This window comes from Saimiri boliviensis, chromosome 6 (genome assembly GCF_048565385.1).
Source record: "Saimiri boliviensis isolate mSaiBol1 chromosome 6, mSaiBol1.pri, whole genome shotgun sequence".
Classification (NCBI taxonomy): Eukaryota; Metazoa; Chordata; class Mammalia; order Primates; family Cebidae; genus Saimiri; species Saimiri boliviensis.
Window position 1 is genome coordinate 103,687,309 of NC_133454.1, and position 143,974 is coordinate 103,831,282.

At 41.6% G+C, this 143,974-nt stretch overlaps 1 protein-coding gene across 3 annotated transcripts; it reads right to left on the reverse strand.

Moving 5' to 3' along the window:
• Positions 1-210: 210 nt before the first annotated feature.
• Positions 211-97,447, reverse strand: PAMR1 (peptidase domain containing associated with muscle regeneration 1). Of its 3 annotated transcripts, XM_074401309.1 has the most exons (13): positions 97,183-97,447; positions 90,116-90,212; positions 65,261-65,437; positions 60,203-60,331; positions 42,149-42,263; positions 38,140-38,357; positions 35,336-35,443; positions 20,174-20,224; positions 10,115-10,327; positions 8,265-8,331; positions 4,461-4,693; positions 2,894-3,186; positions 211-1,292 (listed from the first exon to the last, which is right to left on the reverse strand). In XM_074401309.1, exons 3-13 carry the CDS (start codon positions 65,388-65,390, stop codon positions 756-758), a joined length of 2,094 nt encoding a protein of 697 aa, XP_074257410.1. In that variant the 5' UTR covers positions 65,391-65,437; positions 90,116-90,212; positions 97,183-97,447; the 3' UTR covers positions 211-755. The 3 variants fall into 3 exon arrangements, with proteins under 3 accessions (XP_074257410.1, XP_003920041.2, XP_003920040.2); XM_003919992.4 differs by lacking the exon at positions 90,116-90,212; XM_003919991.4 differs by lacking the exons at positions 20,174-20,224; positions 90,116-90,212.
• Between the last annotated feature and the right edge of the window lie 46,527 nt (positions 97,448-143,974).

A 143,974-nucleotide genomic window follows, 5' to 3' on the forward strand; every position in this document is an offset into this window, starting at 1 on the left:
TCTCTATTTGTGCCTTATGGGAGGGTACCAATGTCCCTCCTCCCTTGGCCCATGACCCACCAAGCTCTAAGAGCTGGTATTAAAAAGGTGGCATTGGCTTTGTCAAACACACTATTTGGGAATGATAGCTCTTGGCACTATTTTAAAGGGCTATCACCAAGCCATCAGCCCTGATACATGTAGCTCCTAGAAACAGCATGCAGAAATAAGAGTGTAGCACATTTGTTTTGTAGGTCAGAAGCCAACCCTTGTTTTATTAAAATGTGTACAAGAGATGGGGAAGGAAAAGGACCAGACTGTACTGCGGCCATGTACACAAAAGCAGGTACCACATCCAGGCTCTGCTGCCCTGGGCTGTGCCACAGGCAGCTCTCTTGAACTTGAGAGCCTCTAAATGGGTCTCATGAAGCCCAGATCTTCCCTAGTCAAGCTGATGGCATTCATGTCACTGAAAGGTGGGGAAGGCCACCAGGTCAATAGAGTGGAGAGGTTTTCTAATATGGTCTTCTTTGAAGAAACTTAGTTCTTGCAAGCCCTGGCATCTTCCAATTGTCTGTCCTAGTAGTGGAGGAGGCATCAGCCTATGAGCAGTGGAGGTCTACTCACCCTTCACTGAGTTTTGTCCCTGAAGTCAGAAGCCCTGGCACAGCCAAGTTCACAGGCAAAATCACACTTCAGGTCGCCACTGCTTCAGACAACAACACATGTACAGATGGATGCACAGAAACGCTTCTCAAGGAGGGTGTGAGCCTGGTTCATTTCATGTTTCTTTCAATCCAGTCTTTAAAAAGTAGCACCTTGGTGAAGGCAGTGGAGAGGATGTGGCTGCATGTTTTATCATAGCTCCAGCTGACAAGTCCCACCAGATGCCAACGTGGCTCAAGGGATGCTTGTCCTGGAAAGGACACAGCTGCAATGCCTCCTGTCTCTGCAGTGCAGATATCAGAAGGGGCAGTGGGGTCCTGTCTGGCACAGAACATGTTATCGGTGACACTCACTGGGATGCCATGGTCCTCATGCTGCTCCTCACACAGCAGCGAGTCCACCACGCTGACCACCCCGGAGCGCAGTGTGTCATTCTTGAAGCCAGGGCTCCTCACGTCTGCCAAGACATTCCAGCCAGCCACAGTGATGTGGGACTCCTGGAAGGAAGTACTGAGGTCCCGACTGGCAGCGAGGCAGATGGGCTGAACTCGGGTGCTGATGCGGGCTTTGTCTAGGAGCTTCAGGATGGCGATGTCAGTGTCAAGCAGGATAGGATCGTAGTTGGGATGCAGAATAATAGCAGAAATCTACAAATGCAAGGAATGGGCAGTGATAGTGAGGAGCCACCTTGACAGTGGACAGGAACAGGCAAGCCTTGGGGATAAATTATTGGGAGAAAATGTCTAAGAGGCAGCTACAATTATTTGGAGACACTTTGCTGAAAGAATCATGGAAAGCAACTGATCTACTTCCAGGGTTGCAAACTGAAACGCCTCCTAGGCGTGAGGTAGGGAGGCAGGGAAAGACAGCCTCCTAGGGTCTGGAAGAGGGGATTAAATAAGCGAAATGGACAATTGAGGCTGCGCACCCATCCAAGGTGGCCAGTGGCCACGTCACTGCAGTCAAACACTCTATGCTGAAGTGGGAGCAGCTTTCTAGTTTTGCCAGAAAGTGAATTCCAAATCTTTATCTGAAATATCTTGATGTTAAACAATGCTTGCAAATAAATAAATGATTTAAAATATGTGTCAGCACCATCAAGGCACAAACCCTCACAGGCTAAGTTTTCAGCCTCTGGTCCTCTGTAAACATTTCATTTACCTTCAAGCCAGCAAATAGAGCTATGCTCAGCATGTTCCCCAAGACTTTTCCGCAAAGTCTTTCCTGATTTTCCCAGTCCTTGCTGGTCATGCCTTTTGATGGGCGCCTCTAGGAGCACATGTCTTGTAAAATTTTTAGGTATATGTTCTATTACCTCAATCTCCTTTGAGTACATTGCCTTGGGATTTCTCTTGTGTCACACTGATCATGATAGATTGGTCTGTCTCTCCCACTCAACTGTGGACTTTTCAGAGAAAATAAAATATGTCCTGTTCTTTTCTGTGTCTACTTACAGTGAATGGCACATTGTGGTGGCTCAACAGTAGATGGATGGGTAGGTGGATAGATGGAGAGATGGATGGATGGATGGATGGATGGGTAGATGGAGGGATAGATGGATGGATGGATGGATGGAGGAATGGATGGATAGACGGACAGATGGACAGATGGATAGACAGATGGGTTGGTGAATAAAAGAGAGGTAGGGAGGCAGGGAAAGATAGACGTATATTGTAAATTTGTTAGGAGTATATCTTGGGTAAAACATCTCTGTCCTCAAAGCCTACCTAGGAAAGTGCCCAAATGTTATAGGTAATTAACCTTTTTTTTTTTTCAAAAATATTTATTGATAATCTATTTTGAGCCAGGCACTGTGCCACACAGTGATGGTACAGTGACAAATCACAAAATTCATAGAGCTAACAGTTTGAGGCAGAGCCAGCCACTAAACAAATAATGTCACTAATTTTTAATTTGTCACAGTTTATGACATACACTACTAGGTGACATACATTACTAGGAGAAGTACATTTTACTCTTAGGTGATTAAATTTGATGACCAAAATGATAGATGACATTTGCCTCTATCTTGTTTATAAAATAATCAAGATGGAAAAAAGACTCCACAATCTTTCTAGATGCTCCTGTCTAGTATCTGTCAATGTGAAATATTGAATACTCCTACTTGCCAGGCTCCAGGCTGGCTGCTGACATGCTAAGGGGACAGGGCTTGGCATAGTCATTGCTCTCCCATGCTTGGAGTTTTTTGAGCCAGAGCCCCAGCTTCCATGTATAAGCCCCCTCTTACCCGCAGGCTCTGGATGGTCTTCTCATCCCGGTCATCGTCCCGGTAGAATTTCCCCAAAACAACTTTCAGGTCTGCTGTCTTGATCATGGCGACCTTCCCCAGGTCGGTAACACAGTGGGCAGCCACGACCACAGTGCGTTCATTCACCAGGGCACCGCTGCAGATCAGGAACCATGCTCCCTTGTGTAGGCCGCCATCATGCACCCCGCTGGTCCTCCTATAGATGGCCGCCTGCCACGGCCAGCGCAAACCTTGGGTCTTCAGAGCAGTAACATTCTCAATTTTCCCGCAGACTATGGAGAAAGTACCAATTTAGTAAGATAAATTCAGACTTTACATCCAAAGGAGAATCTGTCATTCAACCAGAGAGCACAAATCCGAAAGGTGAACCCTATGGGTATGATGACCACTAAGCCATGTAACCTGGTTTTCTTCTCCCTTTAAATATTAATGAACTCTCCTTGACACGGCTGGCGGTAAAGGCTAGGGCTAAAATTGGAGACTTTGCAGTCAAATGAAATCTGAGTTCTGATCCCAGGCACTAACTATCAATAGGACTTTGGGTAAGTTCTCTAATCTGTTAGAGCCTCTGTCTTCTTGCCTGTAAAATGGATAGAGCAATAACAATGGTCTCACAGAGCTCTTGAGGAGACTGAATGAGATGGTACATGTAAACAAACTCAAAATATCATGACTATCCTCATAGACATGACAACAATGAACTAAACCACACTGTTCTCCTTTCACAAAGAGGATGGGGAAGGCAGCTTAGTAGCTGCAGGCCCCTAATCCAGATACTTCCACATATTATCTCAGTATTCATCATCATAACCTTATGATGTAATTAATGCTTCATTATATTTTTTGATTTTTGAAGCAGAGACTCACTCTGTCACTCAGGCTGGAGTGCAGTGCCATGATCTTGGCTTACAGCAACCTCTGCCTCCAAGGTTCAAATGATTCTCCTCTCTCAGCCTCCCAAGTAGCTGGGTTTACAGGCATGTGTCATCACGCCCTGCTAATTCTTTTTTTTTTTTTTTTGTCTGTCTTTTCAGTAGAGACAGGGTTTGACCACAGTGTCCAGGCTGGTCTTGAACTCCTGACCTCAAATGACCCACCCACCTTGGCCCCCCCAAAGTGCTGGGATTACAGGCGTGAACCACTGGTCCTCAGCCTAGTACCTCATTGCTTAATAATAAGTACCCAATTGGTATCATTGGTTGATGAGTGTAAAAACGGGGGCTTAAACAGGGTAGCAAAGATTATATATCTTGAGGCCCTGTGGCACCTTTAACCCCTTTCTATACTTTGTGACTTAATGACCCTTCCCTCCAAGTAAACATGATAGAATCACCCGAGAAAGTATGACTCTAGGATTTAATGAGTCAATTTCTCCTGAGTAGTAAGGTTAACCCAAAAGGAAAAATCTATGGAATTTCAGATATCACCAAACTAGAGAAAGCATTGGAGATGCTTTCCCAAAAAGTCTTCAACAGAGTTAATGGTTTTTCACAGGCAGCCGTGAAAGATGGAAAATGCTCCAGCCCAAGAATGAGCCTTGACTCACTAGGGATGCAGGATGGTGCCCGCCCACTCCACTTCCCAGTCCTCAGACATGTCCTCCGGCTGCTGCCCAGGCGGCGGTAGAAGGGTGAGATGCACTCATACTGGAGCTGGGTGTGCAGATGTTGGTATCCCGTGGGCAGATCGCCAAAGGGAAGGGCTGGCTTCTTGGTAGGGGCGCTCTGCAGTTTCTGCTTGCTGAAGGCCGCTGAATATAGCTGATGTAGTGGTGTCTCCCTGGGTCAGGACACATGGGCCCAGAGAAAGAGCAGGGTGAGAGACAGTCATTGTGGCCTCTTTAGCATTCATGCTATGTCCCATGTAGATACTTGGTTACAGAAACAGAGAAAAATCTCTCTCTTTCTCTCTCTCTCTCTCTCTTTCTCTCTCTCTCTCACCCTCTCTCTCTCTCTCTCTCTCTCTGTCTCTCTCTCTGTCTCTTGAGGCAGAGTCTCCCTCTGTTACCCAGGAGTGCAGTGATGCAACCTTGGCTCACTGCAACCCCCACCTCCTGGGTTCAAGCAATTCTCATGCCTCAGCCTCCCAAATAACTGGGAATACAGACATGTGACACCATGCCCAGCTAATTTTTGTCTTTTTGTAGAGATGAGTTTTCATCATGTTGGCCAGGCTGATCTTGAACTCCTGGACTCAAGCAGTCCACCTACCTTGGCCTCCCAAAGTGCTGGAATTACAGGTGTGAGCTACCCCGCCCATCCAAAAATGGCTATCTTATTCTATTTCTCTGTCTCTGTTTCTGTCTCTCTGTTTCTCTGTTTCTGTTTCTCTCTCTCTCTGTCTCCCTCTCTCTCTCTCCCTCCCTCTTTCTCTCTCCTTTTCTCTCTCCCCCCTCTCTCTCTTTCTCTCTCTCTCACACACACACTTCACCTCTCCCACTGAGCAAATTCTCTTGCACACTTCAATCTTCATTTTATTTCTCCATGTCTATTACTGGCATGATTCCAACTGCTTAAGATTTTAACCAAAGAGAATAATATCTGGCATAATAGCTGCTATCCAAAGGTACATTATACATGCACACACAAAGAAATTAATTGCAACATTAAACAGAAAAGGGAGTTAATTTGAATAAGAGACATCTAGATATTGTTTTTCTCCAAATATTATCATAATGGGGCAATATTAGGAATTGACTCGAACTAAACCATGTTGATACAGTAGCTTGATTTAGCAATTAGCAGATGTAATTAGTACACCTCAGAGAATAGAACTTTCTCTCGGGGCACATTGATTGGGAGAAATATGAAGTGTTATGTATGCATGGGAAAAAGGAATATTAAATGAGCCCTGAAGCTGGAGCCCCCAGAGACCACTCAGGGATTCTTGGGGAAGATGAACACACATCTTGCAGGTTGTGTTCATTTTCTATTGGTACCTAATGACTACCAACTGAAAAGTTGAAATTCCTTTAGGAACCTATGTTTTCATCCCTGTTTAATGAATGGAGAAAGCAAGCCCAGAGAGGTAAGTGGAAGTGCGCAGAGCCACGCAGTAAAGAAACTTGGTACCCAAGGCAGTGCTTAGCAATCACAATTTCCACCCTGGTGTCCCCACCACACCAATATGATATTGTCATAAGAAATCTATTTTATATACAGTGTTTGGCCCAGAGCAAATATTCCAACAAATCTTTGATTTTGATTTCATTCAACAAATCTTAGCTCATGTTTATAACCAGGTCTATAGCTCAGGGCGGTCTTGAACTTGCAAAGAAGTTCCTCCCTTGCCCATACAAGGTCTACAGTAGGCTCTTGGGTGAGGAGCTGGCTGCTGGAGATAGGAATACCTTCCACTTCAGCAGCCTGTCTTCCCAAAAGATACTTAAAACCAAGTTTCGGTCTTGCTTTTTCATTTACTTGAGAAACCTGGCACTTTGCCTCCCAACCTCCCATTAATATTGCTTTAAAAACAGGAAACCCAGGAGTCTTTTTGAATAGTGCAGGAGCCACTCTACAGCATGTCTCTTTGGGAAGAACAGGTTGGTCCCACTTATTGGAGAGTCCAGCCTAAGGAAATCACACAGATCAGGAAAGAGGGCAGAATTTGAATTTCACTGCCACCGTTTCCAAGGAAATGCCTTGCCCTTGAAAGGGAAAAGACAAAAATGGAATGAGACAGCCCGAGGAGGGGTGAGAGACTGATGGATATTCTGACTTATGAATATTTCAGGGAACTTGGCTGTGGTCACCAGAATTCAGTTACTATTTCTAACAATAGGTTAGAAATCACTGCCTGATGATTATGTGTCCAAGGTGCTTTGCCAGGATCTTTACATAAGACTCAAAGTCTAGTGCATAAGACAGCAGTCCATGAAGCCAGATACTGAATTTACATCCTGGCTTTGCCACTTCTAGCAATGTGACATTGGACAGTTACTTAATGCCTCTGAGCCTCGGTTTACTCTTCTGTAATATAAATGGCAATAAAATCTGTAATAAAATGGTGATAATAAAAATACCTACCTCAGAGGTTATAGTGAGGATTAAATGAACTAAGGCATGCAAAGTACTCAGAAGAGCAACTGACATAGAGCAAACATACAACAAATGTTTAGTTGCACAAAACATTAGTGTTGCATATAATCCTTAAAACAATCCCCAGAGACAGATTTTTGTGATTATCCCTACGTTCAAAAGAAAAAAAACTAATGCTCAGCAGGTTTAGGAACTTGCCAAGAATACCTAGCACTAAAGACAGAGGCAGACTTGGGCCCTGAACCTTTGTCAATCGAATTCATTCACTCAGTAAATACTTACTGAGTGCCTACTATGTGGGAGGTATGTTTTAGGCACTAGAACTTTCAGCATGAACAAAACATATCATGTTCCTGCACGTGTACCTTTCACATTTTGGAGAGGGTAAGGGAGACAGAAATTAAATAAATATAACCTTAAAAATTATGTAAGACAGCAGGTGGAGAGGGATGCTAACATAAAAACAGAAACAGAGTAAAGGCTAGAGAATTCTGGGTAAAGAGGTCTACTAGACAGTCAGGGTGAAGATAGAATTGCTATCTTTAAAAGGATAGTTAGGGACAGTCTCTCTGTTAGGCAAAAACTTAGCAAAGAACTGAAAAGAGTGAGGCATTAGCCTCACTGAGATCCTGTAGAAGCAGGTTCCAGACAGAAGAAGTCACAGTTCTTTCTAAAGCAGAACTGTGCTTGGACTGATAGAGGAAAACCAAGGAGGCCCGTGTCGCTGGACTGGAGAGAGGGAGGAGGAGAATGCAGAAGAGATGAGTAGAAAGGGACTACTCCTCCCCACCAGGTGGACCCCACCTTTGTCTTCCCAGGAGAAAAGCTGGGCACACCAGAGGGCTCACATCCCTCTGCATGGCTGGTCAGTTGTCTCTAGTCCCTGGGCTCCCCCAGCCTACCTCATCTCATTAGTTACTTCCAAGCATATCTTCCTAAATTATAGCTGGCTGTATTTAACAGAAATGTCATCTCCCTAGAAGCTGTCATAACAAGTACATAGTAATTTCAGGAAGACTCAAGGATTCAAGTCCATTTTCTCAAAGATCATCTGAAAGTCTTGCTTTCTACTGGCCATGTACTTTCCCACGATCTAGTGCAATTTGTCCATCTTCCAACAGTTGCTACCTCTTGGCTAAAAGCAGCTGGCTAATAAGCTTCCATCTAACAAGCCCTATTCTTTCATGACCAGTTAGCACTAAATGTCCCTAAGAAACCTCAGGCTGTCTTCAGCCAAACACAAGTAGGGAAGGGAAATGGAAGGGGAAATACTCATTAGCCTTTAGGGCAGAGTGCAGGTGCTTCATCCTCACCTTGACTGCACCTGCATTGGAAGAACTCTCCTTCTCACCAAGTCTGAAATCTTTGGTTCTCGGCAGGCTAGAAATAAAAAAGACACTGCTGCACAATCCTTTTTCATATTCACTGTTCACATCATTCAGTTCAGATTCATACCTGACCCCTACTTCTGGACACCCGGTGCCCATTCCCCAGGCTCTCAGAGGCAAGACACATCAGCCAAGCTTGAACATCTCACTTTACAAAAGAGCTTGCTGCCTTTCATCTTGATTGACAGTACCCTCTGAAGAATCCAAAAAGAGCAGATGCCTCTGAAGGGCTGCCCCACCTGAGTGATTTGGGACAATGGCATCATAGATTAGGATCATCTGTTTGTGAACAGAATTAGCAAACTTGATGAAAATGGAATAAAAGTCAAAGTGAAGGCTCTAAAACCTAGCCCCCATGCAGAATTAGAAGGTTCTCTTTTGACACCAGACAGCAGTGTCAACCATAGATAAGTCTTGGAAAATTGATTCCTCCGTGTTCATTCTCTGCCGTTAAGGCCCCTAACAATCACTTGAGGGCAATTCAAAGCCCAGTTTAATTTTGTTGAAGTCTCTCTTTCTTCACCAGTGAAAAGGAATCCTTCCCATCTCACTTTCCCAATCAGGCAGCCAACATTCATCTAATTAGCAACTTAGAGAACTTTGGTTGTATTAATTTGTAAGAGAAGAGTGGACAAAAATCTCCAAGGACATATGTGACACCATTCCCATACTTAATGAAATAAAAATCAGAATTTGTGCCGGTGGGGATGAAGGTCGCTTCTGGCTAAAGTCTAAAGTGATTTATTCCTTTCACAAACCATTCCCTTTCATTCCTTTTCCCATGATTCAGGTTGTTGACAAACACCCAGAAGGCAGAGTGGAGGATTAAGGCAATTATCTGGATAATCTAGGACAAGGACATGTTTTCTTCCCAATAAACAGCCAGATCATTGTGGCCTGCCCCCAAATAGAGACATTGTTAATCTGAAGCAACTAGTGAGTCAATTCAGTGAGAAACTACGCATCCCCACTGCCAATGGGGAAGGTTCAAATTTCTCTATACAGTAGTCCACTTTTCTGTCCAACCTACATATTTAAGTTTACCTCCTAGATTCCCAAATTGCCTCACTTTTAGTTTACCATGATGACTTCACTTCTGCCTACACCTCTTTTCTTTTCCGCTGTCTTCCATCTGGAATACCAACCCAACTCCTCTTCACATCTATAAATCCTCCCCAGCTTTCCAGACTGGCTCCAGTCCTACTGGATTCATGCCGTTGTCCCTATTTCAGAAACATCTATCTCTCCTTTTGCTGAACTTACACCACTCATCTCATCCTATAACTATCCCTTGAATCTACAAGGGTTTACTCTCTTTGTTTTTAAACATCTTCAATCTTAACAACTTCAATCCTCCCCCTCTATACGCTGGCAGGGATGATGCATCTATTTTTTTCTTTTATTTCTTGCATCAGCTTAATATTGCATAGAGCTATGTAAATGCTTATACATTGCCTCAATTCTATACTTGGATTTGCATATATTAAACATAGCCCTGTCATCTTTCCTAAACTGCTCTGATAACTATATTCCTCTTCTTGATCACCTCAAGGTGTTGTGATTAGGGAAAGCAGGTCCTCTTGTGGTCCCCGACCCCCCAAAGAAGAGGCAAATGTTTTCAGGATGGTTTCCAAACTCAGAGTTATATATGGTTTCAGAAAGAACTTAAGAGAGAAAGGCATTTTTTCCAGGTGCTCAGAAACATGCAAAGGAGCTACCAAAGAGTCTAGCAACTTCATCTATGTCTATAGACTTCAGAAACCATTGTAAATTACCTTTTATGCAGATGGGCTGTTTCCCTGACCACTCTCCATTCTGCTGACAAGTTCTTTTCTCATTGCCACTAAGCACATAGGAGTTGTTACAAAAGAAGGACATGATGGTACCGATTTTAGCAGAGTGTCCATTGATAAGTCCGGGGCCTCCTGTTATTTTCCTGTACCCATTGACTGGAACCCCAGGATCTGAGCAGTTGCTTTCTTCAAGTACTAAAAGAAAGTAAAAGAGAAGGAAAATTGTTAAAAGTCTGAGTTGTTCCATTTTAGAATAGAATCTTTCATGTTTCATTGAACTAAAAATACAATGATATAGGACCTGGTGCTCAAAAGAATTACTAAAAGAAATCTTTTAATAGAAAATGCATGTATTAGATATGCCTTTCCCTTGTTTTCATAATTTATTCTTAATTGAGAAATATCTCATTCTATAGATGAATAAATTTGATGCCAAATCTGGTTTTCACATCATCTTGTTGTTCATTTCTTCCTTAAACTGATGGAGCTAGACAGCCCTGGATAAAATAAATATCTCACTTAAATTTTATTACTGGTATACAAGGATTATTGTTTTTCAGTGTTATTGTATTATCTCCTTCATTCTTTAAAGCTTGGGCAATCAAAAACTATTCAATATCCTATTTGTATTGTACCCAGAAAGTAGAGCTGCTTAGAATTAAGAGTATACACATGAAGTGAATTTAGATTTTATATTTAATCTCTAGGAAAATAAGATTATTTTCCTAGAGATTAAATATAAAATCTAAATTCACTTCATGTATGTACTGAAATGTTGAAAGCTATAGTTAAAAATAGTGGAGAAAAATATGTTGAAAGCTATAGTTAAAAAATACTAGAGAACAATAAAATTGTAGAGATAACAATAAATTTTCCTTGTTCTACAAATATAATTTTCCATCTAAGTATTTGATATTTATTACAGAAGTATTTCTATTCTTTGACTCCTGTTGAACAGCTACTTAAAGTAGAAATAGCTTCAGCAGCTCTTCTGAGCACTAAACAGGATTTTTAGATATATTCTGGAAATATAGGTAACATATTTCTTTCAAATATAGGTAACATATTTATCTCAAATAGATTATGTCTCTGTACTGAATATGACTTGCCTAAGTAAACAGAGTCCCCATAGAATTCAAACTTTAACTACTTGATTTGGGTACCAATCACTCCATCAGACTCTATCAGCCTCCCTACTTTCTTTTCTCTTTGCTTTCTTTTTTTAGACATGGTCTCACTCTGTCACTTAGGCTGGAGTGTAGTTGCACAATCTCGGCTCATGGCAACCTCTATCCCCCAGAGTCAAGTGATCCTCCCACCTCAGGCTCCTGAGTAGCTGGGACCACAGGCACACACCAGCTAATTTTTGTATTTTTTAGTAGAGATGGGGTTTCACCATGTTGCCCGGGCTGGTCTTGAACTCCTAAGGTCAAGCCGTCCAACTTGGCCTCCCAAAGTGCTGGGATTACAGGTGTAAGTCACCACAACTGACTCCTAGTTTCTTTTTTTTATAAATAATTTCAACTTTTATTTTAGATTCAATGGGTACATGTGCAGAATTATTACCTGAATATATTGCATGATGGTGACCTTTGGGGTACAATTGATCCTGTTACACAGGCATTGATCATAATGTCAGCTAGTTAGTTTTCAACCCTTGCCACCTTTTCTCTCTCCTCCTCTAATGGATTCCCTGGTTTCCCTAAAATCATTTATTCTAAGACACAGGCTCATCCCTATAAAACAGTCTCTGTGCAATGCAATGATGCTTTTTTCCCCTCCTTTTCTTCTTTTTAAGTTTCGGGATACATGTGAAGGACGTGCAGGTTTCTTACATAGGTAAACGTGTGCCACGGTGGTTTGCTGCACCTATCAACCCATCGTCTGGGTATTAAGCCCCACATGCATTAGCTATTAATCCTGATGCTCTCCCTCTCCCCATACCCCACCACCAACGGACTCCAGTGCATGTTATTACTCTCCCTGTGTCCATGTGTTCTCGTCATTCAGCTCCCACTTGTGAGTGAGAACACGAAGTGTTTTGTTTTCTGTTCCTGCATTAGCCTGCTGAGGATAATGGCTTCTAGCTTCATCTGTGTCCCTGCAATGGATATGATCTTGTTCTTTTTTATGGCTGCATGGTGCTCCATGGTGTATTATGTATCATATTTTCTTTATCCAGTGTATCACTGATGGGCATTTGGGTTGATTCCACATCTTTGCTATTGTGAGTAGAACTGCAATGAACATACATGTGCATGTATCTTTATAATAGAATAATTCATATTCCTTTGGGTATACACCCAGTAATGGGATTGCCGGGTCAAATGGTATTTCTGGTTCTAGGTCTTTGAGGAATTGTCACACTCTTTTCCACAATGCTTGAACTAATTTACCAACATTGTAAAAGTGTTTCTATTTCTCCACAGCCTTTGCAGCAGCTGCTGTTTCTTGACTTTTAAATACTCGCCATTATGACTGGTGTGAGATGGTATCTCATTGTGGTTTTTAGTTGCATTTCTCTAATGATCAGTGATGTTGAGCCTTTTTCATGTTTGTTGGCTGCACAAATGTCTCTAAAATTCATAAGGAACTGAAAAAGAGCCCATATAGCCAAGACAATCCTAAGTAAAAAGAACAAAGCTGGAGGCATCATGCTAACTGACTTCAAATTATACTACGAGGTTATAGTAACCAAAACAGCATGGTACTGGTACAAAACCAGTACCTTTGAGAAGTGTCTATGTCCGTGGCCCCTTTTTAATGGGATTGGGTTTTTTTCTTGCAAAGTTGTTTAATTTCCTTGTAGACTCTGAATACTAGACCTCTGTCAGATGAATAGGTTGCAAAAATTTTCTCCCATTCTGTAGGTTGTGTGTTTGCTCTGATGATAGTTTCTTTTGCTGTGCAAAAACTCTTTTGTTTAATTAGATCCAGTTTGTCAATTTTTGTTTTTGTTGCAATTGCTTTTGACATTTTTGTCACGAAATCTCTGCCTGTGCCTTTGGTCTATGTGGTATTCCCTAGATTTTCTTCTAGGGTTTTTATAGTTTTGGGTTTTAAATTTAAGTCATTATTCCATCTTGAGTTAATTTTTGTATAAAGTATAAGGAAAGGGTCCATTTTCAATTTTCTGCATATGGCTAGCCAGTTCTCCCAGCACCATTTATTAAATAGGGAATCTTTTCCTCATTGCTTGTTTTTGTCCGGTTTGTCAAAGATAAGATGATTGTAGATGTGTATTCTTATTTCTGAGGTCTCTGTTATGTTCCATTGGTCTATGTGTCTGTCTTTGTACCAGTACCATGCTGTTTTGGTTACTGTAGCCTTGTATAGTTTGAAGTCAGTTCGTGTGATGCCTCCAGCTTCATTCTTTTTGCTTAGGATTGTCTTGACTATATGGGCTCTTTTTTTGGTTCCTTATGAATTTTAAAGTAGTTTTGTTTAATTCTGTGAAGAATGTCAATGGCAGTTTAATGGGAATAGCATTGAATCTATAAATTACTTTGGGCAGTATGGCCACAATATTGATTTTTCCTATTCATGAGCATAGACTGTTTTTCCATGTGTTTGTGTCCTCTCTGATTTCCTTAAGCAGTGGTTTGTAGTTCTTGAAGAGGTCCTTCACTTCCCTTGTTAGCTGTATTCCTAGGTATTTTATTCTCTTTACGGCAATTGTGAATGGAAGTTCATTCATGATTTGACTCTCTGCTTATCTGTTGTTGGTGTATAGGAATGCTTGTGATTTTTGCACATTGATTTTGTATCTTGAGACTTTGCTGAAGTTGCTTATCAGCTTAAGAAGCTTTGGGGCTGAGATGATGGAGTTTTCTCAATATAGGATTATGCCGTCCACAAACAAAGACAATTCAACTTCCTCTCTTCCTGTTTGAATATACTTTATTTATTTTTCTTGCCTGATTTCCCTGGTCAGAACTTCCAGTACTATGTTGAATAGGAGTGGTGAGAAAGGGAATTTTTGTCTTGTGCCAGTTTTCAATGGCAATGCTTCCAGCTTTTGCCCATTCAGTATGATATTGGCTGTGAGTTTGTCATAAATGGCTCTTATTTTGAGGGATCTTCCTTCAACACCAAGTTTATTGAGAGTTTTTAACAGGAAGTGATGTTGAATTTTATCAAATACCTTTTCTGTGCTTATTTAGATAATCATGTGTTTTTTATCTTTAGTTCTGTTTATGTGATGAATTATGTTTATTTATTTGCATATGTTGAACCAGCCTTGCATCCTGAGAATGAAGCCAACTTGATCGTAGTGGAAAAGCTTTTTGATGTGCTGCTGGATTTGGTTTGCCAGTATTTTATTGAGGATTTTTGCATTGATGTATATCAGGGATATTAGACTGAAGTTTTGTTTTTTTGTTGCATTTCTGCCAGGTTTTGTTTTCAGGATGATGCTGACCTCATAAAATAAGTCAAGGAGAAGTCCTTCTTTTCCATTGTTTTGAATAGTTTCAGAAGAAATGGTACCAGCTCCTCTTTGTACTTCTGGTAAAATTCAGCTATAAATCTATCTGGTCCTGGGCTTCTTTTGGTTGGTAGGATATTTATTACTGCCTCAATTTCAGAACTACTTATTGGTCTATTCGGGGATTCTGATTCTTCCTGGTTCAGTCCTGGGAGGTTGTATGTGTCCAAAAATTTATCCATTTATTCTAGATTTTCTAGTTCATTTGTATAGAGGTGTTCATAGTATTCTCTGATGTTGGTTTGTATTTCTGTGGAGTTAGTGGTGATATCCCCTTTACCATTTTACATTGTGTCTATTCTATTGATTCTTTAACTATTCTCTCTTTCCTTCTTTATTAATCTAGCTAACTATCTGTTTCATTCTTTTTTTTTTTTTTCCAAAAAACCATCTCCTGGATTTGTTGATTTTTTGAAGGGTTTTTGTGTGTGTCTCTATCTCCTTCAGTTCTGCTCTGATCTTGGTTATTTCTTGTCTTCTGCTAGCTTTGGGGTTTGTTTGTTCTTGGTTCTCTGGTTCTTTTAGTTGTGATGTTAGGATATCAATTTGAGATCTTTGTAGCTTTTTGATGTGGGCATTTACTGCTATAAATTTCTGTCTTAACATTGCTTTAACTGCATCTCCGTGATTCTGGTATGTTGTATCTTTGTTCTCATTAGTTTCAAAGAAATTCTTGATTTCGGCCTTAATTTCATTATTTACCCAGGAGTCAATCAGGAGCAGGTTGTTCAACTTCCATATAATTATGTGGTTGATTAAGTTTCTTAATCTTGAATTCTACTTTAATTGTGCTGTGGTCTGAGAGACTGTTATGATTTCAGATCTTTCACATTTGCTGAGAAGTGTTTTACTTCCAATTATGTGATCGGTTTTAGAAAAAGTGCTATGAAGAATGTTATGCCAAGAAGAATGTTTATTCTTTTGTTTTTGGGTGGATAGTTCTGTAGATATCTATCAGGTTCACTTGATCCAGAGCAGAGTTCAAGTCCTGAATATCTTTGTTAATTTTCTGTCTTGATGATCTGCCTAATATTGCCAATGCGGTGTTAAAGTCTCCAACTATTTGTGTATGAGAGTCTAAGTCTCTTTTTAGATCTCTAAGAACTTGTTTTATGAGTCTGGGTGCTCCTGTATTGGGTGCATATATGTTTAGGATAGTTAGCTCTTCTTGTTTAATTGAACCCTTTATGATTATGAAATGCCTTTATCTTTTTTATTTTGTTGGTTTAAAGTCTGTTTTGCCAGAAACTAGGATTGCAGCCCCTGCTTTTTTCTACTTTCTATTTCCTTGGTAAATATTCCTCCATCCCTTTATTTTGAGCCTATGTGCGTCTTTGCATGTGAGATGGGTCTCTTGAATACAGCACACCAATTGGTCTTGACTTTTTATCCAGCTTGCCATTCCGTGTCTTTTAACTGGGGCATTTATCCTATTTACATTTAAGATTAATATTGTTATGTGTACATTTTATCCTGTCATCGTATTGCTGGCTAGTTATTTTGCAGACTTGTTAATGTAGTTGTTTCATAGTGTCATTGGTCTATGTACTTCAGTGTGTTTTTGTAGTGGCTGGTAACAGTGTTTCTTTCCCTATTCAGCGCTTCCTTCAGGAGCACTTGCAAGGGAGGCCTGGTGGTGACAAATTCCCCCAACATTTGCTAGTCTGAAAAGGATTTTATTTCTCCTTGCTTATGAAGCTTAGTTTGAGCAGAGACGAAATTCTGGGTTGGAAATTATTTTCTTTAAGAAGGTTAAATATTGCCTCCCAGTCTCTTTTGGCTTGTAGATTTCTGCTGAGAGATCCACTGTTATTCTAATGGCCTTCCCTTTGTAGGTGACCTTGCCTTTCTCTCTGGCTTCCCTTCACATTTTTTCCTTCATTTCAATGTTGGGAAATATGATTATGTGTCCTGGGCTTGATCTTCTTTTGGAGAATCTTGCTGGGGTTCTCTGGATTTCCTGAATTTGAATGTTGGCCTGTTTTTCTAGGTTGGGGAAGTTCTCCTAGATTACATCCTGAAGTATGTTTTCTAGTGTGGTTCCATTCTCCCTGTCTCTTTCAGGTACCCCAATCAGTTGCAGGTTTGGTCTTTTTATATCATCCCATAGTTCTTGGAGGTTTGGTTTGTTCCTTTTCATTTTTTTTCTTCTCTAATCTTATCTGCCTGTCATATTTCAGCAGGATAGTTTTCATGTTCTGAGATTCTCTCCTCCACTAGGTCTCTTCAGCTATTGATAGTTGTGGTGGCTGCATTGTGAAGTTCTAGTGTTGGGTTTTCAGCTCCATAAGGTCATTTATGTTCCTCTCTAAATTGATTATTCTGGTTAACAGCTCCTGTAGTGTTTTATCATAATTCTTAGCTTCTTTGCATTGGGTTAGAACATACTCCTTTAGCTCAGCAAGTTTATTATTACCCACCTTTTGAAGCCTACTTCTGTCAATTCATCCATCTCAGCCTCTGTCTAGTTCTGTGCCCTTTCCAGAGAGGTACTGCAATCATTAGGAAGAGAAGACACCCTCTGGCTTTTTAAATTTTTAGCATTTTTGCATTGATTTTTTTCTCATCTTCATGGCTTTATCTACCTTCAATCTTTAGGCTGCTGACCTCTGGGTGGGATTTTTGGGGTCTTTTTTGTTGATGTTGTTGTTGCTTTCTGTTTTCTTTTAACAGCCAGGCCCCTCTTCTGCAGGGCTGCTGCAGTTTGCTGGAGCCCCACTCCAGACTCTATTCACCTGGGTCCCTCCCGCACCTAGAGGTATCACCAGTAGAGGCTGCAGAACAGCAAAGATGGCTGCCTGCTTCTTCCTCCGGGAGTTCTGTCCCATAGGAGCACCAACCTGATGCCAGCCAGAACCATCCTGTCTGAGATGTCTGGCAACCCCTGTTGGCAGGTCCCACCCAGTCAGGAGTCACGGGATGAGGGACCTGCTTAATGAAGCACTCTGGCTGCCCTTTGGTAGAGCAGCTACACTGCAATGGGGGGAATCCCATGCATCTGGACTACTGGCCACCTCAGAGCCAGCAAGCAGGAAAGACTAAGTCTGTTGAACAGGAAATCATGACTGCCTCCTTTCCCAGGAAGATTGAGGCTCTGCCCATAAACCCCTGGCTGGAGTTGCTGGAATTCCTGCAAGGAGGCCCCACCCGCTGAGGAGGAATGGATCTGGATCCCACCTAAAGATGCAGTCTGGCCACAATCTGCCACAACCGCTGTGCTGCACTGTGAGGAATTCTTTTCAGTCCAAACTGCCCAATCTTTCTAGACCAGCAGGGAAAAATGGCCAACTGAAACCACAGTGATGGTTGCCTCCCTCCCCCTGGGAACTTGGTCATCTTAGGCAGTGTCCAGCCTGCTGCCACTGGTCACAACCCAAGCAGCTTCTGAGAAACTGCATAGCTCTGTGCTTGAAATCCAAGGCCCTGGTGATGTGGGCTGATGGGGGGCTCTCCTGATCCATGGCAAAAGTATAGTTTCCCTGGCATGGTAGCACAATCACTCACCCACCTCCTTTGGCTGGGGTGGGAGTTTGCCTTACCCCATGTGGCTCCTGGGTGGGCCATTGCTCCACCCTGCTTTTCCTCACTCTCCATGGGTCATGCCAACCACCTAGTCAGTCTCAATGAGAGAACCTGGATACCTCAGCTGAAGGTGCAGGATTCACTTGCCGTTTTCATTTTTCTCAATGGGAGCCACAGACCAGAGTTGCTTCTAATCAGCCATCTTGGCTCCCAAAATCATGTATCTGATAGGCTTTTTTTCCTGTAACTGTCCCAATTACCTTCCAAGCAACTTACTTGCTTGCCTCCAGGCCAAAAAAAAAAAAAAATCTCCATTCAAATAACACCTCTGAAATATTTGTGAATTTAAAATAACTAATTTTCCTATGTACAACCTGGCAAGGCTGCAACAATTAGCCAAATCACTGGTTTGTCTATTCTAAGACTGTCCATAGACTATACGGAAGTTGGTCTCAATGATACTCTGTATGCTTTTGAACTATGTAATATCAGCAAATTTTCTGGCAGATGAATCCAAAACCCCATTTTATTAATAAGTATAAAAAAGGGACCCCACTGAGGAAGCTGTTTAAAACTACTGTGATTGTATAAAAAGGGTAATATGTTTTCTCACACTTCAAGTGGACTCAGAAAACTCCAGTGCTTATATTTTCAGAAATGCCTACATGACATGAAAAGGAAAAGGCAGATAGAGCAATCCATGTTGCTTCACTGATGGTGCCAGCTTCTAATAGCACAGACTCATTTATTCTGAAAATTGATCTTCCTAAGCACCCATTGGGGCTCACAGACTAAAATCATCTCAAAAACATAATACGTTATTCCTAAAAGTTTTATAAAATGGAACTCGTTGCAGACATAAACATTGGGAGATTTCATTTAAAAACCTGTATTACGTATTTCTAACATAACTCAAATCTGAAACTCTGGGCCTGTATTCCCAAATAGCAATAATCAACAGGAGTCGAAAAGTTCTTTGCTTAAAAGGAAGCCCTATTCTTCACAACCTCCAAGGGCTGCCTGGTTCTAGCAGGCATGTGAATCTGTAGCCAATTCTCCTACTAAAGTCTATAATTTGTGTAATTTAAGTGGAGCTCCCCATCAATTTTGACCATTGCTAGACAGAGCTCAGGGCCAAGAAAGATTGAGTGATATTTAAGACCAGTCTTGGAATACTGACGGAAAATGAACTATACTCTAACCACATCTGTTGCAGCAGAGGATAAGAAATACTTTCTATTGTTGGCTTTGACAGGTAAGCCTGATAGTTGGGTATTTCTGCCCTTGGAAGGGTTTTTCTGCTTTCATAGTCCAGTAGGCTCCCACCCCATTACTCTCCAAATGCAGGGTTCTAATGGCTCACACTCCTACTATATTTAACATGGATTTAAGTAACAGAAAATTTAGAGGGTTTTTGAGCCCTTGAAAGTAACAGAGATTTAGAACAATTTAGATCCTTTGTTTATTTTACTGAGCAAGCTTTAAAAGAAGACATAAAGAGAAACTGAATTAGGACATACAAACACCTCTGCCCAAGGAATATAGCTATATTTCCATAATGCTTAGATATGTATTCTTTTATAATCTGGCATTTGTGAAATCAGATTACATGTGATGTGTACTTTTCATGTAGTATTTTCTTCCTCACAAACCCAGAAAAGCTATAATTAAATCAATGGTGCAACTTTAACTTGATGAGATCTTAGGATGAAGAACTATCAGAATCATTATGTGGTTTTAAGTTATTGCTTATAGAATATCATCAGGATAGAGCCAAGTGATGCTTCTAAGTTAGGATTCAATAAAAAGTACAATGTACTGAAAGGGTATGTCCCCCTCAATATTCATATGTTGAAATCCGAATCCCCAATACCATGGTATTAAGATGTTGGGCCTTTGGGAGTAGATTAGGTCATGAGGGTGGAGCCCTCAAGAATGAGATTAGTGCCCTTATTTAAAAAAGAACCCAGAGAGCTCTCCCACCCTCCTTCTGACACATGAGGATATAGTAAGAAGTTGAAGCAAGCCCTCACCAGACAACGAATCTTCTGGCACCTTGATCTTGGACTTTCCAGCCTCCAGAACTGTGAGAAATAAATGTTTGTTGTTTAAGTCACCCAGTCTATGGTATTCTCTTGTAGCAGCCCAAAATGACTAAGACAGAAGGCAAGACTGAAAATCAAGAGAAATACAGACAATAGAAACACATTTATAAAGAATACAGATAATGTTATCTGATACTACTTAAAAATAACTATGCTGAATATGTTCAAAGAAATAAAAGATAAGATTGAACAAAAGACTGGAAACCTTAAAAAAATAAACAAAGTAAAAATATGAAATGGAAAAGTATAATGGCAGGAATTTAAAGCTCAGTAGATAAGTTTAATAGCAAATCAGATACCACTGAAGAATATTAACCTAAAAGCTGGCTTAAAAAAACTTAGAATGAAGCAAAAAGAGACAAAAATATTTAAAATGTATGGGGAAAAAAATAAGGAACATAGGAGATACAGTGAGGAGGTTAAATAATAAATATAATTAGTATCCAATAAAGAGAAGGAAGTGAAAATGGAGTACGAATAATATGCAAATAAATAATAGTTAAAAATTTTCCCATACTGATGAAAGACATCAACTTACAGATTCAAAAAGTTCAAAGCCAGATAAATATGAAGCAGCTAAGGATTGGAGGGGGAAACTAGAACATACTTTAAAATAATTACAGTTATTATCTCTGGTTTATAATATTAAAAATAAATTTTACTTCTTTATAATTTTTTCCAAGATATTATAATCAGAAAAGATGACCCTAAAAGTTTGTTATTTTTGTTGTTTCTGGAGTTTTTAAGTACATATTAAGAAAAGTGGCTTGGGTCTTCCCCACCAAGTATCTAAATCTAGCATTATTCAGTTTTTCAAGCCTATTTTTATGTGTTCCCATAGTTTCACCACCCTGTACAAATCTCTTTACTATCTTGCATAATCATAGAGTAATATAATTTCCTATAAAATATTTGAATACACTTATTCACTAGACTCTGATGGAAAAAGAATGGCCTTCAGGATCAGATAGATATGGGTTCAGATAATTATTTGGTTCCCCAGTGTCCAGAGCAAGCACATAGTAAGGGTTCAATAACTATTTGTTGGTGGGTGGAAGGGATAAAGGGGGAAGTATATTCATTCTTCCACTTAATGAACTAGGGTCTGAAAAAAATTGCACAAACTCTAAAGCCTTGCTTTTCTCATCTATAAAACAGGATAACACTTACCTGGGTAGGCTGGTTCTGAGAAGTAATTGAAATGGCAGTTTCCCTTTCCCTTACTTGCCTTTGTTCACAAAGCACCCAACTACCTTTAAATGCCAATTTCCCAAATACATCTTAAAGAAAACCCCACAGAGAAATATAAAGGCCCATTGTTGGGCCTATTTAAACATAATGCAATATTCCAGTCCATTTTCTGGGCTTCCATGCCTCATTCAAAGGTGTTGATCAGACTTCTGGGTGCCAACCACAGTGTCTGTACATTCGTATCTTTTAATCCTGCACAATAAAACGTTCAAATTGCATCCTACATCTAACAACCATTGAGTATTATTCTCTCTTATCTCTCATTTATTTTCTGTACTTCCCAAAGCTACATTCTCTCCCATGATGCTTTTGAAGTGAATTCTAAGACTTTCTCTCCCAGTTTAGACATCTACCTGGTGGGTAGATAGGCCATCTGCACCTCATCAGAGCTCCTCCCTAGGATCAGATTTCAAAACTATCTTTTTTTTTTTTTTCCCCTATTCATTCTCTTTTCAGAAACCTTTGTATCTCCCCATTGAACAGATTTATGATTCTTTCCTGTTTGGATTTTTAATAAATGTTTAATTTATCTTCAGTGGGATGGATTTATTGGTACAAAGCCAAATGAAAATTTAAAATATTTGCATTTCTGGCCTAAAGGAGCATCAAGTTCCTGCTTCACTAAGTGAAATCTTTGATTAATAATAAATAACACATTGCCCTGCTACTTTCAGGACTCATCCTGGAGAAATAAACATACTAGGTTTAGCATGCCCTTACATGCTATTGCATGAAAAATAAATAGTAATCAAAGGTGCATTTCTCTGGGATATTGTTTCAGATAAATACTTAAAGAAAGACATTCCTTATTTTTTGTTTTCTTTTTTCCTCCAGGCAACTGTATGAGGTGTTTCACTGTCATGCCACTTTACAAAAGCGTATGTGATGGCTTTGGAATGGCTCTACAGTGAACACCCAAGTCTCCCAGATTCTTTTTGCCAGCTCAAGGCACCCATTCTTCAACTTCAACACGAGTGCTTTGCAGCTCAGAGCTGGCACTTGCAACCTTCAGAGGACTGCCCTTGGACATAGCCACCACCCTGCACTTCATGTGAGCACTTCCGATGAGATAAAAAATACCTAGGAGATTTTTGTCCCCCCATGCCCACCCCAGGGTTGCCTGTAAGCAATGACCAATGGGTATGGAAGTTTACAAGCCCAAATAGTGTTGTTCCTGGAAGTGTAAATTACACTCCTCAGAGCCGCAGGAGATCAGGTTGAGTCTGGGAGTTCGGTTGAAAACACTCTTGCTTGATTCCATCCCCATTCTTATCTTGCTTCCCCAGCTCTCTTACTGGTTGATCCTGAGAGTGCTTCCTTTGATAACTCAGTTGGACCCAAGTACATGACTCAGGGTCTGCTTGTGAGGAAAACTAACCTAAGACAATTCTGCTGTTTTCTTAGCCCTGGACATCAAGGTCCATCATTCCTTCCCTCAGTCTCACTCCTGGAAGTGATCATACCACAAAGAGGCAGTTGTCTTAGCCCTGGGCATCAGGACCTGCATGCGGCACTCTTGGGTGGTGAAAAGATCTTGGAGAGTATGATTGGCCAAGCAAGTAGAGGATCTCCAACCTCCACGAATAACACTCAGCTCAGGTTCCAGACCAGTCCCACATGAGCCAAGATGTTGTACCTGAAAGAATTAGGTAGTCTAAGGCATTGGGCTTCCCTAATTAAGCAGTTTGGACCTAAAATCTGCCATGAGATGATTCCTTCTGATGATTTGGTGCTTTCTATATAAAGCAGTAAACTTTTTATGAATCTGGAGTGCAGAGGAGGCCCCAACAATGACAGTGACTGCCTTTTTCATGAGCCTGAATTACAGGTCTGAGAGATTTCAGTGGATTCAAGGCAAGTAAAGTGACATCCTTTTCTCACCTATCTGATTGTCATACTCAACATCAAAGTAGCTGAGATGACCAGGTCCATAAATTCTATAGAAAGCGAACATGATGATGGAGATACCAGGGAATAGCTATATCAGGACAATGTGGAGTTATTTTCAGGAAAAGTGGTTCCTCAGTGCACACTCATGCCACCCATTTTCTATGCCCTCCAATCAAATCAGTAATATTAAATGTGTGAAAAGGAAGTTCACACTCTTCATTCCTAACCTAGGAGTGGACGCCCCCTCCATATCCTGTGATAAATACAAAACTCAGGGGTAGATCCCAGCTGTGGTGAGACAACAGACTTCTTCTTTCATTTATTGCTATCTACCAGTGTATGCCTGTCTATAATGAATGAATGAATCTAGAATTTTCATATAAATATATGTCTTTTCCTTTGCTTAAGTCTCCAAGCCATAAGTTCAAATTTGGAGATGAGAGCTACAAAAAGCCCCTAGAAGCCAAAGAGTTTAAGTATTGCTTTGGCTTTCAGAAGTCCAGCATGTCACACAGTATGATGAAGTGCTATTGACTATTGATTTGATTCATTTTCTTGGATCCTCACACATTTAAGTAGTGCCTCCTCTGTGACTGCTGAATAAGGCATTGGAAGATGATTTTCTGTATGTTTGATACAAAAATTTTTTATTTAAATCCTGAAATAGAAGTGATGCCAGTTCAAGCTATTCTACTAAAGTGCTTTATGCTTCTCAAGGCTCTCTCCAGCCTCACTTAAACACTCACCAAAAATAAAAATAAAAATAAAAATATCTGGGGCTTTCCTTCCACTTACTTATTCCCCAGATCAGATTTTTACCCAACACAGTCTTTTTCAATCAAAAAAGAGAGTTAATAGTTCAACTAGTACTTGAAGGGATGTCACTGCAGGAAATTCAGTTTTACTTCTTTGGGCCAACTCAGCTCATTCTGATCAGAAAAAGAGAAAGAGAGCAAGAGTGGGGAGAATAAAATACATAACTTTTTTTCACTTGCATCAATTCTCATAAGTTACTAGAGTCTTTCTTAACTTTGCTTCTAAAATTACATCAGAGGATAAGTCGTGAACCAAGGAATACAGTAAAGATAAACATGGGTACTTAGATGAATTTGAATGGGGTGTGAGGTCTCAATAAATACTAGCCAATCCCAGAAGTTGACAGTAGTCTGGATCGCAACAAAGATTTCATAAGGTGCAATTAATTGAAGTGGATTCATACCACTGAGCCTGCTGTGCTGTCTGAAGGGAAATGTCTTAATCTGCAAGTAGAATGCTGAAGTTAAATGGAACCAAATTCTAAAACTTAAATGCTTCTGCAGAGAATAATCATTGGATATTTGTTGGAATTGGAGCTCCCAGTTCTATCCTATTTGTGTTCTCCCTGTGGTACTAGGCAGAACTGTTGATGCAGAGGTCACCATTTAACCAGGGCACATTTGTGTAGTTAACACAGTATGGACAGGTGATCAGGGCACAATTACAAGAGATGAGACAATTACAGGAGATCCAGAGACACTTCTTTGTGATGGGAACAGCTATTTTCCAACCGCTGTTTGAAAATGCTACATGACAGAGTTTGAACAAACCCTTCGTAAGATTCCAAATCCTCTGGGAAGTATTATTGGCTCTCTCCACAAATATCACTGTAGTCTACACTCACTCCCATGACCTTACAAAGGACTAGGCTTGCTCTCATGCACAGAGAAGAGCTTTTGCATTCACACATGTGTGTGTACAGAATATCAATTCCTAGATCTAACATTATTTTTTAAATCAGCAATTCAGATGATTCATATTTTGAGTATCCTTCAGATAATTCAATCCTAAAACATCAGTTATTCAGCATTGATCAAAAGCTTATCTAATAGTTTAGAGAAACAATCAGATGGTGATCTACCTGACTGTGGTAGTTAATTTTATGTGTCAACTAGACTGGATCATGAAATGCCAGGTATCTGGTTAAGCATTGTATCTGGGCATGTCTGTGAGGGCATTTCTGGAGGAGACTCGTGTTTGAATTGGTAGAATGAGCAAAAAGAATTGTTCGCCCATAATGTGGACAGGCATCATCCGACCTGTTGATGGCCAAAATAGAGTCAAAAGGTACAGAAAGGGATAATTTGTGTTATTTCTCTGCCTGAATGCTTGAGCTGGGATATCCATCTCTGTCTTCAGCACTCTTGGTTCTTAGGCCTTCAGATGCTGACTGAAGTCTACATTATTGGTTCTCCAGTCTTCGAATTACACCACTAGCCTTCCTAGTCTCCAGCTTATAGACAGAATATCATGGGACTTCTCAGCCTCCATGCTTGTGTGAACCAATACTTCGTGTGTGTGTGTTTGTGTATGTGTGTGTTTACGTGTGTGTGTAAATATATACACACACATATATATAAATTCTATTTGTTCTGTTTCTTTAGAGAACCATGACTAATACAAAGCTTTAGACCTCTATTAATTTAGCTCCTCAAAGAAACACCCTCATGAGGTGTCTTGGGTTGAGTTCTTCCAGAAGCTGCCTGGGAGACAAGGCTTTGAGTGCAAGTAGATTGTTCAGGTGACAATGTTAGGAAGAACCAACAGTGGAGTGAGGGAAATGAGACAAGGATTATTAAAAATTAGAAAGGAGATAAGACTGCATTATCAAGTGGGTTACCACTGGGGGTAACTGAGGCTGAATGCTGTTTAGAAACTCTGGGAAACAGTATGGAGCACGCCTCATCTTTATCCTAATCACAGAGGAAGGGAATGAGTTAACTACCAATTGCTATTAATCATTTACCAAAGGATGATGAGATTAACATTAACTTCTCATACCTCCCATTTGCCCACCTATAAGGGCCTGTGGGCCCTGAGAGCCAGAGGAAGCCTCAGATGGGGCAGAAGGAAATGAAAGTGCAAGACATTTGGGTTGACATGCACAGAAATGGTGTACGCATGACGAAGTTCAGCTACCTTTTCCTTTTCAGGAAAGGGAGAATGATCTACCTTTTAGGAAGATATAATATATAAAAATTAACATTTCTATAATTTACAAAAGTGAAGTGAACATTTCCTCAGCACCCATCCTTAGATAAGGGGAGGAAAGGACTGGATGTTAGAATAAAATCAGCAATGGTTGCATCTCCAGATCAATGTGTGTTCACTTTCTTTTAATCTCCATCCCAATTAATACTCTATTTTTTAATTTTTATTTTACTTTAATTATTGTTTATTCCCTGCTTGATTTCAGAGTTTGCAGTGATTTACAAAGCTATACATAAAAAAAATGCATTTCTTTTTTGTAGATGTTATGTTAATGAAATATTTATGATTGCCAGATACCACCTTAGCTAAAAACCAAGTCAGCCACGAGACTATTCTGTTTCTTTAGTAAGAGCTGGGTTTTAGAGCTATCAAATTGTTCCAGTAAAGGAAACAGATCCAAAGTCAGCAAAATTTATGACTGTCAACTAACTTGCAGTAAGGGCCACAGATGGAGGGACGTTTGTCTCAATTCTTAGCATACTCTTGGCATCTTCCCATTCTCACTTGTCACCAAAATCAAAGAAACAACTTGTGACAGAATTTTGGTTCTGTTTAGAAATGGCATTAACTTCTCATCAGGGCATTGTTCATCCTGGAAATCTGAGTTAACACAAGGCCAACTCTTAGAGACAACCGTCACATGGCCTCTCTTCTCTTCCTCACCTCTTCCTGTTCAGCTTATATTTGAGTTTTGTGTCTCTGGACCAAACCAAATATTTTTTACTCCCAGGAAGGTCTTCACCAACCAGGAACAATGACACCAACTGGTGATGTAATCCTCACTGAAAACTCTTTTTATCCCTTTCCAGCCAATGGAATTCTTCTCCCTTGGTGTTTTCCAGCCCTCTGTGGGTGAGAATGAGAAATTCTCATTCTCACTCTATGTGAAATTATGCTTGGATTGCACACACTGTTATTTTTTCATCCGGCAGCAATATAAAGGCTGAGGCTCACAATTAGCTATTTGATCTTAATCAGTATTGTCCTTGGCCATGGTACACTATGTCTTTCGGATACCACTTTTCCGGTGTTTGGATGGCCTATTTAATTAGACAGCTGAAACTGCCTGTGCCTAAGAGACAGGTCAACTTGGACATTTTTTTGAAAAGTCCTGGTAATTTTGTTTCTTCTTCAAAGTCAACCTGACACATTCCCATTTGGTAGAGTAGATGGGTAACCTATGTATTCCTTAGAAACTTCACCATCCTCTACTGAATCTGCTTGGTAGAATTAGTTTCCTTGGGGCTTCCCCAAATCTCAGAGGATTTCTGCTTCAGCTCCTTGGGGGTGGGTAATAAGTCTAAACTACTTGGGGGAACGTTCCCCAGTGATATTCACAGCCAATTTATCAAACTATAAGAAACATTTGCTAGGAAAAATGGCCTGAGCTGAGCAATTCTGTTCTGTTTCACCTTAGGGATGAAGTGAATGACCTTGCAGAAGAGTCCCGGGGTGCTAAGTACATTTGAGTCCTAGGAGATCCCACCCAGTTCCTGGCATACTGGAAGCATGTAGCAATTTTCATCACCATTACCAAAATCTTTGCTAGAGGAAGTTGTAGCTGGAAACTGCATGGCATGTAACATTCTCCTAAGGACTAGCAAAGGGCTAAGATTGGGATTGTTTTATAGCTTTGTCAAAAGGAGGGGAAAATATATACTGTATAGCCCTGCCTTATTTTCCCAGTGCCGGGTACCTAGTAGACACTCAAAAAATGTTTAGCTGGATAAATCTGCAAAATGCAGATGATCAAAACATCTGCTACATGGGAACATCAAAAAAATAAATGGGCCACATCACATAAAGCACAGAGCCTGGCCTATATTAAGGATAGAGAGAATGACTATTGTTTAAGAATCCCATGCATTTTGCAAAGAGGCCACTTTCATTTTCTGACACAGGAGGAGGGACATGCAGTTAATGCCCCATAAGGGGAGGGATAGGTGGTAAATGTCCCATAAGGCAGATGCCTTTAAGGAAAAGTGGGGCTCTATAACCACTGCCAACAGGATGGTGTCTGCTGTGGGCCCCATAATGTCAGGGATGCCTGTTTCCAACAGAAGTTAATTGTGCTATGCTCTTGCTGTTCTTATAGATTCTTTGCACCTTCCTCCCTCAACCCTCAGGAGGCAGACAGTCCAGCCCAGTTCTAATGAATTACCTCTTAACCCAGAACCAAAATACAATCTGCCTCCCACATTAAGTCATGTCTCATTGACCTCATCTGCCAAAGCAAAATCCAAAAGGGCCCTGGCAAGAAGTAGACAGGTACAAGCAAAGCCTTAGCAAAGCAATGGTGTATCTGGCCCTTTCAACAGTGATGAGTGCTCTGTTTCCAGCTCTCAGAGGTAGTCTTGCTGCAGCATTGTTTATGTGGCCTCACCTTGGTATTTGGCTCTAACCTTGGTATTTGGCTATAATGCCGTCCATGCTGAAGTAATTGTTGAGTGGACAAATGCACCCCTATGTGACAACCCACAAGCCTCTTGCCCTGCATGAGACATAGCAATGTTTTGGTCAAGAGGCCACAAGGCCTATGGAGCCCAGTAGATTTTTTACTAAGATTTCACCTGGGCTAGGTAGACCCAAGCTCACCTAATAATGATTGATCTAAAAGAGACCGTTTTCCCCCAAGTTAAACACACACATGAACACACAAACACACACACACACACACACACACACACACACACACACCCCTTGGCAACCATACAAGGGAAGTTTCTACTATGCTCAGTGACAGTTTTGTTTTTTGGCTCTAAATCCAAATGGAATGGCATCCCTATGAATACACCAAGGAGGACATCAGAGACTCATTTCATATTAGGGAGGGTGAGTAGATGAGAGACCCAGGTAATGTGTAAGAAGACAGTGGCCTACTAGCTAATGGTCTTCCTGGGCTCCTCCAGTCTCCAAAGGCTCTGGGCCAGGCATCCCCAAACTATGGCCTGCGGGCTGCATGTGGCCCCCTGAGGCCATTTATCTGGCCCCCTGCCACACTTCAGGAAGGGGCACCTCTTTCATTGGTGGTCAGTGAGAGGAGCACAGTATGTGGCGGCCCTCCAACGGTCTGAGGGACAGTGAACTGGCCCCCTGTGTAAAAAGTTTGGGGACGGCTGCTCTGGGCTATCAAGTGCATTGGGTAATAGCCATGGATTCCTTGGGATTGTTCCCCATGGAATTAGCCCTATACCCTTCAAACCCTCTCAAGATAGATTGGTCCTTTTTTTTCCTCCCTGTCCCTTTAACTGTTACTCTGGAGTCTTATCTCCAAAATGACCACTAGGGGACTGATACAGCCCACCCTAAATGAGTGACTACTAAAACCCCATGAGAAAAAGGGATGCTGACCAGATAACATGATGCTTTGAGCACTCTGCTCTGGAGTGTCCAAAACTGGTTCCTCCCCAACATTTCTCTATCCATCATTTCTAACAGTCCCCTCTTGAGGTAGTTCAGGTTACAAAGCCTCACCATTCAACATGCCTAATGTGGGTGTCTTTTCTTGGGATCCAGTATTTCTTTATGACAATGACACTACCAACACCTTCTTGTCCTTTTAAAACCAGATCTTTCTTGCCTGTATGCTGGTGCCGTGGTAGAAATATTTAGTGTTTCATAATGGTTTGGGGAGGTTTGCAAAGGAATCTTAGGAAGTCTTGGGAGAGTTTTCTTAAACTCTGGGACTTTCAGAAAGTTATGTCATAATTGTCTAGATAGTAGAAACTAGTGTTGTGGCCCTAATCCCTTATCCAGGTGATCCTCTACTTTCTGCCATACTTTTAAATGGCTTTAATGTGGAACCAGAAACAGTGGAATGGCTCCTATTACTCAGCTTGGTGCCTTATATGGATTATCTCATTCCCTCCCTACAGACACCCTGAGAGGTATTTGGTGTTGTTTTTCTGGAATTTATAAATGGGAAAACAGGTTCATAGGAGCTCAGTGACTCACTCAAGGCCGTCTGACTAGTTAATTAAAGACTCAAGGTCAAACTAAGGTTTTTTTGGCCACAGACCCCAAGCTCTTCACCCTGGGGCGTACCATCTCACAATGGACAAAGATACACCTGTCTTCTGTGTGTTAAGGATAAGAGAGGACTTAGAACAGTGCAAAAGGCAGTAAATAATTCCATTTTTAAATTCCTCCCCCTCAGAGATCTCAAAATCATTTGCAGTAATTCCACCTAGATTGCAGTACACACATATATACATCTGTCTGTGATGGAAGAGATGATAGTTTACCCATGAGGGGTCTCAGCACATTCTCACTGCATCAGCGTTCATGTTTTCATGAAAACCCCAAGTTCCTAATTGCTTATTCTGATGAGAAGCGCTGGTCTCTCCTTTGAAGCTAAAGCATAAAGTGTGCCTCTCAGCCTGGGCTATTTTCTTCCCAGGCCTCAGGACAGGCCAGTGGGAACCTTCAGAGACTCCAAAACCCAAATGAATCCAGATTCACCATTTTTCTTTAATTGGTGGAAGCCGATTTGTTTTGTTCCAAGGCGCGTCAGAGCCCGCAGTGTGAGCATTGTGCCCCAAGAGTTAGCCCGTTTCATCGTCCTTCATTAGGATGCAGGGGGAAGCCCGAGCCCCGTCAACTGGGCCAGGGGAACAAAGGCAACATGGAAATTAGAGCAGGACGATGAATCCCTTGCTCTCCACTTTTTCAAAACAAGACTCTTACCATTTACGCGAGGACCCATTTTGTCGTTGTGTTCCATACAAAGAAACAGGAAACTTCAGAGGGAAGAAGGGGCCCCAGTTTCCTACACGGTGGCCCACAGAGGCTGGAGGTTGCTGACGGTGTTGGCAAGAGGCTAGCTTGGCCTCAAGGCAGAGAAGGGGGCTGTTCCCCTTGTTATGCTTCCGAGGAGGTCACCCAGGCACCAGAGGATGTTTTTCCTCCTTGGGAAGCAATCTAGGGCAGGTGAGGCCTGGGGAGCAGCCCTTGAAGACTGTCCCATCATGGGCTCTCGCACCTTCTTGACCGCTGGAACTAAGCCAAATCTCACTGATTATTTTACATTCTTTCTCTCCTAGCCCACAAAAGTCTGAAGGAGAATTTCTCCCCAGACCAGTGGAATTCCTTTGAAAATAAATTTATTTCCAACTTGACAAGGATAGATCCTAGTTTCCGAAATGCAGGCCCCAAGTCTTATTTTGAGGACAGGTATTGATAATGCATGGCTCATCTTCTAAATTGCCAAAGACTTTTAGTGACCATTGTCGCTCTCAAAATCAAAATAGGTGTACCCTTTGAACGAACAGTTCAGCATCTACGAATTTATCTTACAAAAAAATTTCTATGTGTGAACAAATAAATATTTGTAAGGATGTTTCTTGCAGTGCTCTTCATAATAGAAAAATATTTAAAAGTAATATCAAGTCCATCTTAAGGATTTGGATGAATATATAATTATATTAACACATTCGTTCAATGAATGTTCAGCAAGCAATCATTTTTTTCAAATCAGTATACTAACATGGACTGATTTCAAAAAAATATCTGCAACATGGGCATTGAAAATAAATTGAAAAATTGTGTGAATACTTAATCCACTGTTGTTTATAACAAGGTTTCTCAACCTTAGCACTGTTGATCTTTGGGTCAGATAACTGTTGTGGGGCCTGTTCTGTGCCTTGTAGGATGTTCAAAAGCATCCCTGGCCTCTACCCACTAGATGCCAGCAGCACACCACCTCACTCCTACAATTATCACAACCAACACTGTTTCCAGACATCACCAAATGCTCCCTGTGGGTAGAGATGGAGAGGAAAACCACCCCTGGTTGAGAACCACTGGTTTAAAATAATGACACATAGACCACTTAGGTCTGCACACCATAGAATAAAAGTCAGAAGAATATTTATCCATCAAGTTTCTTACAATGCTTCCACCGGGAACCAGGATTGGCCAGGAAAAAAGCAACGTTCTCTTTTTATTCTATATACCTCTGTACTGTTTAATTTTTTGACATATATTTCTGCAATTAAGTAAAAAATCTACTTCTATTCCACACCACTCATAGACATACACATACACAAGGAAAATAAAGAGAATAGCTTCTATCAGGAGACCATACATCAGAATTCTCTTTGGAAAAGAGAAACCGATGAGGTTTACCTGGGAAAGGAAGTCCTTCAAGAGGACTCGCTAATGGGACATGATGGTAACGAGTTCACCAGTCAAGCATCTGGAGTCTCACCAAGGCACACAGCAAATGCCATGTCTGAGAGATTATGAACTAAGCGGGAAATGTGAAATTATGGCCTCTGGTTTTGAATTTGATGGGGACCAGTGTCTTGCATTCTCTCCTTCAAATCAATCTGCAAAACTGAGCATCTACCTTTCCACAAAGACTTGAAGAGGGAAATCATTAAAGCAGCACCTATGAAATGGCTTCCCCTCATCAGATTTGGCACTGCAGAAATGAAATGATTCTCATTAATATTGATTTTGGTGCTTTTAAAGCTATTTTTTAAAAAGAGCCTAGTCTAATTTGGGCATTTCAGAGTTTGGGGAATCCCCGATGCTTGAGTTTCTTCCTAATTTTGAAATAATTCCCTCCAGGATTTTTTCAAGTTTGTTGGTATCCTCATGAGGAAAACAAGAAAACCAATCTTTTTCTTTTTTCTTTTTTTTCTTTTTTTTTTTTTTTTTTGCTTTTCTAACTGATAGACTACTCTGGAAAAATTGCTAAGGTTTACTCATAAATTATCATGTAAACTGCCATAGCCAGTTTTTGTGATGTGTCCCCCAGTGAGTTAGTTAAAACTCATGCCGAGTTTCCTAGAAGGAAAAACAAACCTAGATCTTATAGAAAACAGACAAACAAAAAACATGTAGTCTCCCCATATTGATACCAGTAAATGATATATCAGATATTGACTGGTAACACCTTCACCTAGCTATAACTACATGGTATGAAAAGAATTATAGCTTTTGAACAACATTTTGAAAACCAGCAAGGGAGAATTTTCCTGCCCATCTATGCTGATGTTTTAAAGCAATTTGAGACAGTTTGTGAATTAACTTATGAATCAGTTCATAGTGACTTATTTTATATTCCTTTTTCATTACGTTTCTATTTTTCTTGGTGGAATAACAATGCTGAGAAATCTGTTTTGACTCACAAACTACTCATGAATATTTTAACTATAATTTTTGGACCAATTTATTTTTCTTTCCTAATTTGACTCAGCTTCCTAAAGGCATTTTGGTTTTATCGGGTGATATTTTACTTCTTTCCAATTTTTACTTTTGCTCATCAAAGCATTGTGTAGTTCATTCATCAAGAAATTAAGCCTTCCCTTTTTTTGATTCCTCCTCTGAATCTAAAGAGTAAAGCTCAGGATTTGCCATTGTCAAGAATCTAGAGTCACTCTACATACAAATTCTTAAAGCCAAAAGAATGCAGCCTTTCTCCAGTCTGCCTTGCACATAACATGGCAGGCTCAAATGAGGCAAGAACCACAAAGCAGAATATCATTTCCTATGCATCTAGCACAGCCATGCTCAAGTCAGCTGTGCCAAGTCAGAGCAAGGATGCTTTTAGTAGAAATCAGTGGTACACACAGGGACCCACTATGGAAACCGTGGTTTCCATTTGCATTGTTTGCAAGAAAACATTAGTGAAAATTAATTCAAGACATGTACAAACTTTAGAGAACACTGCCAGACCAGGCTGGTAGATGACCAACAGAGTACTTGTGCACACTAGTTAGAAGTGACCACAGTAGACACTGTTGGCGCTGTGCCCTCAGGTCTATTTTCAGTTTCTGTGGGCCCTTTCCCCGACCCCATCCTATGGTATTTTGCTTCCAATGGCCCGTACCTGTGACTCTTTCAGCGAACCGCTGAGGGGCTACTGGAACCACTTTGCCTATATGCATAGAAAGCCATGTGTGCCCAGGGTTCACGTCCTCCAGTCCCCCAGAGCAGGCTATAGCCAATGACTGATTGCTATGGGTATACAAAAGCCCAGCTCCCTTGCCTTAATGCTAGGACATTACTCTCAGGAGTAATGCACATTCCAGATCTCATGACAGGTTAACACTGAGGTTGCTATTTTGCCTGAAATAGCACCCCTACTTGGCCTCTTTCCCTTCCCAAGCCAGCTTCCCACTCCCCTATCAGCTTCTCTAGGGAGCCTGTCCTTAACACTTCACTTGTGTACACATTCTCACTTCACAATCTGCTTTGGGAAAACCTACCTAGGACACTATCTGTCCTCCTCTGCTCTCTCCCAAATTCTTGTTCTTATGCATATCTCATTCCATGCTGTGGCTTTCATCTGTGATACCTGTTTTTGATCTGGTAACCAAGACCTTATATATGACAGGTGTTAAAACATGAACATATAGTTTGTCATCCAATTCAAGACACTTTGCCCATGAAAGAAGATGTTATTGATAATTATGCTCAGCAAAATGTATAGAATGAAACTATCCCTGAAAAACTGGAGCTCATGGTCACCCTACATATCTACCACCCTCATTGCAGGGCTTTAAGTTGTGCAATAACTCACACTGGGGCCTGTGAATGGTGCCTGGAGTATAAATCTAAAATACAGATACTAGAATGAACAGGGATACCAACTGAGCCACAGGAAAGTTTGTTGACGTTGTCTCCATGTTTTTGAGCTCTGAATATTACTGGAAGCCATTGTATCTTTCTAAGAGGTTTTTGCAGCAAGTGAGGGTTGGAAATGCCAAATGGAAAAACCTAAGAAGTTGCAGACAACCTGACTCAGAAGCAGCCATGCCCTCTTGAGAACCACTCACTGGAAGTCACTACACTGTGCGCCATCTTGGACAGACCATCCTAGACATCAAGAAACAGTAGGTCCTGCAAGCTCTTAAAATCCTTCCACACCAGCTCCATCTAACACCTTAACTCCCACTTAGGAAGCATACTCACGATTTTCACAGTGCTGCCCAGTATAGCCTGCCAAGCAGGCACACTTGTAAGATCCAGCCTTGTCAAGGACACATGTGCCGTCATGGAAACAAGGGGATGAGGAGCATGCTGTAAGAGAAAAGGCATCCCTCAGTGTCACCGTGCATTGAGTCAGTGTCTTCAAGCCCAGAGTCTACCAAAGTCTTTTAATTGCTTATTAAAGTCTTCTTGCAATGATTTTTATTCCTTTTACTGAATTCATGTTATGATTATTTCAAAATGCATAAAATAGATACCCATTAAATATCAAATATTGGTGATATTATTTGATATTTTAAGGGCCCCAGAAGCATGCTCAATACTCCTATAATCTGAAGACCACAAGGCAATACAAACAAGAACATTAAACTGATTAAAGTAGAACCATGCTTGTATCTCTCATGGGGTTTCAGTGGACAGAGATATCCTTCGGTAGCTGAAGACCATCTTTTTTCATTTTTTCTTCTTCTTTTTTTAAACATGTTTGATTTATTGCTGTTGGTTGCAAAGGAGAAAAATCATCATGGGAAACAATCATCTTTTTTCAAATAAAAGCTAAGCATCCTGGGTACTGGGGCAATGCAACTGGAAGATAATCTTTATGACACTGTTGAATGTATACTCAATAATTTCCAAACCTACATTCTGTACTCATCATTCCCTTGAGATGTTGATAGTCTTTGATGTCTATTTTATAGAAGGCAAGTAGAAGGTAAGGTTATGCCTAGGTTGGGCAGCTGTTGGGCTATGGGATCAAATATGTTAGGGAAATGTTGCTGACATTCAATGCTAATTAACCAGATTTCTTTACTGGTGAACTTCTCAGTTCAATGCCCTAATATACATTGTGAGTTTCCTAACATACATTGTGAATTTCAAGCTTATTTGACCTCAAAGCCTGCATTTTACAGAGCATCTTGGGGACTATTTTTGTTAGAAAAGACTTTGAGAAACACTCATCTGTGTGTTATCCATCAATCCTACATTCATTTATCACAATGTAGAAGTACGTCCCTTGGCTCAGTTCAACAGATCTGTATTGAGTACCAGCTCTGTAGAAGGCACGGGAGAAATACAAAGATGAACAGGATGTCCCATTTACCAGACTAAAGCTACGTGAAGAAAAACATATAACGACTATGACTTGAAGCATTATACAGTTAGTGTTTTAGGACGAAAGAAGAGACAATGAAACAAGGACAAAGTCACACCTTGTTGGAGCAAGAGAAAAGATTTAGGAGAGGAGGAAGAATGTAGTAAAGACTGTGAAGAATGGGTTTTGATGTGCTGGTTGCAAACAGGTGACTTTCCTGAGACTTTCATGTCATACCCTATGAATAAGAAAGCCTTAATGATCAGAATGCCATTACAAGTTCTTGCCCTCAAGTGAACAAACAGGGATGTTTGAAAAATGGAAAGTGGTACTGTTTGGCTGTATTGATAAAACGCAGGCCCGTATTCCCAGAGTTATCCAAGGGAGGTTGAGGAGGTCATTTCAGAGGAGGAGGACGTTCTCCTGACCCTTCCTCAGTCCCAGAGTCAGACTGGACAGCCGCTGCTACCCCTACCTGGCTTGCCAACTGTCCTAAGTGCCCACAGATGCATCTTACATGGGACCTTGCTCAGCCTAAGCCTGCAGGGTGTCACCAAGGAATGAGGATTCAGCCACAGACTGATTACACCACAGCAGCAAAGCATCAGAACTCCCAGGCCCTGCACAGCGCCATAGGGCATGGCATGGGTGGAAGCAGGCACAGAGATTGTAAAGAGCACCTGCTGAGAGCTCCTGTAGGCAGCATCCTGAAAGAGCTGCAGACTAGGGAGCAGGGTGTGCTGGCCTTGCTGAACAGACAGGACTGAAGAAACACCGATTATTCAGCCACGCACCTTCTTGCCTGAGACTTTCATGTTGCACCCTATGAATAAGGAAGCCTTAATGACTGGAATGCCATTACAATTTCTTTTCCAATTCAGTTTTTTTTTTTTAAATCAAACTTCAAGCCTGTGTTTATTTTGTAAAACCTGATGCAATTCGATCTCAGAATGACGACCATGGGGTGATTCCTTAGGATGAAGCATTTTTGTTCGGTTTGGCCAAATCCTAATCTGATCACAGCAAGAGTTACAGTCAGGTTTAGAGTTGCTCAAGTCAGTGACATTTCCTATTGTAGTGTTTTAATATCATTTTGTAGATGGCAAGTGGAGGGTAAGGGTACGCCTATGGTTGGGCAGCCGTTGAGTTCTTACTATGTACCAGACTCTGCTAAGCACTTCATTTGTTCTGTCTCTCAGAGCCTCCTGAATGGATCAGGATCTAATGTTACTCCCTTACCATTGATTAGGAAACTGAGGCCCAGCGGGGTAGAAGAACTTACCCAAGGTCGCATAGCTTGATCTGTCAGGGATCTAAAGCCAATTTGTACCAAAGCTGTTCAGCTCTAGAGCTCACACAAGAGAGGACCCCTTGTGTGAGCTCTAGAGCCGAACAGCTTGGGTACAAATCCCTGGTTCTGCCCCTATAGCTGTGTGACCTCCAATAAGTTATTGAGCCTCTCTGTGCTTTAGCCACCACATCTGTATAAGGGAGATAATTCCTAGCTCTGATTCTGGGTGAGCTTTTCTGAAATATACCTTGGTTTTTGTTTTTTCTCAGTGTGTAGGCTGTTTCTGAGAACATAGCCTGCTAGGTTTTAATAAGGCTGAGAGGGAGAAAGGAAGGGACACAGAAAGGAGATATTTGTCTGGATCAAGCCACAAAATGCCGCATTTGTCTCCTTGGCCTTTACCTGTGATCTCCTCAAAAATGGCATGGAAGCCATCGAAATTCTTGGAGCCATCGGAATGGAAGAGGACGTGGAGTGAGGATCCCGTGCTCTGGACAGGAGCCGGCCGTTCGTTGCCACAGACACGCTTGATGATCTGGCCGTCACGGTTGTCTCCATCACGAACCTCAACATAGTCATACTGGCACATGTAGTCAAACTCTAGGCTCAACATGACGAACCTGTGGGCGGACAGGGTGACGGAGGGAAAAACGTGGGCCCCGGACAGTCCTGAGACTCCTGGGCATGTTCAAGGCCAGATGAGGAACAGATGGTGCCATTGGTCTGATCTGATAGGAAAATGGTCCTCGGAGGTTGACGAATTTCTCTTAGCAGAGGAGGATGTATTTGTGCACTGTCTGCATGTATGTGCACACGCAAGTGCATGCCCAGGTGGAGCGAGGTGCCGCAATCCATGCAGAGAATCTTTACACGTGTTGGTCTCTTTTCCAGGGCCATCTTTCCTTCCAGTCTGCACAGCTAGTTCCTTCCTATCCTCAGGCCTAAGCTTAAATATTCCCTCTTCAAAGACGCTTCCCTGACCACTCTTTCCAAAGAAGATCTCTTGTTTTTCTCATAATGTAGACATAAATTTTAACTTCTTATATTTATCTCCTTGACTTTTTGTATGTGTATGTGTGGCCTGTCTTCTCCACTAGCCTGCAAGTTACTTGAAGCCAGGGAGGGACACCTGTCTCGTTCCATGGTTTTTACAGTGTCCAACACAGTGTCTGTCTTATGGTGATGCTACAGATATTGCCGAACATATGACTGAATGGACATTTTATTGCACTTTTGTAGTTGGAGAGTGAAAAAAAGGTCATATTGTTTAGCAAGGCTAAGTAAAGGAGAAAACAACAAAACAACAAACCTCTGCACACTCTTCTGTTTGACGGAAGAATCAGAAGGTAATCATCTTCCAGGTGACAATAATCCTCACCCAAAGACTAGAGAAAGTAGCACCAAGTTAGAATTTCGGGGTTAAGGAAACCTGACACATCCGTGCTTATCTAAAAGGGGTCTTGGGCTTGAAAACATTGAGATACACCAGAATGGAAACACAGAAGATGACGTCAAGCCCCTGATTCCAAGAGATGAGTAAAGCAGCAGCCACATCCAAGGGCAAGAGAAGCAGAGGCATTTTTCAAGGATTCCCAAGGGAATACCTGAGTATCAAGTTCACAAAATGTGCCTCTGTATCTTCTCCTCCACACTCTGGAGAAAAAAAGAAATAGAAAGGCTCATAACTGCTGCCTAAAATGCTGGGAGGAGGGCTATTTCTGCCACGTGTAGTAAAAACCCCACATGCCAGCATCAGGGAACACTGGAATATAGTGACAATCAGCACATTGATTTTAAGTGTTCTAAAAGGTACTGCTAACAAAGAAATCCAATAACTGAGTTTCATCAGTGTTTACTTCACAGAAGGTTGATCACAGAGCTTTTGGGGTGTAAGTCCTGGGAATCACATTTCATACAGCATGCTCTGACATCTAAGAGGACACGTGATTTCCTATCCAGATGCCACCACTCGCTCACTGTGTGTCTTGAGGAATCCATTCCTTCTCTTGGCCTTGGTATCTTTGCCTGCAGAGTAAGGAGGAGGCTACCACGTAACAGAAACCGCAGCTTTTTCTGAAGCTGAAGAGACATTGCAACTATATTTACGTTCATATATTCATTTGTCCATTTGTTCACTTACCGAACACATATTTGTGGAGGCCAGCTCTGTGCCTGACACTGTCCTAGGCGCTGTCAGCATAGCCGTGCCCTAACTACTCACTAGGCACGTGCCAGCTCTCATGGAGATTAATTCTGGGTTAGAAGATAGATAATAAGCAAGGAGACTGAAAAACAATGTAATTTTAGAGTGCTGAGTGCTGTGAATCCAATTAACCTGGTAAGAGCTAAAAAGTGACTAAGGTGCTAAGTTTCTGCCACGATGTGGTCAAAGAAGCCCCATCTGAGGATGTGATTGCTGGCAAAGGTTTGATTGATGCAGTAGAGCCAGCCATGTGAATGTCATGGGGCAGAATGGTCCAGGCAGTGGAATCTGTAAGTCCAAAGGCTCTGGGGCAATGATGAGGTTGGCATCTTCCAGGAACTGAAAGGAAGCGAAAGGATGCTACAAGGTGGTGAATGAGAGGGAGAGTGATAAGATCCAAGGCCAGCAAGGGGAGCCTGGGACAGATCCTGTGTGGTGAGGAATCTAGATTTTATTCCAAGTCTATAGGAAGACACTGAAAGGTTTCAACAAGAGGATAATATTGGATTCAGATTTTAAAGGCTCCCTGTAGCCACTCTGCAGAGAGGAGATGGCAGAGCTGGCAGGAGTGGAAGCCAGAAAGCCAGTTAGGAGGCCATGACAGAATCCCAAAGGGAGATGGTCGTGGCTTGAAGTAGAATGGTGACAGTGGTGGCAGAGAGACGTGGATGGACTATTTTTCCAGCAAGATTTTGTGGTGATCTGGTGGCAGGTGATGGAAAAGGGGCATCGGAGACACCTGCTGGGCTTTGGGCTGAACATTGTGTCTATGCTTCCCAGTGTTTCCATCGTTTTTACTATCCCTGGCCAGGTGCTCCAGACTTCACTAGAGGAAAGGAAATCCACACATTCCCATGCCTCCCTAAGGCCCTTTCCTGGGCAGCTAATATGCTTCTCAGTCCTTCACTGTTTTGCTATTTTAGAATTTCCATTTGCATCTCGGACTTCGGAGAAGCTCCTCAGAGGCCCAGAGGGGACCATTTGTCTTGGTCCCTGAGCTGCTGCAATATTAACGTGCAGCACTTAACACCTATGTTTATTATCCCTGCAGACCCAGCCTTGAGCCCACTGGGCAGAATAGAGTGGTTCATTGCTTGTTCCTTGAGCCAGGCTTCCTCTAGGAATTAATAAGACTCACTCTCAACCCCAGGTCCTCAGGGAGTGGAAACACAAGCTGTCAAGCACTGGTTTGGAAGAGGAGGATTGAGAAGGGGACCTGTTTTGTTGGATCTTTCTAATTCAGGGGACCAGGTTGCTCCTCCTGGAGGACAAACAGATATTCAAGGAGCCAGTAGCATTACCCGTGCCCATTTATCCACCCGGAAAATACTTAGTGAAAGCCTGTGCCCTAGAGGATCAGGGATTTTAAATCCATTCACTTTCACCACTGGGTTAAAATGAGAAGAGCTAAGTGGACAATGACCCTAGCCATCCTAGGGGTGAGTGAGCCACTTTCCCATTAGGGAGGAAAAGGAGAGGGGTTTTCCAGGAAAGAGAAGATACACTGGAGTCAGAAAGCAGTTCTTCTGGCATTTATTCATGCAACCAGTATTTATCATGCAACTATAGTATGCCATGAACTGCTCCAGCACTAGGGTGCAGTCATGAACAGTTCCAAAACAGGACCCTCGTGTAGCATGTATCAACAGTTACAATAAAACAGGGTGTATACTTTGGACTATAGCATAAACTAAACACTTGAGAGGGCCCTGAAGCTCCATAAAAAGAAATGACTCTTCTTCCACACAGGTGAGAGTTAGTTTATTTGTTGTGGAATGTTTGCTTTTTTCTGAGAGCCCCAATTAAAGGAGCTGTGACAAGCATCACCTCCAATCTAAAGTATAATTCTTTGAAAGTTGGGCCTGTGCCTTTTACTTCTTTACATCCCTCCATAGGAACCAGCCCAGTCCTGAGTGAAGACAAAACACTGTTTAAGAGGTGTGCATGGGTAGATTGCTCTCAGTATTTTGCTTTGTTGGTGTTATTCCTGGGTCAAAACCCTCTGAGCCCCACAGTTCTAAGGCGATGATGACAAGCATTTAGGTGGCTGTAATTCCAGCCTGGTCTTGGCTCAGAGACTCACAGAGTGGTAAAGAGAAAGCCTCCAATATATAAAGGTTCCAGAGGATCCCACTGACCGAGGGCTTCCCATCCCATTGCCATGTCCTTATAACCTCAGACTCCCGAATTCTGGTCTCAGCTCCTTACCTTAGTTGGATGATAAACCCAGGTTTAGCATGAATGGTCCATTCACAGTGAGCATTTAGGGGATAGCTTTCCAACAAAATCTGACCCTTTGGGGCTCGCAGAACCTGGCCGCATCCTAAGAAGAGAAGAAAAGATTGGGACATAAAAATGGAAGTCAATAGGAAAGAGACTGGAGGTCTCAATGAGACTTTCAGTACATGCCACACCCCTGAGAACAGGATGAATAAGGAAAAGGAAGAAGGACATTAATATTTCTCAAGCAGCTGGCAACGTGCTAGGTAATTTACATAGATTAATTCATTTAATCCACCCAACAGCTTGGGAAGGGAAGTGGTGTCCTCACAATTTTCCAGCTGGGAAAACAGATAGATAATCAGAGATACAGGTAGATAATAAATAGATAGATAAAATAGATAGATAATCAGAGAGTGAATAAATAACTTGTCTAGCCACTAAGTGACAAAGCAAAGACTCAAACCTAACTGTGTTTGAATAGAAAGTTCAAGCCACCCTATCATCCTTCCTCTCCAGGCCTGACAAATGCCAGCCTGCTACCCCTACCTTAAAAGGCTCAAAAAGTCCAGGCGTGGTGGCTCAAGCCTGTAATCCCAGCACTTTGGGAGGCCGAGGCGGGTGGATCATGAGGTCAAGAGATCGAGACCATCCCGGTCAACATGGTGAAACCCCATCTCTACTAAAAATACAAAAAATTAGCTGGGCATGGTGGCGCGTGCCTGTAATCCCAGCTACTCAGGAGGCTGAGGCAGGAGAATTGCCTGAACCCAGGAGGCGGAGGTTGCAGTGAGCCGAGATTGCGCCATTGCACTCCAGCCTGGGTAACAAGAGTGAAACTCCGTCTCAAAAAAAAAAAAAAAAAAAAAAAGCCTCAGAAAGTAGACCCTCCCCATAGCGCTACTTTCTTCCCTTTACCATCCAGGCAGGAAATCTATGCGTTAATTTATTCTATGAGCAGTCATGTAATAAATACCTCTCTAATGCAGTGACAGTGGAAAGGAGAGATTATCTCCAAACAGTTGGACTGAATTGATAATTTTCTCCGTTTTTTTCTTGCTCCCAACCCCTTTTGTTCAAATAAACTCTTTATCAAGATCATCAATACAACTAAATGTACCAAAAAGGGGCTCCTGGTTAAAGCAGAAGCAGGGGCCCAAAACCCTCTACCCAACCCTTACCTAGTCTGTTGAGTTACCTCCAGGGAATCCTTAAGATTTGAAAAACACTGAACTAAATAGTCTTTAAATTATATAATGTTTTCTAGTGTTAAGATAAGCACGGTATAGAAGATGCACTGTATTTTTGTACCCAAAATTTTGGGGAAAATGTCTTGAAGTGGTTTTATGGAAAAATTATTTGGGTCATGAAATAAATGATATTCTCTACATGGGAGTGGCATACTATGATCCTTGGGTCAAATAGAGCCCACTGCCTGCTTTTGTAAATAAAGTTTTATTGGAACACAGTGATACCCATCCATTTATGTATTGCCTATGGCTGTTTTCAGACTATCATGGCAGAGTTAATTGTAGCAAAAGACAGCCCCATAAAAATGAAAATACTTACTATCTTGCTATCCACAGAAAAAGTTTACCTTCCCTATTTCTATACAGAAATCCAGATTGCCATTTTAAACTGGTTACATAGTTTTATCCAATAACTCCCCAAAAGTATAAAAATTCATAATTAAAAATGAAAATATTATCAGTGGATACTGCACTATGGCAAGATGACAGTAGTAGTATTTCTAGTGTTAGGAAAAGAGCCCAAACTCCACTTTTGACACAGCTATGAGGTTTGAGGCTTGTGACTTTTGTGAAAACTACTGCTAGGTCATACAATCGATCTCTTCACTAAGATCTTAATTGCTGCTGTCCTGTGCCAATGATGGGAAGCATCGTCCACTATTTTCCACTTGGGTCTCCTGTCTAGACCCAGCCTCCATCATCTCTCTCTGTAGTCTCATTCCTCCTTGATCTCCTGGTGATATGGTTTGGCTGTGTCCCCACCCAAGTCTCATCTTGAATTGTGGTTCCCCTAATTCCCACATGTCATAGGAGGGACCTAGTGGGAGGTAACTGACTCATGGGAACGGTTACCCTCATGCTGTTCTCGTGATAGTGAGTGAGTTTTCACGAGATCTGATGGTTTCAGAAGAGGTTTCCCACCTTTTCTTGGTACTTCTCTCTCCTCCTACCATGTGAAGAAGGACGTGTTTGCTTCCCCTTCTGCCGTGATTGTGAGTTCTCCCTGAGACCCCTCCAGCCACCTGAAACTGTGAGTCAATTAAACCTCTTTGCTTTATAAATTACCCAGCCTCAGATATTTCTGCATAGCAGAATGAAAACAAACTAATATACCCGCCATTCACCCTTGTCCCCCAACATTCTATCGTCCATTCAGCATCCAAAGCCACCTTCTAAATAAATGAATCATATCACATTATCCTCTTGATTCAAGCCCTCCAACAGTTCTCCACTGTGCAAACACCTTCCTAGGACATTTGCTGCCTTGCTGGCTGCCTACATCCACTCTGCTCCCAGTCTCACATGCTGCTCATCTGCTTGTCCACACTGCCCCAGATGCAGCCTGCTTTCTGTGCCCAACTCCAGCCCTTGTACTTGCTGTTTCCTAAACCCAGAAGGCTCATCTTCTTCCATATCTCTTTCCTGTAAAAATTAAGCTTATATGATGGCACCACTGCACTCCAGCTTGGGTGACAGACCAAGACTTCAGTTCAAAAAATATAATAATGGAAATAACAAGCTCAATTGCCACTTCTTCAAAGAGGCCTTCCCTGCCATCCAGCTAAAATGGGCCCTTCAAATTCTATGGTCAATATTTTTACTCTGTTTTGTTTTCTTCATAATACACATGCCTATTTGAAATTATTTCACTTACTTGCTTCCTCCCTTTGATAGAGCTAGGATCTTTTCTAGCTTGTACACCTAGAATAGAAGCTGGCATATAACAGGTGCTCAATGCATATTTGTTGAATAAATGGATTATGATATGATTATCGCCCAGGCACTAAAGCTTTGCACTTTCTCATTTAATCTTCATAAGAAACCAAAGAGAACAACATTCATCTCTTCATTTTCTAGAAGCGAAACACTAAAGATGGAGAGGTTAAATGATTTCCCTAAACCCAGATGCCAGGAAGTTAGAAGTCTGTAAATCATTGTCCTAACGGTAAAGCAGCGGTTAAGAATAGAGACTGCAGAATCTGACTGCCCTTGGTTTGAAACTCAGCTTTATTTTCCCTAGCTGTGCAGCCTTGAGCAAGTTACTTCCTCTGTCAGAACCTCAGTTAACTTGAGTCAAACGTGAATAAAAGTGGCAGCTACTGCATGTGGTTCTGTGAGGCTTAAAGCACATCATGCATGGAAAACTCTTCACAGGAAAATCAGTAAATGTCAGCTGTTTATATTGAGTGGCAGAGCAGAGATTTGACCTTGGATTTGTCTAGTATCAACACTGAGTCTTTGCTGGTATGGTAAACTGTCCTAGGGGCATTCTGACCCAGTCCTCTCCCACTCCATTTTAAAATGGCAGAATTTTTCCACCCCTAAGAAAGATACATGGAATCTTTGCCTGCTCCCTTTTTGAAATGCGTGTTCCTTCTTCCTGCACACCTCACACTCCTCATCGCCCCCTCCTACCCATCTGCTGCTGGGCTACAGAAATGATCTGCGGGGGTGTGAGAGACAACAAAAGAAGCTTTCCCGTATAGCCCCCGCCCCTCAGGACTGGCAGCTTCCCAGCCTGCAAGGTGTTAAATCCCAGCTCCCTCAGCAAACCTCCTGCTGGGCACCCTAAGTTAGAACCAGAAGCAAATGCTGCCAGCCTGCTCCCAGTTTCTTCTCTCCATATGGAAGCTGGAAATAGACAGCTGTGCCTCAGGCCCCTCCCCAAATCCAAGGGAAGGCGGTGCTCATCCCCATTTGGGCTTCCTTGGCACATCCATTCGGGCATTGGCCAGCTCCAGGGTCTCTTGCAGCCTCTGGAGGGCTTAGTCCCCATCCTCACCCAGGCGTCCGATCCCTGACCATGTGACATGCTGGACCACCTGTTCCTGCAGCCTCACGGGCTGTCCTTCAGAAGTAGCCAGGATTCTAAACACATGCAACATCTCCATGAGATTCCTTTTCCCTCTGAAGGGGAGGGCAGAGTTGGCCCCAAGATGGGGAACAACTTCCAACCAACCAGATACAAAGGGGCCACTTCTTGGAAATGTATTTGGAAGAAGGAATATTAGGGAAAGAGCAAGAGGAGAAGAGAGCTGCACTTCCTCCCGCACATCACGGAACTCCTTCAATTCCCACTCCACTCTTGCCTCTACTTGGAGAGCTGGCAAGCCTGGGTGCAGGGGCAGCCTGACTACACCTCTCTGTCCAGGGCAGAACAGTGAACACAGTGGAGTGTCCCTGCCAAGGAAGTATCACTGGCCAACCTAGCAGGTGGTCCTGAGTCTGAAAGACCAGCGCAGGCAAAGAGCCTCGAATATGTGATCAGATTCCTTAATAATGTCTTGCTGTAGCAGAGAGAGAGAGAGAGAGAGAGAGAGAGAGAGAGAGAGAGAGAGAGTGAGAGAGTGTGAGAGAGTGTGTGTGTAAGAGAGAGAAAGAGAAAGAGTGTGTGTGTGAGTGTGTGTGTGAGTGTGAGTGTGTGTGTGAGAAAGAGAAAGAGTGTGTGTGAGTGTGTGTGAGAGTATGTGTGTGTGAGAAAGAGAAAGAGAGAGAGAGAGAGAGAATGTGTGTGTGTGTGTGTGTGTGTGTGTGTGTGTGTGTGTGTGTAGTGATATCTGTCACTGAAGCTGGACTGTGCCCTGAGCTCTCAAATCCTGGCCTCATCTCCAGCCTTGCCCCATGGCTACATGCCCAAACAGGAGAGACAGCTGTATAGACTCTGCTTCTACAGAACTGAAAGGAAATCTTTATTAATTTCTAGACCAGTAAGACAGCTGGAAAATACCCTCAACAAAAATGAACACCCTTAGCCTCAGACAAAAGTCTTCTTATCTTCAGCATGTGGGGCAGGGGAGGGGATTGCAGGGGAGACACACACACTTCTAAGAAGTGGTTGGGTTTTGTTTTTCTTTACGGTTTCCTCTTAGAAAGAAAAGGAAGACTTAAAAAAAAAACACACACACATTCAGACTGAGAGGCAACTGTGTTTTCTTTCCTCCTTCAAAGATGACACAGTCTATGAGGCCAGCCAGGGTCCAAATCTTAGTTCGGCCACTTATTAGTTGTGTGACTCTAAAAAAGTCCACTATATTTTCTGAGCCAAGGTCTCTCATTCGGAAATGAGAATAGTTGTACCTATAACCATGTGTTTTTCTCACTTGTCTTAGGGATTAAGTGAGATAGTATATGTAAAGCACTTAGCACAGTACCTGGTACATAAAAATGCTCAATAAGTGGCAACATGTATTGTTATTTTTCTTGAGTCATGTCTGGACCTGAGGCACTGACTGTTTTGACCCAGGAATTGCAGGGGACTGCTGAGGTTCTGATCCACTACTCCAGGGCTCATGAGAGTTTCATCTCATCACTGAGTAGAACCCTAAACCCATCAGGCTCACCATCCCAGACAGTGCTAGCAGAGCCAGGCCTGGATGATAAAGACCTCAAGGGCCACTTACATCAAGAAATGGCTTCATGGACAGGATAAAAGAAGGGGCTCTGGGGCTGGCTTCTGAATTTGCATCTCGGCTCTGCCACTTACAAGTTGTATGACAGAAGAAAAGTTACTTGCCCCTCTGTGCCTCTTCTGTCACATGGCCATGACCAGGGTTGTAATGGGAATTAAATGAGTCAGTACAGGAAGGTACTCCAAACGATGCCTGGCTCATACTAAGTGCTAAGTGTTGGCTTTTATCAGGGTCTCAGGTGTTCATCAGGAACAATGAGAAGTCCACAGCTTAGCCTGTGAGTTGACCTGTAACCCCAATCCACCTGATTCTGATGATTGTTTACTGAATTGTCTGCATCTCCCATGACGCAGTTCCATGAGAGCAGGGGTATCTTCTGTCCTGTTTATATCTCTACGTTCATCAAGTCAGTGCTCAATTACCATAGCTATTAACTAAATGAATGGTTAGACCAAAAAAACAATTTAAACTTATTCCTGTCCAGTCGAACCATTTTTAAAGCCCCTCCCCAACACCCTGTGTCAAATGGTCTGTCCATTTAGTTGAAAAAATGGCTGTCCAGAAAGAATAGTGTCTACCACTTTGCTGCAGAAGTCTTTCCTTTCCCAAAGTTTCCAGGGTTACCACAAAACACTCACATGGAAATAGCCCTGCTAATACAACTTAATGGACAGGTTCTGGCTAGGGTAACACAAAGAGTTAAGATTGTTAAATACTTTCAGTCTCTCTCCCTGAGCTTCAGTTTGGTTAATTTCTATTGACCTGTCTTTAAGTTTCCTGATCCTTTCTTCCATTGTGACTAATAGGCTGTTAATCCCCTCCAGTGAATTTTTGTTTTAGTTCAGATAATACATTTTTCAGTCCTAGGATTTCCATTTGCTTTCTTTGTTATTGTATTTTTCAGTGCTAGGATTTCCAATTTGTTCTTTTCTTTTTTTTTTTTAATACTTTCCAAATCTCTCCTAATTTTTTTTTTCTTTTTTTAAATTATTTTACTTTAAGTTCCAGGATACACCTACAGAACATGCAGGTTTGTTACACAGGACTACATGTGCTATGATGGTCTGCTGCCCCTATCTACCCGTCCTCTAGGTTTTAAGCCCTGCATGCACTAGGTATTTGTCCTGATGTTCTCCCTCCCCTCACTCCTCACCCCCCAACAGGCCCTGGTGTGTGTTATATCCCTCCCAGTGTCCATGTATTCTTGCTGTTCAGCTGCTACTTATGAGTGAGAACATGCAGTGTTTGGTTGTCTGTTCCTGTGTTAGTTTGCTGGCAGGATGATGGCTTCCAGCTTCATTCATGTCCCTGCAAAGGACATGATCCCAGTCCTTTTTATGGCTGTATAATATTTCATGGTGTATTATGTACCACATTTTCTTTATTCAGTGTATTATTGATGGGCATTTGGGCTGGTTCCATGTCTTTGCTATTGGAAATAGTGCTGCAGTTATGTGCATGTGTCTCTATAGTAGGATAATTTATATTCCTTTGGGTATATACCCAGTAATGGAATTGCTGGCTCAAATGGTATTTCTGATTCTATATCCTTGAGGAATCACCACATTGTCTTCCACAATGGTTGAACAAATCTACGTGCCCACCAGCAGAACAGTGTAAAAACGTTCCTATTTCTCCACAGCCTCACCAGCATCTATTGTTTCTTGACGTTTTAATAATCACCATTCTGATTGGCATGCTTTGATTTGCATTTCTCTAATAATCAGTGATGTTGAGTTTTTTTTCATATGTTTGTTGTCCACATAAATGTCTTTTTGTTTGTTTGTTTGGAGACAGTGTCTTGCTCTGTTTCCCAGGCTGGAGTGTAGTGGCATGATCTCAACTCACTACAAACTCTGCCTCCCGGGTTCAAACAGTTCTCCTTCCTCGGCTTCCCAAGTAACTGTGGTGGCGGGTGCCACCACATCTGGCTAATTTCTATATTTTTAGTAGACACGGGGTTTCATCATGTTGGCCAGGCTGGTGACGATCTCCTGACTTCAAGTGATCCACCCTCCTCAGCCTCCTAAAGTGCTGGGATTATAGGCATGAGCCACCATGCCCAGCCACAAATGTCTTCTTTTGAGAACTGTCTGTTCATATATTTTGGCCACTTTTTGATGGGATTGTGGTTTTTTTTCTCGTAAATTGGTTGAAGTTCCTTGTAGATTCTTAATAATAGACCTTTGTCAGATGTAGATTGCAAAACTTTTCTCCTATTCTGTAGGTTGCATGTTTGTTCTGATGATAGTTTCTTTTGCTGTGCAGAAGCTTTTCAGTTTAATTAGGCCCCATTTGTCAATTTTAGCTTTTGCTCCAATTGCTTTTGACATTTTCATTAAGTCTTTGCCCATGCCTATGTCCTGAATGGTGTTGCCTATGTTTTCTTTTAGGGTTTTTATAGTTTTGGGCTTTACATTAAGTCTTTAATCCACCTTTAGTTAACTTTTGTATAAGGTGTAAGGAAGGGGTCCAGTTTCAGTTTTCTGCATATGGCTAGCCAGTTTTTCCAGCACCATTTATTAAATAGGAAATTTTTGCTTGTTTTTGTCAGGTTTGTCAAAGATCCAATGATTGTAGATGTGTGGTGTTATTTCTGAAGTCTCTGTTCTGTTCCATTGGTCTATGTCTGTTTTGGCATCAATACCATGCTGTTTTGGTTACTGTAGACTTGTAGTATAGTTTGAAGCTGAGTATTGTGATGCCTCCAGCTTTGTTCTTTTTGCTTAGGATTGTTTTGGCTATATAGATTCTTTTTTGGTTCCATATGACATTAAAAGTGGGCTTTTTTTCTAATTCTGTGAAGAATGTCAATGGTAGTTTGATAGGGATAGCATTGAATCTATTAATTACTTTGGGCAGTATGGCCATTTTCACAATATTGATTCTTCCTATCTATGTGGATAGAATGTGTTTATGTCCTCTCTTACTTCCTTGAGCAGTATTTTGTAGTTCTCCTTGAAGATGTATTTTATATACATTGTTAGCTGTATTCCTAGGTATTTTATTCTCTTTGTAGCAATTGTGAATGGGAGTTCATTCATGATTTGACCCTCTGCTTATCTGTTGTTCGTGTATAGGAATGTTTGTAATTTTTGCACATTGATTTTGTTAATTTTTCATATCTTCATTCATTATATTTATCTTTTCCTGTCAATCATTTAGTGCATTTATTTTAAAGTTATATAAAAGTTTCTTGTTTGAAAATTTTCATTTCGTTATCCACGCTCTATTTCTTTTGACTAGTTGCTCTCCTGAATGTAGATCTTATTTTCTAGCTTCTTCACAACAGTATATCTATTGTTTCTTTTGATTGGAAATGTCCTCTCCTCTATTAGGTTGGCGGGAGAAATGATCAGGAATGAGTCAGTTTGACTCAATCAAGAATTAAGCTGCTTTGGGGAAGAACCGAAGCTATAACCTCACAAGAAGAGTCTTGAAATTCAAACCCCATAAACCTAAGGAAATCTCTCTTTGATTTTCATCTCCTCCTTCCCCCAGCTTCCTGCACTCCCATGACTACAAGACTGAGAAGCTGTGAGCCCATGAGACTGTGAGACTTTGAGAAGCAGGCTTGTGAAGCTGAAAGGTGATAATATCCCCAAATCTTCTGCTTTGTAGCCTCATTCCAGCCTCTGCATGCAGAGCAAATTCCATTTAAGAAAATACTTGCTAGAGATGATTGTCTTTGCTTTAGGGTATCCTCTAGATTTAAGTTCAGCTGGTCAGCCCATAGATTCCAAAATTTTCCTGGCTCCTCCTCCTCCTCCGCCTTCTCTAGCAGCCTCCTTCCTGCACCTGCCCTACCCTCAACCTTAGCAGCTGCCTTCAAGTATGAACCATTCCAAATCTCTTGCTCATCCTGGAAGAAATCACCCCTCTGGAGTTCAGATTCTTTTTAGATTTCATATTTACAGAAATATTATGATTATAATGAAAACTGTTATTTTCTTTGGTTAATTTATTAACCAAAAAAATCTAGTGACTTATTACTGTTCGAGCAGGAGGGAAGGTCTTTCATGTCCTTCTATACCTTCACCAGAAACTGAGCTATGATTGATGAGTTCTTTAATAACAAAAAATTCTCTACAAAGATTTAAATGCTAATTTTCTGGGGTCAAACAGCTTCAGCAAATAAAATATAAAGCACTATTTGCCATACAATACTTTGTCTAGGGAAGACTACCTCCTTGTGTCCAGTGTGTATTCTTTAACCTTAAGGACTTATCTTTTATTATCTTTCTTTTCTGGCCCTATATTGATTTCTTCCCCTATCCCCCAAAACAACAAGAAACAAATAGAGCTCATTTCATGGCTCTTGTTTATAAAAATAGCATCCGCCATTTACTGAGCACTTACTATATACCAGACTCCATATTAAGGGATTTATAGACAGTTCTTCACTTAATCTTCACAAAACCTCTGTGAGCCACTATTGGGATTTCAATTTTATAAATGAGGAAACTGAGATTTACAAAGATTGGGGTAACTTGACCCAAAGTCAGGAAAGGAATAGAGATTCAAATCCAAGCCCAGGCTGCTAACTGCCACCTAATACTATCCCCAGTCTGAATCGACCTGGGCATTGTTCTTTTTCTGGAAGCATCAGGACGCAAACGGCTGGAGCGAGATGAGACAGCTTTCAGTGACTCCACCCTAGGTGATTCCGCAGCTCCCCTGGTGGGCAGCCCCAAAAGTCAGTAACACACAGCTTTGTAAGCCTTCTCCCCCACTCCCCTTAAGTTTGCTCTTAATCATTCCTGCTTATGGCTCAGGAATCAGCCTGTGCAAATCCTCTTCCTCTCTGATAACTCTTGTCCTACAAACAGTTTTGGGCATGGCTTATGGCCAGTTCCTCTGTTCCTCTGCCTCTATCCAAAATATGACTAAGAAGATAAATGTATTAAGGACCTATAATCTCTCCCCATAAATCCTCTCAGCTGGGTTGCTTTCCTAACCTCCTTAGATGCCCAGTATCCTTCAGGGACTGAAAAGCTGGTATCACTGCCATGCCAATGAGAAGTGTGGCATTCTGGGTTGCTCTTGGGCCCTCCTGCTGCTCATCTTTTTTGATGGCCAAGGAACTCAGCCTACGGCAAAGCTAAACCAACACCACGCTGGTGGTCAGCAGTGGAAGTCAGCAGAGTGGTTCCACTTCAGAACTCAACTTTTGAGTTGAAGAAACCCTAAGAGGAAACCTTGGTTTCAACTTTGAAGATCAGCATCTCTAATAGCCAGCACCCAAATCGCAGTTCCTAATTACAATTTCCCACTATAAGAAGCCAGAATGCATGGAGAAATAGCTTGTTTCAAGACCTGGGCATAGAAAATCATGGTGAACTGGAAATTTGAGGGCTAGGGGTAGAATGTAAATAAATGCTCGAGGAGCAATGAGGTGCAGCTAGCTTAAAGGGCCAAATCTGAGACAATCTAAGCATCAAAAGAAAAATTATGATATCACTATGAAAAAGAAAAAAAAATAAAATTCATGAATCTCATAGTACAGAAAAAAAGAGAGAGAGCCAGATGTTGGAGAATGATAAAAACTGGCAAATTCTGGTAAGTAGCATGTGGTTGTATACTATGATTTCATTTCTCTGTAGAATTGAAGTTTTTACATTAAAAAAGTAGAGAAAGGTAGAAAGAATGGTACTTTTTTATTAACGGCAATAAAGTGCCACTAGCTCCTAGTCTGGATATTCTGAGATTACTAAACTCATCTTTCTTGGGCAGAAAGATGTGAATGAGTTATCTCCTGGGCTCATAGACTCAGGCCATTTGCCTATTCTCCTGGATAATACAACCTGCCAATGGTTATGCATGAGTCAATTACATAATGAATTTAAGGTTGTCATTAGTTAGGTTAATATCACAAACGTTGTCATGGACAGTGAGCAAATACAGGTGCTACTGCATCTGTTCGGTGCCAGATGCTCTCTGACTCACACATAAAACAGCTCTGATCCTTCTGGCATTTGCCCGCCACTCCTCCCTCCTTCTAAGGTTCTGTATGGTACTCAGGAAAAAAAATGCCCAGGCTCTTCAGAGACTCTCAGTAGGAAGCACCTTCAGCATAACGTTGTCTGAAAGGATCGCTTGGTCGCCATCTAGTGGGGAAATGTTTGCACTGCCATGGGGCTTCAGAGCTGTGTCCCAGCCATGCAGAGGCCACCTTTAATATAGACGGGCAGCATAGTGCCCAGCACTAGGCAGGCATTAAACAAAGAGTGAAATGAATTACTTCTTCCTAGGTATTCCCTGCACATTTATTTAGTGCCAGTATAAGAACCTAATAACATCATATGGATGTCTTCTTAGGGTCAAGCCCTGTTTTCACAGATGGATTGTAAACTCATCGCAGAATCACTGTATTCCCTGGTGACCAGCCCAGTGCTCCGTAAGAAATGCTCCTTCAGTGCGTAGGGCAGTGGTAACATACACTGTGTGGAAAGAGACTTTCAGAACAAGTGTAATGGAGTTGAACAAGCACAACTGAACCAACACAGAATCAGATAGGAACTTGACCATTAGTTTGTTTTTTTAATGTCATGGCACTGACCACATTCCATTCTTTTTAACTTAAAAAACAATTCCCCTCTCTAAAGCACTATCTCTAAGATGTCAGGGACCAGGTTCGTCTTGCTTATTATTGTATATCCAGCACCCAGAAGCATCCATTCAAGAAATAACTTTTGGCTGGAAGGGGTAGATTAATGAATGAAGGCATCCACTCTCTGTTCTTCTTGCCTACATGATAGACTGGTTGCTTTGAGCCAACTCTGCTGTCCTTGACAAAACCTGGACCCTCACATGGACACAATCACCAGCCCAACCAATGAGGCTCCATAAACAGCCTCTTATACCAAGGTGCAACCCAAGACTCAACTAGTAGGTGCTATTTTAAAAGAGACATGCTCAGGATTTCTGAATTTTAATATTTTCTGTTTCACAATGTTTGGGTGACTGCTATCCTTCTGTTTTGTTACCATTTGCTTTATTGACCTCCTGCATGCAAATATTCTTTCCTTTCTGTCTCCTGAACAAACCCACTTACTCACATGGAGTGGTTAGAGTACAGGAATTGTTTAGAAATATTTGTCCCGCCCTGGTTCCTTCTTCCCTACTTCACTGATTGGGAACTTAGCCATGTGACTTCTTATGGCCAGTGGAATGTGGGTGAGTGTAATGTCCGCAGAGGCCTTAAGTGTACCTGTGTGTTTGGCTTGGCCTCTTGTGCTTCTGTGACCCACCCTGAGAAAAGCATGCCCTGATGGCTGCTGTCCCTTCAGCCTGAGCTCTGCAGCCTGCAGCCCAACCCAGGCCAGCCCAGTTGAAATCAGCGGAACCCCTGCCAACTCACAGACCCATGAGAAAGAAAAACAAACATTTGTCCTTTGAGATTGTTAAACAGAAAAAGAAAAACTGAACACTTTATCACCACCACCTCCTGAAAGCTTCAATTAAGAAACTCTACTCTCTGACCATAATACCCTTTCCACCTACGTGTTCCATTACTTTATTACTGCCAAGCCTGCTTTTCCACTTAAAACTGCCTGTCCCTATTCCCCCTCTATCCTAACCCTAACCCTAACCCTAAGGACATGGTTTCATGTCCTTCCCAACCAGGGTCCCTGGTCAGTCACGTCTCAGCCTATTCTTGGATCAACAAAAGAATTGGTTTTACTCACTTCTGCTACTGCACTTCCAGAGAGCATCAGCCAACATCCTAACTGGCTGCATCACCTCCATAAGTGCTCTGGCCTCAACTGGATCCTCTGTCTTGCTTGGACATGCTTTAAGCTTAACACCAGCTAGTGCCTTTTCTTGTTCCTCAAGTGACTGCCCAAACTTTTGGTACTTTCAAGCCCCAGCCTCACTTCTACTCTCTTCTCAGCAGAGATTTCACTCCCTACTTTCCAGAGAAAACAGGGGAACTCACCAGCAGGAGGCAGGCTAGGACTGTGGTTAAGAACAAGAGTAAGAGGTCTGGAATCGCCCTGGGCTTTACCCCTAAGTATATGACCTCAGGCAAGTTACTCCACATCTGTGAGTCTTAGTGTCATCGTCTATAAAATGGGATTATGTATTTTCATAGGGTGATGGTACAGATAAAACAAGACATTGCACATAAAGTGCTCAGCACACTTTCTGCCATATAATTACTAAGAAACTGGGTATGCTATCTATAAATAATTTTTCCCTCCTGTCTCAGCCTACCGAGGACAGAAAAGGAAATTCCCTCTCCTTTAACTCTCACTTTTGTTCTTGATCACACAGAAGTTCTTCTCCTTCAGGATAACATGGTCTTAACTTTTTCAATGATTCTTACTTTAGTATCTTGTGTCTCTCCTACCGACACATTCCTCACATTAGCTTAAAACCTGTTTAACTCTTTCCCATCTTTTTTGTTTGTTTGTTTTAAACAGACAGAGATGAGGCCCTGCTCTGTTGCTCAGGATGGAATGCAGTGGCGCAATCATAGCACACTGCAGCTTCAAAATCCTTTGCTGCAGAAGTAATGCCCCCCTCAATCTCTTGAGTAGCTAGAACTACAGGCATGCACCAACATGCCTGGCTAAATTTTCTTAATATTCTGCGCAGACAGGATCTTGTTTTGTTGATCATTCTGGCCTTGAATTCTTGTCCTCAAGTGATCTGACTGCCTCATCCTTCCAAAGTGCTGGGATTACAGGTATGAGCCACTGCACCTGGCCTTTCCCATCTTCATTGGCATTTTTTCCACAGCTGTTTTTTTCTCTTATAAACTATCACCTTGATTCTCCCCTTCCTTGCTTGATTAAGCTTATTTAAAAGTTGTCTGTATTCTGTATCTCCACTTTTCCCCTTTAAATTTTGCCCTTCTTTTTCTTTTTCTTTTTTTTTAAACAGTATCTCTCTCTGCCCAGGATGGAGTGCAGTGGCATGGCTAATTTTTGTATTGCTTGTAAAGATGGGTTTTATCATGTTGCTCAGGCTGGTCTTGAACTTCTGAGCTCAAGCGATCCACCTGTCTTGGTCTCCCAAAGTGCTGAACTTTCAGGCATGAGCCACTGCACCCTGACAAATCTTTATATGAAACTGCTGTTGCTCAGGTCACCAATCACACGCTAGCCATCAAATGCAAAAGCCTCTTTACTGCCTCCATCCTATGTGAACTTTCTGACTGATTTGGAAACGCTGCCCTCAGCTTCCAGATCCCTACTCCTTCCTGGGTTTCCTCCCACCTATCTTTTCCCGTCTCCGTCCTGGTCTTCTTGTCCTTTCCTTTTACATCTGTTGCTATTTCCTCTGCCCATGGTGCTCTGTTCAGCTCATTCTTCCATCTATAACATCCATATGCATATTTCAAGTCTCCAAAATTCTCTCGAGCTCCACAAACCTATTTTCTACTGTCTGCAGGGCCTCTTATAGATGTCCAAATTCCAACATATTTCAGCTGGAACTCACTTTCTTTCCCCAACAAACCTTTTCCCTTTTATCATTCACTTAACAGCATCAACTTCTAGAGAGTTAATCAAACAAAGAATTTGAAAGACAAATTCTCGAGACTCCTCACTGCTGCCTTCAGCGAGTCTTGAGTCCTGTCACTTTCCTTCAAAGCTCTTCTCACTCTAGTCTCCCTTCTTCATCCCCCGAACCACTGATGTAGCACTCCTAATGGCTGCCTTTGGATATGGTCTTCCTCCACTCCAGTGGAGTTGTGCTACAAGAGTTATCTCTCAAATGGTACTCCCCTGATTAAGCCATCCATCATTCCAGAACCATGTCCAAGGTCTCAGCCCTGGCACACTATGCTTTGCACAGTCAGAGTTTGCCACCCCTCACACCACCACCTTGCTCTAATCATACCTGATCTCACATGCTTCCCTGAACACACCTTGCATTTTCACACCCTGACCATCCAATCCCTCTGCCTGAAATATCTTCCTGTTTTGCCAACATATGAGCAAAGGCATAGCTTGATCTTCACCTCCTGTCTGAAACCCCTCACCCTGTGATTGTTTTCTTATCTAGTTCTCAGAGCACTTGGTCCATCCTCTACTTCACCACTCTTCCTTGGTCCCCCACTGCACTTGGAATAGCATCTAAATTGCTTACCTAGCATACCTACCTACAAGGCTGTATTAGTCTATTCTCACACTGCTAATAAAGATGTACCCGAGCCTAGGTAATTTGTAAAGGGAAGAGGTTTAATGGATTCATAATTCCACATGGCTGGTAAAGCCTCACAATCATGGTGGAAGGCAAAGGAGAAGTAAAGGCACATCATACATGGCAGCAGGTGAGGGAGTTTATGCAGGGGAACTCCTATTTATTTATGAAACCATCAGATCTCGTGATACTTATTCAATACTATGAGAACAGTATGGGGGAAACCACCCCTATGATTCAATTGTCTCCACCTGGCTCCACCTTTGACACATGTGAATTATTACAATTCAAGGTGAGATTGGGGTATCAAACCACATCAAAGGCCATGTGTGATCACACCCCTGCCTACCACTCCAACCCCATTGAATCCCCCTTCTTTCCTTCTCATGTACACCAAGAAAGAGCAACCCACATGATCCAAAGGAGGGAAAACCCAAAGTGATCTTATATAATCCAAAGGTCAATGTGAAATCTACAGCTCTGCACTAAAGCTCTAATTATGACTATCTTAAACTATTATTGAAAGTAGTTTCATCAAGCATAGTGGCATGTGCCTGTAGTTCCCAGTACTTGAGAGGTTGAGCAGGAGGATTAGTTGAGCCCAGGAATTTGAGGCCAGCCTGGGCAATACAGTAGGACCCCATCTCAGAAGAAAGGAAAATGAAGGAAAGGAAGAAGAGTAGTTATATTTCTGAATCACCTACCAATTCAGCAATTAAGGAGCATATAGGATAATAATGATATATTTATTGCATTAATTGAGGTTTTACTCTTGTTAGAGCATTAAATGCTTCACGCACCTCATCTCGTTTAATTCTCAAATCAACCTTGTGAGGTAGGCAGCATTATTATCACTTCTTAAAATACAAAAAAAAAAAAAAAAAATTAGCTGGGCATCAGCTACTTGGGAGTCTGAGGCAGGAGAACTGCTTGAATTCAGGAGGTGGAGATTGCAGTAAGCCGAGATCACATCACTGTAGTACAGCCTGGGTGACAGCGTGAGACTTCTTCTCAGGGGGAAAAAAAAGGACGCTGAAATTAGCAAGTTAGATGACTTGTCCAAGGTCACGCTGGTAGTGATAGACAAAAACATTATTTAAACCCAGGTCTGTTTCATTCTGGAGCTTGTATTCTGCTTATTATATAAAACAGTCTCCATAGAACAGCTTCCAAAGAAGACCAGGGTTAAATCTTACAGCTAACCTACCTGGAACATAATCTACCAGGTACTGAATTAAATTTACTAGAAACCACCCAAAATGGCATCGAAGTTTTAAATCTGCAACCAAGACCAACACTTAAAAAAGTATCTGTATTATAAATAACTGAACTACCCAGTTCACCTGGAAGTGCCAACAACCCCCTCTCCTCCTGACAGAGTTGAGCTTCTCAGCTGCAGGCTCTATACCTCATCCTTAGCCATAAGGTCTTGAAAGTGATGGTATGTCAGTACAGACTATATCAGTCAAAGATACAAACCACACTCTATCCTCCATCTCTGTAAACTGGAATACTATTCATAGGAGTAAAATTTGACTGTAAGGCTATTCTAACTGCTTCCGATTCAAGTAGGAAGCATATCAAATAAGTTAGTAAAGTCACAGCAATTTGTACATTGCTCCAGATACAGACTGTCAGAGGGACATTCATCAATCAGGGCACTGCAGAGGGGAATCTTGGATTGAACGAGAGATTAGATTTCCACTCCATTTTCAAAGAATTGTTGAAACTCACAGAACTCTAATAAAAACTAAGTAATTCTTTCAGCTCAAGCAGATCCCAAAAAGAATTCCTTTCCTCGGACAAATGGCATGCTGGCAATTTGCTGTGGGTTCCAGGAATTTAATTCAGAATTCAAGAAATTTACCAACAGAAATTCATATGTACAATGCACTACAGACAACATTTCTGAAGACGTGTTCACTGTTTGCTGACCAAAGCTACCATACACTTGCTTCTGAAATGGATAGAGCAGAAAGCCTTGGCCTCACTTAGAAAGAGGAGCCTGAAGAATAGACATAAACCTCCTGTAGCCAAGAATTCAAACAGATGTTCACAATCCACACCTTACAGATGGAAACCCATCTTTGTTTTTCTAGCTTTACCTAGAAAGCCCTCTGGCTGCAGGCTTTCCAAAACTCAGATTCCAAGGAGATAAATCTTGGTCTATTATAAGCTGAGACTCTCAGACACTGTGCACTAGAGATGGAGCTAGGTCAAGGTCTACTTACGCATGCAGTCTCCTCCGTACCAGCCTGCTCGGCACTCTGCACAGTAGAACCCCTTCACATAGAAGTCATCCAGGGTACCCCCCCATGAGCCATTTCGGCAGCTCTTGCAATTTTCAAAGATGGTACAACCTGAAACATTCCCAAGAAGAGGAGTGTTAGTCCAAAGCACATGTGGGTTCTGATCAGCTGCATGGGAGCACAACTGCACCTTCTCAGGGTCCTGTCTCAACTAAGAGTATTTGGGCCTAGAAAGGTGTCAGAGCCCTGAGGTGGAACCTCTCATCTCAAGGAAACTGCAGAACCTCTCATCTCGAGGTTGAGACCACCTTACTAAGCACCAGGGTTCAGACTGGGGAGTTTAGAAAGGTGGTCTCAACCAGCTTCCCAGCTAGTGGCTGGTGTTTTAAAGTAACATGAAATTGCCTGCAGGAAAAGGAAGAATCTCCCGATGTAGATTATTTTGCATAAATTTGTTATGTATTTATTGTGGAATTTTAGAAAATTTAGACCAGCAAAAAGAATTAAATTAAAAATATCTAAAACCCCACCATGCAGACTACTGCTAACACTCTTTCTCTGCATATACACACACATTTTTAAAATTAGACTTATACTCCATATGGTACATTGTTTTTGTAACTTACTTTTGAATTTAATAATAGATAGTAAATATCTTCCTGTGCTATTACTCAGGCTCCCCCTAGCCCCACCAGCAGGCCACACCAGAGGGGTTTGCATGATTCTCCAGCAAGGACCAGTTTAAACACATGGTCTCTTGAGGGAGTGGGGGTCATGAGAAAAAATACAAATGATTCAATCCCACTTAACAAGACAGAGAACTAAGTTCTGGCTCTGCCATTGTGCAGCTGTGTGTCCTTGAGCAAACTGTTTAAGCTTTCTGAGACTCAGTGTCCTCATGTGTCAAACCTGGTGTTATGATTTGGACCTGGGTCCCCACCCAAAGCTCATGTTGAAATGTAGGGAGGTGGGGCCCGGTGGGAGGCGACCAGATCATGGGAGTGGATTTCTCATGAATGGTTTAGCACCATCGCCTTGGTACTTCCTTGCAACAATGAGTGAGTTCTCTTGAGATCTTGTTGTTTAAAAGTGTGTGGCACCTCCCTCTTCTCGTGTGCTCCTACTTTCACTCATGCTTTGCCTGCCGCCGTGAGTAAAAGCTGCCCGAGGCCTCCCCAGAAACAGAAGCCACCATGCTTGCTGTACGGCCTGCAGAACCATAAGCCAATTAAATCTCTTTTCTTATAAATTATCCAGTCTCAAGTATTTCTTTATAGCAATGTGAGAATGGCCTAACACGGAGATTACACATTGTTTCTACCTCTTAGGACTGTTTGCATTTTTAATTAAATTAACACAAGTAAAGTGCCTGCACATAGCAAGTATCTGTAATACAAAATAAGAACTCTTATCCCTGCCATTGCAGATAGCATGCTCAATTTTAACTGCTATTATCTGTTTTCCTATAATAGATTCAAGTCAAGGACTGTATCTTGTCCAACATTATCAGGAATCCACAGCACCTAACCTAATACAGTGTCTCCTGCATAGTAAGTGTTCAACAAATATTATTAGAGTGAATGAATGAAGGAAAAAGGAATGGCTAATCCAAGCTTCTGAACTTCATAAGATAAACAGCGTTTCTTTGAGCTGATAGTATGCGTCTTTGCTTTTGGCTGAAATTAGGTATTACTTGGGCTGTAGTGTGTATACATGTGGTTGCTGTAGAAGAGAGACTCATGACCCTCTCTTTCCACACCATCTTAATTTTGCTTCCCTTCTTCCAATGTCCTCTTCTATTAGAGAACATGAGTTGCTAATACAGTTGGTCCTCCGTATTCACTGGTTTGACATCCATGGATTCAACCAACCCCCATGGCTAAAAAATACAGTATTCACAGAATGCAGAGCCCTGGAGTTCCATAAGGCCAACTGAAGGAGGTAAGCATATGTGGATTTTGGTATCTGCAGGGTTGTGGAAACAGTCCCTCATGGCTATTGAGATATGACTATGTGATTTGTCAAATTCCTGTAGTCATGTGACCCATAACTGGGTCCCTGCAGGGTCACTGTGCCTTCCAAAGACTGTCTTCACTCACATGCCAACTCTCCCTCTTTAACTCCCTATCTCATCACTGCTAAGGAGGCAAATGGACTGAGTCTGCCCTCAGCAGCTGTATTAGCCTGTTCTTACACTGCTAATAAAGACATACTTGGGACTGGGTAATGTATAAAGGACAGCAGTTTAATTGACTCACAGTTCCACATGGTTGGAGAGGCCTCCAATGGTGGAAGGCAAAGGAGGAGCAAAGTTGTGTCCTACATGGTGGCAAGCAAGAGAGCATGTACAGGGGAACTCCCACTTATAAAACCATCAGATCTCATGAGATGTATTCACTATCACGGGAACAGCATGGGAAAGGCCTGCCCCCATGATTCAATTACCTTCCACCAGGCCCTTTCCACAACCTGTGGGGATTATTCCAATTCAAGATGAGATTTGGGTGGGGACACAGAGCCAAACCATATCAGCAGCCCTGGCCAACTCTCTTTCTTAACATAGTCACATTAGAGTCCTTAGAGGTAGGCATGATGAACAAGGCCATCCTAAAAAGACACTAAATACAGAAATAATAAATACCCAGGGCGATGGATACCCTAATACTCTGACTTAATCATTACACAGTCTATGCAAGTAACAAGATATCACATGTACCCCATAAATATGTACAAATATTATGTATCAGTCAAAAAGGAAAAATACACTGGATAGTTCACAAAGTTGCTAGAAGGGCCAGGGGGCCAAATGCAGAGCTGTATAGATTCGAACTACAGGAAACCACACTGGCCCAGTGAGGACCCTGGTGCTGCCAGATTGACATTCCTGCCATTGGTGTCTCTGGATCCTGATCCTCCTTCTCTACTGCCAGAACAGGGAGAAGATCATTATCTATCATAATGACAGAAATGCAAACTGAAACCATCTGAGATCCCACCTATGAGACTGGCAAACATCTAAATTGACACATTCTGTTGCAAGGCTTAGGGAAAACAGTACTCTTAGGGAAAACTGCTAGAAAAAAATGCCAAATGTATGGAGAAAACATGGCAAAGCAAGGCTGGGAAGTGACATATGCACCCCCCTTTGACCCAGTGATCCCTCTTCTAAGAATCTACCTCGTAGATACCGTGCAAAAATACTAAGTGATGTATGCCTAAGGGCAGTCATTGTAGTATTGTTAATAACTAAAGGGTGGAAACAAACCAAATGTTCATAAACTATGGTGATCCACACAATGTCGTTAAATGCAACCATACAAACAAATGAAGAACATGATTTTATACTGATGTGGAGTGATCTCCAGCATATATTGTTAAGAGAAAAAAGCAAGACCAGGCACCAGGGTTCATGCTTGTAATCCCAGCACTTAGGGAGGCTGAGGCAGGCAGATCACTTGAGCACAGGTGTTAAAGACAAGCCTGGGCAACATCGAGAGACTCTACCTCTACAAAAAATACAAAAATTGCTCAGGCATGGTAGCATATACCTGTAGTCCCAGCTACTCAGGAGGCTGAGATGGGAGGATTACCGGAGCCTGGAAGGCAGAGGCTGCAGTGAGACATGATTGTACCACTGCACTTCAGCCCAGGTGACAGAGTGAGTCCCTGTCTCAAAAAATAATAATAATAAGAGAAAAAAATCAAGCTGGTTAGCAATGCTTATGGTATGCTATCTTTTGTGTAAGAAGGGAAAAATATATATGAATATACAATTGCTTGTATTTTCAAATATAGAAAACACATAAAAACAACAATCCTATTTGTTTACCAAATAGGTGACATCACAAAACAGAGAAAGAAACTGTATCAACTGATTTTAAAATGTAGTATTTTGACTGTACATATTGAGTGGGAAATAACAGAAGGTCAATAATCACCACAAAGAAGTGATCACTAGAAGGTCTCATTTCATTCAAAGACAGATTCATATCACCGGGACCATTTCCCAAATGTCCAGCTCAGAAGCCAGAGCATCAGGCTTCACTCTGTTCTTCTCTTCCCTCTCCTGTCCCACCCAACAGATCACACTCAGATCTCAAATCCTTCTACTTGTCTCCATCCATAGAGCTTCTACGTTTATTAAGGTCCCCGTTACTTCTCTCCTGCCTCTAGTCATGCCTGTCTTCCAATTCTTTCTCCATACTACAGCTAAAGAGAAAAATCTGCTTTCCCTTCTTTACTAAAAGAGTTCCAAGGTCACCAACATATCTTTAGCATATAACCTAAACTTTGAAGCACAGCTTGCAGAGCACTTTAGGATCTGGCTCCTGTTCCTCCCTTCAGATCGCTCTCTCGTAATCTTTTCTCATTCTTTCATTCCCTCTTCCTCTCCCTCCCTCTCTCCATCTATCCAGGTATCTCTTCACATACACACTTCTGCCAGACTGAGCTATTTGCATTTCCCAAAACCCCATGCTTGCTCTTGCCACAGGACCTGGGCACATGTTATCCTCTGTGGCTTGACTTCTTCTCCCGATCCTCCTCACCTTGTGTAGTCTGCTGCCCACCTTCTCTAACAAGTCTTCACTGACTTTCCTCCCACCTGCCCCATTCCCATCCATGCTGCCATAGTACCCCATGCTTCTCTATCATAGCACTTAACTACAATGTACAACTACACTGCCTGTTCTCTATATCCACCCTCCACCCCAGGCTATAAGCTCTGAGAATGCTGGAAATAATGTCTTTTGTTTGATCGTTGTATTCCCAGTACCTGACACGGTAATAAAGCTGCTCAGTCTGCTTGTTAAATGAATGAGTGAATGCATGCAAAGCTTTACAAGTTTAACCCTGAAAAGAGTACAGACTCCTTTCATTCCTTTCCCTTTAGTTAGAATGAGCTGAATTGTTTCACTTTTCATAATCATGGCACTACAGCCTCCTGACTGGCTGCCTGCTGGAATTCAGGTGTTCAGCCCGTTCCTGTTCATTACCTTCAACAACATGAAGGCAACCTGAAGTCTCCCATTCTACACTTACCTGGGTGTATCAGGCAGGAATCACACTCATTCTCCTCATTCCTGCAGCAAGGGATGGTATAACCCACGACTTCCTTCTTTCCAGGGCAGACACACTCAATCTGATCATATTCACAACACTCCCGACACATGATATTCCACTCAGCTCCAGGGCAGGCTTCATTAATGACTGTGTACTCTGAAATGGAAAACTAGCAGGTGAGACTTGGTCCTGGTAGGGAGTGGTAAGACTCTTAAGTACTCTACTACTAAGAAGCAACCTTGCCCTATAAACGCATTGCCCTGACTGAATGATAGAGAAGACCCATGTGGATTCTTTCCAGACCAATGTCTCCAAAGTAGGGAGACCTACCCCAAGGAGTATTTGAAACCATCCATTGGAGCATAGATGAAATTTGTTATAACTGCTATTCATTTATTTTTCTATCTTCAAAAAAATAAATCAAGTTTCATCAATATTTAATCTAGGTGAATTGGCAACAGAATATATATATATATATATATATATATATATATATATATATATACACACACACACACATATAATTTATAAACCAGCACACATCTCTGAGGTGTCTATGCTGATTTATATTTTTGTTGGACTACATTAGGCCACTGTTTATTGCTACACAGGTTGTGCACTGCACAGATCCATAGGGAGCCATTAAACTGCACAGCTACACACTGCAGCCCAGGCGTATGGACCACCAGAAAGTTTAGAGACCAGTCTCCACACCAGGTCATTCAAGTGCAAGGCCAATTGCCAAGTAGAGACTATCACTTCTTTCAAACTTGGCCCCTCAGTTTTTCAGCATGCCATTTTCATAGTACCTTCAAAGTGAAAACTAACAGAAAAAACAAAAAGTACCTTAATTAGTATGTTTGGGAGAATTTCAGTGTTTTACAATGGTGAACTCATTAGCCCAACTTCATTCAGGTGCCAAGTACAACTGAGTGTTCTTTCCCATAAGAAAAAAGCATCCCTTTCTGGGCAGGATTTTTTCTTTCTCATTTTCTTTTTTTATATATACCTTCAGTAAAAACAAAAACCATCTGGCAAAACCTATAAAAGGAATCAGTCAGAGGCTGCCCAGAAGAACTTAGGCTAAGAGACAGACCTTCTAGTTTTGATTTACTCTTCATTTCCCCCACTGTCCACTTCTAAAAAGTTTGCACAAATATGACAATTACAGCTGAAATAGATTGGATATTTGAAGAAGTGAACCTGGATGATATCCCTACAAAACCTCCCCAAGAAACTCCAGGCAGGCAATTTCACCAGCATGCTTCGTAGGCCCACATAAATGAACTCTAGCATCTGCAGTGTCTTCTAAACCCTTAAATTTTATAGTTTCCTCCTCAAATTAGGAAGTGTGACACAGAGTTGATCACTCTCAATTTTCCAAGTACAGCTATTTAAAGAAACTATCATCATCTACTCTTAGCCTCAGGCCACAAGAACATGCTAATGTCATAAAAGGCAGCCACTTGCACAATGATGGACAGTTATTTAAATGGAATAAACTTCACTTTATGAAAATTTGACTTTTTAAATCATTTTTCCACAAACATTAGTGAACCAGAAAAGATCCTTACATCGGTGTTTGGGAATGAATGACTATATCTTCATAGCATAATCACCAGTGAGGTTTATTTCCACCACTACTATCTGAGCTGCTTCCGGGAGACCACTGTGACTTACTTAGCTGCACTTCCCATTTTTCTGATGTTTTGCTGGCAAAATGAACGACTTCCAGAATCTGGGTGAGAATTTAAAGGTTAAAAGTAAGAAATAGGAGGAAACATAGGAGTAAATCTCTATCCACGATGTTGAATTTGGCAATGGATTCTTAGATATAACACCAAAAGCAGGAGCAACAAAATAAAAATGAATTAGACTTCATCAAAATTAAAAATGTTTGTGAAGCAAAGGACATTATCAGATAAGAGAAAAGATAACCCATAAAATGGGATACAATATCAGAAAATATTTCTGATACAGGCTTGATATCCAGGACATATTTCTAAACTCCTACAAATCAACCATAAAAAAGACAAACAACATAGTTTTTTAAGTGGGCAGATGACTTGAATAGACATTTCTCTAAAGAAGCTGTATAAATGGCCAACAAGCACATGAAAAGATGTTTAACATCACAAGTCATTTGGGAAATGCAAATCAAAATCACGATGAATTACCACTTACTAGAGTGGCTATGATCCAAACCAAGGGAAAAAGTGGAAAACAAATGTTGGCAAAGAGGTGGAGAAATTGGAACCCTTGTACGTTGCTGATAGAAATGTAAAATGGTGCAGCCCCTGCGGAAAACAGTTTGGCAGTTCCTCTCAAAGCTAAACAAAATTACCGCATGACCCAGCAATTACTCTTCTAAGTATAGATCTAAAAAATTGGAAACAGAAACTCAGAGATACTTGCATGCCAACGTTCATTCACAATAGCCAAAAGGTGGAAACAACGTAATTTTCCATCAAGAGATAAATGAATAAACAGAATGAGGTATATGGGCTGAACGTGGTGGCTCACATCTGCAATCCCAACATTTTGGGATGCCAAGGCAAGCAGATCACTTGAGGCCGGGAGTTTGAGACAAGCCTAGCCAACATGGTGAAACCTCGTCTCAACTAAAAATACAAAAAATTAGCCGGGAGTGGTGGTGCACACCTGTAATTGCAGCTACTCAGGAGACTGAGGCATGAGAATCACCTAAACCCAGGGGGCAGACGTTGCAGTGAGCCAAGATTGCATCATTGGAATCCAGCCTGGGCAACAGAGCAAGATTCTTGTCTCAAAATAATAATAATCATGGTAATAATAATAAATACTATTAAAAAATGAGGTACAACCATGCAATGGAATATTATCCAGCCATGAAAAGGAATGAAGAGCTGATATGTGCTACAATATAAATGAACCTTGAAATCATGTCAAGGGAAAGAAGTCAAACACAAAAGGACAAATATTGTCTGATTTTACTTAAATGCAGTATCGACAATAGGCAACTTCATAGAGACAGAAAGTGGATTAAAGGTTATCAGGAACTGGGGGAAAGCTGAATAGAGAGTTGTTGCTTAATAGTTACAGAGTTTCTGTTTAGGGTGGTGAAGTAGATGGAGGGGATGGCCTCACAATAACAGGAATCTAATGCCATGGAATTTTACACTTAAAATGGCTAAAATAGCACATTTTCTTCGCCTTCTCTATCCTTCCACTCCTCCTCTGATTATCTGCACTCTGCTTTAATTACTCCATAGCTCTCTCTCCCCTCATTGTACATTTGTATCTTCCTATAGGTAAAATGTTTTTGTGTGTCCATAAACCCTAAGGCCATGCTGACCACTCTGAAGTTTTGGTAAATGGTGATTGATCAATCTACTGATGTTTATTACTGTACTACATTATATCAACTTCTTCTTTCTCACTGTAAGTAAAATATCTAAAAATTCTAACTCAATACAGCTTTCCTTTTTATATAGCTTCTTTTTAACACAGAAATAAATCATATTTTCAAAGGCTGAGAGAATGAAGGGAAGCCATCCAGTTAGAATGAATAACGCACCCAATATGGAAATAAACACAGGCCATATGCACAGGGAAAAAACCAAGCTTGCTTGAAAGAAGCAAAGATTATGAATCCTGCATAAATTCTTTTTTAGATCACATGCTCCCACCTGTGCCAACTTTTCCTGGTGGAATGTGTAGTATTAATAATATGCTGTAGTTTGCTAAATCCATGTGGTATATAGCCTGCTATTCAAGTTTTGGTATTTGCAATACCAACAAGGGCACATTTTATTATATATATATATATATATATATATATATATATATATATATATATACACACACACACACACATATATGTAAAACACCACAATTTTTTAATTGTGAAAAGTGGTGGAGGGAGAGTAAGAGAGAACAAATTGGTTAGAGGCTCAAACATGGAGAGTTGAAGTCAACAGACCATGGAAGTCAACAGACCATGGAAGTCAACAGACGTGGGTTTGGAATCTCCCTCTGCTACTTGCCTTGGCAAAGTTACTTTACTCTCTCAGCCTCAGTTTAGTATCCAGTAAAATGAGTACGTTTTCTCCAATTTAGGCCTGTTGAAAATACTAGACAAGATAATGCATATAAACAGCTTAGCACAGCACCCAGAATGTACTAAACATTCAGAAACTAATAGCTTAAAAAGGAAAAAAGAAAAACAGTAGAGAATGTTCATATTTCTCAAGAATATTGTTTTTTATGCATGTCAGATCAATTTCTTGCTTAAAATGGTCACTTTGCTTCCCATTGCTTTTGGAATTACCCTCAAACGCTCTACCACAGCCCCCAAGGCCTTTGAGGCCTATGCCCACCCCACTCCATCCACCTTTTTCTGACCACTGTTTCCCACCTTCTCTCTGTTTCTCAAAACCACTAAGTTCTGGCCCACCTTGGGACTCCACATTTGCTTCTCCCAAGGCCTCTGTCTCAGGCCTTCATGTAAATGTCACCTATTCAGAGGTCCTCCTTGGCCTTCCCCTCTGAAATGCAACACCCCTTCTATCCCATCCAACGTCCTCTCTGTCTCAGTATCCTGTGTGTTTCCTTTCCTTGTCCTTACCACAATTTAGAACCATTTTCTCTTCTCATTTACCTGCCAACTGTCTGCCTCCCTCACATGCCCATAAGCTAACAGGAGTCACATCAAACTTGTTCACCACTGCCAGGGCGGGGCTGGCTGGCACACAGAGGCGCTGAATAAACAGCTATTGAATGAATTTGGCCTGAAATCCAGAACTACTCTTCCTTCAGTAGTCAAATATTTCCATCCAGTGGGTTGAGTTTGGAGCCATGAGCCAGGAGAGCCGTCTTTGTCTCTAACTTGTTGATACCAGAGCTGGGCACCTTTCCTCCCATGGTGAGGTGTCTAGACATGGGGGTCCAGGGAACCTGCCTTTGGTCCAGATACCTGGAATCCAGATCCCACCCTGTACAGATCTATGTTTGTTCTGCTCTCTGAACAGCAAATATGCCCATGGGTGTGGCTCATGCCTCACCCCCTCCCTCTATTCACCCTGTGGCAAGCACTACATCCTTCTAAGTTTTCTAAGAATTTCGTAAATACTAATAACTTGACGGGTGCACTGACAGAAAAAATAATTTGCAACTTTTATAAGATTCTGTACATCAACACGGAAGGCCATGTAAGGTTTGTTCCTCTCCCTGTTTCCCCCTAAGCAGCAGATTCATTCACCTCCAGTCTGTCACATATGAAGGGCCTCCCTTTCACCCAGCAATTAATTCCCTAAAACAGCTTCATTGCCATTTCTCTTGACTCCAATGAGCAAGCCCACCTCTGCCCTCTTTACTCCATTCTTATTTACTTTATAGGTAAGATCCATCTCAGGCCAAGGGAATGACCCCAGGGAATCCTGGCCGAAGGAATTTTACTAATTTACTAAATTAGTCAGATGTGACTAATTTAAGAATTTTGAGATGGGATGTATATGCTGTAATATCCAGGTGGAACCAATGTAAGCACAAGGCCCCTGTAAGAGGGAGGCAGGAGGGTCAGAGTCCAAAAGGAGATACACTGACAGAAATGGAGGTTGGAGTGATGTGCTTTGAAGATGGACTATGGGACCACAACCCAAGGAGACAGGTAGCCTCCAGAAGTTGGAAACCATCAAGAAACAGATTCTCCAGTGGAGCATCCAGAAGGAATGCAACCCTGCCAACCCTTTTATTTTAGCCCTGTAAGACTCATTTTAGACTTCTGACCGTCACAGCTGGAAGGTGACACACGTGTGCTGTTCTAAGGCACTAGAATTGTGGTAATTTGTTACCATATCAGTAGGGGACTAACATACTGGGACTTCTCAAAAGAAAGGTTATCCCACAGCAAGTCATTGAGCCACTCTGTTCCTCATTTTTCCCACTGAGCACAATATCAAGAGCAAGGGTGAATCAATAAACTCATTCTTTTATTCTACAAGTATTTACTGAGAGTTGACTATGTCCCAGGCAAGAAATGGGTAGCTGGAATACAATAGAGAAAAAATGGACACCATCACTGGCCTGATGGTGCTCACGGTTCAGTAGAGAAAACATTGGTGAAACAACCCCACAAATACATAATCATAAACCATGATAGGGAAAACTTAGAATGCTATAAGAATGAATGAGTGGTCATGAAGGGGCATTAGCACCCAATCTACAGGCCTCATAGGAGGTTTAAATAAAATTACAAAAAGAAATCCATCTACAGCTATGCATCACTTAATGACAGGGATATGTTCTGTGAAATGTGTCATCAAGCAATTTCATCGCTGTATGAACATCAGAGTGTATTTACACAAACCGAAGTGGCATAGCGTACTACACACCTACACACAGACTACAAACCTGGATAGCATGCTACTGTATTAAATACTACAGGCAATTGTAGCACAATGGTAAGTGCTGTGTATCTAAACATATCTAAACAGAAAAAAATAAATATGGTAGAAAAGATTTTTTTAATGGAACAGGCTACTTACCACGAACAGAGTTTGCAGGACTAGAAATTGCTCTGAGTGAGTCAGTGAGTGAGTGGTGAGTAAATGTGAAGGCCTAGGACACCACTGTTCACTACTGCAGACTTTGTAAACACCATATATTTAGCTTACACTAAATTTATAAAAAATATTTGCTTCAGTAATAAGTTAATCTTAGTTTTCTGTAACTTTTTAATTTTGTAAACTTTTTTTTTTTTTTTTTTTTTTGTGAGACAGGCTTTCACTCTGTCATCCAGGCTGGAATGCAGTGGCACAATCTCGGCTCAATACAACCTCCATTTCCCAGACTAAATGATCCTCCCACCTCAGCCTCCCAAGTACCTGGAACTGCAGATGTGTGCCACCAGGCTCGGCTAATTTTTGTTTGTTTGTTTGTTTGTTTGTTTTAGAGACAGGGTTTTGACATGTGGTCCAGGCTGGTTTCAAACTCTCGGCTCAAGTAATTCACCTGCTTTGGCCTCCCAAAGTGCTGGGATTAGACGCATAAGCCACTGCACCCAGACAATAAACTGTTCAGTGTTTACTTTTTGAGTCTTTTGTAACAGCTCAAAACACAAACACATATACAGTTGTACAAAAATATTTTATTTCTTTATAGCTTTTCTTCTATATGCTTTTTCCCATTTTTTTATTTATTTAATTTTACTTTTAAAACTTATTTGTTGAAAACTGAAATGCAAACATACGTATTAGCCTAGGCCTACACAGCGTCAGGATCACTATTCCCACATACGAGTAAGAACATTCAACGTTTTTCTTTCTGTGCTTGCTTATTTCACCTAACATGATAACCTCCAGTTCTATCCATGTAGCTGCAAATAACAGGATTTCATTCTTTTGTATAAATGAATACTATTCCCTTGTAAATAGGTACCACATTTTCTTCACCAGTCATCCACCAATGAGTACTAAGGTTGATTCCATGTCTTTGCTATAATGAATAGTGCTGAAAAAAACATGAGTGGAGATGTCTTTTTGATAAATTGATTTCCTTTCTTTTGGACATATTTCCAGTGGTGGAATTGCTGGATCACATGGTAGTTCTATTTTTAGTTTGCTGAGAAACCTCCCTACAGTTTTCCATAACGGCTACACTAATATACATTCCCACCAACACTGTATCAGGGTCTCTATATCTTCACCAGCAATTTTATTGTCTGTCTTTTTGATAAAAGCCATTTTAACTGGCTTGAGATAATATCTCATTGTGGTTTTGATTTGCATTTCTCTGCATGTTTTCATCTACCTGTTGGCCATTTGTATATATACTTTTGAGAAATGTCTATTCAGATCTTTTGCCCATTTTAAAAAATTTAATTAATGTATTTATTTTATTTTTTAAGTTCTGGGGTTCATGAGCAAAATGTGCAGGTTTGTTACATAGGTAAACATGTGCCGTGATGGGTTGACTGCACGTAGCAACCCATCACCCAGGTATTAAGCCTGGCATGCATCAGCTCTTTTTCCTAATGCTCTCCCCCAACCCACCTTCCTTTGACAGGCCCCAGTGTGGGTTATTCCCCTCCTGGTGTCCATGTGTTCTCATTTTTCAGCTCCTACTTATAAGTGAGAACATGTAGTGTTTGGTTTTCTGTTCCTGTGTTAGTTTGCTGAGGATGACGGCTTCCAATTTCACCCATGTCCCCACAAAGGACATGATCTCATTCCTTGTTATGGCTACATAGTATTCCATGGTGTACATGTACCAACTTTTCTTTGTCTAGTCTACCATTGATGGTTTTGCTCATTTTTAAATCAGATTATTTGTTTTCTTGCTATTGAGTTGTTTGAGCTTTTACATCTTCTGATTATTAATTCCTTGTCAGATGGATAGCTTGCAAATATTTTCTTCTATTCTGTGGTTGTCTCTTCACTTTGTTGATCATTTCCTTTGCTGCGCAGAAGCCTTTTAGCTTGATATATTAATAATCCTATTTGTCCATTTTTGCTTTCATTGCTGTGCTTTTGAGGTTTTACCCAAAAAAATCTTTGCCTAGATCAATGTCCTGGAGCATTTCCCCAATGTTTTCTTTTAACAGCATCACAGTTCCATGTCAGATTTAGTCTTTAGTTCATTTTGATTTGGTTTTTGCATATGATAAGAAATAAGGGTTAAGTTTCATTCTCTTGCATATAAATATCCTGTTTTCCTGGCACTATTTATTGAAAAGACTATTCTTTCTCCCATTGTATGTTCTTGGTACTTTTGTCAAAAATGAGGTGTCTATAAAAAATGTGGATTTGTATCTAGGTTCTCCATTCTGTTTCATTGGTCTATGTGCCTGTTATTATGTAAGTACCATACTGGTTTGGTTACTACAGCTTTGTAGTATACTTTGAAGTCATGTAGTGTGATGTCTCCAGCTTTTTTTTTTTTTTCTCTTGCTCAGGATTGCTTCGACTATTCAGAATCATTTGTGCTTTTGTATCAACTCTAAGATTTTTTCTATTTCTGTAAAGAATGTAATTGGTATTTTGATTAAGGGTTTTACTGAATCTATAAATTGCATTGAGTATTACTGTCATTTTAATGACATTAATTCTCCCAATCCACAAGCATGCAATATCTTTCCATTTCTTGTGACCTCTTTAGTATCTTTCATCAGTGTTTTATAGTTTTCCTTTTATAGATCTTGCACTTATCTGGTTAAAGTGACTCCTAGATATTTTATATTTTTGGACCTATTGTAAGTGTGTTTGCTCTCTTTATTTTTCAGATTATGTTGGTGTATATAAATGCTACTGATTCTTATAGGTTGATTTGTATCCTACAACTTGTATCCTACAACTTTACTGAATTCATGTATCAGTTCTAACAGTCGTTGGTAGAGTCTTTAGGTTTTTCTATATATAAGATCATGTGGTCTGCAAGCAAGGCTAATTTGACTTCTTCCTTTCCAAATTGGATATCTTTGATTTCCTTCTTTTGTCTAATTGCTCTGGCCAAGACTCCCAGGGTTACAATGAATAATAAAAGTGGTGAAGGTGGGCATCCTTCCCTGTTCCCAATCTCGGAGGGAAAACTTTCCATTCTTCCCCATTAAGTATGATAATGACTGTTGGTTTGTCACATATGACCTTTATTATTTTGAAGTATGTTCCTTCTATGCCTATTTTCAGGGTCATGAAGGGATGTTGAATTTTATCAAGTGTTTTTTCAGCATCTATTGAAATGATCATATGGTTTTTGCTCTTGCTTTTGTTAATGCATGTATCATGTCTGTTTATTTGCATATGCTGCATATGAATCCTGCATATGATAAAGGATGAATCCTTGTATCCTAGGAATGAATCCCACTTGATCATGGTGAATGATCCTTTTAATGTGTTGTTGAACTCAGTTTGCTAGCATTTTGTTGAAGGTATTTGCATCTGTGCTCATCAGTGATATTTGCCTCTAGTAATCTTTTTTGCTGCTGTTCTATCCTTATCTGGTTTTGATAACAGGGCAATGCTAGCTTCATAGAATGAGTTTCAAAATATTCCCTCTTCAATTTTTTGGTAGAGTTTAAGGAGACTTGGTGTTAATTCTTCAAATGTTTGGTAGAATTCAGCAGTAAAGCCATCAGGTCCTAGCTTTTCTTTGATGGAAGACTTTTTATTACAGCTTCAATCTTGTTACTCATCATTGGCTTGTTGGGGTTTTCTATTTCTTCCTGGTTCAATCTTAGTAGATTATAGGTGTCCAGGAATTTATCCATTTCTTCTAGGTTTTCCAATTTGTTGGATTATAGTTGTTCATAATAGTCTCTAATAATTCTCTGTGTTTCTGTGGTCTTGGTTATGTCTTTTCATTTCTAATTTTATTTAGTAGGTTTCCTTTTTTTTTTTTAAGTTTAGCTAAAGGTTTGTTGATTTTATCTTTAAAAAAAACCAACTTTTTGTTTCATTGCTCTTCTGAATTTTTTAGTTGCAATTTATTTCTGCTCTAATCTTTATTATTTCTTTCTTTCTACTTACTTTGTTTGTTGTTGTTGTTGTTGTTGTTGTTGTTGTTGTTGTTGTTGTTCTAGTTCCCTGAGGTGTATTGTTAGGTTATTTGAAGTCCTTCCAGTTTTTTGCTGTAGGTGTTTATTGCTCCAAACTTCCCTCTTAATACTACTTTTGCTGTACCCCATAGATTTTGGTATGTTGTATTTACATTTTCATTTATTTAAATAATTTTTTTAATTTCTTTCTTAATTTTTTTATTTACCCATTGGTCATTTATGAGCACATTGTTTAATTTCCATTTGTTTGTATATTTTCCAAGGTTCCTCTTGTTATTTATTTCTAATTTTATTCCGCTGTGGTCAGAAAAGATAGCTGATATTATTTCCACTGTTTTGAATTTGTTGAGAGTTGCTTTAAGGCCTAAGATATGGTCTATTCTAGAGACTGTTTTGTGTTCTGATGAAAATAATGTGTATTCTGTAGCAACCGGCTGAAATGTTCTGGGTGCCAGTTGGGTTAATTTGGTCTACAGTGTAGTTTAACTCCACTGTTTCTTTGTTTATTTTCTGAGTGAATTATCTGTACATTACAAGGAGTGGGCTGTTGGAGTCCCCTACTGTTATCATATTGCAGTCTATCTCTCTCTTTAGATCTATTAATGTTTGCTTTATATAATTGGGTGCTCCATTGTTGGGTGCATAGACATTTATAATTGTTATATCCTCTTGCTGAATTGACTTCTTCATATTATATAGTGACCTTGTCTCTTTTTACAGTATTTGACATGTACGCTATTTTATCTAATGGAAGTACAACTATTCTTGCTCGTTTTTGTTTTCTGCTCACAAAGAATTTCTTTTTCTATCCCTTTACATTCAGTCTTTTTCTGTATAAGTGAGGTGGATTTCCTATAGGCAGCATACAATTGAGTCTTGTTTCTTATTCATTCAGTCATTACATATCTCAACTTTGGAGAATTAAGCTCATGTACATTTAGAGTTGTTATTGATAAGTAAGGACTTACTATTGACATTTTGTGGCTTGTTCTCTGTCACGTAACTCATCTCTTCCCTTGTTCCTTTCTTACTGTCTTCCTTTGCATTTAAGGACTATTCTCTGGTAGTATGTTTAAATTCATTGCTTTTTATTTTTAGTGTATCTATTACAGATTTTTTCACTGTAGTTACCATGAGGCTTACAAAAATATCTTATAGATACAACAAATTATTTTAAACAGATGACAACTTATTTTAGATCACAAGAACAGGAACAAAGAAAAAAAACAACTTTTAAAACATTCTACAATTTAATTCCATCCCTCCCATATTTTGACTTTTTGTTGTCTCAGTTTACATATTCTTACAGTGCCTATCTCTTAACAAGTTACTGTATCTATTATTGTTTTTGACAGATTTGTCTTTTAGGCTTCATACTAGAGCTATAAGTGAATGACCCACCACAATTTTAGTATTATTCTGGGGTTACCTGTGTATTTAATTTTATCAGTGGGTTTTATAGCTTCAAATGTTTTTCTTTTGCATGTTAGTGGGTTTTTTTCTTTCAGATTAAATAAATCCTCCTAGCATTTCTTATAAGATGGGTCTGGTGGTGGTAATTCTCTCACTTTTTGTTTATCTGAGAAAGACTTTATTTCTCTTTCATATTCAAAGGGTAGCTTTGCTGGATACCACATTATTGGGTGGCAGGGGTTTTTTATAAGCACTTTGAACATGTTATCCTCCTCCCCCCGACGGAAATAGTTTCAATTCAGAAGTCTGTTGTCAGACAAATTGGAGCTCCTTTTACGTGTTATTTGCTTCTTTTCTCTTACTGCTTTTAGGGTCCTCTTTTTGTCCTTGACTTTTAAGAGTTTGATTAGCATATACCTTAGAATAGTCTTATTTGGGTCAAATCTATTTGGTGTTCTCAGACCTTCCTGTATGTGGATATTTATATCTCTCTTAAGCTTGGAAAGATTTTTTTTTTAAATAAGCTTTGTACCCCTTGTTCTTGTTCAACTTTCTCTTGAATACCAACAATTCTTAGATTTATTCTTTTGGGGTAATTTTCTATATTGTACAAAGGATCTTTATTCCTTTCTTTTTGCTCCTCTATTTTCAAATAGACTGTCTTTGAACTCACTGATTCTTTCCTCTGCATGATCCATTCTGCTGTTGAAAGCCTCAGATAAATTTTTCAGTTCAGCAAATGTATTTCTCAGTTCTAAGATTTCTGTTTGGTTTCTTTATTACTATTTAATCTCTTTGTAAAATTGTTCTGATGAATTTCTTAATTAATATTCTGTGTATCTTAGCAATCACTGAGATTTTCTGAAGCTGCTATTTTAAATTCTTGGCCAGAGCTCACATATTGCCATCTCATTAGGGTCAGTTTTGCTTTGTCCATGTGGGGAAGTCGTGGTTTCCTGTTTGCTTTTGCTTTTCATAGATGCACATCTTTGCTTTTGCATTGAAGGATGAGTTATTTATTTTAGTCTTCTCTGTATGGCTTCTTTTATTTTTTTATTGGGTATGTTTGCTTAGAGATTCTTTGTAATTTACCTATTGAATATCATTTTTTGTTGTTGTTCCTGCTAGGTTGCTACTTCCTTTTGGGCACTAGATGGTGTCTTAAGCCCAGATTTGCCTTGGCTCTAGCAAACAAACAGAACACTCCCTATTCTAAATTGGGGAGTTCTCAAAAAGAATATCCCAATCATGTTGAAGGGCTGGCTAAGAGTTAATGCCCAGGGAACTTGGATGTACCTCTTGCAGCATAGTGCCACTGAATCACCACTCTGATTTGGTGCTTCTTTTGACTGAGTTAAAGAACAGAGTTTCCAGGGCTGTGGATGGTAGTCCCTTCTTTCTGTGGCTTGTATCTGGCTGTTGCCAGGGATATTTTTCCTTTCAGGTACTTACAATGCTTCCTGTGCTTTGAGGCAGGGACAGATCTCTTGTCAAGGAACCCAAGATGGTGGGGAAGCTGGTTATCCACCTCAATATCACCTTTTCCAGTGCAGAAACCATGAGTTAGAAGAAAATTTTCAACATGCTTGGTGCTGGGAAGACTGTGGAGAGGGACATTAAGGATATAGAAGTTCAATTCTCTTACCAACCTAAGATATAGAAGTTCAATTCTCTTACCATCTGTGCAGTTTCTTCACTTCTCTGTGGCCCCCTAAACTCAGTCATCCTCATATTTGAGTTCTGGGACAGTGCTGCTGAAAATCTCAGTGCTATATATTTATTTTTGGTTTTCTGTCAGGAGAGTGAAGCTAGCTTGCTTCTATGCTACCATTTTGGAAGCAGGAACCTCCATTATAATCTTGTTTTTATTGTTTTTACTTTTACTTCAGGTTCAAGGATATATGCATAGGTTTTTTATGTAGGTAAACGATGTAACATGGGGGTTTGGTATACAGATTATTTAATCACCCAGGTAATAAGCATAGTACCTAATAGATATTTTTTATGCTCATTCTTCTCCCTCCCTTCACCTGTAAGTAGGCCCCAGCATCCATTGTTCCCTTGTCTATATCTATGGGTACTCACTGTTTAACTCCCACTTATAGGTGAGAACATGCAGTGTTTGGTTTTCTGTTCTTGTGTTCGTTGGCTTAGGATAATGGCCTCCAGCTCCACCCATGTTGCTGCAAAGAACCTGTTCTCATATTTTATAGTTGTGTAGTATTCCATAGTGTATATGTACCATACTTTCTTTATCCAGTCTACCATTCCTGGGCATTTAGGTTGACTCCATGTCTTTGCTATTATAAATAGTGCCCTCTATTATAAACTTATGAGAATACCATCATATATGCAGTCTGCCATTGACCAAAATGTTATTATATAGCACATGACTATATTTGCAAAAATAAAACCAGTTCCCAGCAATATAGAGGTGAGGGTTTGGATGCTTTTATTACTTTGCTCCTTCCCCTCTGGTTTGATAAATCCACTCTCTCTCTTTCTCCTCCAGCTTGAGCAGAGACAGAAAAGTACCCCAAAAATGAATGTATAAGAAATAGATACATCAAATATCTTTTGAGAAATATTTCAAGTTAATCAGCTAAAGAGATTTTAAAATACAATAAACGGACAAGAGCAACAGCTTGCATTTCTTTCTCCATTTACCAGAATTACATTTGTGGAAAGGCCACATTGGCCATTTGCCTTCAGCTGTACAAATTTCAGGGAATTTCAATGTGGTGCTAAGGGCCAGTTCCAGAAAATAGGATTTAGAGCAATAACAACAGCAGTAGAAACTATTGAATGTTTTCTTATATATGTGCTTTTTAGCTAAAATGTTTTTAAATTATTTTTGAGACAGAGTCTTACTCTGTTGCCCCAGTTGTAGTGCAGTGGTGCAATCTCAGCTCACTGCAACCTCCACCTCCCAGGTTCAAGTGATTCTCCCACCTCAGCTTCCCAAGTAGCTGGGATTACAGGCACCTGCCACTACACCCAGCTAATTTTCTGTATTTTTAATAAAGGCAGGGTTTCACCATGTTGGCCAGGCTGGTCTCAAACTCTTGACCTTATGATTCACCCACCTCGGCCTCCCAAAGTGCTGGGGTTACAGGCGTGAGCCACTGTGCCCAGCCATTTTTAAATTTTTAACGTAATTTAATCTTCAGCATGATCTAGTTAAGTCGCTAATACATTTTCTTTTAAATTAAAATTATTTAATCCAACTCCTTCACTTTACCAGTGAAGAAAAGGGTGAAGTAGGGAAGAGTTGGTCTTATTTATTGAAGCAAAGAAAAATGCCAAAGAATCTTTTTTAGAGAATTAATTCTGGGAAAAAAGAGGGGTCCACAGAATTCCAGAGGTGGGGAGATGGGCAGTGAGCAAGCCTGCTACTTAGGGGAAAGAGCCGGGCCAACTTCTGGTTTTCCCAGCTACTAGAATTGAGCAAACTTTACTTGGCTTTTCACATTTAAAGGCAAAGCCTTATGAAAGCTGCAGATGAATTTTATCTTGTCAGTGCTTCCCAATAAACAAACACAAAGAGAACACGAAGAATGCATAGAGCCCCACATGGGATAAACTAAGACACTTAGAAAGCAAGCATATGCCCATGATCACACAGCAAAATCAAGCTTAGGGGCTTCTGGGTGCTACATGCATTCATCACTACCTCTTCCACTGGATACATTTTTTTCTTTATAAAACACTTTAAGACTTCATTTTTAGAGCAATTTTAGGTTCACAGCGAAATTGAGAGGAAGGTATAGAAATTCCCCACATACCCTCTCTCCCACAATTGCACAGCCTCCCCTGTTATCAACATCCCTACTAGAGTTGTGCATTTGTTATAACTGATGAACTTATATGGACTCATCATCATCACTGGAGCCCACAGTTTACACTAGGGTTCACTCTTGGACTTGTACATTCTATGGATTTGGACAAATATGTAATGACATGTACCCGCCATTAGAGTATCCTACGAAGTGGTTTCACTGCCCTGGGCATGGTGGTGAGGACCTGTAATCCCAGATACTCAGGAGACTGAGGCAGGAAAATCACTTGAACCTGGGAGGCGAAGGTTGCAGTGAGCCGAGATTGTGCCATTGCACTCCAGCCAGGTGACAGTGCGAGACTCCATCACCCCGCCAAAAAAGTAAAGAATTCTCTATGCTCTGCTTATTCATCCCTGCATACACACACCCCATGGAAAACAGTAGACATTTTATTGCCGAAAAAATTTAAAAGAGTTTCTCATGAAAATCTTGGGAAAATAAAGGAAAGTCTAAATGAGGGAATTAAAGGTATCCAGTAATAATGTCAACATTTTGATGTCTATCCTTCAAGTCACGTTTTCACTGGGCATATACAACCACATGTAGGTATTAATGAATGTATAAACATAAAGTCTGATCATCTCTCAAAATTGGTAACATGTTTTATTTTAGAAACTGCTTTTTTTTCTTGTATCATGAACATTTTCTCTTGGCATTGAATAGTCTTTACAAGAAATTTTAAATTACTGCATAATTATCCTATGTGTCTAAGTGCTCTCTGACCCCCTCTTTAAAATCAGGGCTAAAAAAAATTAAGAGAGTTGCAAAGTATTTTGGTATCGTAAGTCCAAACACTTCCCTCAACTTGCATGGTTACAGATGTGGAATCTCCTATCTAGAGTGGGAAGTCTAGTTATATTATCTCCAGCCCTGTTTCTTCCATATTTCACTTTGGCAAACCTAAGACATTTAACCTCTTGGTCCCGTTTCATCAATAAGCATAGCAAGGCAATGAAAAAAAATGCTGACCGATTGGCACAGTTCAGCTTTCGTATATTTGGTGAACAAATGAATGAATGAGTGAGTGAAAGAAAGCTGTCATTGTCATCATCATCATCATTATCATCTTGTACAGTGCTTCACAGGGCTGACAATGTGCTTTACAGCTATCCAATACTGTCTATTTCTATTTCTGACACACCGAGAAACATGTAATCCCTCACACAGCAGGGGCTTACCTATGCAAGACAGGAGCAGCAAATGTGCCCCTTAGGCCTAGTCTCCAAGTGCAATGTCTTCAGTATTACACTTTAAGAAAATACGTTGCCATGATGGCTGTTAAAGTCAACCTGAAAAGACTCTGAGGATTCTGTACAAACACAAGGGTCAGACTGTTCCATACCGGATGTCAGACTAAAGGCCCTGGCCAAGACCACCCCAGACGGTAGCAAAGAAAGACACTTTTGTCCTGTGTCTGCTCCTCTTCCTTGATGTTAAAACCTACCTTTGAGTCCACCAAAAACCCCACAGCTCTCCCATCTAACCACGTTTGCTTAAAATTTCTACTGAGGTTTTCTTTTTACAGTCTGTGTTCTATAAATCTTCTGAGACCAGAGGGAGAAAAAAAGGACAAAGGAATCAGAGAGAGAGACAACTAGGCAGCTTGGGCCGCTCTCCCATCCCCACTCACCGTCCCCTCATCCAGTGCTGTCTGAATCCCTAGTACTGATGTCTAAGCAGCATACAACAATCCTAACTGCTAGAGGATCTGACCACTGGCTCCACGGAGCTGATGACACCAACAGGGCCAGGCAGGAATGATGAGACTGTGAGTCAGAGGGGACAGATTGCTTGCTGGGGCTTTGGTTTGTCTATCCCTCCCCTTGAGCTTTTGAGAGCCAGCCTGTCACCAAGTGACCCTCGGTCCAGCCTGGCTGGATCTCAACCTGGGGGGACCTCAGTCTTCCTCTTCTTTCTCATAGCTCCTCCTGTTAACAATATATTGACAGCTGGAGAGTCAAGGCCATCATCACCCGCCTTTGGGTACCAGGAGTGATAAAACTTTCAATGGATTTGCCAGAAATCTGGTTTTTGATCATGTACCCAGGGGAGGGGTAGAGGAGCAAAAATGGATGTGTTGCTTTCTTTCCTTTCTCATCCTTTATTAAGAACACTATCTCACACTGCGGCTTTTTGTTCACCTTCCTCTACTCCCAGCACCCACAGAGGATATATATGAGCCCTTAACATATACCAGCTCATTGTATTCTCGTAACCACCCTTTAAAGTAGGTTATTTTCTTGTTTAGCAGATAAGGAAACAGAGGGTAAATAAATTGCCCCAGGTCACACAGCTTTCAGGTGAAAAGAAAGATCAGAATTTAGCTTTTTGGGGCCAAAGCCTTGCTCTTTCCAACACAATACTTGGTTCTTGAGAGTTCACACCTCTGACTTCACAGCTGAAGAAGAAAGCAGCATTGGTAAAGTAGAAACACCTAGGAATGAGGCTGCCTAAATTCGAATCTCAGCTCCACCAGTTTCTAAGTGGCGTTGAGTAAGTCACTAAAGTTCTATGTGTCTTAGTTTTCTCATCTGTGTAATGGGGGTAATAATAGTACTTCTTCATGGTTGTGATGAGTATACAAAACCTAATAAAAGGAAAATGATTAGGCCAGGCATGGTGGTTCATGCCTGTAACCGCAGCATTTTGGGAGGCTGAAGCTGGGGGATCTCTTGATCCCTGGAGTTTGACGCCAACCTGGACAGCATAGCAAGACCCAGTCTCTAAAAAATACAAAAATTAGCTGGGCATAGGGCCATGAGCCTGTAGCTGCTCAGAAGGAGGCTGAGGCTGCAGTGAGTTGTGATCACACCACTGCACTTCAGCCTGGGTGACAGAGTGAGACTCTGTCTAAAAAAAAATTAAAAAGGAAAGTGGCTAGTAGTGTTCAGTAAGCATTTGGTGTTATTACCATCTTTAAGATCAACAATCATGCTCTGAGTCATATCAGTAATCTATTCAGAACAGAGGTCTACTTCTAACAGTGACACCAAAGGAAAGTTTAGGGGAGATATTGTTATACTCTGAAATTACTGAAAATGGTCGATGAACAACCTGTTTCAGATCATAATAGCAAACATCTTCATAGCACTTTCTATACAACAGATATGGTTCTAGGTTGTTCATCTATATCAACTCATTTAATCCTTACAATAACCCTGTAGCATAGGGAAAATTAACATCTCTTTTTAAATTTTTTTAATTATACTTTAAGTTCTGGGGCATATGTGCAGATCGTGCAGGATTGTTACATAGGTATACACAAGCCACGGTGGTTTGCTGCATCCATTCCCCTGTCATCTACATTAGGTATTTCTTCTAATGTTATCCCTCCCCAATCCCCTCACCCCCTGCTATCCCTCCCCTAGCCCCTCTACCCCTCAATAGGCCCCAGAGTGTGATGTTTCCCTCCCTATGTCCAAGTGTTCTCATTGTTCAACATCACTCATAAGTGAGTGCATGTGAACACCTCTATCTTTTTTTTTTTGAGATGGAGTTTCGCTCTTGTTACCCAGGCTGGAGTGCAATGGCGTGATCTTGGCTCACCGCAACCTCCGCCTCCTGGGCTCAGGCAATTCTCCTGCCTCAGCCTCCTGAGTAGCTTGGAATACAGGCATGTGCCACCATGCCCAGCTACTTTTTTGTATTTTTAGTAGAGACGGGGTTTCACCATATTGACCAGGATGGTCTCGATCTCTTGACCTCGTGATCCACCCGCCTCGGCCTCCCAAAGTGCTGGGATTACAGGCTTGAGCCACCGCGCCCGGCCAGAACACCTCTATCTTATAGATGAGAAAACAGGTTCAGAGGGGTTAAATACTCACAAGTAGTAAGTAGCAGAGACAGGATTCAAATCCAAGTAGGCTGTTTCCAAGGTCAGAGAGTATTAACCATCATGCTGTTCTGGCTCTCAGGTATGTCATTCATAATTCTGAATGGCAACAATAGCAATAAACATACATGGAGAACTTGCTCTGAGCCAGGCACTGTGCCAAGTGCTGTCCATGTGTTTCTCTGTGTTCTTTCATTTAGTTCTCACAATTGTACTATCTTGCATTTTACATATGAAGAAACCAAGGCACAGAAAGATTAAATACCTTAATTGAGGTTACACAGTAAGTGGCAGAGAAGGGATTCAGTCTGTGTGCATCAGAAGCCCATGCTCCCATCTGCAACACACTCCCCAGACCACCTGTATTGAAACTACCTGGGATGGTCTTATTCAAGGATCACAATCCAGACCTTTTCCCTCAGAATCTCTGGAGGTGGTTTCTAAGTCTCTGCCTTTCAAATAAGCATATTCCTTTGAGAATCACAGCCCTATGATGCTGCTTTTACTATTTCCAAGAGAATGTGTTACCAAAAAAAGGCACCTTCCTTCCCTCCCATCCATGTAAGGCTGTACTTCACATTGGTTCTCCCTTCCCACTTGTCTAAATATAAAGGATAATAACCTTTAAATTTAAATAAATTGCCCCAGGTCACACAGCTTTCAGGTGAAAAGAAAGATCAGAATTCAGCTTTTTGGGGCCAAAGCCTTGCTCTTTCCAAAACAATACATTGGTTCTTGAGAGTTCACACCTCTACATTGGTTCTTGAGAATTCACGCCTTCTTAATGGTCTTTAAAGGGATTCTGACCTTCTGAGCTATACTCTAGACCCACGGCCCTGGAACCTGCCCCTCCTTTATGCTGCTGGACAACCAGGGACAAGACACCTTGCCACAGCATTTCCCCAAAGCCTCAAGAAAATGGAAGCACAGGGATGAGACTGTTGATGTCACTGTAGCTGGAAAACACAATAAGCATAAAGGGTTTTGGAAGAAAAAATTCATATTTGTCAGACATAACCATTATTCTCTGCAGAATTTAAAAAGACACAGATGGCCAAGGGAGAGGAGGCAAGATGTCATGTCTCCTCCAAGGGCCCACACATACCTGGCCTTTTCAAGCAGTATATTCATGTTTATATCGTGGCATTCTGGGCTCCTCCCACCTGCTTTTACATTTCCTAGTCTCTTTTCTCTAATCCCTCTTCCATTTATCTTTCCCCCTGCTGCTTTACTTTAAAAACAGAAATTCCACATCCATATCCAAAGGGAACAAAACCCAACTCTAGGAGCTTGGAGGAGCCTCCAGTTGCCATTATCCTCAACAACTGTGGTGCTGGAAATCCTTGAAGGACAGCTGCTTCTGGGTTATTTCAAATGTTGGAATATGAGCTGAATGGGTCTTATTTTTATTAGTATCGGTCACCAAAAAAAAAAAAAATTAATTGAATAATGCATCTAAAAATACTTGGTTGCCAGGTGTGATGGCTCATGCCTATAATCCTAGAGCTTTGGGAGGCCGAAGTAGGGAATGGCTTGAGATCAGGAGTTCGAGACCAGCCTAGGCAACATAGCAAGACACCATCACCACCCCTGGTTTCCACAAAAAGTTTAAAAATTAGCTGGTCATGGTAGCACACATCTGGGGTCCCAGCTACTCAGGAGGCTGAGGTGGGAGGGTCAATTGAGCCCAGGAAGTCAAGGCTACAGTGAGCCATGATTGTGCCACTGCGCTTCAGCCTGGGTGACAGAGCAAGATTCAGCCTCAAAAATAAATAAATAAATAAATAAATAAATAAATAAATAAATAAATAAAACTTGGCAATATAATTCAGCAAATGTTATATCAATCAAAGCACTAGAATGACTACATTAAAAACAATGAAATATAACCTATATCCTAAAAATCCAATCTTGTTTTCCCCAGACTCAGGAATTCTACAAACTACCCCACCTGTTCCTCGTCTTGCACATTCTAAAATCTTCTTTCTGAGTCAGAGTACATTAGAACTACATCAGGGGTCTTGATCTGCCACTGTCTACCTACCTCTTTGCCAAAAGCTTCCAGAATTAGTATTACTGTCCTCCCATCCAGATTCTCCTATGTGAAGCGGAAGCCAGATTTTCTGTCTACCAAAAGCAGCTGGCCAACAACAGATGTCAAGTGTAGAAAAATGTTGAGCTAGGGTGATGCATTTGTAATGGTATGTCCAATGGGTCCCGAAGCCCTGAGCTGACAACAGCTTCAGGCAGGCTCATCCTTATTATAGTTACCTCCCCCAGCCCTGCAAGCTAGAACAAGATGAAGGGAAACTTCTTTTTGCCTGAGGATTCCTGGCTGGCTCTAAGCTTGAATCACCACTGGCGGATGGTCATAAGCAATGTTTCATCTGCAGACTTTTAAAGGGGCCTCAGTATTTGGGGTGAAACATCATTAACCCAAAACCACCTATTCTATATTATCCCTCACATGCCTACAAGGACCTACCACCAGCCCTATTTTAAACACAGAGAAATGAAGTCACGGCATGTAAAAGGCATTTCTCCTAAGGCTGGAAGGCGGGTGCATATTAAAACCAAGGAGAAAAAGCAAGTATCAACAGATAGATAATATGCCAAGTCTTTCGGGATTCTTTTTTTTTTCTCTGATAGAGTCACAGATGAATAGAATGGGACTTTGGACTGAAGTGAGCCTCAAGAGGATCATGTAAGTTTCATCCGATTATAGATGAAAACACCCAGTATCGCTCCTTCTCAATTCCTTGTGAGACTTGTGTTAGTAGGAATAGTAGAACTAGGAAGGGGAAGAGTATATGACAACTTTAATTTCTTGAGTATTCCCATTTCTTCAGGCACTATGCTAAGTATGTTAAATGGATTATCTCACTTAATACCTGCAGCCCACCTATAATATCAACACAATTATCCTCAGTCTGCAGACTGGAAGGTGATAGGGCCACATCAGCAAGGGGAAGTAACTTGCTGAATAAAACTGGTCATAAATGACAGGATTCAAACCCTGATCAGTGTTTCAAACCACAATATTTTATACCCCATGCATGTGCACATACACACATATACACACACAAATATACACCTCACATGTGAACTTTTATTATTCTGTGTGCATGCACGAGTAAACTTATATCCATTCCAAGAAATCTATATCAAAGATGAATTTGATACATATTCAGTGGGGGCTGAGAAGACCATAGCTTCCCAAAATGCACCTAGGCAAGATGCTCTTTAAAGGAGCAGCTGGTTTTATTCCTCATTAACTGTCGCTGCAGTCATCATTCAAAACAAGTCTGGGCAGAGAGAGAAGGCACACAATGCTAGGGCCAAGAGAAAAACCATGTTGCGTGACAACAAGAACAATATTTAGCAAAGGCAGGAATAAAGTAGGTCTCGGAAACAGCAAATAAGGAGTCAATGAACAGCTCAAATCCATGTGCTGTCTCTATGGGATAAAGCCCCAGTATAAACAGACAGACCACTTTCATGTTGTGCAAATCAGAGTCACAGTGACTGGGCTCTACCAGAACTGGCAAACACAAGAGTAATTTTGACCACAAATTGGACCAAAGTTCTTATTTTACATTGTGGTCAAATGTTTGGTAGTCAATGATAATCTAATAAAATATCAATCAGGTAGAAATAGTGACAATGCAGGGGGCAGCTCAAACAAATAATAGCAAGGGATTGAAGAAGACTCTGTGGGAGGAAGGAAAAAGGAAAAAGAGGTAATAAAGGGGAAAAAAGAGGTGGAGAAGGGGACTGATTAGACCCTAGACTTAATGTCCCAGGGATTAGAAGGATGCTCAAATATTCTCTGTAAACTGAGGATAATTGTATCTGACATGACACATCTAGCTGGGAAGTCAAGTCATAGCTCTTCTCACTCCCCCAAACTGCCACGTCATCAGGAGTGCTAACAAATGAGATTCACACCTCAGTTTGCCGAATGATCCCAGACCAGTCACATTACCACAAGCAACTGGAATACAGAAAAAGAGTTTTCTCCATAGCTCAAGCCAACTAGTGCTGGCAAGAACCTTTCTCATAGGGACACGGATGTGGCATCATCTCCACGGTCCTTTCAACATCTCAGCAAATGTTAAGTGACAAGGACATCAGACTTCCTACCCATACCTCAGCAAAAGTCTGAAGAGAAGCCCATGATTCTTAGACTTTCAAAGTCCCTTCTTACCCTTTCCTCTGTTGTATGCCTTATGGGCAAGAGCTCAGAGTTTTCCAAACTGTATTCCACGAAGCACTAATTCCACTAGATGGTATAAGGTAAAAAGACAAAGAAAAGGCTCTGTGGTCAAACAACTTTGTGAAATGTTTCATTGTAAAAATGAATTATAGTTTTCTTTACTGCAGGACTCTGCAGAGTCTATAATCTCCAAATCCCCCAGACTTATTTCATCATAACATCCTGGGTTCTGTTTATTTTTGATGAATAGCTCCCACAATTAGCATTCCCTGAAACCCATTTTGGGAAATGCCAGGCTAAACCATAAGTTCTCTCAGAAGATTCCAAGAGCCTTCAGAAAAAGGACTTTGTCCTGTTCATCTTGATATCCCCAACACCTATAATCATGCCTGGCACCTGACAGGGGCTTGATAAGGATTATTGAACAAATACATGAATATGGATATGGGAACATGTGTGATTCCTAGCATAAAGGCTATTTGCGACCAAGACTGACATTAGAATCTTCTCTTGCTGTGACTTTTCAGAGTATTGTACAGAAAGAAGAATCCATTTGCTCCATTAGTGAATATTTTTGTTGATTGCAATTTGTTTCTCATTTCCACGAGGGCTTGAGATGCTTATCCATTCTGTTCTACCAGGGGATTGGCCAGAGGATCAGGCTTGCCCAAAAGGGAGGCTGAACACCACTGGGAAGCAGGCAGTTAACCCCCTGGGAGGCAAAAAAAAAAAAAAAAAAAAAAAAAAAACAGACCCAAAAGTGTTGTAACAAAGATTCCTTACCACCAGCCATGTTCCTTCTGCTGGTATCCAAGTAAGCAAAGATAGGTTGAAAATTATAGGAGTAGATGATACCAGGTAGAAGCTAAGCCCAGGCAACTTGGCCTAGGACATTTCAAGTGTTCTCCATCATTCTCATTAACTTCTAAGGAGGGATCCCATGGTGGATGCAAAAGTCTAAAGGGAAACCCATGTTTCTTAGACTGTCAAATTCCCTTCTTACCCTTTCCTCTTTAATGGTGAGATATTCTTCCATGTCTTGTGACTTATGGCAAGAGATCAGAGTTTTCCAAACTGGATTCCATTGAGCACTGATTCCACTGGATGGCATAAGAGAAAAAGACAAAAAGAGGCTCTGTGGTCAAACAACTTGAGGTGATCAGAGAATTAACTGATCACCTCCAAAGGAACCCTATAAAGTAAACGGAAGTGCAACCGGATTTGAAAAACATTGACACTGTAGTTTCTTGGAGTCATCAAATAATTCACTTGATTTGAAGCAAACCAAGCCAACATCCCCTCTCCATCCAGTGGTTTTTCATTAAACCAGCTAGAATTTTTTTTAACTTAACATAAATTCAGTGTGTGAGGACAATTGCTGCATCTCCCACTGAGCTAAAGTTAGCTGAATGCGTTCCTCACTCTGTTCTGGAAGCAACAGCCTGGTTTTACAATCACCAAGTCAACTGACCAGACTTCTATTTACATGGATGCTTGCTGCCAAACCACTAACTCAACCCTCTGAGACAGCCAGAACCTCAGAGAGGGTGGTGATAAAGACACCCGACTTCAGGAATAAAGGCATTTATCCAACACCAGAGGCAGAAGAGTGACAGAAATAGTAGTTTTCAAAGCTTCTCAGCCAAGGAGGGGGTACTTTCTTAAATAAGTGACATAAGGTCTAGGACACTGGTATAGACAGCAGATCCTCATTTGAGGTTGAGATGAATTGGTTAAAACTCATCTTAGGATTAGAGGAAAGGGATTGAGTCTCCATCCCCTGCAATATTCAACAACTATGTTTTGCCAAAAAAAAGAAGGGAGAAAAATGCTCCCCCTTATTCATTCCAGGTCTGTTCCTCCCATCCCATGGCTTAAGATTTTACACAGAACACATCCGTAAAGGAGCAGACAGACACAATGTTAGGGCCACACTGGAAAGAAATGGTCTCATTCTCAACTCTGTTTCTTTGCAAACAGGCATGTGATTTGGATGATAAAAAGTGACCACAGGACAAAGAAATTCTCACCTCCCTTGTCTACTCAGAGTGAGGTACATGACACCGTGGACAGCTACCCCAGAAACTGGTTGGACTTTCGGTCTGCCTGGACCCCCTGTTTTCTCTAGGGAATGGCTCCTCTTGGGTTCCATGTGGTGCTACTGGGGCTGCGGATGCCTCTGTCCTCTTCCTGCATTCACTCCACCTCCACAGAGGTGAGCACATTGATGCAGGCCCATCTGAGCACTTGGGACATTCCAGGGATAAGCAGACTTCTTTACTAAGACCATGATTTTTTATCATTTGGCCAAAATACAGCCAGCAGATCTGTCACCGTCAGACCTACTGCTAACTGCAGTGGTGGTGTGTCATATCTCAGGGCATGCCCTATGGAGTCAGACTGGATTCAGAAACACAGACATCCAGCTATATGACCCAGACAGGTACTGAATCCCTTTGTCTAAGCTCTTTTGTGGATGAAGTGGGGCAAACAATAATAGTACTTACCTCTTAGGTTTGTTGTGAGGATTAAGTAAATATATATAAAGCATATAGGGGAGTGCTTAGCACTTACAATAAGCACTTAGCACTTAGCACTTACACTTACTTACCGAACTCAATAAATTATTTGGGTAACCAAACTTGCGATTCGTTTCCTTAGGCATGCTAGGATGGAAGCCTCTTGAAAGATGTTTCCACCACTGATGATTCTATCATCAAGGGTAAAGACGCCTTGATGTGCAAGCCCTACTCACTTCATTCTCAACCCACGTGGGCTCTGACACTGTCTCACAGACAATTACAACCAAGAAAAAGGAGTAGAGTTGAGTAGAGTAGCAGTCACACTGGTTCAGAGATGAAACATCTCCAGCCAACTCCAATTCTCTGCCTTTCTTGACTGGTTTTGTTTACAGGTATGAAGTTTGGTGTGTCCTAGTTTTTACTTCTTTTTTTGAGACAGAGTCTCAGTCTGTCACCAGGCTGGGGTGCAGTGGCACAATCTCAACTCACTGCCACCTCTGTCTCCCAGGTTCCAGTGATTCTGCTGCCTCAGCCTCCAAGTAACTGGTACTACAGGCATGCACCACCACACCCAGATAATTTTTGTATTTTTAGTAGAGATGGGGTTTCACCATGTTGGTTGATCAGTCTGTTGTCAATCTCTTAAACTCGTGATCCACCCACCTTGGCCTCTCTGAAGCAGTGTGACTGCTACTCCCTAATCAACTCTAGCCCTTTTTCTTGGATTATAGGCATGAGCCACTGCACTCAGTTGTACTTCTCTTCATTTTAATCTAAAGCTCTGGTCTAGGTCGTATGCTGACTGACAAACAGAATTCCTTGAACATAGATCAGGCTTGGAATCTAATAGAGTTTCTGTCACTGATCTGGTAGCTCTCAATTTTCCAGCTGGCCTCCAGGTCCTCTGCCCTGGAATTCAGGAACTGGAAAATGTAAACACTGCATTTCCCTCCCCTTTAAAATAAGAGGGGAGGGAGGCTGGGCTCTTGTGACTTTCAGATATTCACAGAGTAAGGATGACAGCTCCTCCCTCCTAACAGGGGAACGGGGCACAACTTTCCCTCATTTATCATGGAAATGGCACTTTTCCCAATTTGCTTATATCCCAAATCAACTGCAAGCCTCTAGAGCTGGTCCCAGGGGAGGCAGGTAGAGAAGCTTTCTTTTGCATCAGGATTAGCCACCCCAGTGGGGCGGATGGAAATAATTTTCAGACTTAAGACCTGTTATTAAGTCCTGGGCACCATTATTTTGGCCATTTCTGTCTAGCCAGTATAACCCAGATGAGGATAAGATTCAGTCAAACCCATGGTCCATGCCAGTGGCATTCTAAATCCCTTCCCAAGACTTCTGCCTACTCCTGAGGGACTACATGCTCTAGGCCACCTCTGCTCTGGGCTCCCACATCTAAGGTGCTTTATTCACAGGTTATTGACCCAGATATAACACCCAGGCCTGTCCTCAGATTCCACGGAAAACACATACTCAAGGGCATTCATGAAAGTAAAACATTTTACCAGAGTTGGAGGTCACAGAGAGAAGTGAGATTATGTTCCATGAAATATACAGATTAAAGTATGTTAGACACTGATAAAAGTCTGATGTACCAGATGCTCTGAAAAATGCTGTTGGCCAATTAGTCCTCAGAGGCTTGACTCCCTTATTCTCTTCCATTCAGCATCCAGCCTTTCACCTTCTCTCTCTCATTCCCCCTTCCTGTCCCATCCCTCTCAGAAACGGAAGTCAAAACTTCAAACGCTAGCAGGCATTATCCGGTATCAAACATATGGGTTGAGAGGTGGGGTGACAGACCCTAGAGAGGGTCCAGCCTACCTCAAGACATTCAGGTTCAAAACACTATGAAGCACTGTGTCCTACTAAATAACCTCTGCGGGCCTTTTGGCTCCAAAGGCTGTCAGTTTATGGTCCATCAGCACAGTCTCCCTCTTGGCCACAGCCAGCCAAGATGCAGCAACAATGCCACTGAAACAGGAGACAGCAAGGGCTCCCTCTCCCCTGCTTCACGTGCGTCCTGAAACCTTAACAAAGTTAGATGTCCATCAGCATAATCAGTCCATATGCTGGATGTTTAAATGTAAGTCATCCAGGTAACAGGGAAACTTGGGTTCAGAAACTAGACAGCCTGAGCTCACGCTGAGCTCCACTAATCTGCCAGTGTAGTCTTTTATTTATTTATTGTGGAAAATATATATAACATAAAATTACCTTTCAAATCATTTTTCAGTGCATGGTTCAGTGTCATAAGTACATTCATTCAAACTAATATGCAACCATCGCCACCGACCCTCTCCAGAACTTTTCACTATTCCAAATTGAAACTCTATACCCACCAAATAATAACTCCCCATTCCATCTTCTCTGGCCCCTGGCAATTACCATCCTACTTTTGTCTACGTGAATGTAACTATTCTAGGTACCTCATATAAATGGAATCACAGACATTTGTCTTTTTGTGTCTGGCTTCCTTCACTTAGCATAAGGTCTTAAGATGCATCTGTGGTATAGCATGTATCAGAATATCCTTCATTTTTAAGGCTTAATAATATTCCATCATAGGTATATACTGCATCTCGTTTATCCATCAATGGACATGTGGGTTGTGAATAATGCTGCTATGAACGTTGATGTAAAATTATCTAATCAAGCCCCTGCTTTCTTTCATGTATACACCCAGAAATGGAATTGCTGGATCAAGTGGTAATTCTGTTTAATTTTTTGGGGAATCATACCTGTGTATCCTTAAACCTCTGGGTATCATAGAACCTCTCTGGATCTCATCTGTAAAACGGGGATAATAATAGCAATACTATCTCAGGGTGGTCTGAGAATTAATGCACATAAAGCCTTTGGCTCAAAGACTGGACATAAAAATGTTCACTGTGTTTGCTTGATGTTTAATCTCTTTGTTCTCCGAATTGAGGAACTCATCCTAAAATAATCTCTAAAGTCACTCTCAGCTCCCAAAATCCATGATCCCATCATTAAATTATTTTCCTATTGGGAATGCCAGGAGCTCTCAGAGTATATATTAGGGGAACACCCTCTTCATGATCCTTGCAAAAATCCACCTCTGCCAAGAAGGCCCAATTTTCCTAGCTTTCTCCTAGGAATCTGGCAACACATCCCAGTGTAATCTAACATCTAATTTTTCTTGCCACTCCTTCTCCCTTGCTTTCTTTCCACATTTCCTTTCTCAGCTGGCTTTTCCTGCCCACTGAATATCTGCACTTCAAATTATCTTCCCTAGTTGCATTTATGTTCATTCCCCACAAGCTCATGTCTGTTGGAAGCAACACTTGTGAAGTTCTCCAGATTAAGGTTTCATTCCCAAGAGTCCCATATTTTAAATGAGGTTTTCCTCTTCAGCAGAATCACACTGGCAGAGCTACTGCAATTTGGTGAAGTCAGTGGAGCTGGGTTTCTTCCCTCATTCTGTTTATGTTGTGTTATCACTTGGCCTCATGTTTGGATTCTCATCCTCCCAACATGTGTCACACGCCAGTGAGCAACAACACTCTCCGGTACTATCCCAGTGGATGTTTACATTTCAGCAAATAATCTTTTTAGAAAAGTTAATTAGAGGAAATATGCTTCCAAGCTTTTCTTGACAGGGCCAGATTCAGAATCCCAGCAGGGAGTGGACTCCCCTCGCTACTTGAAGAAATATTTTCCTTCTCCACGCTATTCCTCTGTCTTCCCTCTAAATGTGAGTAAAACATTCAACAACTAAAATATCCTTGCTAAACACATGAAGCTGCACTCTGGTTCAGGCAGCAGTTTAGCTACCAACAAAACGTGCATCCTCCCTGAAGCTTTTCCATAGCAAAAAAATAAAAGAGGTTCTTGGGTCAGAACGAAATGGATTTTTCAGATTCTAGGCTAGGAAAAAGAGGCAGCTCAGGTTTTTTGGGGTGTGTGTGTGTGTGTGTGTGTGTGTGTGTGTGTGTTTGTTTGTTTGTTTTTAACTTTAATGGCTTTGAAGCATCTCACCTGCCATGTTATAAAAAAGAAGCAGGGGAACACTGACATAACCAGGAGAAATCAAATCCTCTCAGCCCTGGCACTCTGCGGAGAACCAGGTCCTTCTGGAGTTGGTCTACTGACACCATGCCCAAAGGCAGAGATGAAGTAGGGAGGTGTCTTAATGCAAAGTCACCTACGTACCCCTGGACAAGTGTTTAGGTTTATGGATTGTCAGTCCTTATGAAGGGTTCCTTCTTCCTTTACTACTGTCTTTGGGCTGCTCCAAACACCACAGAAGCAAAATTCAAATGAAACACTCATCGTCTTGATTGTAAATCATTAAAGAAGACCCCACCTGGGCAGGCAGGCTCTAAGCAGATGGAAAGTATTGACCAAAATGAAGGACAGGGGAGTTCGCGTATCTCAGCTTTTTGCTGATCATGAAGGGATGTATGTATGAGTGTGTTTCCCTTCTACACAGGCTACTGCATTTAGCATCCTTGCCACACCTTACCTGGCCTGTTTCATTCTCTTGCTGGCTACTTGACAGCTACTTGCAGCAACAGAGCACCCAGCTCTCAGGTAGAGCTCAGGTGACAGGTAGCCAGCACAGAAGGGAAGCAGCAAAGGCTCACACATAGCCAGCCCCTATTCAGAGGTGCCCTGTTTAGTGATATCTGTACATCTCAGCCTGTCCTCACCTCATGAGGTCTCACCTTACCCCCTGGGCCATAGAAGGACAGATGTTCCTATGTCATTCCCACTTCCCTCCCTGCCAGCAAGCAGGCTGTTTTAAGACAAGCCTGCCATTCCCTCGCTTCTGCCCTTAGCTGGATCTCCATGTCATGTTCCAGCCTCATTTGTCCCCAGAAGCTCATTTGACCTGGGGATTGTGGCTTAGAAAATAACATATGAAAACCAAAGAACCTAGAGATCTTTCAAAACAAACTCTGTGCATCCCCAGAAACAATCTGCACTTTTAACCTTGGCTTTTTCTTCTTTCTCACATCAGAAAGGAAGTGTGTCTATATGTGCTGAGTGAGTCAATCCTGTGCTTGGGTCTGCTCTGAAGGAGTATGGCGGTAAGATTTCATGAAGCAAGATTCACCAGAAAACACTAAGCAAGCCCTGCTCTTTATTCCTTTCTTTCTTTTCCTCTCTTCATTCTTTCCTGCTCACCTCTGAGGGAATCCCTTGCCAAGGGAAACTTTGCTTTTGCAAGTCAGAGTGGGTAACACAGACAGAATTGATTCCCTAAGGCAATTTGGTACTTTTAAAATGACAAAAAGAGTAAGTAAAAATGGGAGCTGGTCCCCTTTCCTGAGACAGTTCAGTCCTACGATTGGGGATGACAAAACAATCTCACAGTCTTAGGGGAGGGTCACAGGAGCTCCAGCACCACCAGCCAAGTCCCCAAGATTATCACTGGCAAAGCACCCCCCAACCCCCCACTCCCACCCCAAACGCACACACCCCACCTCCTGAGACTCCCAGTCTTTCTCCCAGACAGACCCCAGGAGGAAAATGTTCCGTCTGAGGGTGTCCCGGACGCTACTCACAGTACCTCTTGGCAAGGACGAGATGACAAGGAGCTGCAGAAAAGTGAGCCCCAATTGCGTCCAGCAGCCCAGCTCCATCCTTGCCGCGGCTGGTGCCCGAGCGTCTGCTGGGGAGGGATAGGAGGGACCCAGGGAGGCCCGGGGGCAGGCGGCTCTTACAGGGACCTCCCCGAGCCCCAGCTGAACCGGAGCTCGGGTTTCAGCTCGCCAGGCTCTCTCATCCTCAGCAGAGGGGAACCACCTTCAGCCAGAGCGACGTCAGCCCAAACCTCTCATCTCTGCTGTCTTAACCCTTGCGGGGCACCGGGAGGTGTGGCCGCACGCGGAGAGCCGCGGACGGCGGCTGGGAAGGAAGCTGCGGGACAGGGAGACCAGCCCAGGTCCAGGTGGGCTCCCTGTGTTGGGTGCTGCGAGGAGGGGCCGCAGGACCCTGGGCGGGAGCAGAGATGCTGCCATTCCCTCGCTCAGGTGAGGCCGGGAGGTCTCGCTGCGGGAGGCTGAGGTGGGAGCTGGTTGTGACCCCCTGACTGCACGCGGGGAGCCTGATTGAAAGCCTGGCCGGAGGTGGAGTAGTTGGTGATGTGAGGAGAAAGGGAGCCTTCCCTCACCCCGCACCCAACAACCCTCGTTTAACTCCTTCCCCTTCCGTTAGCTCCAGGTGATGACAGTTTGGGAACCTTATCTTTTGCAACTATAGGCTACTGAAAAAAGTTTTCCTCTTTCTGTGATCCCCATGACGGTGAATTCAGCAACATAAATCGTTCCTAGCACATGCCAGGCAGGGATGGAGAAGAACCGTCGCTGCCTCTACCGAGAGGGCTCAGTTTAGGTACAACACAGCAAGTGACATCTCAAAGTGAGGAAGAGGGATGTTGTATAATAGGTGACATTTTTGATAAACTTTGTGCCAGGTGTCATGTACCTTACATGTATTAACTCGATTACTCCTCACAACAAACCTAGCTTTTATATTTTTCAATTAGAGAAATGAAACCATTGAGAATTCAGTAACTCATCCAAGGCTACACAGTTAGTGAGGGGCAGAGCCAGAGTTTGAACCCAGGCAGCGTAGGTTCACGGGCTGTAGTCTTAGCCACCAGGCTATAGAGCTTCTTAGGATGCTGTATATGCAGAATTATATTTAACCATTTGATACGGTTTGGCTGTGTCCCCACCCAAACCTCATCTTGAATTGTGGTTCCCATAATGCCCACGTGTTGTAGGAAGGACCAGGTGGAGATAATTGAATCATGGAGACAGTTACCCCCATGCTGCTGTTCTTGTGATAATGAGTGAGTTCTCACATCTGATGGTTTTGTAAAGGGCTTTTCCCCTTGTTGCTCAGCTCTTCTCCTTGCTACCAGCTTTGCTTCTCCTTCCACCACGATTGTAAGTTTCCTGAAGCCTCCCCAGTCATGCTGAACCATGAATCAATCAAAACTCTTTCCTTTATAAATTACCCATTCTCGGGTATGCCTTTATTAACAGCGTGAGATCAGACTAGAACAAGATACAATAAGTGGTATTGCCCATATCTTATGGATACAGAAAGGAAGACTCAGAGATTAAGTGACATGCTCAAGATCACTTATCTAGAAGTGGCAGAACAAGACTCACACACAGCCCTAATGTACAGCTGGAGTTTGGGGCCATGCTCGGTCCCAGTTAGCACTCTCAGATTAAGAACCAAGTTTGGGAGAAGCAAATGATTATTCAGGGCCCGGGTTGGTGGGAAGGCTTCCCAGAGCCTGGAGGCTTCACTTACAATGAGAGAAAGAGGTAGAATTTCAATCCATGGAGGGAAGGAGGGAGGTCTTTCTAGGAGGAAGGACTGAATTTAGCCAGTATCACTAGGAAATAATGAGTATGTGTATGTGTATATCATAACTTATTTTTATACTTTCCCCCCACCAAGGTATTCATGGCAATATATATCATTGAAATGCATTTTATAAGAGCTTTGATAAATATAACCAGTCATGAGTACGCTATACCATCTAGGTTTATGTAAGTACCCTCTATGATGTTCACACAATGATGAAATTGCCTAACAATACATTTCTCAGAATATATACCAATTGTTAAGCAGCACATGACTATATATAGATAGAGAGAGAGATAAAGAGATCGAGATATAGAACAAACAGAACTGAATAACAAAAGCTAGCTAAAGAGGATAGACAATATGTATGTGTAATTTGGCTGTGGCAGAGAACAGGAGAATAATAAGATTGCGACCAGGGTGATTTAATTTTATTCTCCAGATGTTGCGGGGTGGCAGCAGTCAGGGAGGGGGTCCTGGAAGGCCTTGGTTTAGGAATAGGGGGTGCTGGGCTCAAAGCTAAGTCTCAGGAAGAGAAGTCACCCTGGATTACTGATTCTACTAGAAAGAATTTCTAAACTCCAGCTCTGCTTCTGGGGGCCTGCTGCAGTGAAATGACTGGTAAGAACCCAGCGAGGCTGTGTTCTAATTGTTGATTTACCACTTTCTGGCTATGTGACCTTAAGCAAGTTAAGTAACTCTCTGAATCTCAGTTTTCTCATCTGTAAAATGGAAATAATAATCAAACCTACTTTGTCGATCATTGGAAGAATTTGATAAGATTATGCATGTAAAGCCCATAGCACAGAGCCTAGCACATACTGAGGGCACAATAAATATTAATCATTATCTCTATTATCTGTTCTGAGACTGACCCCAAGAAAATCCCGTGGTCTGGGTCTTGTTCCTACCCTCAGCTTCCATATCTAGGTGAAATCAGTTTAAAATAAGCACCAAGAGTAGACTTAAACAGGAGCAGAATACCAGAGGGCAGCATATACCTATGAGGTAGAGGGCAGAGGTTAGAAAAAGGGAGGTTCACCTTGTAGCTGGCCAACTAGTCCTTTGGTGATGGCAGTGGGAAAAAGATGACTTAGTTTCCAAATAACTGTAGCCGTAAGAGCCTCTCAGGAATCTGTTTCTACCCCAGTTGACAGCACCACTTCTTTCTTCCTTCCATCTGCCCAGTCCCCTCTTTCCCCTACACACACACCTCCCTGAGTCAATACCCAGCAGCCTCATCCCTACCTGAATCACATCCCCTTGACAGGGTGGGGCTCTAGGTGATGAAGCTGAAGGGTAGCAGTATATACCACCCCCAAATATGCAGAAGGATTATTTTAAGCAGTTAAGAAGAAACAGATACAAGAAGAGGTCTCTGCTCTCCCCCAATTTTCCTAAAAGCAGAACTTGAATTTATAAAAGTGTCTCCACCTCCCCTCTCTACCAGGACAGACAGAAGTTAATCGTTGGAGACAACCCTAGACCCTTATCAGCCCAGAGGAATCTCTATAGCAAAACCAAAAAGTTTCTGGTACCGGGTTTTTACTTCTCTTGGTTCAGGGGTCTGGAAACAGAGGCCCTTTTTCTGTTTCTGGAAACCCCTTCAAGAGTTGATTTCCTAGTTTGTTGTCACTAATTTGGGTTTTTTAATTTCCTAGAGCTGAGGAACCTGGAAAGAGACTCTCAAAAAGATGCTTTGCAAAGGTGGGGGGTATATTTTTCTGGAGAATTCAAAGCAGCAATCAGATATTAACTTGTTGAACTGCACAATAATCCCAGGGCTGGAAGAGAAAGAGGAAAGTTGTTATTATGATACAGAAAAGTCAGTAGTTTACCTGAGGACATTTAGCCCTACACAAATTTCTACTTTCCTACAAGTTTACCTTTCTCTGTCCCCATTATGGTCAGTTCCATTTTTCATACTGATAGGGTTTAGTATTGTTCTAAATCAGGTCTTCTTAATCTGGAAGCTCCCGGTTGAGATGGGGTTTTTAGAGGGACTTTGAATCGTCCAAAATCATATGCAAATTTTTGTATCCAGGTTTTTTAATAAGAGAGAGCCATCGCCTTCTCATTTACAAACTCCCAGGTTTTTTAGAATCACTGCTTTTCAGAAGTAGAAATTTAAAAATGGACCAAATATCCCTTAGATTTGGGGAAAGTGATTTTGTGGATATATGCAATCATTGAGTCTAGTCTATGAACTGCACAGTGGACATTTGGAGGGCCCCTTCACCTCCTCCTCACCTTTAAAAAAGTATTTCTGACTTAAGAGCACTTGCTGTGGACCATACTGACCAATGTTGAATGCAGATGGACCACTTGCTACCTGTGTACACCTGTGCATGTTATTTCACTTGTGATGGCCTTGGTTTCCTCTCTGTTAAGTCCAAAGAATAGTACCTGTCCTCATAGGGCTGGGGTAAGGAGCTAAAAACAGTGCCTGAAATATACTAAGATCTCAATAAATGTTAGCTATTTCTATGATGCTTATCTCCCCCTCTACCCTCACCTCCTACAATTGCTTGCTTCAGGGGAAAATAAATCGCAAGAAAGGCTATGTATGAAAAAGACAAAGTGGCATGCTGGGAGGTAGGGAATGATACCTGGAATTAAGAATTATCTACTAATAATCAGCATTCTGGAACAAAAAATTGGCTGTAATACATGGAGTCAGGCCACCTATTTAATTACAAGTCATAATACCCACTAATTTTCACATGAAAAGTTGAGGTACTCTAACAAAACCTGTGCTTGTTCAGTGCCACCAGGGTGGCTGTTTGCATGTAAATCCACAGGGAGAAACACAGAGAAGACTGTCTTTGTAAATTCTTTCAGTTCTTCCAATCTCCCAGCTATCACTTCTGCAGATCAGCAACTAAACAGCAACCACATACTAGGAAAGCCAGAGATAAGAGGGCCGAGATGGAACTGGTCTGCAAACCTACAAGAGGCATCTCAGACTTCTGGTAATTAAGTTTGGTTTCCATCAGCTGTGCAAAACACCAAGTTCAAGTTATCCAAGGCCAGAGATGGAGAAGGGCAAGCTTGTGGAAAAGACAAAGAGCCCTTCCACTGGAGCCTGCTATAACTGGCCTCTTCATGGAAGTCTCCAGCCCTAATGAATCCCGGCTGTTCACCTACACAATGAGCAATCATGTTCTGCCTCAGGTCTGGCTCAACTCCACTCCCTACCACTGGGAGCCAGCAAGGGGGTAGGTACATCTGTGGTTCTTTCTTGGGCCACATTCTTCTGGCTCTATGTCATTCTTCACACAAACTGCTGAAAGCCAGCAAGCTTTTCTCCTTCATACGTAATATGCTCGTGAATCACTTGAGGAAACCTGTTCTTGACTTCCATATGTATATTTATAAACTTCAATTTTTTAAAAAATTGTCTGCTATGCAACTGAACTGCAAAGCTTTACAAAGAACACTGGCAAAAACGTTGACCACAGTCCAAGTGGCTAGCTCAAAAACAGTTGAGCCATTTGGGTAGGGAAGAAAACAAAAAATAGAATAACTCCAGGAGAAGGTAATAGAGTACAGTGGCACACAAAAAAGTCACTGTGGTCAAAAGTCCCCCACATGGATAAAGGCTCTACTATGTATGAACCTGGGCAAGTCCATCAGACCCTCTGAGCTTCAGTGTCTTCATCTGTAAAAAGGGGGTAATAGCCACCCTTGAATTTTGGTGAGAAGACTACAGTGATGCTGTTATACATAATGGGAGCTCAATCAATATGCACTATTTTTTAATATTGTAACAATTACAACTGTCTATTTATGAACACCTCATCTTGGAGTTTTTAAAAATAGGATGGAGAGAAGTAGCTTGACCTGAGAGGCACTGAGGAGGTTAAAAGGATAGAATCTGTGATTGATGATACATGGAGGATAACAGTGAGAGAGCAGTCAAAGATGATTCCCAGTTTAATGACCGTGTGGTGGTGGCTAGTGCATGGTGGTGTGCTGGAGAAGCTCCTTTGTTATCTCTCTCTTTTTCTCAGATCATTCTGTCTGGAAGAATCTGGGAGCAACCCTGTGGAGAGTCTTACATGGAGAGGAACTGAAGCCTCTCGACAGTAGTCACGTGAATGAGCTTGAAAACATATCCCTCAGTCCTTCAAATGACTGCAGCCCAAGTGAGCAACTTGGCTGCAACCTCATGAGAGACTCCTAGCCAGAACCACTCAGCTAAGCTGCCCCCAGATTCCTGACACTCAGAAACTGGGCAAGATAATGCACTTGGTTGTTGTAAGCAACTAAATGTGTTTGTTCATTCAGGCTGCTGTAACCAAATACCATAAACTGGGTGGCTTATAAACAACAGAAATGTATTTCTCTCAGTCCTGGAGGATGGAAATTCCGGAGTCAAAGTCCAGGACATTTGGTGTCTGGTGAGGACTCACTTTCTGGCTCATCGATGATGTGGTTCACAGCTGAATCCCCACATGGTGAAAGGGAAGAACCCTGATCACTTCAGTCCACACTGTGGCATGAATGTTTGTGTCCCCTAAAAATGCATATGTTGAAATCTAATCCCAAATGTGGTGGTATTAAGAGATGGGAACATTAGGGCGTGACTAGGTCATGAGGGCAGAGCTTTCATGAAGGAGATTAGTACTCATAAAATTAGAGGCCTGAGGGAGATTGTTTGCTTCTTCTGCAATGTTAGGACACAGCAAGAAGGCAACATCTATGAAGCAGAGTGTGAGCCCTCACCAGACACTGAGTCTGCTGACATCATGGTCTTGGACTTCCCGGCCTCCAGAACTGTGAGCAATAAATTTCTATTGTCTATAAATTCTCCAGTCTATTGCATTTTTGTTATAGCAGCCTGATTGTACTAAGACAGCCCCTTATGCATCTACCAATCCAATTCATGAGGCCTCCACGTCAGAACTTAACCATCATCCAAAGGCCCCACCTCCTAATATTATCACAATGGGGTTAGTGTTAAGTATACAAATTGGGGGAGATCATAAACATTCAGACCAGAGCACACAGAAATAAAATACAAATACAAAAGGTTTCTGGATTGGGCAACATGGCTTAGAGGTGAAACTAAAACTGTCTATACCTCAGTAAACATGCAGCCAGATGAAAACGGCCAGCCCAGTCACATTTAATATAAACAGAAATTGTTGAGCCTAAGGACTCAACAATGAGAAATGTTAACAGAGGTAGATTATCACAGTGAGGAGGCTTCCCTGTATATAACAACAAACCAAATTCATGTGGCTTAAATAACAAGGAATTTTATTATCTCATGTAACATTAAGTCCACAGGTAGAACAGCTCCAGTGTTGTTTAATGTGGCTTAACAACAATGTAAAATGCCCTGGACCAAATTAACAAAAGATATCTACAGCATGAAAGCATTTATATAAAATCTTAAAACATACCAAAAATAGCATATATTGTTTATAAATGTAAACACATATCATTAAATTACTGAAACATGTAAAGAAATGACATTCTCTTCCTTTAAGATAGCAGTTACCACTGAGAAGGAAGGGCGGAGTAAAAAATGGGATATGAAATTTTTAGCAAAAATTTAAAAGAAGCACAGAAGAAATTTGAAATAATTGCAGCAAAATGTTAACATCTGTTTCATCTTTGAGATGAGTATGTAGCTAACTGTTATTATCTGAGCTTTTTTTATATACTTGGGTTATTTATAATTACATACAAATTTTATAGTGCTACAAAGATGATGTAAGGGGGGAATACATAGAAAAGCATTTTCAGATGGAAAAAGAAAACAAGGACTTATTGATTTATTTCAGAAACCATTTTTACTGTCTGCTATGTGTCAGGCACTATTCTAGGCAGTAGGGATAACACGGTGAGCAAGAAAAATGATTGCTGTTTTTATGGAGTTCATGTACTGCCAGACAAAAATATACAATAAAGAAAAAAAATCAGATGATGACAGTATGTGAAATGAAACAGGCGAATATGCTAGAAAGTGACTATTTTGTAGAATCAGGGAAGGCCTCTCTGAGAAGATGACATTTAAACTGAAAACTGAGGTTAAAAAAAATGAAAGCCATCCATGGGAGCCTCTGAGGAAAGGACATTCTAGGCAGAGGGAACAGCTAATGCAAAAGGCCTGAGTTGGGAATGGGCTTAGTGTTCTTGCAGAGCACAGAGAAGGCCAGAGCAGCTGGCACCAAAGTACATCATCAACTCTTTAAACAAGAGAGAATACAAAGGGGCCTAGAGATAAAGGGAAGGTCAAGTGAGGCTTCATTCATATCAGCACAACTTTATCTTTTGGGTGTTAAAGAACCCTTTGAGAATTCAATGAAAAGGTATGGATCCTACAAAAATATACATGCTTTCTGATATTTGCTTATTTTCAACATATGTGGGGACCCTCTCAAGCCTATCCAAAAGAACCTAACTCCCACATTTGAGCCAAGGCCATATTCTTTCCAGGCAGCCCCCAGTCAATGAGGGTACAGGGGAAAAGCCTCTGAAACTGCCATCCCCTCCCCAAGATAGTGAATCAAAGACAATATCACATTCCAAGGGTATGGTTGTAGATTGTTGTCACCCCTAAAGATCTTAATGATGCAGTGATGATCATCTCTTGCATATATCCCTATCTCAACTTAATTCACCAGTCTAGTCCCTGCAGAATGTAGAATGGTTGTAGACTGCCACATGTTCAACCAAGTAGTAGATCCAATTATGGCTGCCTTATTATGCATGGTCGCATTGCTAGAGAAGATCTGTGTCTACTCAGATGCATGATATGAAGCCAGTGAGTTCTTTTCTATTACAATCAGAGAAGAGAATCAGAAATGATTTTGTTCATGTGCAATGGATAATAATACAAATGCACAGTACTGTCCCAAGTGTACGTTAACTCTCCTGCAGTCATCACAGTGTAGCCAGAAACAATCAGGACTATCTGGACATCTTGCAGGGTAACACATTGATCCATTACATCAGTAACAGAGCAGGGAGAGTAAAAGGCAGCTAGTATACTGGAGGCCTTGGTGAAACAACTCACTCCAGGTGGTAGGAGATAAACCCTATGTAGATGTAGGAACATAGCTCATTGGTAAGATTGGTATGGATCCAGTGATTAGGGGTGTGTTGAGAGATCCTGTAAAGGATAAATTGCTGCATCTTGCATCCTCTGTTACAAAGAATGAAGTACAATGTCTGACACTGGTTGCCTCCAGAACCCCCCGGAGACCCCCCATTTCACACTTCACAATGCCACTTCAACCCAGGAGACCTAAAAGGTAGCTGACTTTGTGTGGGGCTGGGAGCAAGAAAGGGATCTACAGACAGTCCAGGCTGTAATGCAAGTAGCTTTGTCACAGGGAACATATGATCTGGCAGAAGATTTTGTGTTGGAGGTGTCAATGGGGGGAAAAGATGCATTATGGATCTTATGCAAGCCCCAGTGAGAAAATCAACGTAAGCTCCTGAGGTTCTGGACCAAGTTCATGCCATCTGCAGCAGAGAATGCTATGCTTTTTAAAGAACAAATACTGAATGTTACTGGACCCTGGTGGACATAGAACATTTGACTCTGGGGTATCAAGTGACCACAAGTATGAAACTCTGCATCATGATCTGAGTTCTATCAGACCCTCCAACTCCTAAAGTTATATAAGCCTATAACAATCCATCTTAAGATGGAAAAGTTCCATCCAGAATCAAGCCCAAGCAGGACCAGAGGGAACAATCAAGCTTCATGGGTGGAAACTCCAGACCCCCATGCCATCCTCCATGGCTGTCCAGTGCCGCCTCTCAGCTTGCACTATGGCCATATGGTTATGGGAATTCCCAGTACAACTGTCTGAAGGAGCGAACTCCAAGCTTGGTTTACAGGTAGGACATCTTGTAGCTGCATGCAAGCTGACGGTGGGTGGTAAGTACATTGCAGCCACTTTCAAGAGTAGCTTTGAAAGACAGTGATGAGAAAAGATCTTTCCAATGGGTGGAGCTTCGAGTAGTGTACCTTGTCATCTGCTTTGTGTGGAAGGAGAAGTGGCCTGAGGTGGGAGTATATTTGTAGATTCATGGGCTGGGGTGAATGGCCTTGCTGGCTGATTGGAAGCCTGAAGTGAAATGGACTGAATGGTTGGAGGCAAGGAAGTTTGCAGTAGAGGCCTGTGGATGGGCATATGGGAGTGGGTACCAAGTGTGACCAGAAAGCATGACAGTGGTCAACAAGAAAGCCTCCACCATGGAACAGGCACTGAGCAACGAAGCAGACAAAAATGGCTCATCCAGTTGACATTAGCCAGTGTTTGTCATCAGCCACCCAGGCCTGGCATGATGGGCACATAAACAGAATGGCCGTGGTAGCACAGATGGAGGTGTTGCACGGGCTGCAGAAGGCTAGGCTATAGCTTACCAAGGCCAGTCTCTAACTACTGCAACTTCTGCATATTCCACCTTCCAATGCTGCGCTCCTGAGAGGCACTATTCTGACCCACCAGGAATGGGACAGGGACTGGAGATTTTGCGTTTCTAACAAGGTCCCAAATAATGCCCCAAAAAGGCTGGTCTGTGTACTAGTTTGAGGAATGAGGACTTAAAGGAACAGAAGTTACCTCCTCTGAGATCATAAGCTGGACAATTGACAGAGGGGAAAAAGCTCTCTCAATAGACTGTAAAGGAGAGTCATGAAGATTTTTTAGCAAGGAAAGCTTTTTCCTTTAAGCAGAAGCAGTAGCAGGGGACCGCTGGCCCTTGAGAGCTGGCATCTGTGGATTAGGGAGAACTTTCCAGGCATGCTCCCTGGGAATGAAGGGGTTATTCTTTGCTAAGCGACTTAGAGGTGAGCAGCATGAATCGTGTTGCACCTAAAGGGATTTAGGATTTGTAACAAAGTCGTCTCTTTCCCCTCTGCCCTGCTGGCATGACCATGGGCCTTCAACTTTGCATCTTGAGTTTCCATGAGCTACAACAGCATCACTATCTGAGGAAGTATGCTGAAGGGGGGCCCCCATAAATCCAAGCCCACACATGCTTCCCTTGGGCTCTGCAAACCTGCTTTACCTTTTCTCCTTCACAGTGGGCCTCCCAGGGCCTCAGCACAACCATAAGTCAGACTGGACCAGGGCTGTGTTGACACCGGCTTCTCATGAATGTCCCTCTGGTGAACTGGGCCCATTTACCTGTGATTTGGCTCTGGCCTCTTTTTTTCTTATCATATTTCATTGGAAAATCTGATCTCATTTCAGGTTTGTGCTTCCAGTTCTGTTTTTGGTCAGGTGATCGGTGGAATGCAGCCAGGGAAATGTAAACAGTTAATGAAATCGAACAGGGCCCACACTTTCAGTGATATTTCATGTCTCCAACAAGTCTGTCTTTCCTATTTCCTCCACTGGGCTCTTCCTCCTGGATATGGCCTGGGTCTGTTCTCCATCACCATGGTGAACACTTCAGGGAAACACAGGTGTCTGCAGTCATCAGAAATTCAAATCCACCTGCTGGACCACGTGCACGCAGGAGGGCAACTGGAGGCCAACTTGTATGCGGTGGGTTGGGGGTGGGGGTTGCTGTCTGGCCATGAGCCCAGAGGACCCATAAATCATGCCGGTTTCCAGAGGCAAGGCGCTCTAATGGGAGTCAGGCAAGGGGCCCACCTGTGGCCAGGCGGCTGGATGCTATTAAACAGTGGCCCCAGAAGGACTTGAAAGTGGGCGTATTTGGTTCCTTCTACTCTGGAAGCAATTTACTGTTCATGTCTGCCCTTTCTCTTATTGTCTCTCTCTGTATCTCTCTCTCTTTCTGCACGTTTATTTCTCATTTTCTTTCACATATTTATCTTTCTTCCCCTCTGTTATCCTCCTTTTCCCTCTCCCATTCTCTTTCCCGTTTCTTTTCTATGGTTCCCCTCTCCTCTTTTCTTTCCCACTCCTGACTTCCAGGGAAGAAAGACTCAAAAACATAAATGAGTCAGGCCTAACCATCATTACACAGGGAAGGGAGATTTTTGAGCCCACGGCTGATGCAGGGACTGCTGCCTGGAGGAGACATGGGAAACGGACTGGGAACCTCAAGGTAAAATTGAGAAGTAGCCCATTTTGTCATTGTCCTTCACTTCCACTCTTTCCCCATTTTAGCATCTGCTCACTGTTCTTGGCACCCCTGGGCCTCCCCTCCAGGCTGTACCCAGGCTTGCCATCACACATGGTTGCTGCTGTCTCTGCTAGTGCTACAGGCTGCAGCCCCCTTCTCCAACCCCTCTCCCATGCTCACTGGCAGAGCCTAGGTCCTCAGGAATTGTCCCCCTGGCTAGAGACAGTTCCTCTAATGAAAGCATCTGCACTAAGTACCTAGCTTTGGCCCAAAGGAATGACGTGGATGGAGGACGCTGCTGAGTTCAGGGTCTGCCTTCAAGAGAAACATCTCGGGCAGGCTGGTTTTTTGTTTGTTTGTTTTCTGTTTTTGTTTCTGAGATGGAGTCCGGCTCTGTTGCCCAGGCTGGAGTGCAGTGGCATGATCTCAGCTCACTGCAACCTCTAACTCCTGACCTCAAGTGATCCGCCCGACTCAGCCTCCCAAAGTGCTGGGTAGAGGCATGAGCCACCACACCCAGCCCAGGCTGGTTTTTGTCTGTCCCTATAGTCACACCACATGGAGTCACCCAGCCTGGTGACAACTTGCTGACATCAGCATCAGTGCATCCCTCCAAGTCTCAGTGACCTCAAGAAAATGTCAGTGATGTATATAAGTTTCCTCAAACTCCCTGAGGTACCAACAGATGCAAGGCTAGAAGTCAGATCTCCATCTTAGCTCAGATCTCCATCTACTCTGGGAAAATCAACCTTCCTCTCTGGGCCTCGGCTTTCTCTTCTGTAAAGTGAAGGGTTAAGCTCTGTGATCTCTAAAGTCCACTAAGCTTCTAACATCAGTGGGTTTATTCTACATAAAGCTGAGTTTCTCAGGTCTCACTGATCTGTGGGTAGTAACTGGTCACCTATCACAGCCATTCCCACACTTCACTGGATCTTTCTCCTATAGGATCCTGGAGAACATCAACACCCCCATGAGATCTCAATCTCCCGTATCCCAGCATCCCTTGGAAGTGTCTCTCAGGTGCTCACAAACCAACACGTCACTATTAGACACGTCAAGTTGCAGCCACTGGATTTTTCTCTTCTCCCACCTCATGCATCTATGTTGCCTGCACCTGAAGGCCCCCAGGAGTTGACAATGCTTACCTCCCAGCAGCCACAGATGCCAGTCCATCACAAGAATGTCAATGTCTATGGCAAGGGTGCAACCTACCACTGCTCCCACATCTGCTCTAAGGGCCAGCATGCTGCTCTGGTCCATTCAGAAGTGAGGAGATTGTCCCTCTCCCCTCAGCATCACATGTGGTCACCCGGACCTTCAAAAGGGCCTGCTTGTGCCCTCAAGGCTCACAGAGACTGCTGTGCAAATAGTTTCTCATTCTTTCCTTTAGAAGCCTCCTTTCCAGGGGACTCAAATGCATGGCTGACTTCAAGGACTCCTCCCCATTCACTGGTTCCTCCCAGTTAAGGGTGGGAGAGCCTTCCTGCAAATCACCTCCTGATCCCCCTCCAACCCCTACCACCGCTTCTACAGACATGAATTCCATTTTAGGCTCAAGTTGAGACATCCTCACTGTCCCAAGCAGCTCTCAGTATCCCAAACCGCAAGACCAGGCAAAAATAATTATTTTCTCCGATTCTTCCCCCTAACGTATTCTAGAAGGAGGACTGGGTCTCCAAAGAATGCCTGCGACAAAGAGCATTACTGGTGATTTTTAAAACTTTATGCTTGCTGACAAAGAAGTATCAAATTGATGAGGGAATAAAATAATATACTGAAAAAAAAAAGTGCTTTTTAGTGGCCAATGTATGGGGCCTGGAGGCAAAAATATAGGCTCAATGCTCAGTCTGGAAAATCCACAACTCTATTTTTAGAACCAATGAAAAGAACCTTGTATAAGAACAAGGCACAATAGCAGCCATTTTTCTCCCTCTAGGAATGAGGGTTAAAAAGTGGTTATTAAGAGTCTGGACCCAGGATTCTGAGTGAAGAAACCTGGAATCTAATCATGACTCTATGATCCGTACTCCCTGCCTGTGACCCAGAGAGCACAAGTCAGACCACGTACTCCTATAAGGGAGACATCTATTCAATAATTGATGACTGAATTTCAACCAAGACAGTGCATGTGACCAGAAGTCCAGACCTAGGCTAAGGGATCAGGGAAGGCTTCCCGGGGGAAGTGTTGGCAGAGCTGAGGGTTAAAGGGTGAAGAAGAATTGATGAGTTATTAATAGATGGAGTGATACATTAGTGTTCCAGGCACAGGGGGAAGCAATACTTGGAAAGGCAGGCTGGGCAGGAACATGGTGTGTGTGGCAACTGAAAAAAGACCAGTGTAAACCAAAGCCCAGAGATCAAAAGGACTATTTTATGAGTGGACGCTGTTAGGGTAAGCAGTTCTCTGTTACGGACTTTGTCTTTAACTTAATGGTGGTCACCAGCCCCCAAGATGGTGTCTAAAAACCTTGGCCTCCTGGTTGTCACGAACCTTGCATAATCCCCTCCCACAGTGTACCAGGATTGCTATGTGTGACCCATCACAGATGGGAGTAGTGACTGCATATTCCTCCCAAGATTAGGTTATGAAAGACACTGCTGCCTCCAACTGCACTCCCGCCTGGGTCACATGCCCTGCGGGAAGTCATGTCCCGAGCAGTCCTGAGGACAGGCCCACCGGCAAGGAGCGAAAACTTCCTGACAACAACCATCTGAGTAAGCTGCTGGGGATAAAAAACTGTTTTCCCTCTACTCATCTTAGATTCATTTGTTGGCTGGCCCTGCAAATTAGACTGATAACAGTCAGATTACTAAGAGAAAAACAAGCAGAATTGTATTAACATGTGTATGACACACACACATGGGAACACCCAGTGAGTAACTCAAAGGGGTGGTTAGAACTTGGGCTTATATTGCATCTTAACAAAAGAACTATACAGTTTTAGAGAAGTGGTAAGACAAAGGAAAATGACTTTGAGCTTCTAGGAGTGGCAAATTATGGAAAGGCAAATACATGTGGGGGCTAATGGAACAGAAAAATTCATTGGTAAGGTTTTTAATGAAGATTCCTCTGGTGCCCTCTCAGGGCTTGTAAGGGTCTAGTGTTGTCTCTAGTGACTAACTTCTGTCCTTCCTGGTAGGAAGAGGAGAGAGGGCACCTTTACAAACTTACATCATGTTTTAGGCAAACAGAGGGAAGGCAGAGAACCTTTCTTGATTCTATCTGCTTTTTCTCCTTCGCCTTCAGCTCAAAATAATCCTTATGCCAAAATGACATATTTTGGGGTGGCATTTTCTGCTACCCTTCAGAGTCATCTTGGAAATGATGAAATCCAGCCCCAGTCAAGTCTTCAGAAACCACAGCCCCAGCTGACACCTTGACCGCCACCTGATGAGAGAACCATACACCTAATCTGCTCCCAGATCCCTGATCCTCAGAAACCATGTGAGATCAGACAGGTTAGTTGTTTTAAGAGGTCATATCTTAGGGCAATTTGTTATGCAGAAATAGATAACAAATACATAAGGGTAGCAACAGAATGAAACTTGCCAACTGTTTGACTTTGAACAAGTCACTTTACCTCTCTGGGCATCAGTTTCTCTCTTCACCTATAAACAGAGAGGAATGGGCTTAGGTAATAGCATGTTATCCCAGCAAAGAATTTAAATATAATCTAAGAAGGCCACAAGTCCCCGAGGGCAGAAGAGTGGACACAGATGGGGACCCAGAATGACCCAAGCTGCAAAGCAGCTGCAAGTGTAATAATTATAAAAGCGTAATATTGATTGGTCACTTACCCTGTGCTAGGTACAGTGCATGCATTATCTCATGTAATTCTACCATCTAGACCGAGTTAGGCAATGGATCACCCCAATATTACAGAAAAGAATGTGAAGCACAGAAACACTAAGCCAATGACAATCCCATCCTTCCATGCTCCTGAAAGTTGCAAATAAGTTGTTTGGGTCTAGAAGCAACTCCTACAAAAAGCAAAGCCGAAATCACTTGCTTTTCTGCCTTCTCCTTGGTTTCTCGCCAACACCACCCTCAACAGCGTCCTCTAGAAAATCATCCCAACCAGACGATTATCAAAGTGGTCCCATTCTACGTCCTGGGTACAAATTCCAAATTCTCAACCCCACTTGACCTGGGAGTTTGGAGGTGGGGGCCATAAATGGTGGTGGGATTTGGTGTCGATGGTGGAAGCCAAACAGCAGCCACACAAGTGCCTTCCAGTCATTCATTTCCTGACAAAATACTAAAAAGATGACCATTAAACTTTTCTCCAGACTCATCGGAATCTGGGGTCTTTGTTCTCATGTCTGGAAACACATCAACCTGCCAATTCTGGTAACAGAGTCTATGATGATGCTCTTGGTTTTCATCATTATTTTTTGGCAAAAGCACTGCCAAGTGCTGCTTTATTTTTTTAGTTTTTTTCTCACTTTTCAGAGAAGATAAATCAACTGTAAAAGTGTGTTATGAAAACCAACTTGGCAAGCAAGGTCTCCTGGAGAGGAGCAGGGGTAGCTTTGTTTTCCATTATCTCAGTGTAAAACAAATAGATTTATCCTTCCTAGATGTTCTTGTAAGGTCATCAGGAGCACGTGATTTAAACCATGGCCCTTGGCCGACTCCAGTACAGAGCATGACCTAATCAGGCCTGGAATTCTCGAAGAAGAAAGGAAGAAAAAAAATAGCCTCGTTATGAGGATTTCAAAGTTATCTCAGTACAAGGAAGTTTTTCCTCTCTGCCAAAACGTCCTGAGAAATCTCCGAAGAAAGCCTAATTCTTGACATGCTTTTAAGGTTCTCCGTTCCATTAACAGTAAGTGAGGTTAAATCTGGGCAGACCAGACCCTGTCTTTATTCTTCTTCCAACAGGCTCAGACCTTTCTCAGCTTGATGGCTTTGCTTGGAATGTTAGAACTGAACAACAATTCACAAAGTATTTAACCTGTCTGAGCCCCTATTTCCTCATCTGTATGCCTGCCATCAGAACCCATACTGAGACTTATTTTTGTGAAAATGAAACAAAGTGATTGATATAAAGTGATTAGCTTCTCGCAAGGCACATCCCAATGAGTCGTTTAATAGAGAAGCCTTTTGTGATCAGGGTGCAAGGCAAGGACCACAGCTGGAGATGCTGCATTTGTATCCTGGCTCCATCACTTACCAGCTACAGGCAAATTACTTGATCTCTCCAAGCCACAGTTTTCTCATCTGCAAAAGGAGTTGATAATGGTATGTATCTGCTACTTCACAGGATTGTTAGAAGGATGGTGTGAGATAATGCTTAGACTATGTCCAGAACATAATAGAGAGTAAGTATGTCGTAGTTATTACTACTGTGACTTCAAAAATGGTGACAACAACCACCACAGCTACTGTATGACTAATGTGACCTCTCAAGTATTACTTAAGATTCTTTGATTACTAAGCAAAGCAAATCATCTCTGGGTAACTTAAGGTAAAGTAAAAGAAAATGTATTAGGTGACTCTGAGACAGCTGAAAGAATCAAAAGCTATATCGAATAGCCAAGGTTTAGAAAGAACCAGGAAGCAGAAGAGCCCCAGATATGTCAGCCACAGAAACTAATTACGGACTCTTCAGGGTGTTACCTTCAGGACCAGTCAGCTCCACCAAGGTGTTATCTTTGAGCCACTGGCCAAAGGAGGGTGTATACTCTAACGTCCCAACCATACCAGATCCGATGGGGAGGGATAATTATACAAAGGAAAGCCTAGTTGTTACCAAAAGTAGGGGTTTAAATACCAGAGAAGCAGAAACAACTGATGCCAACCATAATCATGAATGCACCTACCACTATTCCTACTAATATTAATATGTGTAATAATAATAATAATAATAATAGCTGCAGTTCCTGGACCAAACCACGGGTCAGGCTACTTATTCTTACAGCCCAATAACAAAGATGCAGATGAACTGAGAGAGAAGGGAGTTTATTTCCAAAACCAGGTACAGGGAGAAGGCCTGGAAATATTGCCAGACCAACTCAAAATTACAAAGTTTTCCAGAGCTTATATACCTTCTAAGCTATATGTCTGCATGTAACTGTTCATTCACCTAAAGACATATGTGATTAACTTCTTCTAATCTATAACTAAGATCTCAGTCTTGAAGACCTTCCGCTGGAGCCTTAGTAAATGACTTAATCCAAATACATCCAGGTTCTGGGGTGATTACCCTAATCTTGTCTCCTGCCAAATCATGGAGGTTTGGGGAGTTCCTTCAGACCCTCAATACATGTCTTTGTGGAGGCCTGGGGAGTTTCTTCAGACCCCTAATAAAACAAGTTTAATTCTAAACAGCTCCTGTTAAGAATTCGTTCCTCATTGGCTGGGCACAGTGGCTCACACCTGTACTCCCAGCACTTTGGGAGGCCGAGGCAGGCAGATCATGAGGTCAAGAGATTGGGACCATCCTAGCCAACATGGTGAAACCCATGTGGTGGTAGGTGCCTCCTGTCCCAGCTACTTGGGAGGCTGAGGCAGGAGAATCGCTTGAACCCAGGAGGCAGAGGTTGCAGTGAGCTAAGATCACGCCACTGCACTCCAGCCTGGCAACAGAGTGAGACTCTGTATCAAAAAAAAAAAAAAAAAAAAAAAAAGAATACCTTCATTATCTTATCATGCTTCAAGGCCCAGGAAAGGCCTAGGCAAAACTCTTGGTGGGCTTGTTACATTCCAGCCTTTGTGTAGGGGCACTGGGTCTTTCAGCTTTTAATATTTAACTTAACCACTCCGTCAAGGCTGAGACAGTCGTTGTGGAGGCATGCCTGTCCAGCCTTTAGGGAGAGCTGGCCTTCCACAGTAGTTGCTGCTAATGTTACCACAGTAGCCCCCCTTATCCTTGGGGAATATGTTCTAAGACCTCCCATGGATGCCTCCAGTGGATGCAAGTATTGAAGCCTATACACACACACACACACACACACACACACACACACACATATATATACAGGGATATATATGTGTACGCACACACACATATACTATATATACTGTTTTTTTATACATTTATACCTATGATAAAGTTTGATTTATAAATTAGGCACAGTAAATAATAACAATAATAATAAAGTAGAATAATTACAACAATATAATGCAATAAAAGATATGTGGGTGTGGTATCTCTATCTCTCTATCACTCTCTTTACCAGGCAACTCAAACTGCAGAAAGAGAAACCATGGAGAGATGGTTTGGCTGTGTCTCTACCCAAATCTCATCTTGAATTGTAGGTCCCGTAATTCCCACATGTTCTGAAAGGGTCCCAGTGGGAGATAACTGAGTCAGGGAGGGGGTTTCCCCCATACTGTTCGCGTGGTAGCGAATAAGTCTCATGAGATCTGATTTTATAAGGTGTTTCCCCTTTGGCTTGGTTTTCATTCTTTCTTGCCACCACCATGTAAGACGTGCCTTTCGCCTTCTGCCATGATTGTGAGGCCTCCCCAGCCACGTGGAACCATGAGTTCATTAAACCTCTTTTTCTTGATAAATTACCCGGTCTTGGGTAGGTCTTTATCAGCAGTATGAAAACAGATTAATACACATCGATAAGGGGGAACTACTGTATTAATTCGAGAAGGGAAAAAAACAACAAAAAACAACAATGTCGATGAATATTCAACCCTGAACTTCATGAATACTGTCATTCCTAGATAATCAGACAGCCATCAGGCTGGCACCATTTTTATTTCTAAGGTTTTCCAAAATGCTTTCATCTTTTGGGGAAAGTATAATTTTCCTGTGATAAAATGAAGACCATCATTTCTTGTCTGCTTCCTAAATGTCTGACACCATGCTAAACACTTGCCATATTTTATCTCACTCACTGTATTGTAAGCGTGGCTCAGGAGAAAGAATTAATCATTGTTAAATAAAATTTAATGGAAATAATAAAAGTTAATGTTGAAGTCACAATAATTTTTATAATTGCTAATAATTAATACCAAGCTATGATCATTTTCATTTTGCAATAAACCTTCTTTATACAGTGAATTGGTCATTCAGTTCACCAGGACACACAATTAAATCCATGCAGCTGCTTGCCCTAAGTCACGCTACTCAGAGTCAGTTGCCTGTATGAGGAGCAGTTCAATCAAAAATCAATGCCTGCAATTTGGAAGTCTGTCCTTGTGATGTATTCGCAGTGAAATAGGAGAAACAAATGCTCATTAGGCATCTAATTTTTGTTGAATTATTAAGTGATTCAATGCAAAGGACTTCTAAGTACTGTTACAGTGTTTAAAAATTCTTTAGGATGATTATACAGCCTGTTTTTAAGACAGCATCAACTTTCAGAAATTGAATTGCTGTTAGATTCTTTAGCTTAATCCTTTCAAGGCTCGTATTTCAAAACATTGTTTGTTTTTTGTCTTAATGGAGAGCTTATCTTTATGGGAAGGCAATGTAATATCCTCTGGGCTGGAAATCCATTGCTAGGCTGTGAAAGCCTGGGCTTCTATCATCAGCCATCACTTAGCCCTCTGAGCCTCTCTCTGGAACTCAATTTCAGCTGCCCCAGAGCACCTCAGCCTATCTCTTTAGTACCAAATATTTTGAGAGAGATGCATTGTTCTTTTCATTATGAAAAATATGTTGTGAGCTATTAATATTAATATTTTTCCTACCATGGTAATGCATTTGCACTGACCTTTTATCCTCCGTTGACATTTCTGCTGTGTCCAGCAAGACACACTTGTGCTATCAGGAGTAAGAGGCAGTGTTCTTTGCAGAGCTAATCTGCCCACCATGCTAGACACGCTAGCCCCCTTGGTCACACCCAAAGGAAGCTGCAAGAGAAACGGGAGGTGACTCTGAGAGTACTCATAGGAAAAGACCACACAGGCCACCAAGAGAAATGTAACCATCAAGAGACTAATGGAACATACCTCAGCAAGGGAGCTATGGAAAGTCTTATTTCACCATGGCAAGTAAAGAAAAAACTTTCCAGAACAGAGGAATTCTCTCCATCCCCCCTGGGGCTACACACTTGGTACCAAAATACTTCTCTTGGCCCCAAATCCCATCTATAAACCTTAGGGCACAGAAAGAGGAAATGAGAGTAGGGCCCCTGGAGATAAACTTATTCTATTTAATCATTTTGTTAAGAGTTTTAATCCTGTGCCTTTCCCCATTATTTAGTATATCTCCTCCCACAGATAAATGCTAGAAATCCGATCATTTAATGCACACTACAGTCACTGAGGTAAAAAAAGAACTAGAGGGACAGAACAATGTCTAACTTGAAGGCATGATAATAAGAAAATAACCAGTCAGTCCTCATTGTAGGGCATTATGCTCCAAGAGATGCAAATGCATGACTTGATTGGCCTATTAACCATCTTAAGAGGCAGTAAGTAACCATCTTAAGAGGTAATAAGTAACTTCTGCATTTTACAGAGGGAAAAATAGATGACGCTCAAAGAAACTATGATTTGTCCAAGGTAAACCCAGTAAAGAAAAAAAAAGCTGCCAGAGCTGAGACTCCTGCCTGGATGCCCCCACCTAGTGTCAGCGTGTCTCTGAATCGTGTTAATAGAGCTGTGGTTCTCCATCCTGGCTACACATTAGAACCACCTAGGCTGCTTTTTAAACCACAGAGACCTGGATTTTTTCCATGACAATTAAGTCAGAATCTTTGGGGGTGAGAAGCTTTTTTTTTTTTTTTTTTTTTTTTTAGAGCCTGAAGTTGATTCTATGTGCAACTGGGATTGAGAACCACTGAGACAGGGGACCCTACTGATGGAGGAGATCAGAATTAGTTCCTCTTTCTTTCTTCATGTGTACAGTAAGATGGCCCGACAACCAGATCTCCTTCATACTCCCCCGCCCTATACCAAGCCAGAGTGAAGCTGCTGCCTCTGCCTTGCTGAGCTAAGGAAAATGTCAGGCCAAAACTAGAAAGAAGACCAAGTTTCCCAGCCAAGAAACCAACAAATTTATCTCCACATCTGTCATGGTAAGTCAAGGGAAGATCAAAAAGGACGCAGAAGGAAAACGAAAGGACACCAGATAAATTATGCGGTGGTCAGTCCAGAGGCCACTGGGGCGCTGGAAGCAAAGATTAACGAGCAGGGGAAAGGACTGATTCTGGAAAGGGCAAGGGAGTCAGAAGCTCTGGAGCTGAGCAGTGGTCTGGGGGCCTGGAGAGCTGGGTTCTCACTTACCACAGTGGTCTGAGAGATTCCTCAGCCCAGCTACTCTAGGGTGAAAGGAGAGAGGTCTTTCTCAATGGGCACAGATAGACTGTTTTTTTGTTTGTTTGTTTGTTTGTTTTTGTTTTTTGCTTTGTTTTTTTTTTCTTTAGAATTGCAGTCCAGGCTTCACTGTCCATGCTAATGAAAAGAGGCCATGTTGTATAGCAGTGGGATTTTTCATGGTTTTTTTTTTTAATTAATTTAATTTAATTTAATTTCAAGTGCTGGACACATAGGCATGATGTGCAGGTTTGTTACATAGGTAAACATGTGCCATGGTGGTTTGCTCCACCTATCAACCCATCACCTAAGTATTAAGCCCCACAGCATTAGTTATTTATCCTGATGCTCTTCCTCCTCCTGCTCCCCTCCACAGGCTCCAGTGTGTGATGTTCCCCTCCCTGTGTGCATGTGTTCTCATTCTTCAGCTCCCACTTATAAGTGAGAGCATGTGGTGTTTAGTTTTCTATTTCTGTGTTAGTTTGCTGAGGATGATGGCTTCCAGCTCCATCCTTGTTCCTGCAAAGAACATGATCTCATTCTTTTTTATAGCTGCATAGTATTCCATGGTATAAACATACCACATTTCCTTTATCCAGTCTATTACTGATGGCATTTGGGTTGGTTCCATGTCTTTGCTGTTGTGAATAGTGCTGCAGTGAACATACACATTCATGTATTTTTATAATAAAATGACTTATAATCCTTTTGGTATACACCCAGTAATGGGATCATGGATCAAACACTATTTCTGGTTCTAGGTCTCTGAGGAATTGCCACACTGTCTTCCACAATGGTTAAACTAATTTACATGCCCATCAACAATGTAAAAGTGTTCCTATTTCTCCACAACCTCACCAGCATCTGTTGTTTCTTGACTTTTTAAAAATTGCCATTCTAACTGGCCTGAGGTGATATCCCATTGCAGTTTTTATTTGCATCTCTCTAATCCAATGGTCAGTGATGTTGAGCTTTTTTCATATGTTTGTTGGCTGCATAAATGTCTTTTTTTTTTTTTTTTGAGACTTGTCTGTTTATGTCCTTTGCCCACTTTTTAATGGGATTTTTTTTTTTCTTGTAACTTTGTTTAAGTTCCTTGTAGATTCTTTATAGTAGACCTTTGTCAAATGGATACCTTGCAAAAATATTCTCCCCTTCTATAGGCTGTCTTTTCATACTGACGATAGTTTCTTTTGCTGTGCAAAATCTCTTTACTTTAATTACATCCCATTTGTCAGTTTTTGCTTTTGTTGCAATTGCTTTTAAGGTTTTCAAGCTAGACTGGTTTTTAAGTTTCCTTAAATAATCCCACATCTGGTCTATGACAACAGCCTTTTAACTGGCCTCCCTGCCTGCTGTCTCTGTCCCCACTCCATTCCCTTCTCCATGAGCTACAGTGATCTTTGCTTCTCGACTATAAAGCAGCTTAATCCTTTGTTCAAAAGCCTCCTATTGTCCCCAATATAAAGCCCAAATGCATTAATGAGGCTTAAAAACTGCAGGGTCTTTTACCTTCTTGCCTTTCTGTACCTCAAATAAGCCCTCTTTGACTGCTCTGGGCCTCTCCACAGACTGCCTCTTCCTCCTGAAACCCTCTTCCCACTCCACTTCTTACTCATCCCTCAGGGATCAAGTTAGACACCACTTCCTTCGGGAAGTCTTCTCTGATTCCCCTAGAGTGTGTGAGTGCCTATTTTAGCTCTTATTACACTGGATTACAAATGCTTGTTTCTTAGTCAGCTTCCCTTGAGATATAAAATCCCTCATGCAGGAAACATTGCTATGATATATTTCCAGCACCCAGTTGTTTGAGGTTAAACTGTCTCCAGCATTGGAGGGAAGAAATAACTATGAAGAGTAGATCAAGAATAGCCCATCCAAATATACATCTCTTTCACTGGGGAAAAGAAAAAAATGCCAATGCTTTAGAACCACATTCTAAAATCAGAGGTCCTGATTTGACTTTGGGACTTAACAAGGAGATTATAAACTCAGTCTCCAAAGGGCTAGAAAAGCCATGAAAGAATAAGAGAGGAGATAAAGAAACAGAGTCTGCTTCCCTTGAGATGTAAACTCCCTCGTGTAGGAAACATTGCCATGGTATTAATCTCAGAGGTTTGATAGTAAGTGCCATGCTTTTTCTAGAGCCCAGCATCTTAACCACAGCACCCAACTGTCTGTCCGGCCCCACTCAGCCACTGGCAGCATCTGCAAGCTTTCAGCTGAGTGTGTGCTACTCTGTAAGTGTGGGCATACTTTCTAGTCCCCAGTGAGAAAATCGCAGTATGTGCACTGAAACCTGAGACCCTGACTATTCCAAGAGCCTAATTATATCTTTCAAGTGCTCACATTCCACAGCCCCAGCTCACCGGTGCTTTCTCACCAGAGGGCTTCAGCCTGCCTGGAACTTTGTCTCCTCTGTAGTGTGTACAGACCAGTTATCACTCACCAGAGATGTAGCTACAACCAAGCAAGAGGGCCTAGAGAGCTGTCGTTGTCAAATGCGGCAGATTCTATCCAGTGATTCCTGAATTCCACGTCAGTCTTTCCTCTTGTGTGACCCCAGTAAACCACTCTGTTTTATATTAGGTTGGTGTGAAAGTCATTGTGGTTTTTGCCTTTATTTTTAAAAAAGGGTAATTGCAAAAATAGCAATTACTTTCGCACCAACCTTTAACCAGCCTCTGAATTTGAAGTGAAAGGACTCTGGCTTGAACATCGGATGTTGCACATTGACACCTGTGTAGCCTTGAAAATCCACAATTCTGAATCTCAATCTTTTCAACTGTGAGGTAGCACTGTACTTAGACACCCCAATCCTTGCCACATCTCTGAGTTCTCTTGACGCCATTCCCTGTTCGCTTCTTCCTTCTGAACAAATCCATGTTGATGGTCCCCGGCTTTAAATTTCAGCTCCTCTCCATTATCACTGAGTTTCCCATTCTCCCTTAAATTGCACACCAGCCAAAGCTTGTGGTTAACTACTAACCAGCGCTTCTCAGTGTCTCAGGTTTTTCCGCGGAGATAGATATTGGAGAGTAATTTTACACCAAAGGATTTGTTCTTTTTTTTTTTTTTATGTAGCCAAACTTTGGAACGTGGCAGATAATGGTCAAGTGACCTTTGGCTCTGAAGCCCAATAATTAGTTCTGTGAGAGGGCAAGAGAGTAGATTCGATGACATGGCAAATTCCCAGGGCACCAAGTATACCTGGGAAGTTTGTGTGCTGCATACAGGAGCCCAGGCTAGGGGACAAGTGGAGGCCAGAATCCAGCCCAGCTTCTACTGACCATGCCATGTGCCCATGGCTACTTTCACCCAAAGGAAGGGGGTATCTTTCAGTAGACTGCACAAATGTACCCTACAAAAGATCCTAACAGGTCCTGGTACATGTGAGGGCTCCATTAAGGTTAATTGAATCTTAAATTCTTTATTATCCACACAGACAGAAAATAGAAACTATTATTGCTGAAATCATAATAATCTCAGCCTACTTCCTTGGGGTAGCAATATAGCCGAGTAATTAAAAACAGAAAGGTTTGGAGTTAGCCCAGGGTTTGAGCCCCAGTTCTGCCACAACTATGCTAAATGATCAGAAGCAAGATGGGTAACTTCTCTGAGTTTCCATTTCATCATCTGTACAAGGGGAATAATTTGGGAGGATTAATGGTGACTATGATAACCAGTACCTCCTAAATACCTCCTATTTCAAGTGTTCTGGGACCTAGCTTTATAGGGAAACAGACCTCAGATCCACAGAGGTAATCAAACATTCATTATTGTAATTGGTATTTATTAAAGTTCTAATGTATTCTAGGCCCTGGAGGACTTATGCTATCTATTGAGAATTTTCTATTTACCAGTTAATGTGCTAAGCACTTTGTATACGTGGTCTCATTTAGACCCACAACCACCCTAGGAAGCAGGAACTATTATTATCTGTTTGCAGGGAACTTACAAACTAGTTAAGAAAGCAATGAGTTAATACTTGAAACCATTTGAGTAAGCACAAAATGAGTAAGAACAGATTGAGTTTCCAGGAAAGACAAGTACGAGGATGTACTTTGAGTGACAGCATAGCTAGGAATTGGAGTTTGTTGTTGGAAGCCACCAGGTATCTGTCTCTAGAGAGTATGGTATAAAAATGTGATAAAATATTATGCAGCAGTCAGAAATAATAATTTATTCTAGGAATAGGGATAGATCTTAAAGACCATGTCAAATAAAAAAAGTGAGAAACAGAGTGACATTTAGAGCATAGCAAGGTAGTATGTGCCAGATTGTGGGGTGATCCTACAGGGCTTTCCTTACCTAGGAGGGCTCTTAGCCCTGGGATCCTCCATTATTGATATCTGGGGACAGTCCCAGAGTCACCCATTCATTCCCAATGTGCTGCCATGTAACATGGCACGAAAAACAAAGGCGAGCAAGACATGGACCCTTCCTCAAGTTGCCATGGCCTAGAGTGGAATCCCTGAATGAGTAAGCTCTAATAGAAAATTAACCCCGTTACACATGAGCTTCTCTCTCACAGTTGTCCTTCTGGGTCAGCAAATTCATTTTTCTCTGCCAGATGTGTTTTTATAAAGTGGAAAAAATTAAAGCCTGGTCAAATTGGAGAGTGATATCAGCTGGGAATTGTGCTGGGTAATTCTGAAGAAGGCAATTAGCCAATGTAACATTCCTATCAATGACCAGTATTCTGTCCTGCTTGTTGAATTGTTATAAAAGAAGCTTCCTGGGGTAAGGAAAAATAGGTTCAACATTCTGTTCAGCATCATAACCACCCCCAGCCCTATATAAGGCCTCAAACAGTACAGCCTGACTTCTGGAGGCATATCTTGAACCTGCAAATATTCTGAGACCAGGACCTCATCCAGCCCCCTATATAACTCCAAGAGCCTGTTGGCTGCTACCAATGTGTATTTGATTATCAGACTCGTCACATCGTAGCAATGCTTGTGGCAAATTCATGCTCCAAGATAGCCCCAGAAACTGCTATGTGCATGGTCTGCCTCTACCAAATCCCCAGCCAATAAAGAGGTCACTTTTTACATTACCTTCTCACACAACTAATTCTTGAGCCTCAGAGCTAAAGATCACTTGACCAACCATCATCTGCTACCCTCCAAAATTTGGTCACACAGAAAAACAAGAACAAATGCTTTGGTGCACAATTACTCTCCAATATCTATCTCCATAGGGACAGTTGGAACTCTGAGAAGGACTGGTTAGGAGTTAACCATGAGCTTAGGTGGTGTGCAATTTAAGAGAGAATGGGAAACTCCATGATTTGAAGAACCAAAATTTAAAACCAGGGGACCATCAACGTGGATTTGCTCAAAACAAAGAAGCAACAGGGGGTGGCATCAAGAAAGAACGCAGAGATGTGGCAAGGATTAGGGTGTGGAGGGCTACTAGGCACTGAAGCCACAAGAACAGGGCAGGAAGCAATCTGCTTGGACATTCTCGGCTTCGGTGTAAATGATGAGGAGACCATGAAGGTCTTTGAGTAGCTGTGGGCAGTATAAAGACCACTGAGTATTTACACACACTCGGTAATGGGAGGATCACCCTGACTGCATTGCGGCAGAACTCATGTGTTTTTACAAACTCAGGTTTTCACATATTGTATTTAGATTCCTAGAAAGTAAGAGACAGAAGGAGACAGAGTTTGGATCTGTGTCCCTGCACAAATCTCATGTCAAATTTTAACCTCCAGTGTTGGAGGTGGGGCCTGGTGGGAGGTGATTGGATCATGGAGGTGAATTCCTCATGAATGATTCAGCACCAGCCTGTCTTGATATTGTTCTCATATAGTGATTTCTCACAAGATCTGATTGTTTAAAAGTGTGTAGCACCTCCCCTTCTCTTCTTCTTACTCCTGCTTTAGCTATGTGAAGTGCCAGCCCTGATTCACCTTCCACTATGATTGTAAGTTTCCTGAGGCCTCCACAGAAGACAAGCAGATCCCTCCATACTTCCTACACACCCTACAGAATCATGAGCCAATTAAACCTCTTTTCTTCGTAAATTACCCAGTATCAGGTATTTCTTTACAGTAATGTGAAAACGGCATAATGCAGAAAGACAAATCACTACACACCATTTTTCATATGGAAAAACATTCCCAGGGAGAGAAAGCAACTTACCCAAGCCCAGGGACATCACTAGAGACTGAGGAGCTTGGGGAGAAGTTGCTCTCTTCTTTTGCTTGTCCCTGGGACTAATTACCCCTAATAAAAGAACAGGTCATGATGCCTGCTAGCCCAAGTAGTGGAATGTAAACATTAGCTAAAACTTCTGAGGTCGGATGTGTTCTCTGATTTCACAAATGGGGAAACAGAGACTGTTCATCTTACGATCATTCTAGTTCCAAATGCCTATGGATCACATCTGCAACTAGCCAAATACTTTCAGGGCCCCTACACTGCACAGCAGGCCCTAGTATGACCCCTGCAGATGGTTGACTACCCAGATGGTGAAGCACTGCTTCCTGATGACATAGAGACTTGGGTTCAGAGAAAGTCTCAATGGCCAAAAGGCTGTCCTAGGGTCAGGACTGCTGAAGACAACCAGATAAAATGTTTTATTTGTCTAGAAACCCACACACCACTTTTGGGGAGCAATTCTTGTTGCTCTTTCTATCACCAGCCTGGATTTTTGCCTCTCTCTCCCTCTCATTTTGGATGTGGATTGGAAATTCAAACTCCAGTCTGTCCTTGTGTTTTTCCTTCCTCTACCTAGTCTATCTGTTATTAAAGTCATCTCTTACAAGAGTTACATTCCCAAGGCTCCTCTTTCAACCTCCCTTCAATGATTTCCCAACGCAGCCATGTATTGATTTCAGCTCCACCCCCAGTTCCAGCTTGGCCTGTGGGCTCTCAGCCAATCACCTCCTCATCTCTATTACCTTAAGCGTCAAGCCTCACAAGGGGTCCCTGGTTATCACCTCACCATTCAATTACGCCACTCTGAAAATGTCTGAGTCAGAGAAGGGCAGAAAAACCTCCAGAATTCTTCTAGAATTAGAGGATTATCTCTTACTCCTACAAAAATGTTCAGAAGATGCCCTTGTCTCTTTTAAGAAGACTTTAAATCTTGTTCCACAAGGAATAGATGTAGTCAGGATTTTATACTAATGGATTCATGATTCTTGGTATTTTAATGAGCCTCTCTGTTTTGAAAATTCTTCAGCAGAAATCACTCTATGCACTCCTACTAACAGCCACTAGGCTTCCTTCAGTAACACAATGAGATTTGGAGAAAGAGCATATTTGCTCAGATGTTTGTCTGCTGCTCTTCTTACTGTAGCAGGGCCTGCTGTGTATTTACCTTTTCCTGAAGGCTGCTAAGTGGACCTCATCTCTAGCCTCCCTTGCCACATGATTGTGTTCTAGCCAAAGGAATATGAGGGAAGTGATGCACGCCACTTCTAAGTCTGGTCCATGGAACAGCAGAGAGACTCTACTATCTCTCTTTTCTCATCTGCCAGCTAAACGAAGAAGATTTCAAGCATCTTGAGGAGGACAGAGCCACTAGATGAAAGGATCCTGAGTCTAGAAGTCATAACTTAGAAAAGAGTTGACTATGAATACCATCATGGACTGTTACAAAAGTGAGAAACTTAATTTTTACTAGGTTAAGCTCTAGACATGTGGGGGTAATTTGTCGTATCAGCTAGCCTACTTTGACTAATACATTACTCTATTTTTCAGAGACAAAAATTTAAAGTCAATAATCTAAAGTCAATTCAAGACAGAATAATCTTTTTTTTGACAGAATAATCTTTAAGAATCTGTCTACTTATAATGAAAGCATCTTGAGAATAACAGATGGTGAGAAAATATTTGCAACATATTTTATAGTCAAGTAGTTATTATGACTAAAGAACAAAGAGTTCTAAATATATCAAAGGATATAAACGTAATTCACAGAATTACAAATGACTCGTAAATGTATAAAAAGATGTTCAACTTCATTAGTGATCTGAGAAATGCAAATTGAAATAGGAATGAGATGTAATTTTTCACCAATTAGATTAGAACAGATTAGATTAGATTGGCTTGATAATTTATTCAGTATAGGCAAAGGTTTGGGGAAAAGAGCCTTCCCAGATACTTTTAATAGGATTGTAAATTGCTGTAATGTTTTGGACATTTGCCTCTATCAATCAAAATACAAAATGTGCTTCTTATCAAAATGTGAAATGCATGTACACTTTGGCTCAACAATCACACTTCTAGGAATATTTACATAAGGACACAAGGATAGATGTTAAAGGGTTATTCACTGAAGTATTACTGGTAACATCGAAAAGTCACCTAAATAATTATCAACATGAGAATAGTTAAATAAATTATGATACCTCTACCTGTACCACATGAGACATTATACAGCTGTTGAAGAATGTAGAAACTGTCATGCCAGTGAAAAAGGCAAGTTTAGAGATATAAATGAGTATATATGTATATGTAACAGATTCCTAGATGGGACTTTGCCTGTCGCCTTTGATCCTGCTAATACCCAAAGCTAAAAACAATAAATGCCAAGTATCTATGCATTCTAGTTCTAGACTCATCCTCCCACAGAGGTCTTCTACTACCAGGCCCCCTCACCCACCTCCACGTCATATAAGAAAAGGTTGAGATCCCATAGACAATTTTTTTAAAGGAAACTCATAGGGTTAGAGAGCATAGTTGTATCTTTCCTCCCTTTCCCTTCAAACTGAGGGACTCTGAGTTTTGTCTGCCAGGAGAGGCAGCTACATCTCACCCTTCAGCTTAATGCATCCTGGAAACAATCCACAAGCCCATCACCTGGTGCTACTACCTGAGTGGGGCACAAAGGAGCTCTGGGAGAATCTGAACTGTAGCCCCAAGAGTTTGAGAATTCTGGATGTGGAGATAGAAGTGCCTTCCTCTAGCCTAGACAAGTATAGAAGTGGGAGACGAGCTAAAGCGACTTGTGATGCTGGGGAGAGGAGAGAGGGTAGAGGCAGAGCCCACGTGTACCTGTGCATGTCAAAGAGGCATAAGGTTTCCTATGGGTTGAGCCATAGCCACTCCTAATATTTCCAGAGTCCACAACAAGAATACAAATGGAGGCCTGCATACTCTATGTCTAAATAGTTTAAGGTATAAATAAAGCTCAACAAAATACATTCTATCATTCTACTGTGACAAATATACCTTCAAAATGACCTGGAAAGCCAGATCCAAAAAAGAAACTTTTACTAATCCTTGGTGTTGTCTCCTATACACAGAGGCGTAATGAGAGCTGGCCCTGCCAAGTTCCCTTCCTGTCCCATCCCAGGTTCCTGTTCCCACACACACAGACAAGTTTATCCACATACCAAACAAGCAGCACCACTCGGTAACCCCTTCAAGCTGGGGGTTTACTCATCTGCAATAAGGCCTAGGTGAGCCTGGAGAAGAAACCTACATGGGCTTTGCAAGAGGCTTTGAGGCCATACAAGCAGAGGATTCAGGAGTCCTGTTACCCAAAATGAGGTCTAGAGGAGCCGTGTGAGCTCAGCTGGGAACCTCCTTGTGGAATGCCAAGTTCTCACCTGGTCAAACAGCTGCTGGCAAAAGAGGGCAAAAGTGGAGTCCTCTACAGTGTGGGATCCAAGTCTGGCAGCCTTCTTGCCCAGATCTGAGGAAGGACTGGGCCAGATGAACTCTGTGAAAGTTGAGTGGGGATAGGAGGCAAGTAGACCCCAGGGTGTACCCTTGGGAGTAGGACCCAGGTCTTGGGGACAATAATTGTATCAAATAGTATATCCTGAAGGGCCAGCATTCAGGCACCTGCCACACAGATCACAGCACTGCAAGCCAAGTAAGACTTGATTTTTTTTTTTTTTTTTTTTTTTTTTGAGATGGAATCTCGCTCCGTTGCCCAGGCTGGAGTACAGTGGCAAGATCTCGGCTCACCGCAACCTCCACCTCCCGGGTTGAAGCAATTCTCCTGCCTCAGCCTCCCAAGTAGCTGGGATTGCAGGCGCCCACCACTAAGCCCAGTTAACTTAGTAGAGACAGGGTTTAACCATATTGACCAAGCTGACCTCGAACTCCTGACCTCGTGATCCACCCGCCTTAGCCTCCCAAGGTACTGAGATTACAGGCGTGAGCCACCGCACTAGGTCAAGACTTTGATTTTTAATTCTAACTCCCTTTTCCCCATCTTGGGGTAGATAAAAGTCACGAAAGACATCAGGGTGCAAAAAGTTTGAAAGAACAGATCAAACTACCACTACTCCTCCTTCCCCATCAGCTCAGGACTAAGGTGGATCAGAGGTGATGGCAGGGGTGGCAGGGAAAGAAATTTTGAACTAGATGCGAAATTGAAGACTTAATGTGTACTAGACTGGACTTTTTAAAACCTGACAGTGATTGGAAAGTTATGAGACCACCCAAGATGCCTTCAAGAGACTGAAAAGGGAAATTATTAGAGCACATTTAAAGTAAACACTAGGGTAAATTGTACTAATTACTGACTGTACCCTACCAAGTTCTTCCCATTCAGTAACCAAGAAACAGAAAAAACGCAAATCAATTAGTAACACATTTGTATGTAATACATAGTAATTTTATGATGGTTCTTATAAAAGTGGTTACCCAAGAAGAGTAAGCTATAAGAAGGGGGAGAGGTGAGACTTTTTATTTCACACATCCTGAAAGACTTCTGTTTAAAGAAAATATCTGGAAAGGTTTTGAATAATGTATAATTGCCTCAATTTGCCCAATGAGGCACTAAGAAATTCTCTTTAACCTAGGAGGAAAAAAATGAAGCCAAACACGAGAGCCTAACTTTTATATTACATAATTCCTCTCCAAATGTTGCCACAAGGCCAAACTCTATGATTTTCCTAGGAAAAAAGAAGTTGTTTATTGTTCCAACTGTTGCCATAGCAGTCAGTGTTTCCACGTTACCATCCTTTTTTCTCCAGACATTACTCCACTAATACAAGTTCCAGACCTGCAATTCCAGGCATTTCAGCCAGAAGGAAATACCCTTGTGCTGTTGTAAAAATCAACGGAGAAGGCCAGCCCTGTGGTTGCTGTCTAAGTTCCAGCATTTTCAATCCCTGCTTCAGTGAAGAAGAAAAAGTGCAGCCTGTCTCTAGACTCAGCAGGGCGGGATCCTGAAGAATTTTATCCAACCCCATGATTGATCTCCCATTCTTCCCTGTCTTTGGGACTCCTTTGGCCCCAGCCATTAGAACTGAGCAGGTCTCCTTATGAAGAGTAAAAGAATAATATGGAAACCTAGAGATCCGTTATTTGAAAGCTTGGCCCTGGTTATATCTCTGTTAGCATAATTAAATGAAGAATCAGGACAATTCTTCAATTCTCATCAAGGTATCGGTTGTCTGGTATCACCAAGTCTCCCAGCCTTAGTGGCGTAGTGTGGCCCTTTCATTTATCATTCAAATGGAATAGTGAATGAATTGGCAATCAGAATTGATATCATTACTCAAATAATTCTGAGGATTCTTTGGTGTCTTACATTTCTTCTGGTCACCTTTTACCCTGATTTTGCATTTCTGTTGAATGATCTGTTTCCATTTCACTCACTTCCTTTGATTCTTGTCTGTTCTTTGTCCCTCTTGTGACACACTAAACACTACCCCATTTCTTCAGCCCTTCCTAGTGCCCTAAAGTTACATGTAGCAGACTTTTACTGAAGGTTGTAAGCAACAGAATTACAGCATAGTAAATGTAAGAATCGGCTTGAACTTTAATCTCATACGGTTGTATGTGCACAGAACGTCCCTGGAAGCATATGTTACACAGAAGAACATGCAGTCAGGGAGGCTTTCATTCACCTGGCAAATACTAATTGAGTGCCCAATGCATGCCACGCATCGTTCTAGGTACTTGGAATAAATCAGCAAACAAACCACACAGAAGGCCTGGTGCCATGACTCAAGCCTATAATCCCAGCACACTGGGAACCAAAGTGGGCAGATCACCTGAGGTCAGGCACTCAAGAGCAGCCTGGCCAACATGCGAAACCCTGTCTCCACTAAACATACAAAAATTAGCTGGGCGTTGTGGTGAACATCTGTAATCCCAGCTATTCCAGAGGCTGAGGCAAGAGCCTTTGTTGAAACCAGGAGACAGAGACTACAGTAAGCTGAGATCACGCCACTGCAGTCCAGCCTGGGCAACAAGGTGAGACTGTCTCAAAAACAAAACAAAACACACACACACACACACACACACACACACACACACACACACACACATAGAAGTTGCTTGCTGTCCTCAAGGATTTTATTTCATCAATGGGAGACAAAATAAACAACAAATAAAAAAGTAAACTATACATTAAAATAGTAAATTTATACATTAAAAATGTGTAAGTACCATAGGACCAGTAAGGGAGCCAAGAGTGCAGGGGGCAGGAGAGTTAGTTTTAAATAGGTGGACAAGAAAGCCTCATTAGAAAGGTAGCATTTTAGCAAAGACTTGAAGGAGGTGAGAGAAGGGGCCATGAAGATACATAGAGGAAGAGCATTCTCCATGCGGCAGGGAACAGGTACTGCAAAGGCCGCAAGACAGAAGTGCACCTGGTGTGTTAGACTCTAACAGGTAGAGGAACAGCAGGGAGGCCGGTGTGATGGAAGTAGCATGAATGAAAGGGACAGGAGGAGGACAGAGGGTCTGAAAGGTAGGGCTGGCAGGGTCATGTTCAGGACTTCGGAGTTTTCCCAGAGTAGGATGGGGAGCCATTGGAGGGTTTTGAGCAGAGGAGTAACACAATCCGACTTGTGTTTTAGCAGAAATACTCGGGCTGCAGGGTTGGGAATAGACTACCATGAGTCAAGAACATAGCAGGGAGTCCAGCTACAGGGCAATTGGAGTAATCAGGGCATGTGACTCCTTCAAGCTGGTGGCAGATTTCAGATTACTTTGTTATCAGAATTTCCTAATGGATGGTGTGGTGTGAGAAAAGGAGATAACTGTGGGGGAGGAATTTTAAAAGTTAAATCTCTGAAACATTAATGTGGGGAGGTCTATTAGATACCCAAGTGGAGACATCAAGTAAGTAGCGAATATACGAGTCCGGAGTCAAAAGAGATGTTTGGTGGGGATGTAAACTCTGGAGCCATTGATACGTAACTGAACTTAGAGCCATGATATCAGAAGACATCACTGGGGTAGTTAGTATGGATTGTACATAAATGGCTGCACAGAACATCTACAGTATTAAAATTTCATGGGGAGAGGTGGTTAAAAAATATCAAAAAAGATTCCTTAAGGGGACACGAATGGAAAAAGAAAACTTGAGAAACACTGTTTAAAGAGAGAATGTGAGTAAAGGAATTGGAGACAGAAGGTAAGCAATGCTCTCATGAGTTTTTTGCTGCAAAAGAAATCAAACAAATAGCCAAGGACAAAACAGCGTTCAGAGAAACTCCCCTAAAATATTTAATGATGGGAATGTAACTATAGTGCTTATAAAGTGTTTATTCTAGGTCAAAACACAATCATTCATTTCTAAAAATTAGTATTTGGCATTTCATCCATAAAATGTGTCATTCTCTGATGTGGGGAATTCCTTAATATTTCCTTCCTCTTTTGGTCCTTCTCTGTTTCTTGGAAGATCTTCTCTCTGCTTTGGCTATCAGCTCCCCCAACTCTAATTCTTAAGACTTTCTATCCACAGCAATGTGTGTTTACCCATCCTGATTCAGCCAAGGGGGTCTGACTTCCAAGCCGAAAAGTTCATCAAGGCTAATAAAGGTTATTTCCTTCAAAGAAGAGCCACCTAAATCTAAAACTAAATTAAACATAAATATAGCAAAATGTAAAATATGGATTTAGCCCTTCCCCTGGAAGGTAGAAATGCAGGCAGCCATTTTATTTATTAAATTACATTTTTTCCCACCAAAATCCCAACACCCACTCCTCTCAGTAGCATTTCCTTCCACAGGCAATGGCTTAATTAATATAACCCAAAAGTAGTTCAGAGAAAATTCAAATAAAGAAATCCTTTGCTTTAATTAGATAAATTTGTCAAGGAAAACTATATTTGAAGTCTAAATTATTTGCATAATTATCTTAATTCTTTACTTAATTTAACAGGTTCATAGCAAGTCAGAGGCAAAATTGTTTAATTCTAGTAGATGAGTCCTAACCAGTATCTATCTGTCCATGAAAAATTATTTCAATTAAGGTTCAATTTGGGAGCAGGGGCTTTTTTTTTTTTTGCTGCTCTACAAGGGGCAAGTGTAATGGATTCATGAGAAAACAAATGACTTTCTGAATGTGCTGTGCAAAAGGCTTTTATGGAGTGCCCTGTGAGCACACCACAGTTCCCAGTCTTGCTTTCTGGTCTTTGGGTCTGTGATTCTCAGGGAAAGTGTCTCCTGTTACTCTCTTCTGGAAAGCTCCCCACCAACCTTTGGAGGAACCCTACCCCAATCCAAAGAAACTGATCTTACCCAAGGATTCATCATTCCTCCCACAGCAGGCAATATCCCCAAGTGGAATTCATGGATACTAAGTGAGGGCTGAGGCGAGCTCCAGCAAGATTCAACCCTGTCCTCTGACACCCTAAGGCCCATGAAATATCCCAGAATATTTCTTGCTATGCTTTTGAAATTGGTCTACAAATGGAATTTAGAGATAAACTTCATAATTCTCCCTATTGTCCAGCTCCTCCTAACAATGAAAATCAAACACATTCACTCGCAATTCCAATTTCAGAGTCAGTACAGTCATCTTATAAGCAGAAATATTTTATTTTTTCCCATAATTCTCAATGTATGAGGCTATCTTTCACATAAAGAAGAGAGTCTTTTCTTCTAATACGCTGAAGTGTGATGTCCTTTCCTCCAACTGCTAACCTCAGCCTTTCAAATTGTGTCCTCAGATAGCTGGCACTGATGAGAAATAGATATCTAAATAATGACCCCCTTAGCTCCAGCGTGAACTTAGAGTAATCACGTGTAAGAACATTCAAGTCGGGCCGGGCGCGGTGGCTCAGCCTGTAATCCCAGCACTTTGGGAGGCCGAGGCGGGTGGATCACAAAGTCAAGAGACCGAGACCATCCTGGTCAACATGGTGAAACCCCGTCTCTACTAAAAATACAAAAAATTAGCTGGGCATGGTGGTACGTGCCTGTAATCCCAGCTACTCAGGAGGCCGAGGCAGGAGAATTGCCTGAACCCAGGAGGCGGAGGTTGCGGTGAGCCGAGATCGCGCCACTGCACTCCAGCCTGGGTAACGAGAGTGAAACTCCGTCTCAAAAAAAAAAAAAAAAAAAAAGAACATTCAAGTCTTGGCTAAGGACAATTCTCATCCTAGAGGATGCTAAAGATGCTTCCTTTCCTCTAGTAATTTTTTGTTCTCTAATTGTACTTTTCCCTTTTATCCTTTACTCAAGAAGAATATATGAACAGAAATGTGTGGGAGTGATATAATTTTTTAGATAATCCAGAATCCACTCTAATTTCTCAATGTAAATCATTAGTTCTTTTTTCTTTTTTTTGTTTTATATTTTAAAATGCTCAACTTAACACTTAATCATATATATATGTATATGTATATATACATATATATATATAATTGCATTTTAAAATCATTAGTTCTTATCAGTATTTTAGAATTGCCAATAGATTACTTGTAATATATCTAGCCGCTGATTGCAGGTACATAGCAATTCTTTGGTTGAAAACTACTGAAATAGAATAGAGCAAAGGTTTATAGAGACAAGATAGAATGAGTTCATAAGTTAAAGGTATGAATACTGAGCACTAGGTAAGTAATACCATGCTTAGGAGCTTGAGATGTGAACCCGGAGTCCTTAAACCTGTCCTGTGCTTTAGTAACTTTTAAGACTTTAGGCAAGTTACTTAAAAACCTTTTGTGACCCTGAGTATTCTTTTTTTAAAGTGATAATAGAGTATATATTACTGTATTATATATAATTACCCACAGCACTGCTGTGAGAATTACAAGCAGTAATATAAGTAAAAGAGAAAGTACAAGGCTAGTCCATAAAACGCTGGTTGTATCCAACGATCACAATCCACACAGTCATAATCCTATGGGAGGGAAAGAAGTTGGGTTGAAAGTTTTGCTAAATAGTTTCCATATTATTGATAAAACATTTCAATCCATTTGCACATTGCACAGATGTTTTCATTTTAAAAATATGTAACTTACTTTGCAATAATGCGAAGCTATTTTCCTAGGCCCATATTTATACGATAAGAAAGCAATGTTTTGAGACAATAAAATGGTCCATATATTTTTGTGTTATCTGGATGAGCCATTTTGAAAACATACAGCTTTGAAATCTGTCTTGAATCTAAGCTAGTTTGAGTAAGTGTTTGGAAGTTAAATAAAGTAAAACTTATCCAGAAATCTTGGTACTCAGATAAATTGGTTTTTTAAGAGTTTTAAACTATTTAGATTAAAAATTATTTAATTTTTAAATAGTATAAAATTGTTACCAAAATATTTTCCCTAAGTGATCTGGTTTCAAAACACATTTTGACACTAAGCAGGCTTTCACTGCCTTAAAAACCACTTATAAGTTATGAAAACCACATTAAATAGATTCCAAAACAAATAATGTTTAGAAAATCATTCCAAAACCAATATTTTGAAAAGCTTTGCAAATTTAATCATTGATGACAATGACTCTCAAGATTCCCAAGAAACCATTTACTAGATGCACATTTCATGTGCTCGAACGTTACAAAATATCTTATTCTTTTTCACTCCTGATTTATTTTAGCCTTTTTTCCTAGAAGACACATGAATGTAAGTGTATTTAGCAACCAACAGCATGCAGAGAAGAAAAATAGAGCAAGAACGGAAAGGACCTGTTTTTGACTGAAGTTCAGGTTTGAATTCCTTCTCTGCCATATACTGTCTGTGGTGGCTTGGTATCATTACTACCCTCTTTTGATCTGTAATTTCTTTCTTATACCAGATTCCCCCATAAAGCAAATCCTGGTTAAGAGCTTTCATGTAGGTAGTTTGGGAATTGCTCTGGGGAAAGGATTAAGAACTGAAAAAAAGTAACAGAGGAAAAGAGAAAAAAACATTACAATGGCTGGAGTTGGCCACTGTTGTGGACAATTGGGCCCAACTGTGCAGGTAACTTCTGGGGGCCATGTTGAAAGCCCCAAGGACGGAGGTGGGGACAGTTCTTAATGGGCTCCATTCTCCTCATAGGCGTACCCTCCCAGATTATGCATGCATAAGTGCCAGGTGGATTCCTGCTGATTTTCCATGTTAGAGAAGCCCCTGAGGTGGAAAGTGAGAGAAGTGAAGTGTGGCCCATATGAGGTGTTGTCAGGCTACACCTATGCAAGCTGGTTGCTGTGGCAATAGCTGCAACAAATGGCAGGCTCAAGAGGATGTGAGGCAAGGCACAAGAAATGTCTAGTGAAGCTTCCTCATCTAAGTAATGGAAATAAAAATACTATTTGCAGAATCTACGCTTCAAGTGGGGCAGGATGGCTCATGCCTATAATCCCAGCACTTTGGGAGGCCAAGGCAGGCTGATTGCTTGAGCTCAGGAGTTTGAGACCAGCCGGAGCAAAACACACAAAAATTAGCCGGGCATTGTGACCCATGCCTGTAGCCCCAGATACTCGGGAGGCTGAGATGGGAGGATTGCTTGAGCCCAGAAGGTGGAGGTTGCAGTGAGCTGAGATCGCACCACTGCAATCCAGCCTGGGTGACAGTCAGACCCTGTTTCAGAAAAAAAAAAGAAAAAGAAAAAAGAAATTCTTCATCATCTAACTCTTTGTCCTTCTGAAACATTTTCTGATATGAAGCAAAGAAGGCTTCCGTATGCCTCTCTGCCTTCCTCCAGGATCTCAAGGAAAACATTCTGTCCTCTCCATTCCAAACCACACCCAACCACCACCACAAACTTCTGTATTCTTCTCCTAGTGAGAAGGGGTAGTTTATCTGAACTGCAATCTCAGAAGAAGCTCTTTTTCAGATTCATCTGGCCACTCTTCCTTTTCTAAGGTTGGCACACTGGGGTCTGCTTTCTACAGTAGGTACGTGCCACCTGGGCAGGATGAGGCAGGTTTCACCTTCCCTGAAGATGATGGGAGGGGAAGGGGTCTTGGGAGGAAAGGAAGAGCAAGGCAGATTCCAGCAACATCCACCCATTCCAATCATAGTACTTGGTTTTCACATCATCCATCCCAGCAAATGGAAACAGTTCTGCTATTCCCACTAGCATGGGCTAAAGTACTCTGGTGTCTTAAATAATAACCAGCTAATAAATCTGGTATGTTGATCCCCAACCGATGCTTCAAGCTATTTCACACTGGGCTCCTCTGTTACAATATAAGTCCTCCAAAAAGAAAGCGTGTTCTCCTTTTGTTCACTGATGTCTCCCACATGCCTGGATCAGAGCCTGGCACACAGGATGTGCTCAGTAGTTGTTTAACAAATGAATGAACTCACAGGGAGAAAAGACATGATTAGCACCTCAGAAACCTCTGTCATTTCCTCCAGACAGAAATGGGCTCTCCCTCCTTGGTGCTCCCTAACATCTCCTCCTACAGCACTTAACACATTGTAATCATTTGATACAGAATCTAGCTCTCATATTGAACTTGGAACTTCCCAAGGACAGGGATTTTGTCTTATTTGTCTTTGTTTCCCAAATGCCAAACAGCATGGGGACCAACTCTTAGAAGGTACTCAAAAATGATACCTGAATGAATGAGAAAGAAAGAAATGCAATAATATCACACTTTAGCTGTCTTCTTTTACTGCTAATGCCAGAGATTCATTTGCTTTAAAGTTAGAATGTATGATGAATGAATCACTCCCAAGCTTATTCCAGAACTCTAAAGAGAAGGAATGGAAAAACAAGATAAGCCAAAAGGAAAAGCCTAACGGACAAATGTAGACAGTGACTCTTGGCAACTATTCTTGAAATCCAAGAAGCATGTGTCATTCAAAAGGAAGGGTATAAAATTCTTTGAGAATTCGCTAAAATTATCAAAACTATGATTCCAAAAAAGAAAATAAGAAGGCCCAAGGAAATAAGAAAAGGAGCTGCCAAAACATTAAAGAATTATAAGAATGGCAAATATGTAGCAATTGTGACAAATAATTTCCCCCACCCTCCTCATCCCCCCCTTCACCTGCCATCTTTGTAGACATCACTGATGAATCAAAATACAGTCATGCACTGTATCATGACATTTCAGTCAATGATGGATTGCATATGACAGTGGTCCCATAAGATTATATATATAACACTTGATTTTTGCTGTGCCGTTTCTGTTTTAGATATGTTTAGATGCACAAATATTTACCATTGTTACAGTTACCTACATTATTCAGTATAGTAACATGCCATGCAGGTAAGTAGCGTGGGAGCCTACACATCATATAGCCTAGGTACATAGTAAGTTATACCATCTAGGTTTCTCAAAGTACATTCTATGATGTTTGCTGTCGTTAAGCAACACATGACTGTGTTTGTTTTTATCAAGGACTCAAAGTCCTTCCCAATCAGAATGGTCAAGAACTATATTTGTTATTTGGCCTAGATCAAGAGTTTCCAAACTTGAGTGAACTTCAGACTCACCTGGGGAGTTCCTTAAACATTCAACTGCCTAACCCACCTTTCCAGAGGTCCTATGAGAGAGTTGGAGTTGGGCACAGGAATTTGAGTGCTTAAAAGTCTTCCTGTGAGGAGGATATTAGGGAGGAAAAACTTTTCCTTCACCTTCTTAGGTTCACTACTTAAGAATCTGTGAATTAAACTTATAATAGAAGGTGGAATAAGATGGCCAAATGGAACCCTCCAGCAATCATCCCTCCTGTCCCTCCACAGGAATACTAAACTAAAAAGCTATCCACACAAGAAAGCACCTTCATGAGAACCAAAAACCAAGTGAGCAATCACAGTACTTGGTTTTTACCTCATCCATTCCAGCAGCTGGAAACTGAGTTCCAGTTATCTCCATCAGCATGGGCTAAAGTTCTCTGGTGCTTTAAATAAACTTGAAAGGCAGTGTAGGCTACAAAGACAGCAGTTCTTTGGAGAGTCCTGGTGCTGTGCTGGTCTGTGACCAGTGGATTTGGTGCATCTGACCCAGTGAGACACCAGCTAGGGTGGCCAAGGAAGTGATTGCATCACTCCAGACAGTGCAACTCCCAGCTCTGGAAAGAAACACAAGAGTAAAGGGGACTTGGCCTTGCAACTAGAATACCAGCTCAGCCAGGATAAAATAAAGCGCCAAGAAGAATCCTAAGGCCCCCATTCCAGGCCCTAGTTCCCAGATGACATTTCTATACCCACTCTGGGTCATAGAAGAACCCATTGCCCTGAAGGAAAGAATCTAGTCCTGGCAGAATTTACCACCTGCTGAATGAAAAGCCCTTAGGCCTTAAATAAACATCAGCAGGAGCCAGGAAGCAGTCACCACAGGTCTTGGACAAGACCTATCATCATGCTGGCTTCTGGTGTGACACAGAACATTCCCAGCTGTTGTGACCATAGGGAGAGACTCCTTCTGCCTGAGGAAAGGAGACAGAAGAGTAAAAAGGACTTTGTCTTGCAACTTGGGTACCAGGTCAGCCACAGTAAAATAAAGCAACAAGCAGACTCCTATGGTCCTGATTCCAGGCATTCCCTCCTCGAGAGGATTTCTGACCCACCCTGAGCCAGAAGGGAATCTGCTGCACTGCCAAGTCCTGGCAGGACTTATTACCTGTGACTAAAGAGTCCTTGGGCCTTGAATAATCATCAGCAGTTGTCAGGAAATAGTTGTCACAGGACTTGAGCAAGACTCAGTACTGTGCTGGCTTCAGGTGTGACCCAGCACGGTCCCTACAGTGGTAGCCATGAGAGTGCTTGCATCATCCCTCCCCTAACTCCAGGCAGCTCAGCATGAGAGAGAGAGGGTTTGGGGGAAAATAAGGGAAGAAAATAAGAGTCTTGCCTGCTAATCTAAGGAATTCTCCCAAGAATCTTACCCAAGACCACCAAGGTGGTACCTCTGCAAGTCTGCAACAGTCACAGCCTTACTGGGTTTGAGGTGCCTCCTAATGCAGATACAGCTACAGTGACCAAAGACTTAGTTCACAACACTCAATTCCCTTTGGATAGTTGGAAAGTTCCCCAAGAAAGACAAGTACAAACAAGCCCAGACTGTGAAGACTATAAATGCCTAACTCTTCAATGCCCAGACATTGATGAACATCCACAGCCATCAAAACCATTCAGGAAAACATAACCTCACCACAAACAAAATAAGGCCCAGTGATCAATCCAAGAGTGACAGAAATATGTGATCTTTCAGACAGAGAATTCAAAATAGCTGTTCTGAGGAAACTCAATGAAATCCAAGATAATGCAGAGAAAGAATTCAGAATTCTACCTGACAACTTTAACAGAGCGATTAAAATAATTAGAAAGAATCAAGCAGAAATTCTGGAGCTGAAAAATTCAATTGACAAACTGAAAAATGCATCAGAGTCTCTCAACAGCAGAATTTATTAAGCAGAACAAAGGATTAGTAAGCTCGAAGACAAGCTATTTGAAAATACAGTCAGAGGAGTCAAAAGAAAAAAGAAAAAAAGCATGCTACAGGATCTAGAAAATAACCTCAGAAGGGCAAATCTAATAGTTATTGACCTTAACGAGGAGGCAGAGAGATTGAAGTAGAAAGTTTATTCGTATGTTCATTGCAGCCCTGTGTACAATAGCAAAGACCTGGAACCAACCCAAATGCCCATCAATGATAGATGGGACAAAGAAAATGTGGTACATATACACCATGGAATATTATGCAGCCATAAAAAGTGATGAGTTCGTGTCCTTTGTAGGAACTTGGATGAATCTGGAAACCATCATTCTCAGCAAACTGACACAAGAACAGAAAACCAAACACTGCATGTTCTCACTCATAGGTGGGTGTTGAACAATGAGAACACATGGACTCAAGGAGAGGAGCATCACACACTGGGGGCAGTTGCAGGGGGGTAGAGGAGAGACAGCGGGAGGTGAGGAGGAAGGGGAGAGTGGGGAGGAATAACATGGGGAGAAATGCCAGATATAGTATGCACCTAAAGTTAAATAAATAAATTTTTAAAAAAGAAAGTTTATTCAAAAAGATAGTAATAGAGAACATCTGAAACCTAGAGAAAGATGTCCATATTCAAATACAAGAAGGTTACAGAACACCAAGCAGGTTTAGTCTAAATAAGACTATCTCAAGGCATTACTAATCAAATTCCCAAAGGTCAAAGATAAAGGAAGGATCCTAAAAGCAGCAGAAGAAAAGAAAAATATAACATATAAAGGAGCTTCAATATGTCTGGCAGCAGATTTTTCAGTGGAAACTTTACAAGCCAAGAGACAGTGACATGATATATTTAAAATATTGAAGGAAAGAACTTTTATCCTGGAATGTAATATGCAATAAAAATACCCTTCAAACATGAAGACTTCTCTAGATATACAAAAGCTAAAAGATTTTATCAACACCAGACCTATCTATAAGAAATTCTATAAACAGTTCTTCAGTCTGCCTAGCAAAAGAAGCAGTCAACAAAGTGAAGAGACAATCCACAGAATGGGAGAAAATATTTACAAACTACCCATCAGTCAAGGGATTAATAACCATAATACATAGGGCACTTAATAGGAAAAAATCTAATAATCAGATTTTTAAATAGGCAAAAGATCTGAATAGACATTTCTCAGAAAAAGATCTACAAATGGTAAAGAGGTATATAAAAAGTGCTCAACATTTTGATCATCAGAGAACTGCAAATCAAAACTACTATTAGACATCATCTCACCCCAGTTAAAACCTTTATCCAAAAGACAAACAATAATAAATGCTGGTGAGGATGTGGCAAAAGAGTAACCTTTGTATACTGTGGGTGGGAGTGTAAATCAGTAGAGCCACTACAGAGAATGATATGCAGGTTCCTTAAAAAACTAAAAATAGAACTACCCCATATGCTAACAATCCCACAGCTGGACATACACGCGAAAGAAAGGAAATCAGCATATCAAAGAGATATTTTACATAATGAAACATTATGTAAAATAACCAAGATTTGGAATCAACCTCAGTGTCCATCCACAGATGAATGGATAAAGAAAATGGGTGCATATACACAGTGGAGTACTATTCCAACATAAAAAAAGATGAGACGCTGTCATTCGCAACAACATGGATGCAACTGGAGAGTAATAGTCCGTTTTCTTGCTGCTGATAAAGACATACCCAAGACTCAGCAATTTACGAAAGAAAGAAGTTTATTGGACTTACAGTTCCACATGGCTAGGGAGGCCTCAAAATCATGGCAGAAGGCAAGAAGAAGCAAGTCACATCTTACATAGATGGCAGCAGGCAAAGAGAAAGCTTGTGCAGAGAAATTCCTGTTTTTAAAACCATCAGATCTTGTGAGACTCATTCACTATCACAAGAATAGCATGGGAAAGATCCAGCCCCATGATTAAATTATCTCCCACTGGGTCCCTTCCACAACACTTGGGAATTATGGGAGCCACAAGATGAGATTTAGGTGAGGACACAGAGCCAAACCATATCATGGAGAAAATGTTAAGTGAAATAAGCCAAGCACAGAAAGACAAACTTCACATTTGCTCACTCATTTGTGGGAGCTAAAAATTAAAACAATTAAACTCATGGAGAGAGAGGATAAAATGATGGTTATGAGAGGCTGAGAAGGGTAGTGGGAAAGAAGAAGGAATGTTGATGGGTAATGGGTACAAAAATACAGTTCCATACAATAAATAAGATCTAGTATTTAATAGCACAACAGAGTGACTACAGTTAGTAATCATTTGTTGTATATTTTGAATAACTGAGGTAGTATAATTGAAATGTTCATAATAGAAAGAAATGAGAAATGCTCGAGGTGATGGATACACCATTTATCCTGATGTGATTATTATACATGTATGCCTGTATCAGAATATCTCATGTTCCCCATAAATAAATACAACTACTATATGTCCATAAATATTAAAAATTAATTTTTAAATGATGGGACTGTTATTTGAACCCAGTGGAGCAAGAGAAAAAAACAAACTTAATCACACACTTACTGGAGTTTACAAAGAAATGTGATGCAAGGGGGTAGTTAGAATTTGGGGTTTACATACTATCTTAATAGGGGAAGGAAAGAGAAAGGGCACTTAAGGGAAAACAGACAGCTTTTTGGAAAGATAAATGGGCCCTCAGGGGAAGAGCTGAGAGATATGATAGTTTTGTGACATCTGTATGTGGTGCTGATTTCTCACCTCCAGTGATAAGAGTCAATCTTCCCAAGTTCCCACAGGGAGGGAATTTATGACAATTGAATTCTATTGGGAAGCTCTGCTTTTAATCAGATAGAAGATTTCAGGAACCAAATGCCTTCAGTTCAAAATAATTTTTATGCTACAATGATGTATTATGGACCACTTTGAGTATTTTATCACTGACATGGTTTAGAATTGAAGATGCATGGTGATCATAAAAAGCAGAACAACTTTTAATCCTTTTATTATTGTTTGTAAAATCTCTACAGACAATACGCTCCATCACTGCTCATCCCATCTTTAATACCCACTGCAGAGCACTCAACTTCTTTTGTAATTAACCTGTCATTTAAATAGGCTGGAAGCTCTATGAAGTCAGAGGACCCATCT

Excerpts from the sequence above, each read along its gene's own strand:
- PAMR1 (XM_003919992.4), bottom strand. The coding sequence starts at position 97,255 with ATGGAGCTGGGCTGCTGGACGCAATTGGGGCTCACTTTTCTGCAGCTC. Across the intron at positions 38,358-42,148 it reads GGGTTTATCATCCAACTAAG|GTTCGTCATGTTGAGCCTAG; the intron begins GTAAGGAGCTGA and ends GTCCGCCCACAG. Across the intron at positions 3,187-4,460 it reads GGCACCATCCTGCATCCCTA|TCTGCGGGAAAATTGAGAAT; the intron begins GTGAGTCAAGGC and ends CTTTCTCCATAG.